This window comes from Varroa jacobsoni, unplaced genomic scaffold (assembly GCF_002532875.2).
Source record: "Varroa jacobsoni isolate VJ856 unplaced genomic scaffold, vjacob_1.0 scaffold_1327, whole genome shotgun sequence".
NCBI classification, from domain to species: domain Eukaryota; kingdom Metazoa; phylum Arthropoda; class Arachnida; order Mesostigmata; family Varroidae; genus Varroa; species Varroa jacobsoni.
In genome coordinates this window covers 306565-424057 of record NW_019214229.1, presented here as the reverse complement: position 1 = coordinate 424057, position 117493 = coordinate 306565, and the positions used below count along the sequence as shown (strand labels likewise).

At 42.0% G+C, this 117493-nt stretch overlaps 1 protein-coding gene and 1 long non-coding RNA gene across 2 annotated transcripts; one reads left to right on the top strand and one right to left on the bottom strand.

Moving 5' to 3' along the window:
- Positions 1-4373: 4373 nt before the first annotated feature.
- LOC111268872 (O-acyltransferase like protein) lies at positions 4374-100921 on the bottom strand. Its single transcript, XM_022848075.2, has 14 exons — positions 100823-100921; positions 70186-70491; positions 30503-30772; positions 30061-30292; positions 28384-28502; positions 23836-24109; positions 23231-23480; positions 22936-23015; positions 22043-22165; positions 20216-20430; positions 18908-19161; positions 11795-12061; positions 5218-5371; positions 4374-5000 (listed from the first exon to the last, which is right to left on the bottom strand). The coding sequence occupies exons 2-13, from the start codon at positions 70460-70462 to the stop codon at positions 5336-5338; spliced, it is 2397 nt and encodes a 798-aa protein (XP_022703810.1). The 5' UTR covers positions 70463-70491; positions 100823-100921; the 3' UTR covers positions 4374-5000; positions 5218-5335.
- LOC147752306 (uncharacterized) lies at positions 71778-73582 on the top strand. The gene is made up of 2 exons (XR_015314395.1): positions 71778-72011; positions 72259-73582. It is a non-coding gene; the product is annotated as an uncharacterized LOC147752306 (long non-coding RNA).
- Positions 100922-117493: the final 16572 nt, after the last annotated feature.

Sequence of the window (117493 nt, the reverse complement as noted above, 5' to 3'; positions counted from 1 at the left end):
ATATAGTAAAAATATGCATACGTTATGGTCAAGCGGGACGGCTTATTTAGAAGAGATAGATCTCTGTACATGGCATCAGCCTAACGAGTGGGTTCAATTTGCCGAAGGCTAAAGAGTCTTTTCACATAAAACATTTGTTCGGTATCTACCTACCGATTCTCAGGCATTGAACAACATTTGCATGGTTATGGTGGCAGCTGTAAATATTACAATAAGTAACACTTTTACACTTCTGGGAGCACAGACATTACCACAGATCCACCTATCATTGATGCAGCAGACCGGATAGTCAAAGACCAATTAGATGTATTACGTTATATAGTATTTTATATCGAGTCTAACACTTTGCAGTTTGAGTCTGCTCTTCGCTGGTTTAGACAGGAGACTGAAGCGCGTTTTCCAGGCTGACACATATAATATACGCGTACGTTAAGTTAACTCTCTGCTTAAATTAGTTCGAGTAATCCACGTCAAGCTGTCTGAAAGAACTTACATCAATGGAAGAAGTATAATAATCGCTTCCTACGCATCTCGGGGTAGCTCGTTTACTTAAACGGTGGAAGATCCACTTGGTATTAAGTGAAGCGATAAAGTGCGTGCATTGAATATCCACTAGTGCATTTATGACATTAGGACGTACCAAGTGAATGGATATAGCTTTTCTATTAGAACTATGAGATAAAACCTTAGTGTAGACCGCACCAACAATGCGGGTACGCGGAGGGAAACGAAGAAGAGCTATTTCCTCTTTCGAAGGATCGATACGCACACATCATCAAACTTGACGCATATATGTACTCACCGTTAGCGAAGCCTATTTGTCGACAGGTGCACTTAGCCGATAGACTGTGCTAGACGATGAACGCGTTACACTGTCACGTGTTTAAACACGTAGGAACAGTGCCAGGTAACAGAATTTTGTGTCGTCCTTTTACCAACAAGCACCTATATTATGTTGGTCGTACAAAACTGCTCATGAGAATCCTACTGTACAACACGATATGGCGGTAGGCTGTACTTAAGCCAGTTAGAGAGCGCAAATTAATAATGAAAAACGTATTTATGCACCGGAACGTGTGGATCATATATGATGTCTTTACGATTGGAGGTTGAATGCTCTAAGATGGCGCTGATACGTTGTAGTTATCCTCGATGTTAAGTCTTTAGTCTACCCAACTTTGTTGTGTAGACTAAAGGCGGGAGGAAGCAATTGCATATTGAGATTTTTTTAGACGAACCGACACATTGTACGGGTCTCATGAGTGATTTATATTTAGGTTTAAATCTAACATAATAACAGTAGTGGTCGCGTAGGCTCACAAAACTACGAAATACAGTAAGGAACGGTGCACGAAATCGGGTTGAAATGCCCTATTGCGAAGTGTTTCTACCCTTTATCAATGATTTTGTCGTTCGCACGACAACCGTTGCCAAATAAAGTAGTGTTACTGTAATAGTTTTCCATACGAATGAGACGACCGATTAGTTGAGGAAACGATGGTATACAGCTTCTACATCTTCGCCCCATACTTCATCGAGATCTCGACATATGAGTTCAAAAGGAAGTTAAATATCAAGTTGCATGAGAGTGGTAGGTGTCGGCCCATTGAATTGGGGCCTTTGCTTTTATCTAAAATGGAGTGTGTGTATATGTCCGGATCTAAACCTCGAATACCCCATGTCGGTAAGTTTAGAATGCAAATGCACTACCCACTGCGCTACGATGTGTACAAAAATTGACTAGCTGGATACCTAGATGTTAAAAGAATCCAGAATCTTCTCTGCGTGCAAGGCGGCGAATATAACCTAGAAGACGGTCCAAGACTCACGGTCCAAGTAAGTCAGATGTATACAGACAGAGGTTTGGGATTCGGAGAAAAACACGCTGATCGTTAGGTGACTGGCATCGTTCTCGTTCGACATTAAATCTTCGCTGTCTTATTTCCTAGTGTGGTGAAATAGTCATTCTATTTTCAAATGACGAGTTGTCATTGTTAAACACACAACTGAGCTCTTCTAAAAACACCTTCATCAAGTTAATGGAAGTGAAAAAGATAAAAATGCTGCCTATAGCGAGCGTTTTCCCCTTTCAAAATGCACACTTATGAATGCATAGCTTGAGTACTGAGGCATAGCTTAGACCGGCTGGATCAGTTCTTCTCGTACGGGAGCTCCGAAACTCAGCCGTGAAGGGAAGCGTGTAATCGCTTTGAAATATGTGATTGATGCCGTTAACGTGCATGCGCATGCGCATGCGCATACGCATAGCAGTAATTAAACGGTTAATTAACCTTGATTTATGTTGTCAGTGGATGCTGCTTTGTACTGCTGCTGTCATTTGTCGGCTAAGTTACGCAAACAAACAACGCAGTTGGTCAGGGCGGTATCATTCAGGAAAATAGGAACGAAAAAGCAATATGGTCGTATCACAGAGCTATCGAATGGAAACACTGAAACAGGGGTTTTCGAGGGTGGTAGTCAACAGGGTCAGAAAATTTCGTTTGTCGGTAGGAAAGGGGAAGGAGAAAAGGGAATAGATGAAACGAAAGAGAAAAAAAGAAGATACCGGGATATGAGCTGATTTCATTGGGTTTTCTGTTCAAAGTAATACGGCGTTTAAGTAGCCTCAGACATCCGAATCGCAAGCGTTTCAATTACACCCCACCCACTCTACGCTCTTACAGTATTAGTAGTAGAATTGCCTATCACTGTCACGTAAGAGGTAGCAAAACTGGTCCAAATAAAATATGAAAGGCAAGAGAGACAACGAGCAAGAATAGATTTCTGACCCTAAGGACAGGTCGAATGTATAGAGAAAAACAACGGAAAATGGTGGTGGAAGTTAAAATCGGGGTGGGTAAATGGCTGGTTTTGAGAAGAAACGAAAAGGTAAGCATAGCAAAAGATGTCCATTGTGTTCTTTAGGCTGGTATACTCGCCAGTTTTAGCTAGGCATGATTTCATACGCCTGATGAATAGATAGGTGGTAACGGCCATATTATTAGCTGAGAGTAATGGTAACTCTGATATAGTAGTTACTCTTGCGTACTCTCATCTTGAATGTCTGAACCCATTTCGCTACTGGGTCTGATTTAACAACAGGGTGGCGTACCCAGTTGTTAGCCTGCTGCTTCACGCACAGCACTGTATCAAAGCTGCCGGCAAACGATGATCTCGAATATAGGGTAGACAGAGGGGCCGAACGGAATCACTAGAGGTTGTTAAAGTGTTTTTAGGGTACGTTCGATAATATTAAGATGGGACGGAGCGTGAAAGGGTGATAAAAAGCGGGAGATGAGAAGTTTGGCAAGCTGAAGCGTCGAAAGACTGGTGCTGCCCTGTTTTGACTAGGGCTCAGGGAGATATTATATTGTGACCACTAAGTTACGGAGGAAGGAAGGCGGTGAAACCTGTGATGTTTTAGACAGATGGCAGCCCGCTCTCCACCGGGTGGCGTCGTAGTTGCATAGTTGACAGTTGTTCTATTTCTACAACTATGCAGCGGCGTATTGTAAAACAGCGCTAAAATATAGAAAAATAGCACGACCTGTGGGGGCTGAAGATGGCCGTCGGTGAACATATAAGGCAGGTCCAAATTTAAGAAACCAAAATTAACGGTAAAAAGAAATCGTCCTATTTTTTGTAAATGAAGAATTCAGTTTGATGAAGTATTGCGTGAAAAACATCTAGTTAGCGTTATCCCTTTCAAAAACGCCGATAGTCTCAGCTATAAATCTATTTGACGTAGTAAGCTTTCAGCCTCGAATGGACATCCAGACAGAAGCAGCTTTTTGGATCAAAGCAGAACAACTACCAGTTAATAAGATAGTAAATTTTAGTCGATGAGGCCACGGTGCCATAAGGCTTTCTGGATGGCTCAATAAAAACCGCAATGGTTATTACATTTGAATAGTTCATTGGAAATTCCAGCAATAGGCCTAAGATTTTCTCTGAAAATTTTGTAGTCCAGGATGAGAAAGACTAAACGACATATCTATTCCTGACAGTCTGCGACTAGCTCAACGATAGCACTTTTACGTTTGAGGAGAGGTCCTATTGGATACAGCAGTTATATTTTAGATTGTATATTTCATCAACTGATCTACTATTCGTGATGTATTTCTCGTTTCATCTTTTAGGACACGACAATTTATTACGTTGAAAGGACTACACGCAACTTTTCCCTCATGAGATTACCAAAAACAGACATTCGGTATGGGATCAGTCGTACTTACTTTGTTGCTCCTACAACAACTGATAAAATCTTTTATCTATTAATAGATAATTGTTAGATTACTATTATTAAAACGTAAGATTACTGGAAATAGCTTCAGATTTACGCATGAACATTTTTAAATGAAGATAAGCGATCATGACAACGTTCTAAGAAATTTATTTCTCAATCACTTAGCAATAGCACGTGACGCTAGAAATAAAAATGCACTTCATAAATTTTTTGTTATATATTATGAGTAAGTGTATACGGCATAGTAAATATATTCTTGGCACACGGTGATAATTTTTCGATGAGCGCTTTTTGCAATATTTTTTTTCTTGTAACAAAAGCAACATTAGTTATTTTCGCAAGCGGTGGATCATTTTAAAGGCACATTTATTATTAATATATCATATTATAAGCAGCAGTGCCGGATTCGTTTACAACGTTTACTAACGGTTAAAAGGCCGGCTTACTTTTTCTGCACATCTTTTAAAATTGCTGTTACTTATTAAGTACTCCACTTCTGTAGATCCTTATCTAGGCCGCAGAGAGAAAAGCTCTATAGACCTGTGTATCGTTGTATTCCTATGGTACGTCGCTACGTCCGGCAAAAATTGCTTTTTGTTTCGGTTAACTTCCAATCGAACCCTGAAGCTACAGCTTAATATCTTCTAAGATATTCATGTTTTAACTCGACCCGCTAATGGTGTAATCTTATCTTGTATTTGATGCCTGGTTCTCGTTTACTTCTCCTTTGCTGTACCTCCCGCCTTGCGAACTCCTTGGAAATGAAGATGTTTATTTATAAGTGAGTTAGTGATTAGTAAGTAATACAGTGATGCGATACAAAGGTATAATTGTTCAACTAAGTATGTTAGGGGTTAATGAATTTAAGCTTAGTAAAATATAGAACGTATCAATCAATATTTTGTTCGGTTTTCTTAATGTTAGACATTCGCTTATAGCCTTGAATAAGCCACTGAAAAAAGAATACCAACTAGGACAGCTCGGTCTTTTGACTTGGACCAAGGAGGTGAAACTTCGAGTGGCATTCACGGCGATGGCCTCACCGATCACTCATAGTCCAACTGCTGTGCGAATTCAAAGCGGATGTTCTCATAACTGCTGATCTTTTCTCAATAGGCGCTCGTTCTTTAAACAAAAAAGGCAAAGACTTCATTAATATTAGAAAATAAGTAAGTCCAAACAGGTGGAACAATCCCGCATCTATCAGGGATAAGCTTGAAAGCGGTTGTTTAGTCAATATGAGTTTATTAAGCAAACGGGACGACCTCACACAAGCGTTGTGTCATCTTATTCAGCGATTTGCACATACGAAAGTCATCCAGATACATTCGTTTCATATACATATATAGTACTATCACGGAATAGCTATAGGAAAAAGCAAAAAAAAATAGACAAGGCAGAGTCCCTGCACTCTAACAGCATGGTAATAGCAACAAGGAACAGTCAGAAATGCACAAAGTGTACACTCAACGAGTAGAATGGTGCAGGTCATGAGGATGCTGTCCGAGTCGAACGCTAAAATCGCTTGGTCTATTCTCTTTCCATAATTTAAATTATGCTGCTATCTTATCTGGTACCGCCGGCAGTAACAGTAGCAAAAATTGTAGCCGCATTGACAGCACAGCTGCTAAACGGTACCCTTTCCTTTTCTAAAATCCGCAAAGGAAAAGTAGTACTAAAGAGGGAATTGGCGGCGTTGTCGGTCAGATATAGGGGAGAAATAGTAAGCGGACATAATTGTGGGAGTCTCTTATTAGTTAGCATCACTCAAAATGTGGTACGCATTGTGGTACGGCAGCATGAGAGACTCGTCGCTGTCGTTAGCTCCAATTCAGCAAAGCTGCTGTGTAGACGGCCATTGCCCCTATCCGCGTTGCCATCATTGTCACCGCAATAACTGTCACAGCAGCCGCTGTAATTGCTCGAGGAGTCTAACCGGTTACGGGCTTATGGAGAGGGCGACAACCAACTGTGAATGCGGTTTGCCGTTGTATTCTACGACGTTGAACGAAATTAACGATCCAGCCCCGAACGAGGAGGCTAATTACAATTATGACGTGTACTAATAATAATTATAGAGCTCAAGAAAATTACCGCTGAAAGATGACTAACTCCTGAGCCACTCACTTGTTGTCCGTCCTCTTACTGAGCCTTGCTTTGGGCACTAGGCACTTTTTAGGTTAGAGAGCCAGCTATATCCAATGCATCGAAGTTAATGGTAATTATTTGATGATCTTTCACGGCGGCTTCAAAATATCGCTCTATACGTCTAACAAGGTACCGGCGTAGTAGGGTGGACTGAATGGCTGACGTCCGCCGAGATCGCAACGGTGCCTATTTACCATTTTATCTTATTTCTCGAGCATTGACAAAAGCTTGACTACTGACGCACTTATCGCAATGCATGATTTCGCGTCGCCACAATCGTCGTTACGAATCATAACTATATCCATATAACTGCAAGAGTAGTGTTTGTGAGACAGTTCCCTAAAAGTTATGTGGCTAGTCCGAACGCAACAGAGAGGGTGTGTGGACGATGAAAAAGCGGGAGTGGGTGGGATATACCTGTCCGTGATAAGAACACTGCAATGTACCAGCAGCTGCAACGACGGACTTAGGTTGACACTCGATTGAAGAAGCGGCAGGAAAAACAGCAGAGCCACGTTATGGGAGGCCTAGGACTAGCGGCGCGAAGGCTTTAGGGACACATAACATAATAACATAACACAAACTGTGGGCCCCACCCATCAACTTCTTAAACAGCGTTAGCCAACAGAATGCGATGCCCTTTTCAGCCCCTTATTCCTTTCCACTCGTTTCCCCTCCCAAGACCTTTTATGTCCTGTGAGCGAATAGTGAAGAGATGGGCTTGTCAGACAGAAGCAAAAACAACAACAATAGCAGCAGAAGAGACAAGGGCGGACGGAGGAGGGGCAGCAGGATGCTGGTTCAGTAGACTGCGCGTGGTCTTGTAATGGCAAACACTTTCATAGCAGGTGCTGAAGCTGGGCTTACCTTCTGAGTAAAAGAGGAGTAGCTAGAGCTACGCGGAGAAGGGATAGGTGGGGCAAGTCATGAGATTCCTGTGAAAGGCGGGGACTTGTGCGGCTGCGGCACGCCGTGATAACCGCCACCATTTTGGAAAGCCAGAGGTCGGCCTGCCTACTGCTTCTGTTAACTCTGGTCCATTATTGTGCTAGTACTGATGGTGTATGCAAGTAGAAGAAACACTAGCAATAGCGATAGTTGGCTGCACGGTAGATCTTATCGTTGTGGGCGACAACGGCTACCTTTGAGGGATCAAGCATCCAGCAGTTGAATAGACAGATGGAGGGACAGACAGAGGCGAGGAAAAAAGGCGAACAGCAAAGCAAACTAATAAAAAGAGGAGTGATTTGTCGTGCAAAATGGAAAACGCCTGTGCACTGACACTTTTTAGAAAATTGTTACTGCTTATAAAAGTCCTTCTAAGCGCTTTCTCCTTCACTTCTGGGGAGAAATAATGCACCATTACAAGCAGACTAACCCCGAGTAGAACAATGGATATTACCTATGGATGCATTAGTTTCTATATTTCTACAGTAATGTATTCTTGCAGTTTCTACTTCAAACAGGTTTCCTAACCATCATTCACGTAAGTTATTTTTCGTGCGCAACTATATTCGTCGCTTTTTTTACACCTTCGAACATTCTACGAAGCACATGTAGGTTTCAGTATGTATACAGCAAACGTAAATATGATTGAACTGAATCTTCTTCAATGAGCATGAAGGCAAAAATTAAATTTAACAGACATTAGTAAGGCTTTAATGCTAAAGGTGATACAGGCCGAACTTACATTCACAGTAAGTATGTCTCTTTTAGCTGAGCGCCATCACATCGCATCACTCCTCAATGTAGAAGTTGAGAATCGATGGTTTCAACTAAGACCACTAGCAAGTATTATCTGACGTGTGAAATAAGGGGAGGCGTTATCCTGGTGGTTGCGGTCGTTGCGTTTTAGTGCGTTACTATGGAAGGCGTAATTAACAAGCATGCAGCGTTGACAAGAGCTAACGAGGAAAATTATAAATCTAAGGTATTAAAGAAAATAGAAAATAAAATATGAATATTTTCATTAAGGGTAATACTTTTATAATGGCCATGCCGTTTCGTAGATCTGTCGGTAAAGGCCCAGGTAAGCACAGCAAGATCCACTTTGGCTAGACTTCTGATGGGGGCAAGTTCTTGAGGATACATCTAAGAAAATTACTGAAGGTGCATTCGAAAGACATCAGTACATCGAATGTTATTGTTGCACACGGGTACACAATGGTTCGGGGCGAGAGCAAAAGGTCGATAAGAAAATCAAGCGCATTCTTTAGATTATAATACAGAACGCCGCACGTAGTACCGCATGGTTGAGGCCATTTTATATTATGGCGCTTAGCTTCTACGCCGTATGTAAGCCTCTCTACAGCAATAAAACAATAATAAAAAATTAAAAGCTGATACAAAGTGAACATTGATAATGGCGTGACGTTTGGGACATAAACCTCGAAGCAATTAAAACAAATCCTAAGACGCTATTGCGTGTGGTTCTTTTTCCTAGACCTCTAAAGTAAGCCAACATAATGAGTTCAGTTACTCACCAAAGCTCATGCAAAACACTTAAAATAAATATATAGATCTGTGAAAAAAAAAAAAAAAGCGGATAATATTCTTTTTTAATGAAGCTCTGATTGATAACTGATTACGGTACGCCAGATTCCCTAGGCAGTCGTTCAGATGTCTCTCGCATTGTGATTCGGCCAAATACTTCCTTATATCTGATTTTATCGCTATAGCGAAGACTTCGGGCGGTCTATAGCTTTAACGAGCCAATGGCTGTTATCTGTGACGTACTGATCTTCGAATGAGCAACTATTTTAGGCTATAGCAAACCAGCGCATACCGTTTAGCTAACACCTTTCACACCCCGCTCAGTAAAGTAAGAGCGTTTTTTTTTCTCGTGCTATACCTATATATCTAATGAAGCAATTTACATAACACTTAGTAAAATATGGATTTTATTTAATCTTCATCTGTTAACTCACTATCCACCGTATGGCAAAAAGTTCAATAAGGATAGGTTATGCGCGTATCCGTGCGTGCGACCATCCAGACATTTATAAATTTTCTAATTCGAAAAAAAAAGGTGTATTTTTGAAGTGTGCAAGGAACAAATAGGATTCCTTCTACAATCAGTTAATCGTATTGACGCAATTCAAGACGTCAACGGCGTATTCGGAGCGCGTCGTGAGTCTAGCCCTAGCTGAGCATACAATACTTCGTAGAAAATTAGGGCATGGTGGATCAAATACGTCTGCTTATAGTATTTACTATTAACAATAAAGAAAGCGTTTTTCAACAACATTTAGGTGTTGCTAAACCTATAACAACGATCTCTCTAAACAACGTAAATTAGCTGCGCAAAAAATTTCCAATATCTCAGCTGTGTTTAATTAAAATAAAAGTTAAATAAAAACTATTTGTAACGGCGTTCCACATAAGGGAGGGGTATAAACAAAGCAGCAACGGGATAATAGTGCTCATAATTTTGATGTTCACATTCGACTAAAATGAATAACCCTTTTGAACGCCTTATTATTACTCTACATTATATTTAAATACAGAGACTGACTGAAAACCTCTGCCTGTGGGATAGGTAAAGGCAGTCTAACCATACAGGTACTCATTTCTATGAAGATAGTAAGGGAATAGCTTAGCCTTGACCAATCAAACTGTTATTATATATCGCCCTCGGTCTTTTTCAGAACTAGTTTCAAACAATGTTCAACTCCGGACAAAGTCCAAAGTCCGGTCAAAGATAGAAAGTCAACATAATGCTACTTACAATGTACTTACTTTTGTGGAAGCCCCTACTTACTAACCTAAAAAACAGACAGGTGAAGGCTGTCAGCGATAACAAACTCGCTCACGCCATAACATTAATCTTTACACATATCGTTTTGCGGCCAGCGAAACCTCAAACTGCACATGACTACCTTAGTACAAGTGCTAGGGTCGTGTTCATGTCACTATTATACATTATTATAGACTCAGAAAGCAATAACGTCCTGAGATTTTTACAGGTACGCCATTTTTGATTTGCCGTGGTGGAACATGTGGTACGTATTCCGGAACTGCGTCCCCGCAGTGCACGTACGTGTTTTACCATTGTAAAAATGTACAGACCTCCTGACATAATATGTTGAGTATGATTTTTCGCTTGAACTACATATAAAGTAAGTGTTGGCACTTCTACTCGCTGTGTCAGCAAAAAATTTACTCGACCCTTTTGAAAATAGACGGTATGGCACTTCGCAAATCTCAGCTCAGAACAATTTTCTTCAGAATATGGCCTGTAACTTAACAGTTGTCGTGTTCTGTTGCAGAAGAACGAACATTCAACGATTTCTCACAAGTTGCTCTAATAGCCAACAGTCGTCTACTCTGTAATTGCAACGCTAGATTCCAATATCTATGCACCAATCGGTTTCATGGAACCCTTTGAGTGATTCCCTCGAGAGACTAAGAAACCCAGGATGTACAAACAGAAGAAGGCGTAACTTGCACATCAGCTTACCTCATTTGAAGGCTGTAATGTTGAAGCATTCCTTTTTCCAAACATGTAAGTGAGCCGTCTATATAATAAAACAATATAATCTTAAATTGTGTCTTGATTGTGCAGCTGAAGGGATTAAAAACAAATTATCAAGCAATGCTGTTCGGCTACAGGTTTAAGCAGGATTAGGTTGGAGTCGCCCCCAATAGGCGCAAAAGCACTACAGATAGATGTAGGCACCAAAATGACAAGGGTGCTCTAGCATGACAATAGCTAGCGGTAGGCAGGTAGTAGCGGAAAGCTAGCGGATACGAGACGTAGACAAATATTATTTGAGGTCGTTGATGTAACTCCATTCATTGAATGGATCCAAACATCCTCACAATACACAGGGCAATCTTCTGACTACCTAATGATCAACGTGACTAACAATGCACCTATTGTGTCTGAATAGAATAACGTAACAGGTAGATTAATATGCAGCTGCTCTCGGTATTCAGAACGCCTCTAAAAAAATATCGCTTGTTTACGCTGACCCTTGACATTACTTATAAAAGCGTTATATTTTCACACGTATTCTATCTGTCTCTCGAGGCGAGAACAGAATGACTGAGGAGTTTGTAGAAAGGGCATCGATCTCGACGAGGGGGACAGAGGCACAGTTCACATACTGGGGCTGATGGATGTGGTTTGTGGTGTGATTGGGTAAATGGAGGGGCTATATGCTGCCGCCCAAAATACATAGACAGTGCACGCCAATAGATTTAGAGAAGTGAACTGGATCTGTGATTTGCCATAAACAAGTACATTGAACAATAAATCTACGTTCTGATTTACTCATAGTCACGCCACAAACACTACAAGGGATGCACATAAAAGGAGTAGGAATAACTTATTGTTCCTGCCATTAATGGAATCAAGAAAAACAATTAAGCGCTGGCCAGCCGGTCTTGTAGTCATACTTGTTCGTTCTTGTCATCCGTCACCTCAAGCGCATAGTCGATGGGTTGTTTCTTCAACGATTGTGGACTACTTTCAACCGAATATTGACGTTTTCCAGATTCTTCGTCGTAGCGCGAAGCATTGTCCTCTGATGACCCGTTATTGCGGGGTCCTGTCATCAAAGTGTAAACATATCCTTCAAGAGCCTCGAATGGCCTCACGAGAAGGATGTGTAGAATGATGGAGACCATTATCGAAGCGAAAAAGTTCCAGAAGATCTCAATTATCTGAAATGAGAGATGTAATGCAGGCGTTTAGTAGGTAACACTGCATCAATGTAAAGATACTTGCAGTATGACCCGGTAATCGCCGCAACGATATTTACAAGTTATCTCTTGCTTTCTTTTTCCCTTCAATCAGGTAGTGGTAGCTGTCCCTTATATTTTTCAGTTACCATTACATTCATCACATATCAGATGAAAGTCGATCAACTGATACAAAGATATTGTTTTAAGCTTGTCCAAGTTTGCGGTGGAACTTTGCTAAGAAAGTGCAATTAACCCGCTGCCATCTTTCTGTTTATACCATAACGCTGTTATTGTAGGATCTCTGTGGTTTCTGAATGAAAATGTGGCCTATCCTAACAATGAAGCTGAATTAACAACGTGAAGGGAGTTCCGCAAAAAATATGGGGACAGATGGTTCAAGATCAAGGATGCATTCAAGTTTTCTATTCAAATTGTCTCAGTTTTTGCTGGATAACTAAAGATTTACGTGGTCTGCAATTGAAGATGAACTTCTTCTATTCACTAGTTTTGGTCGATTTTTTTCGAATTTTCCTAGCTATTGGCAGGAAAAGCCCGCGTCAGTCGCTTTATCAGCCGACAGCAACCAGCACATAGTGCACGATTCCTTTCCTATTCCACCTCAACACACTACATTGCCTTTTTTGGCGCCAGCATGGGCTTTGCCACAAACTATGGAGGTAATTTTTTTTTTCGTTCACACATTGTTGTCGTACGTGATCGACGTCTCATCAGCCATGTTAAAAATGATTTCATCGTATGTCTGAAGTATTTCCCCAGATGAAAGCATGATCGAGTTGCGTTAATTCGTACGACACCCACCAAGCGTTGTTTTGTGGCTAGCTTCTCTTAAATAGTTCAAAACTCGATGTTTGGTCTCTTTGTCGTAACGAGATATTTCGTTCATATTCAAGGCGCTCTGTTTAAATCTAAATAAAAATATTCCATTTTAGCGCATCTACCGCTATCGAATCGCAGCTTTTAAATGACACCAACGCTAACCCTACCTGTAATATCTGCTTTTAAAGCCATCTAGAAAGCCAGTTAATATATTGATAATGATCCTGCTGTTTCCATTAATTGTCCCCGTTACTGTTGTCGCTGTCGCTACATATTCAATTAATTAGCACTGCCACCGCCGAGTTGCTCGTAATTACCCCTTGAGCACAGACCCCTCGAGCAAGTAAAAGAGAGCTCGCTGCTGTACCTAAAGAAAACAAAACAGTTCAGTAAATTAAGGTAATAGATTAAAGCTCAAGCTAAAGGTTACTATTGCTAATAGCTGGCTGTATTTATATAGTCACGATGCGGCATCCTGAACATACTATACCACCATCACAACTGCCGCATTTTGCACGCAGTATTAAGTACTTCAGTAATTAGTGATGGTTTGTTCTTATCTATCGGCAGCGGCAGCGCCCGTTCGCATGCTTCAACAGGCGAGACACACAAGACGGACGTCGTTCGCAAACATACATACTCGTACGCAGCAGACAACGTACATCGCTCAGGTTAAGATTACGCGGAAGCGACTGTGGACCAAACTGCGCCCGGACCCGGTTCTGGACCCGTGGATAACTGTTGCCGATAGTAAGAGGATGTGATTTCGAAACACGAAGCTTTCGCGTTTAACCGATTGGAGTACAGCACGACTTTTGAGAACCTGAAAGAACCCCAGCTTCATTGTTTTGCTTCGTATTAAGGACAAAGTGATTTGGCGATAGAGGAAGTGGGGAGGGGGAAGGTGGGTCTTAGGGTAATGAAGATAGAAGAAAAAGGAAAGGGAGGGGATGCCATATTTATCTGCTTGTCTCAGAAAGGATACAGCTTCTTGCTGCTTTACCGGTTGGTACAAAAATATAAAAGGGAGTAGCATGTGACCTGGCTCAGGGCGATTCGTAGAGAACAGACAAGAAAAGATATCTCTCCAAAAGCAAGAGGAAATTAATAACGACTTCTATAAGGTAGGTGATAGCCGTACGAGTAGCCACAGCGGTTGTGGAGAGACAGACCTGGTACGGCAGGCACAACGAGCCCTAGCAGCGTCGCACATACTCGCTTATTTATTTTCCCCCCGTCGCGGCTGACAAACAGTATTCCAAGAGCAACTCAGAGAGCTAATTTTCCGAAACAAACTTCGGTACACCTTGAAACAGGCTAGTTTCATCCATAGAACAAAAGTTGCTGAAGGCATAGCAACCACCAAAAAATTGACATAATTCTCTCTGACGAAAATGGCAACAAGGTCTAAATTTCAATTGAAAACAATTTAAAGCAAATTTGGTCCTTTGTTTATACAGATATTCATAAAGCATCGTCGCGTCTGCCTTTGGCTACAAAACCACATGCATAAACGACCATATGAACACTGAAAATAGTAATGAAGATGTGCGTATTATTGTAATACAAGCTATAAGAATAGAGTCAAATTAAAACCTAAAAAAAAAAGGCTGTCAATGGATCACAGGGATAAATTTTGATTCAACTGAAGAGCAACGAATAGCGATAATTGGAGGAATTAGACCTTAATATTGGCCAGTATATTACAGCTTTTCAGATCATAGCCATTAGGCTATTGATAAGACTAGAATTATACTTGACAATTCGAAAAATCAAGAAGACCGCAGCAGAAACAAAAACCACTATAATGCACCTATTAGGGACGGGATCTGGGTCATCGTTTTGATCCCACGCAAAACGGAAAAAGATGTTTCCTGGATAAAAATTAGTGGGTACTTTTTTTTCTGCAAAATCTGGAAGAATCCCTCTACGGTCGGTTCGAGGAACGCAATCAACCCAGCAAATCGCTAGCCTACACACGTATACGGGTCTTACATTTCATTCTCGCACCCGCACTCAGACAACCACTTACAGTGTACAGGGTGCGTGTTGAGAATCTGATCTGAGAAGTTGCCAGGCCGGCAGGATAACGGCCGCAACTGTAACCGAGAAGGCGGGGAACGGTTGGCTTTCCAATGCGAGAGCTCGTGATGTTGGCGCGATAGTATAAGACTTCGAAGGAAGGTGAGGATCTAGAAGCATTTGCAAGAGATCAAGGGTACCGATGCGAAACGGAACTAGCACCGGCACCAGACGATGGCCGCTAAGTAAACCTTTCCGGGGCAGTTCGACAAAAAAGATGGCACTTTCAGAAAACACCTGATTTTGCTGCTTCACCGGTCGGTCGACCGGTGAATAACAAAATCCGCTAACAGCTTCGGCATATGAGGCTGTGCTACCACTGCTGCTTCAGCTCTTGCTACCGTCACGCCGGAATTCGAGCAGCCTTAGTCCAGCTCCAAACGCAAAGGTCTCAACCTCTCTTGCTAAACAGTAGCAATAATAGCAGCGACATAACGAAACATTATAATGTAGCTTTCCGCAAAGAGAACATCGTGCTGCAGTAGCAGCCGCAGTAATCGCAGCAGCGATCACTATGGTTATCGCGCTTTGGGCAGCAGCAACTGATATAATACAATCAAGAAACTAAAGATATTCATCATCATAATAATAACGGAGTTTGTTGCAGTTCAGTTCCCTTTGCCGGCGCACCGTGGCATCTCACACCGTCCGGTGGGACGGATAATCTAGTGAACGTTTTTCCATCGCTTTCTACAGGAAAAATTGGCGCTAAAGATAGATTCCTTCTGATTTTTCTTCTGTTCTCAAGCGTCTGTCTATTCCTTCTCCCGACGACCAGTGATGTGCACAGCTGGATAACCAAGTGGATGAAAGTCAGCGAAGAACAACGCCTTAATGTACATTTCCCTTCGTCAGTCGTTTCCGGCGCCGCTGACGGCGACGTTTTCTTTCTCAGTTCTGCGCTCAAGCTTCCATTTCTTTATCAATAAGGTTAGGAGCACTGCTATTGGTGGTTGATGCTATTTGGTCCTCTACTCGATGCATGCACTCGGTGTCTAATGGGATACTTCACACTGCTTCAACAAACTAATAGATTGCAAACGAATAAATGTAAACAAGATGATACAGCCAACTATTCGCACTAGCCACCCTCGGTGCTTAATAGCAACTAGAGCCCAAAATAGATAAAGCACAGCCTGTGTACGAATATTACAGACCAATATGCGGAACGATTCATCTGGTTCGGAATTTTTCTTACGATTTCTCTCTGCAACTGTACTAAAAATAAAAACAGTTACTTTTTTGAATTTGTTCACCTGTGATAAAAACATCAGTCCTAATGGTCACGTTTCTTTAACAATATTTTTACCGTTTCAATTCAGGACCTCAGCAACTTTTTTTTTTCATTTTCAAAATATTCCTTCTCTGATCCGCAATTAATTTTCTTAGTAGCAACTATGCATAACCCTGCTGAAGTATTGCCTCAATAAATCCCGAAGTCTAAAAAGTGCACCAAGGTGCGGAAGCCCGTAAAGAGACTAACCGTTGAATGACCTGATTCGGGATAGATACTCTCCTTCCGCTGTTCGCATCAAATAGTCGGGATCATCATAAATGGCTTTTCTGCGACGCTTTTGGTAATTATTGACCTACTTTGACCTAAGCCGTACCGAGAATATTTCGTTTCGGATTGGTTTTCGAATGCAGAAAAACTGGAAACGATATGGTCCGTCGATTTCGGACGAAAGAGAAAGTTCTTAATTTCAATCCGGTTTACCCAGTGCAACGGGATTCGATAAAAGCAAACCTTTGTTTATCACCAATTTGTGCTATTGTTCTAGGAAAAGACTGGCGTTCTACAATGATCGTGAGTAGCGGGTAAACTGCGAGCAAACTTAGCCGGGGCCGCTAATAGTATAACAGTACTGAGATTTACATCAAACGGACCTGCACTAGTGTCATATAGTCACTTTAGAGTGGTGTTATTTATGAGCTGCGGTGGTGAAAAATGAGCTAATCATGAGATACTGCTAAACTGCTAGTTTATACTAGCTACTAATCACTTCCTGGACTTTGGTCGTTTATGCGCTATATGGGTATTCAGCGTATCGCTTAACTGCACGCTACATGTGTGAGAGCTTTCTACCTTCACACATTTGAAGTGGTGATATCCCATGTTAGCAGAGTCCTCAAGCATGCAGGGTGTATGTCAGTCAGGTCGGAAACATCGATGACGGGAAACCTTAACGGACCAGTTCATGTTTTCCGTCTTTAAACTGCAACTCTAACTATTGGCTAATGTATCTAGAACTTCTGTTTGCCTCTGTCCAGGCTAGTTTAGAGTGTCGCTAGCTAAGAAGGTAAGGTGCGGGCAAAATGGCGTGGAAGAAACATACGCTACGACGAGCACCTCTTGTAGTCTCTGAAGCAACCATATCGGTTTTCTTCAACATGCTACGTTGAATACTGCCTGCTCTCCTGACTCCGCTTGCTGGCAGACTGCCTAGCTACTATTGATGCTGTTGCAGAGCTTGCACTGCTCTTTAGCGTAGCCTACAGCGGTCCCTCCAGCTATCCCTCTCTCGCCGAGGCTGCTGCCGAGCTGTTCCAAAAGATACAAAGTGGTGGATATGGGCATGGCAAATCATTCTTTTGCAATTCTTTATTCCTCCCGCGCTGCTGTCTCGGCTGCAGTACGCTGCCCGTCATGGCTTTTGTTGGCCGACTAGTGAAGAAAGGGAGGCAAACATGGGGTAAGAAAGAAAGGATGTCGAGGCTCGGTCTTTCTCTTTCCCGTACAAGGAAAGCACCGAACAGAAAACGAAAAAAAAAAAGGAGAAGACTGGGGAAGAATAGAAGAAGTAATTCAGAGGCAACACACGCTTTCTCCCTGGCAATCTTCACAGGAGCCAGTTCGCTCGCTTGCCCTTGCGCTAAGACTTCCCTTTGACTTTTGCGTCTTCGACCGCTTATTGGGCCAGGCAGCCTCAATTGAGTTGCGTTGCAAACTTGCGTCTTTCACGTTCAGGCCAAACCCCCTTGACAATTGCGACCCTGGTTGGTTCAGACTTGCTTGGTATTCAAGCCTTTCTGCGAATGCCAGTCTTGAATTGCTTGCTGGTCGTTTTCTTATTACCAGTTTCACTCATGGATTTAACCAGATTACGACTTTTCCACGTTTCCACGGCCAGTTTTAATGAATCACTTACGACAGAAACAAGTTTTGAATGACGGAGAACATACTATACTCTTTCACGTATTTAATAAAGGCGTTTCCGCGCTATCCTATGACGGAGAAGGCGCTATTTTACTTTTGCCCGCTCGCCTAATATTTTCTGTCTGGAACGGACAACGCTTTCCCTGTATCATGCCGCCTACCTGTAACAGCTGCTCAACGGAAGAGGGTTGTATGGCCTGACAAAAATTAGTTGTAGCTAATAGGAACTTCGATGAGATTATTGTTCATCCAGCAGTTTGGTGCTGTTGTTCATAGATAATTCACTTTGTTTTAGCCAGGCGCCATTTCTCAAATAGCATCGATTTTGCATAGGTCGAAGGCGGTATTAGGGTCTAATTGTTACAATACGATAGGCCGATTGTTTAGCGAGTTGCATCACATAAACAGTTCATATAAGGTAAGCGCTATAGCTACTAGAATCGAATGAAAGAGCTATCGTTAGAAACCATTATCCCGCTGGAGGCTCAACTTAGCAAAAAGAAAACTTCGAGCTCAACGACCATGAACAACAGAAGGATAGAGGAGCGCATCTAAGACCATGTCCAGCTAAAACCAATCGTGCCTGACAGATGTCGACGACATGTTCAAAGAGGTTCAAAAAACGAAATTCAATATTACGACAGAACAAACAAATTGCCATAGAATAATAAACACGACTTCATAGACGCACGCAGTCCTAGGCGCAAATATTATATTATGTGCAAGGGAAAACAAAGCGGAACGCTTACCAATTGTTTTTTGGTGTAATATTGAGGTGCTCGCAGTGTACCGTTGTTGTAAAAGATGACAAACGGATTGATTAGGTAGATCAACAGCCAGATCCGGCCAACGGAAATGAAGCCAGGCCATGAGAGTAGCATGTTGAAGACGCCGCCTTTACCGGCATGGCACATCATAATCAGAAGACTGGTGACCAGGGCAAATACCACCCGATGAAGTGCGTCGTAGAAAGCGGACGCTATTGGCGAAGGCGAAGATGAGCCTGAAACCCGACAGAGAGGGACGAAAGGAAAAAACGGGCCAATCATTTGTTAGTTGTAGTACTGGTGGCTATAATCAGCTTCAGGAGCACACATAGAGTCTATCAGATCGGTTGCTCGGTTTGTCGGTTAATGAAACAGAGTCTTACTACGTTACCGCTGTGACGACGCTGGCAGCTTATAGTATGACAATGAAAAAAGCTTCTCGGCCTTCCGAAACCTATTACATCGATAGTAAAGAGGCTAAAAGAACTATTACGAGTACAATGAAGGGACAATAAGTCGAAAAAAAAATCGGCGAATCGGGAGTAAAATTGTAGAAATTGGAGGCATGTATATAGGGCAAACAATCAAGACTAATTATTTACTCTCAGAGAAGGTATCCGTTCTGAATAACACCACTGTGTCTGTGGGTATATTGGGTATTTAAACGGTCGGGGCGGCTAAACGTGGTTGTTATTTTTTCTTCACTTTTTTAAGGGAGCCATAAGAGCGACTGTTAGAAAATTCCCTTAAAACCTCTATCTTATCATAGTGGTATAGTGTTTTTTGGATACTCGAAATGCATCCACCTGATTCTGAATGCCAGTGATTCTGATACCTATCTCTTTTATGTGCTGGATCCTATATCCAAAAATACGGTAATCCATTATTTCTATTGTCATAGTGATATACAGTGGATGTATTTTATTCTTATTTATTTATTATGTTATTTAGATAACTATTGTTAATAGCTGATAACTGAGTATAACTTAATCTTCACATTCGTTAGGATTCGGGATTTCATTCGTTATAATATTATTATATGCGTGTTATGTCCAAAGACACAAATCTCCCGAATACATAGAAGCTCTAAGCAATTTCTGTGGTTACAGCAGAATCCAAATACGTCCTGCACGAGTAAAATCTTTAGGCTCAAATTCGATGTGGCTGATGGCCACACGATACCGCCGATTTCGTCTCTCGCAGTGCATGAGAATGTATAGCTACCACTTGAATCTGCACGCAAACATGTTCACGCATCGTACCGCAAACTTGAAACTCAAAGAAACCAACCTTTGTTCCAGCCGAACGTAGCGTTTACTGTTACTCCAGTAGCGGCGAGAATCATCAACCACATAAATGTCGTCTTCAGGCGGTTCATCTTAGCAAAAGTCTTCTTTCGGTTGATCTTCTGAGTGAAGATAAACCCAACGATCAACCCTATTAAGAAAGGTCCTCCGCGGGAGTAGAGCTGCATTCCAACATGCGTCATATATGCGTTTCGAGAGCTGTCAAGACGGGTAAATTCAGCGAAACATGAGGAAACTTTACATCTTAGTAACGTGTGATTTAAGCTAAAGTCACATAAAATAACACATCTCTTAAGCCCAAACGTCCATAGAGGACGATCAGATTAAAGAGCGTGGTTGCCGCTAATACTCAGCGCGACAACTATTGGATGATATAACTAGACATCATCGTTCTCTTTATTTCCTTCAGTCCATTTATTTAGGTCTAATGCATCTGGGGTATGATGCTACACAATTGGTTATCTTTACTTACTGAACTTTATTACTGAACACATGTTTCCTTCGTCTGGACAGATGAATTGAACACGTTGGATGCAAGTTAACTCGTATATATTTCTAACAAGCCTCGCAGAAAAGGTTTCAGTTAAATAAAACCAACTGCTAAGTGCTATATTCTCCTAGATTCCCTGTATTCTATAAAAACCAACCCTCAAACAAAGCTGATTCTTAGTTAACTAATAACCCTAGAAGTACACCCATCGGAATGACGGCGTGTACATGGATAAAAAAGCTGAGCAGTCGTAATAATATCTAGTTTGCACAATACACCTTATAGCTACCTCGACCACAGGAAAGAACTAGTTGTCAGCTTTTCTTGGTGAGTAGCTCAATTTACTTCTCAATAACATATATCGAGTCAACAATTGTCAATATTTTTGTTGCCGATGCTATAAAGAGATTCAAGTTTTTTTTGCGGCTAACTTCTGTCAAAACTCCATACGTGAAAACATACTGAGAGTTATTCGTTTGAATTTATCCCTTGTTCGATTAGGATTTGGCGTTGCGTATTGAATATGATGCAATCACTGTTTGCTCAAATTTCTGTGAAATTTGCGAAGCTACTATCACTGTTACCTCAAAAGGGCGTCCTGCGTACGCCTGAACTTTGCTCGCGTTTAGGCGCTGATGTTTGCGTGTCGCAGAGATAGGCTATGGTGCTCCACATATACGCGATAAGAATCCGGATGTTCCTTAACCCTTTTATTCAGTTAATGGAGAGTTTTAAATTTCTACGACCTTCCAGTCATGGACGAAGTAGAGCAACCATTAGGAAATTTCTGCAATTTTTTTTCGGAGACACTGAACTAGTCAGCACTCTCACCTAACCGACCGTCTGTTACAGCTACGCCGCATCAATGGGCATTCGCGACTATCTTTCCGCTATACTTTTTCCTCAGGAAGTTTTCGCTCGGGCGAACACAGTAAACAGCACAGGTGTTGGCGGCCATATTGAATTGCACTGTAAGTAAGACGACCGTAAGGAGAAACGATAGAGGTACAATTTCCCTACGGAGAAACTGCTCTCTTTTTTAAAATTACGGAGACAAGGAAGGCAAGCGAGCGAAGAGACGACGGTACCATATAGGGGGTTTACCAGCTGAGCAGCCGACTGTGACGGGTGGTTTTTCCTTCACGGGTTCCGCGATCAGTATGGCTGCCTCAACCAATACTGGCTAGCTTCTCGCAGAAGAATACACCTTGCTATCTGCATAGATATATACATTGACATATATGTCTTTGCCTCAAGACTACACTGCATTTGTCGTGTGCTTTCTATAAATTTATACGGATACTCATAGATAAAACTTACCCCTGTCGGTACTCTCGGAGCAATGTAGTTGGGCCGAGGTCATTGGCGTAGTTAATGATGAAATCAACAATCATTGTAACAAGAACAAGGACCCCCAAAGCGAAGTGCGTAAGGTCTTCAGCCCTGATAAAAATTGAAAGCGTTAAATTGTACACGGTTAACTGCTATGATAGGTTTATAGTGTTTTACTCAGTCTAGGTATCTTCGACTTTTTTTTTTACTTGGATCAGCTAATTGCCTTATTTTTGTTTTGTTACCCATGGCTTAATATCGTCCTTTAGAACTTGCTTCTTCTGACCTAGCTAATAGGTACTATGCTGCTAATAACCAATGTTCGCATTATGATACTGCCGTTCCGTGGTCTTAAGTAGAGACAGAACACAAAATGTGGAGGACGGCTTTTTCAGTACAGAAAAAAATCGTTTGTTCAGTCCTCAGACAAATTAACAAACGATGGATGCGTCATGATAAGAATGTAGTATTTGTATGATTCCATACGCCTGCCTCCAGCCCCTTTCAACGGAAGAAAAAAGTTCTAAGGTGAATTTTTGCCAGCTGAAAGGCCCAAAGCGATACTAAGTGGTTGACATGCTGAAGGGTTTATTGCGATATTAAATAAAAGAAAGCAGGCCCTTTCTTTTGAGTTAGACGTCCGTTCTATTTTATAGTCGGAACTTTCAAATAATAGACTGCTGCCTTTGTTCTCGGAGACTTATTCTAGCAATTCGAAGATAACTTACTATCCTAGAAGCAAGCAATACCGAGACAAAGGAATGACAAAATATTGACATGGTAGATAGTAAAGTAGACTGAATACAAAATCGGTCAACGGCACTGCTTTACTGCTGCACGTAGCGACTAAAAGAGAACAAACCATCACTACCACCAGTTACCTTTTCCAGAAGAAGTTAGCGATTACAGCAAGAAGTAAACCCTGCATCAGCATAGCCAAGAGCCATGCATGAGGGATGCACTGCAATTGCAATAAGAGATGCAAAATTTATTGTTATATCGTATATTTTATTTCCGGAGAGTAATAAAGTAGAAGCTATTTAGCGGCGCTCCTATCATGCAGTTCCCTGTCCGATTGCTTTTTGTTTTGTCAATATGTTCCTCAGTAATAATAAAGCGTAATGTCTGCTATATGTGAGAAGAATATACAGTACAGATTCAAAAGGGCGCGCAAACCTGTTCTTCGACCCGTACGAAGTTATTAACGAGTAGAACATTGGTCCACCAGTTGGTATCGCATTTTGCTAGGTAGCGTGTACTCTCAATGTCCCACGTGGGACCCGTCCCGAGGCCTGCGAAGCACTTGGCCAGGAACCATAACAAAAGATAGTAACACGGCAGTGTCTTGGTAAGTCGATGAAGTGTGTACTTAAGTACATGTTTGGTACCATCGAACTTGGACAGACCGAACGCGAAGAGGACACCGCTACGCATCATAAATAGGAATATAAAATGGCCGTCTATTAATTAAGCCGTCGATAAGCTCCGTGCTAGTATGCTTAATCTGCATCCAGTGATTTTGCATTACTAATTTTTTTCGTGCGCATCTTATATTATAATATACTGAACTAAATTAGGTCTTGACTTTATTGTGTTGGACGAGTAACTTTATCTGTGTACGCGGTACCCTAAATTGTCATAATTCATTTAGTAAGCAAACGTGCCTTAGTTCATACGATACCCCTAGATTTAAGCGAGCGTAACTCATAGCCTGGGTAAATAAAAAAGCTCACTATCATTTTATATTTAAATGTTCGGGCCAAAGAGTAGTAGAAACGTACGCGGTGACGCATAGGGAGTCTACAGCAAGATCCTTGTTTAAAATGAATTGAGTTGACATGGTCTCGAGCGCCTTTCGCATTTCTTTTAGGTTGGTTGTCATGTTACCTGCCCTCAGCTGGCCAGTATTACCCATAATGAGCCAAAACAGCGAGAAAAACTTCACTCCATTGATACATTTGATCGTATCTGGCGAAACGCGGCTATCCAGAAGCTTACGAAGTGAAACGACTGCGGAGCAATTGCGTAACATGTGGACAATATTACCGGTGTTTTCTGGAATACAGGTCAATTAACGCTTAACGTTAATGGACGCTTAATAAAAGCCTTGATTCATTCCTGTTTAGTTATAACCGTCCGACAAACCACTCGCTTCTCTATTGTTCTATATAGTATATTCTTATACTATGCAGTAACAATACCGCGGACGATTAGTATAAGCTAGGTGCAACGCGGCATAAAAACAAACAACCGAAGCGTCTTTCATTTAAGATATGCCGATTTTTTTTTAAGCAACAATCGTTGTTGGGTTGAGTTGGACAGCTGAACTATGATATAAAATGTACCTATATAAAATGTACTTGTATAAAGTGTACTTTATCTATTTCAATGTACGTTTATTAAAGAAAGGGAAATTTCTCAGGAAGTCAGTGTGGTTCAATTTTGGATAATTGCCGAAAATTAAATTAACTTTCACAGGGTTATTTTACGTTTCGAAATAATCTGCACGCAGACTTCTAATATTGAAGCATACAAGTTCCTATATGACTATGGTAATTAAACGTCAATAAATCAATGGCGGCATTAGCAGGTTCACGGGAAAATATAAGACCTCTATTTGAAATCGAACGCAAGCTTCCTTTGTGATCGTCTCTCGGGCAGTAGAACGGTTCGACCCACCTCTGGCATCGCGGGTAACAGGCCACCGTGGTCATGCAGCTTGATTGCCAACGGCTAATTTTGCCAATCATATGTTGATATTAAAAAATCATATATCATGGAATGCATTCAAACATCAGTACATAAATGCTACGTGGATTGATGGCGCCTTGTTGTATCCTCAAGCCCACGTAAAAAGGCATATGGGTCATGCACAGATATGTATGTGTTCGATATATTGCGTACGTTTAATCGAATGTTTATATCTAATTTATCATAAAAATACGATCGAACTAGACAGCATCGGAACTGACGGTGGCAAAGAAAAATTGAGTCTAATTGAAAAATATAATGATAAATGGAAATTTTGCTTAACAAAACAAATAGATACGTTGATGTATGTCAGGTAAACCAGCTACCCCTTCTTCGCTACAAGATTCGCTTCCACTTTATTCCAATGGATTGAATGATACCTAATAATTCATTGACCACAATTGTATGCATAGATGCATATAGCACCATATGAATGAGGCAGATTCAGAGGACTAGCCAGCAAAGGCGCACATCTCTCCTAAGCTAACGTATTTCTTAGTAGAATGGTCAATCCTTTATACGCAATACTTATGCTTATAAAAGCGTATATTTTAAAAGGTAACACTTCTGAATGGTATCAGAATGGTTTTGGCTATGCGAAGGAGGTTCTGCAGTCTCATTTGTTTCAAATTATAGTCTAGGGTTTATTATCGAAGTGGCGACTGGCGTCAGCCGGCAGTACGGCGTAGAAATTTTAACTTCCAGATGGAACCGACAAGGCAACAGCGTTTACAGCTTTAACGAGAGATGAAAGCAACTATGTACTGAGAAAAAGTTTTAACATAGCAGGGTTTCCACCATCGTACAAAGGCTCGAAAATTACTTGTGATTGCTCTTACAAATATCTAGAACCACTCCCCGCTCGGTGATCTTCGACAGCATTGAAACGCTGCTAATGAAATAGGCATATTATGTAGAAACGGCAAATTATAATAATAACAACTATAACGACAGTAGATTGACTCGCCGATTTGGTCCCATGCCCTGTGGCCTTTAGTGGAACTACTTTATATATTTAATATTATACCCAGTCTAAAGGAGGTAGCAATAGTTGCTCAGCGGCAATTGCCCTGCCCCACTGAAGAGTTGCTTGATCGGTTTGCTGAATAGTATCTGATTCACCTACTTAATATTAATATATAACAATATTCTATTGTAGTTATAAAGTTTGGGTGATTTGTTTTCCCGACGCAGTTGTTGGAAGACGTACAGACGTTGTTGCGATAATTTTTGTCGATAAATTCCGTCCCAACAACCTTGTTGCCGCGCATTATGTGTTGTATTCGTTCCGTTATCTCGTTGCAAATATCAATAACCATATTTCATAAACAATTACTCCATTAGCTTGGTGGGTTTATTAATCGATTCCAAAATGATTGATTTCGCTCACTGTGTCGCAGGAGGATTCCAATTTATCTTTCGGTCAGCTTCGGGGTTATCAAAAAAAGCAGCTCAAACAAATTGTGCTTCAGTTCTATACTCAAAAGTGATCTCCAGCCACACTCGCGGCAGCAGTCTGAGATTTTGTCTAACCTAACCTTATATTCTTCAGCAGTTCCCGTTGGACTCTGTCGCATATCTCCCATCTATCTCCAAGCCGGTAGGCCATATCCATCCAATCAGAGAATGGAAACCATAAATCAGTGATGAAACAACGGAAATGATTTTCCAAATTCTTAAAGGCTGTCGAACAGATCACTAAAAAAGGATCACCTACCCAAGTATGCTTCTAATCGAATATATAAATTATATCTACTGTATCTGTACGCTTGGAGAATAAAAGTTGCGATCATTTACATTTTATCAATAGGGCGAAAATAATCACTTGAGCATTTAATGGCTAAAATGTGAAAATTCCTCCAAATTCAATGTTAGCTTTTGTAAAGCTTTGGAAAATAGTTAAATTATAATTACGTTGGCATTGCATTTTTCTGCGAAAACTAACGCTTAATTCAGGAAACGCTTCCCCGCACTGCTTTCCTAGGATGATATTTTAGCTATCCACGAGAAACGAGCCATGTCCGACCATTTCAAGACGGCTATTGGGGTCGGACAAGCGGGCACAAAGTTTTACTGCCATTCTTTTCACGTTGTGATCCCTAAGAGCTACTGCGTCTGTTTAGCATCGCTTCAAAATGATCGGGCAAGCGGCACAAGATTGGGTCAGTGTTCTTCTCTGCACGGAGTGATGCAGTCCCAGACGCAACGTTCTGCACTCCACCAACAATTTACAGCGCTTCATCTTTGTCATCTGTTGAAAGCGCGCTCCGCGTAGCATACTAAACGTAAAAACGGTTAGGTCTAGAAGGCATAGTACATGTCGCATAGGCTCAGTATGACGCACAGAGCTCCCCGGAAGACTTTCCAGTGCCCGGTAAAGGACAGGCCGATGCCCTACCTTTCAGAGATCTGACCTCGATCGAACGAACCGTATAGCAGGAAAAGTGACGGATAAATAAGTTTGACGGATCCGCGGCTGCGTCGTGCGCCATGAAATTAATTTCATTCAATTTTTATCAGGCTAGATAGATTGCTATATGCGTACGAACGTTGAGATCAAAGGCATTCCTAACATTTTCATTAACAGGGTTAAATAGACAGCTGTTTAGCTTAGAGTGTACATAATAATATGGGACGAATGGTGTTACATTCTGAGAACCGTGAAGAGCCAGAGTGCTGCAGTGGTAGACGTTTGTTTCCACCGCTCAAACTAGATAGACACGAAGTTTAAATTACAGTTCGGTAGTAGTTGACCATGAAATGTAAAAGAAGACGGCGATACTTGGAGAAATATATAGCGTAACATCTGGGTAGAATGCATCAAGATGGTATCAGAAGCGTGAACTGTTAATGGCACAGCTGTGCCACATCCTGTTAACTTTGGCTTAAGGCAATTAGTCGGTTCAACTTAACCCGTTACATAAATAACACTATCGTCTGCCGCACTACTACCTTATCGCCTAACATCACAGAGTCGAATAGCTCCTCCTATCGTTGCGCCGGTATCATTGTATGCAAAATATTTCCTCGAAGTAAGTGGAAAACTTTTTAGCGGCAGCATTGCCTTTTTATTGACAACAGCGAGGGCCGATACTACGATGATCTATACGTATAGGTGGATAAAAAAGTACAGGGTCCTCGAGTTTAAATAAACGGATTTTTGTTCCGAATCCGGTTCTAGAGCTTGGGCTTCAAAAGTGGTATTCAAAGTGGTGGGCACAGTACTTTAAATATTAAAAAAACGCCTGCTGGGAACCTAAATCAAATTAATGGCTACTATTTTTTGGCGTTATTCGGTGAGAGTACATAAAGTTATATGGCGACAGCAGTGAATATTGAAATACGATATCAAGAACAGTTATCTAACGAAGAAAAAGGAAAACAACGAGGTGCAATTACCTATGGAGCTTCACTATATTCGTCGTGTCTTCGTGTAGGACTTTGGGAAAAACCTGACTCTGGCGAGTGCATCCTAAACAAGGCTACGATGTGAGAAAGATATGCAATAGATCGGAACAAAGGTAGGAGAAAAATTTCTTTGGCAAGATATAATTTTAACTCACAAAAACTGCGCATACCGTAGTCAAATGTGTGCTTAACGTCATAGTCTTTCGACTCGCGGTCAATAGTGATGCAGACGTACGTGTCTACGAGAGTACCGATGGCTACCAGGAGAGCCAACATTCCGAAAATGCACCTGTAAAAAAACTTAACCTTATATAATAAATATATATATATATATATATAATGTCAAGTCTATCGAAGAAGAAGGGCGGGGCCAAAATGGACAGGAAACAACGTGAGCATCGCGTTCTAGTTTAATATAATCTATATGAACGGTTGATTGTATATAGTGAAAATACCTCATCGAGAGCTGTTTATATCATATCAGGTAGAATTTGAAGGTTGCATCTAGACTCTCGTAGCTGGTCAATTTTCAGCGGACCAAGTCGAATTTTCAATGTCTCGTTTTTACCTAGACCTATTCCACGGGAAGTCTTCGAATTATATGGACGAAAACTTTTGTCATTAAAATATTTTTTCGTCTAGCTTCTACATGAATTCTTGTTATTTTCGTGTGAATAAAAAACTAATGAACAAAATAGCGCGGATTGAGACAGAGTAACGTAGACAGAACTTGCGGTTTGCTTGGCAATATTTTGATCTTCTATATCATTTTCACGAATGTCTCTTAGCAACCTGTGGGCCTTAGTTTAGTTTCGAAAAACCATCATCGATAAGTGTGCGACGACAAGGAACGTCCGTTCCCTGAGAAAATCGGTTTCGCGTAGAGTGGCAGGAGAAAATCCAGATCCTCCTCAATTCTAACTGAATGGATTAAAATGGATCACTCCTTCTAAACTTAATTAGTTATCTAAAGTTTGTGAGTAAGAAAGAAGCTGCAAAGCTGACACTATCTAAGTAAAAATATTTAGCCACTGCAATAATGCTTATTTTTGTAATCAACGTAAGCATATTTCTTCAGCTTCACTTTTAACCTGTTTACTTTGTTCCAATCGATGGGCAAAAATGGACATTTAGGAACTTTTGCAGGTTCGTGTTGTAGAACATCCATAGTACCTCCGGATTGTTCCCAGAGCTTTCCAACAAATTCAAGGAACTAGAAAAGTGTCGACTATCCCTTCACAGAGTATATGTGCCCATTTAACCAAGTGAATTAGATGCAGCGCATAACAATATTGATTTGTTATTGATACTATTGTATCAGCTTCGGAACAGGGAATAGGTAATGTCCGTATGCAAAGGATGAAATCGAAAAATACAGCGGAGTACTTTGTTTCACAACGTAAATAAATATATAAATTATGTATATGACTCAATCTCATTAGATATGGTTTTTATTTTGTAGCATATAAGCACATAAATTACATATCTTGCTTCAACTACATGCCGTTCTCTTATATTAGAAGTACCCAATGAATGACCCTGCCAGCCCAAACCTCGCCATTTTCTTCGTGAAATATATATTCGTATGTGTGAACTTTTATCGTTACGCGGATCCAACGGTTATAGTAGGTACTAGGTGCATACGGCAGTTTTCCTGAACAAATTTATTAGAGTTTTACGTCCTATGTTGCATTGCTTCAGATATGCCAGTAGGCAAACTACTACTAATAAACGAATCGTAATAATACTGAAGAGCAATGTTTCAATGAACCAGTCCTTTCTAGTACGAAGCTTCTACCAGCCTTGATTTATTTGTCTCAAGATAAACTACTACTAGTACTACTAACACAATGAGCTGCGTTGAAAATGTCCAGCTAATCCTGTTTTCCGTGTCACGTGTCGTACATGACACAATGTCCATCCCAACTACCATGGGGAACTTTGAGTAATTGTCGCTGATGAACTTGTAGAGCATATTCTTGATGGCGGCTCCCATATTTTGGAATGATAGTTTGGTGCACGGAGATGGCACACAGAGCCCTATGAAGCCAGGGAACTCTGGCTGCAGTTTCCTGACCTCTGAAATATATTATCAGCCATTTAGGTTGAATTTAACATCGCGTAGTATCGGAAGGTACGGTATGATGCACATAGTCTTCGTCTCAGATCAAAGATAACATTAAATCAAGAACGTTATATTAAGTGTCGAATAAAATTACGCTTTACATAGAAGCGTTAGATGAGTTGCTTAATTGTTCAAATAAGTAACACTGCTGAATTAATACTAACCATCCATTTGGCCTTCCTCCTTCTTCATCGTCTCTTGAAATTCAGTCATTGTCTGATTCGGTCGCACGAACCCTGGATTACGGCTCAGACGAAGTTTGAAACTGCAGTACGCGCCCTTAATTATAGACGGTAGATTGGGATATCTCGTCGTAACATCGACAATATCATCAATGTCCTGGTCATCTATCTTCATACATTGATCGTAGTGCGAAACAAAACTAAACGTTCCTGACAAAAGTCCACTTGGCGGCTTCACCAAAGCATCAGCCACTGTAATTGACACAAGCGCATAACACATTAGCCCTACATCATTCAACTACACTGCGTACTAGTAATTTCCGTTTGTCTTTAATGATCCCTTTCCTGTCCACTGTTTGTTCATTTGTACAGAATATTCGAAAATCCATTTCTTCCTCTTAGAGTTACTTATAACTTTATGTGCAGGAAGCGCAACTTTGTTGGGCTCAGGTTCCAAAGACAAAGGCTTCAAATTATAGAGATGCATTTTCGGCAGTTAAACTATTTTGTCTTCTGCCAAGGTTGAGATCTGTCGAAGCAACTCATGATATGTGTGCCATAGATGCCGAGGACTTTAAAACTGAGAGGACTACAAAAGGGTCTGTTAAATTTCAGCATGGGCTCGTGGAATTGGAGTATATAATCTATGCTGCTTGACCGTGCGAGGCCGGTGGGGTTCAAGGTGCTCACTGGCGCAAGTCGAGATACCGGATACCGGTAAGTTATCTTGAGTGTATAGTATTTTATCAAAAATTAAGGGTCTGGGAGCTAAGTCAGGCTTTTTTCTCAGGAAGACCATGATTTAAGTTTGGTAGAGTTAGAAAAACTGTCTTAAACACTGAGAAAAAGTGCCTGATGAGAGCAAAGTGTTTAACAACGATCTGTATATGGCCTGCTTGCGTCAAATAAACGCGGCTATCCAATAGAAAACGTTTCACAATCAGGGTAAAGCCGTGAGAGACGCTCTGCAGAAGTTTGAGCTGGAATTTCTCTTACACCCCAAATATTCTCTAGCTCACCCGCCACCTCGGAATACTATTTGGTTCGATTGTTGGCAAGCGAAGTTAGAAACAATACATTTGACACTGCAAATGGCCTTTAAAATATAGCTGGATGAGTTCCTGAGTAGCAGACCTGAAATTTTCTAGCGAAAAGGAATGAATAAATTCGTTGACATATAAAGAAAATTGTGGAGAGTAACGGCGAACAAATATTAACTAATTATCAGACCTTCAATGAAAAACTCTATCCACAGTTCATAATCTCCAATCACGCTATCCTAGTAGAACGTTAACTTATTCGAAAAAAATAGGTTACTAGATCCGTTGGCGCAATTTAAGGTCGGCGAAGTCTCCACATAAATATTTTACCCCAATGCAATGATAACTGGTATGAACGTTAGGTAGATCTGTTTTTTTACACCTACGTTCATATCAACTAACATTGTACTGGGGTAAAATATCCATATGGAGACCTTGCCGACTTTAAATTGCGCCAACGGGTTTAGTAGCCTATTTTTTTCGAACAAGTTAACGTCCTTAATAACACTAGGATAGGATGATTATCGATTGTTGTAGAAATAATTTAGTTTTCGAGAAATCTGACGGGTAAAAATCCAAAGTTTTTTTTACCGTTTTCAAGATAGTTCATCATAGAAGAATATGGTCAATTCAAAAGTATCTGCTTGTATAAAGTTTATCGATCACTACTGAAACTATACAGTTTTGTGATCTATTTATTTAACGTCGGTTGTATTGAGAGGCGGGCTGGTATCGGTAACATTTAATCGAAGTTTATTCCTCTAAGCTATGTATTAATGGGTCTTGCATCCCTGATACCATAGGTATCAGCGACTCGTATAAAAAGTTCAGAAAAATCGAATTTTCAGTTAATAGCCTTTGCTTTTTCTTCTAGAAGTTTATTTCCCTTGCAGCAATGTGTATTTTTCATTTCAATCATAATAAAAAGAACCGTATAATTTTTTTGTTGTTGTTTTAGGTTGAAAATCGGCAAAAAAGGGTAACGTATAATTCAGTTCGACGGTGCGTAATATAAATACATAAATTTGATTAATATAACCTGCACATACGTACACCTAAAACGTATGAACGTAGCACTCCTTTCGTATAAGGATGTGTATTTCGTTTAACAGTATCATAACCATATCAGTAGAAACACACTAAATAAGCGGTGATTAGCAACATAACGTAATTTCTCATTTTTAGTTTAGAAAATAATTTTTATCTGGAGTTAGAATAATGAAAGGTGCATAGGAAAATCCCTTTTTTGCCTCCTTTTTGATGAAGTATGTACATTCTTTCGGTTAGCGTGTAGGCATGCGTGGTGATTTGCCAGCTATACTTGTTAAAAAGATTTATGTTCATGAAAAAAAATTCTCGCTTTTTACAAATAAGTAGCCAGTCAGTGTTTGTATGTTTCTCTCTTAGTTCGGATGACTGTTGAAAGCTTCCGGCTGATCCTTCTGTATGTCGGCGCCTCTCGGACGGCCGGTTGAATACATTGTCGGACGCAACACCATGTCCTTGTGAGTACCGTAGTATTGCAGTTCTTTCCTTCCATCAGGTTTCTTCTTGTTCCCTCTTAGCTTTTCGATCCCGTTCATTCATCCGGATTGGGCACGAGAATGTCTGGCTAAGGATCCATTCCGGCACAGTTCCTCTCAACTTTCACGTTACCCCATAACCGCGCCCTCAGCTAGCGTCGAAAAAACAGTAGATTTTGGGAACAAAACCAGCACACGGCCAACCCTGTTCCCTCTACCCGGTCGACGCTGAACCTTTTGGCTAAGATGGATCTGATTTGCACTGGGCATGTAGTGTAGAGAGAACGGAGTGAAATGAAATCTGGCATACGAAGCAAGTATGAAGGGCCGAGTACGAACAATACTGCGGCGGCGTTTGTTGGCTGGTATTGTCGCCACTGGCGAAGCACCAATACCGCCATTCTACCGTTGCCGTCAGTGAGGCGAATATCCTCACAGCTGTCCAGAGACTTCGCCTTCCTGTTTTGCGTTGTAGAGGCCTTGGGGTTTCATTTTTTCATAAGCGATAGCTGCCCACTGCCCTCATCATTGCTGCCACTGTGCTTTCCTGCCTTTGTCTGTTTGCCTGCCTGGCTGCTTGGTTACTCGGCTGGGTATATGTCTGAAGATTTCAAGAGTTCGCTCACTCGAAAACCAAGGGCCAAAGGCTTCCTCTAACAACTAACCAGCACAAATGTCGTCAGCTAACTCGTTATTTGGCCCCCGCACGTTTGCTCTACTTACTTGTATTCTTCTAATGCTGCTTATGGAGGTTCTTGATCAATTCGTGCCCGATGCTATTCGAGTTTTTTTGACTGCGCAGTGCTTTCCTCATACGATCCCTACAATGATAGTCTTAAGCTGGATACTGCCCTCTTTGTTACTGCTTTCAATGTCGACAGTACCTACTGTGTGCCGAAAGATTCTCACTTGTCACCCATACGATATGTCGTCGATTCGTTTTTAGACGATAGACGCATCAACCAACCGACCGACACTTAAGACACAACTTAAGACAGTTTCTCGGGGAAACCAGAACGATGACATTGCTCGTCTGTCAGTCCTCAAAGTTGTTGTATGAAAAATTCGCCACTTTATCCCATAGCTACAAACGATCAGAAAGTGGTGGAAGATATTACCTTTAGGTAGATCTAGTCGCAGCGTTTATCGAGCGGTCACAGTGATCCTCGTTTTACCACACGTTCTATGGCTGAATCATTGGATAGCAGTGGTAGTTATGACTGTGGCTACACCAGCCGAAGCCAGTACGTAATATGAATGTGTCGCTGCATAACCTGCCGAGAGAATAAAGGTAGCGGTGATCGGCGATTGGAGTGGCCCGTTTGCCCGTACATTTCAATCTCCTTCGGGTCAGACTGGACTACCCGCTCCTTCCGTCAAAATACGTTTGACTGGTAGCCAGGGGTTCATTCATCATGTATATTAGTTCGGCAGCCGCCCGCAACACCCGAGGGAGCTAACACCGTCGTCCCAAGTGTCCAAGTCACTCGTTGCTGCACTGCCTGAGGCAGCCGCCCCCATCGTCATAGCCGTCCTTTAAACCTCCGTTCTACATCACCCTCGTCTTCTCTTCGTACCTCATCGTCGACCCCCTAGCTCCTCGCAGGTCCCCGCGCTTCAGAGCTGCGGCCAAACAGCAGCAGGGGCTACGGATAGATGAAGTGGCGAATTGGATATAATTGCTCGGCTGATCTGTGGATGTCACATGCGGCCCTACCACATTTTCCCCTTCGTACCTTTTCCTTAGCGCTCTAGTTGTTGCTGCTGCTGCTGCTGCTGCTATTCAGTAATGTTGTACGTGTGCATGCGTGAAAGTCTGAACAATTATAATCACGCCGAAGCAGATATCTTTCAAGACCTATTGAGTGACTACTGAGTTTCGATTTTACTGATAGAGGGCAAGCTCTGTGAGCTAGCATAGTATTGGTATCGCGCTGGAAATGATTTCAACCTTTATAAAAACGTTGAGGAAAGTTTCGTCTAACTTCCATGGCCATAGATATATATACTGCTTTCAGATTTAATTATAAACAGTCTTCATTGGATAACCCTGGAAGGAACAGGCGGGCTGGATTGGTTTTGCTGCCATGCTGTAAAAAGAATGACTGCCTCTAGGTTTTATGCAAAATGATATCGTCGCTACTAGTAATATAATTCACAATTCATAGTTGCACTAATACGCATTTTACACGAATAAGGATCACCACCAATTCTTATAAGAAGAATACCACAGAGAAACTCAGGCATCAAACATACGTCTACTCGTAATGTATAATAGAACATCTGACACTGCTAATCTGGCAATGTCAGGTGACCTGTTGCTGATCTCGGAAAGCAGCCGTTATACAAGAACATCCTATCTATTGAAAGGAAATTTAACAGTGCAATTAATGTTCTCCTTGAACTGGAACAAGTTGGATATCCACTAGACAGCTGACCTTGGATATAACACAACAGACGGCCTCTTTCTTCCTGTTGGAGTGGACGACGGTGCGCTCAGGGCCCGCAAAGGCGTCTATCCAGGCGGACCAGAAAGTGACCACACATGGCATTTGTCGCCTGGCTAGAAGCACTAGTAGCAGCAGCGTTAACATCAGGACACACTCTAGCCAAAGTAAGACTGTGGAAAAAGCAGGACTGAGAGTGCATTGGGAGGAAAACGCGGAGGAAGCGGTCTCGTTTGCTTTTGTTGTTCATTTTTCTCCGAGACAAATGAAAAAGGCCTGCGCTGTACCTAGACAACCAGGCGACCCTCACGTACGGGCGGCGGTGGCGGAAAAGCTGGCCAGTATACGCTGCTGTCGAGGAGTTGAAGGCGGGTGGTAGAGCTAATAGCAGGGGATGAGACAGACCAAACGGAGACTAGAAGGACCCTCTTGCAGCAGCAGGCTACACTATTACTACCTCACATGGTGGCTCCGGTAAATGACCGGCAGCTCAAATACGGCGAGAAGTTTCAATGAAAAAGAAAGACTTCGTCGAAAAGGAAAGTGTGAGTTGAAAAAGAAAACCAACCACACATTGTTACGTTTTAGTTAGGCAATACCTATATCACAACGAAATTTGCTAGATCACTATCAAGTTGTCGTTACTTCAGCTGTGCATTAGAATTAAACACTAACCTATATGCGCGAGTAAGCATTACCGATGAAGCATGAATTACTGAATAAGTTCAAAGTTTTTATTGTATGAAATTTGTTTTCATTTATTTGAATTTAACCTCAGACTTCATGAACCGCATGCGAGGAACAAGTTTACTAAATATGATAACTTGGCATTGAACTAGTTATATATTTATTAAACATTACAAAGAAATTAGCAATACAAATTTCCACAGTGTACAAATTGGCCATTCCACCAGAATATCACAGAATGCTATGTGTATGAGCTGCTTTAAAATGTGAAAATGTTTTTTTCGTATCAATTAGGGCGCACTCAGCCTCGATGGGCACTTTTCTTTCTCTTTTGACACATTTTGCGTTAATGAGCTGGATGCTTGGAATGACGGTACAGAGTAAACGGCCCTGCCACAAGGCCTTAATACTTCATTTTTTGTAAAACGCCTAGAACGCAGAATGGATCAGTTTGTCAGTTGACTGACTGCCTTTGGACAGCCTGTCGCATGGCCGAATAGAGGACGCGTCATTAAAACCAAACTAAGAAGGTCATTCTTTTCAATTGGGTAACATGAACAACTAGGCCGATTGCCGCCTGGGTACCGGGTTCGGAAAGGTGGACTGTTTCCCATGTGAGGTATGCACGTACACGTAGATAGAGAGACAAACAGACGCCAGCTGAAAGATGACACCCAAGTGGAAACCTAAACGACCGCAGTTAGACTAGCCCGGGCCACAAACCTCTTGAGACAATTGTAGACTCAACAAAAACAATGGAAGCAGCAGCGGCAACAAACGGTGTCGATGATGACGATAGTATGACTGAGACTGAGAAACGATCATCCTAAAAAAACGAAACAGGATAGTAACTCAGCCCGATCGCTGTCCTGTTTACAAACTGCGTTGGACACGAAATGATATCCTGGTTCGTTCTATTTGCTGGGCTTCAGCGTTTTGTCCCCTTTCTCTACCTTTTTCTAGAACGACGAAGAAACGAAAACGGTTCTTCCCGATGAGTAGCGAATGGCCATCTTCTTTCACTGCACATCTTTGACGCCTCCCCCAGCCCCTCTCTCTTTTCTCTCGTATTTTTTTTCCGTTCTCCGTAGTTTTGAACGCCACATCATCGTCCTTCTCATCGTCCGCTGCCTCCTGTTTGCCCGCCTGCGCAGCGAAGTATTTTTTATTTTTTCGCCCTTCTTACTGTGGACCGATATATCCTGAATACTGGCTCCGTGCGCACATGACCCTGAGTCCAACCCTGGACATTCGTTTTGTAGCCCACCGTCCCTGATCCCACCTAATGGTACACGTTCTATACGCCTGCCTGTCTGCACACGTTCTATACGCCTGCCTGCTTGCCTGCCTTGCCTCACCACCCGTGTGCAGGATTCGTAAACCCTGCCTACCAGCCAAAACCACCATTCATATTTGGAAGATTTGTGCGGCGACAAATGGACTGAACGAAAGTGAATGAGGGTTAGGGTCATCAAAATGGCTCCTACGGAAGACTAATGGATACACAGCAGCCGAGGGCGAAGCATTCCGTTCCTTTCCAAGGCCGCACTTGACCAACGCGCCCAGCCATCAGCAGCCGGTCAGGGAATCGACCGGCGAGCCAATCTCTATTCGCTAAAGAGCGTCTTATTCCGAAAATCCTATTTGAATTGTATTAGTTTGCTGCTTCTGTGTTAACGTGTTTTTCCCATAGAAAAACTGTACGAGCACAGCGTACGCTGTAAAAGCTGTTCGGACGTAAGGACCTGAGACCGAATGGAGGCGCATACTCAGCGAGCTGACCGTTTCATTTTTGAATGAGTTTTCCTATCTTGTGCTCTCAAGGGGACAAAAGCCTGATTGCACAAGCATAAAAACTGCGCGGTTTGAAGATAAAATGTTCAGGGCGATAATTGTTATTTCGTAACTGCTGATATTAGTGATGAGTCCGTTATGATAACGGTCGCGGCTGCAGCGATGACGGTGATAATTATCGCTAGCGGCAGCTGTGATTAGCTGAAATACTTGCGCTGTTTCTGTTCCCGTTCAAACAAGCGGTCCGGCTCTTGCAGACAGCGCATGCCACTGCCACCTATACTAGCGCCCTGTATTCTATCCGAGTTTAAACGTTCGGCCGACCGATCAGGCCCCGTTACCTTGGTTTTGCTTCCACTCTTCTTAGATTATTTATAAATTGGTTTTGCTGAGCTAAGTTCTATTAAGAGGCTCAGGGGAACTTCGCCTCATCTTCGCTCCTTTTTCCTGGCCAAGACTCGGCGACCCAAACGGTGAGCGAAATGGCATGAATCTCACTAAATTTGGAAACGCGTTTTCTTCGAAGGAACCTCCTTCCTCCTGGTTTCCAAATAGGATAGCGCTGTCTCACTGAACATCAATAGACTCTCTACTAGGAGTGCATACAGTCTGCTCAGCACCTATCTATTTTTAGCTAGGGTGAGCTTCCTTGAAAAGCTATAGAAAACGAAGCGTATTGGAAATTATCGAAACGAAAGTTAGCCACCAACCGGGATTTTCTCAGTGTCCTTACACAGCTTGTATATGTACTAGACATTAATTTTTTAGCTTATCATTGATCTTACCATTTTTTTTTCACACTAGCGCGTATCTGGGCGCAACATGCAATATTTACGAAGTTGCTGACACGACAAAACAAATATAACTTAATTGTATTAAATTGTAATAGTAAATTAAATAAAAGTAAACGAATTTTTTTTTAAGTAAAAAGGGAACGGCGCTTACTAATTATACTAATCGGGCAATTAAATCTTTGACGGAACTTTTGACTCCGTTTGAATTTCTCGATAAATACGGAAACGGTTTTAGCGTGGCTTCCCTTACCGCAGAAGACAAATACCGAAATGGTCATTGCCATGTAACCGAGAAATTTAGCAGGATAATTAAGGGAGCTTGTAGTTGTATCACGCAGCGGTAGCTCAGGAAAAATCCAGTTACTCGGTATCATTTACCGCGCCAAGGAAGAGAGTGCTGCCTATTATAGATTAGCGGATCTCCAGAATTGTAGCTTTGTCTTTAGGGAAAGAATTTTCGGTTTGAAGCTCTATTGTCTCGTTTGATATAATATTTGGATCATTTTTGACCAGGTTTTATAGAACCAAGGCCTTTATATATGAGAGCCTTACATTACTAGACAAATATTAATGTTAGTTAGTCTGCTCTAATGCATTAGCAATTAACCTCCCTGAAAAGTTCTTTTTCTTGTTTTATGCAGTACCGTGCACAAGTTCTGTTTAATTAGCTGTGGGCAATAGAAGTTGTAAGTGAGTAATTCTGCGAAATATATGGTGTCTCGACCTATCTGGATAAGTAACCATTTAATGGCCCAGGCCAGAGGCAGAATGATAGAGATTAATCTCCTTGCAAATAAGTAAAGCTTTTGAATTCTGCTCTTTTAGTTGGTTTCTTAACCTTCTGTAAGTTTTGCTAGTTTACTGATTTATTTTCTTGTTAGATTTAAAAAGACTGTGCCGTTTGGTTCGTTTTTATAGATTTTTCATCAATTTAAAAAGGCATGTCTTTACTTCTTTAACGTTCCGTTACAACTGTCTCACTTTCACTATCTGCATTTGTAACATTCTGTTAACCCAGCTATAAAGCCCAGAAAGCGTTCTAGCAAATCAGGGTGTGTTAATTTAACGTCAACCGATTTTTGACGGGCAGTTTTTCTATACATCACCTGACTATTCAGGGAACCGCGCGAAGGTTTCTTGAATTTAGTAAAGTTATTTTCTATTTAAAAACAGTACTATACTTTTACTAATGCCAACTCTTACGAGACTACGTTTGGTATATGTAGTAAATTGAACTTGATACTAACTATCGTTTACGCTCAGTACTCTATTCTGATACTATAAGAGCATCTTTTCGAGCTAATCCGATTGAATTAGTTTTGAAGTCCTACTCAAAGTTAATGTTATGTATAGCAATCTACGCGCCTTAAGGTCAGGCTGTTCAAGCGGAAACGCACTACCAATGCAGCACTTGTCGTAGGCATGATGATCTGCCTTTTATACCACAGTCCTCTACCATTCGATGTTTTTTTTTCTTATTCGCTATGATTGTGGCGACGTAATTAACAGTTAGGTGAATTAGCGGTTTGGATCATGACCGTGGCTAAACTACCGAATATTAAGTGAGTCTCGGTGGCTCAAACATAGACTACAGGTGATCTGTTGCATTATTTAATAGTAATTCCAAGTTTAAATCTCAGTGGCAATCAAAGACTACTTGTATAAAAACTATTCTAGAGGGATAACGAATTCGTACCACGTTAGGCTTACGAAGTTCTTTGAGCAGCTGCTTCTGGAAATCGTGTCTATGCAGCAAAGATCTATTTAGGCCTATGACTGCAATGCGCTCAAGTGGCTGCTACCGCTAAATAATATTAATTTATTCCTTTGTAAAGATGTTAAACGTAGCCTTTGCAAAAGGGCTATTACGTTAACGAAAGAATCAGGAAGTGGTATTTAGGTCTTGTGTTTCTCTTTTTCTCTATATCAGATAGTAAACAAAATAAGAAAAAAGCTAGTGAAAAGAGTACGGGAATCACGTATTGGATATACAAATCTGCAGTCGCAGGATTCTGTCGCTGTTTTCGTCGCTTGCTCTTCGATGATACCGGTAAAACACCAAAGTGTGCAGAATAGGCGCGGCACAAGCACTCGACAGAGGAAAAGCCAGCTGATAATGACGACGAGCGAAACTATCAGAACAAAATTCTGGCTTCTTGCTGACAAGCGCAGAAAAAAGATGAAACGAGAGAAGGCGTGGAACGGCAAAGCATGGTCACGGAAGAGACCTCCAATTCCCAGCATACGCTAACACGTACCCACCTTCGTCGTTTCTGCTACTTGTCTCTGTTCTGCCGGCTACAGAAACCAGGCTAATTCTGTAAGCTCATCTGTTCACTACCTAATTGTCGTTGCGATGCCTTCTACCGTTTTCGCCGACAGTTCTAACCCCCTTTTGCTCCCAACCATCTCATCTTCTGGCAGGAACTGTCTCTGAAAATGTTTTCAATTTTTAAAACGGTTACTAGGCCCACTTATATTTCCCAAGACGTGCAACTTCATAACCTTTTGCTCTCCCATCCGTTACAGCATGTGCTTTGATATGTTTACATTAAGTGAAGGTGCCGCGTTTCTAAACTTTGTTTTGCCGGGATATTCATCATTCTCGCGACATAACAGAACTGATACTTAGCCAAACGATTGGAGATGGGCCACCGATTCGACCGACGGCCCTGGTGCTGGCAGTGATGACTTTGACGGAAACAAGCAAAAAAATTCGAATCGGCCAGTGAATTAACCAGTCAGTCAGTAAACTGATAAAATAACTGACTGCCAAGGAACATCGTAGCATCATCGGCGTGTGGAGGAAGCTCGGTGGCAAGTTGCATAGCTCATCGAGCCTCTCTCCAAGGGATCGTGAACCTAATGTTCTTTTTGATGGCTTTATTTCCAGTAAATGTTCCTCACAGTAGATGATCCGCTGTGAACGTACGTGGCCAGGTGAACCCCTTATAAGGTATAGAAATACATGCACCCGCCATTCACATAAAGGGTACTTGTGAATGTGCTTGTTTATGTTATTTTTGAAGCTCGATGTCGATCCCATCTAGATCCCGCAAAATGACAATGTCACAATAATGCAGATCGCGATGCATTAAAAGCGCGTACGCATATAAAAAATGAATCAATTAAACTGAGTTTTATACAGAATAAAAAGGCGTAGGTTTTAAAAAGTTTTTTTTACCTGACAAGTGACTACAGCGGTTCGAAACAGCACCGCTGATAAGGTACCGCAGATGCGGAATAGTATTGTAACCCTCAATATCATAGCGTCCCCGGTACCTAGGTGCACTTACTTTAGCTGCTAGCCGCTGAGGCCGCGATCAGTTCCTCTTGCATGACGTGTTGTCAGAGTACCGAACCGTAAAGAATAAAAAAAACGCAATAAAATTAACTCCAACACTTTTAACAAGACAGCCGCCACGTAGTCAAGCGCTCGTAAAAGGAGTACTCGACCAGCAACAATAGGATCACCAGTCCTACGCATCCACACGTCGGAAGCAGTAACAACGGGACCTAAGACTAAGGTTTACACCCATACCATCAACTGCACTCGTTACCACCTTCTGCATTGTGGCCTCAGCTTCTTCCTTTTCGTGGCAGGCCCATGCCGCAATCCTGAAGCTCAAAGCCTCCTTAGATTACTAGTATTCTTTAACCAACGCCAAGGTGCCGACTTGTTTCTTCCTATGTTGCTACCGTTCCGTCCTAATTCCTTGGCCTGTTCTCTTGTGTGACTTTTCCCCCCTTCTCATATCCATGCGATCACACCACTATTTCTTCTCTGGTCTCCTCCGAACGTTATGTTGCCATAGTCGTTGTTTTTGTAGCAGTTTCTAATGTCGCTGCTGATGCTGCCGCTGCGCGTCTTAATGCGAGCCCTGGCAAAACCTTGTCGAGGAAATCCTTTCAGCAAATTTGTATACTCGAAGAATCAAAAATGCTCACGTCCGTCGAAATGCGCAGATTGACGACTGCCCGGTTGCTTCCGATGCATGAGTTGCGTAAACATCTGGTTCTTTCTGGAAGGAAGGCTGGCTCCCCATGCCGAACAGTCTACGAAAGCTAAGCAAAAATGTATCGAAGTTCACCTCGGAACTGCTAGCGCATTCATGTTCCTCGTTCTGATCCCGTACGAACAACAATTTCTACTGAACTAACATTGAGTGTACAGCACGTATGTAACGCACCCACTACAAGTCTAGTTAGGCAACTTTGTCACATTATCCTAAATTAAAAATTGTATACCTATCCTTTTCCTTTCCAGTCGCAGAGTTTTATACCGACACGTTACCAAGAAGCTGTGCTTATCGACCCGAGAAAAGGCGTACAGCTTAAAACCGCTCTTTTTTTCCGCAAAGTCGCTATAACTTCATTGTGTAATGAAGTTACATTTGATATCGAGTTCGGGTTAGAAAGATGAAGGTTTTAGGTCAAGAAGCAGTGCTTTTCCGAGACCTGTCTTAGTTTGCCGTTTCCTGAGGTTAGACAGCTGTCGAGATAGCACGAATTATTTTTCTCATGTACAGCAGAATGTCTGTAACTTACAGAATAACTGCTCGATACTTTAATAGTTTAATAATGAAATCTTGAAACTGGAGAATGTGCCCCATTCCGTTCGGCCATCTAAGGTCAATGAAGACCCACTGCAGATACTTTTGAAGATAGCTGTCAATCGAACGATTCGTCAATTGAGTAGGACAATATACTGTACTCATATTACTTTCGACAGACACTTTAAATCAATGAAATTAAATTATAAAATTAGAAGCTAAGATGTCCTATGAACAGAAAGAGGCGGATCCTCATTGCTCCTTAACGTTTTGCCTGCCCCCGGGCAACTGCGCTTACAATGAGGGGCTTCCACGCAGAAAGGTTTCCGACGACCAGGTGCTGTCTCTACTCCATTATAGAGTAGAAAAGAAACTGTGTAGCTCCGGCAGACAAGCCAGAGTCCAGAGTTAAGTCATATATCCGCTCAAAAAGGCGATCATTTGCGTCATCTGGTGGAACTAGAAGAATTTTATACGCTCCGAAATACTTGAAAAGAACAAGACTGTTAATAATATCTGCATATTGTCCCGTTTTATTGAGTAAACGAGGCTATTCAACAGAGGCCCGATAGACATAGCAATGTCACCATTGTCCACGACAATGCTAAGCCGCTCTGGAAGAGCCAAAGTGCGAAGCTTCGCCCTCCAACCTTATTCATTATAACTCACTCGGATGGATAGTCATTTCCTTCTATTACTGACCACTTAAACTCGTAACTATACATTTGGAAAGCGTTTGTCGTCTGGATGTACGAGTTGTTGGACATCAGAACCACTCATTTCTTACAAGAGGAGATAAAGAAATTGATTGAGAGATGAGAAAAATCAGTAAAATTAAACGTTTGTATGTTCCAATCTAATGTATATATATATGCACGCCGCGAACATTAGCACCTACTCCAAAGGTAAATACGGCCCAGGTCAATATATGAGGGCCTGCTTGAGGACAAGCGAATTACAGTTCGCCAGCAGCTTAATTATTTGCAGCATTTTGATGATACTTCGTTAACCACTTCCAAAACCGTCAGCGGGACGCTGGGGCTGGTACAGGTATATGGGCCCCAGAGGTCTTGCGGTGTTCGGTGAGCAAGCGTAACTTGTTCACCAATTGTAGTGAGATTCCGTCAACGTTCGCGCCAGAGTCGAATACTGCGACTATCTTTTCTCAAAGAAGTCTGACCTTGAATTCAAATGGATTATTAATGGGCTTATTTATGCTACTTACACCTCCGGAGGCGAGTCTCGGCCATCGATCCTTGAAATGACTGTTCCCCACAGTCGAAGTTTCTCACAGTCGAAGCTGCTGGACTTTTATTGGGCCTCCCCGTTATATCATACCTGTCAGTACTCACGGATTTGGACCCGCTCACATTCCTGAGCTCCAATACGCATGGAAGAACCATGCAATTCTTTTGAAATTAACCAGCGCAGCCCCGGCAAGGTTGTTGACTAAATTACCACCCTTTCACGCATATAAGACGTCTATTAGGGCAGCCCCCAAAGCGTAGGATAATCCCAATCGGTCTATCAAGAAGCGTTTCTATTAGGTGAAGGTATATCTTTTGGATGAAACTATTATTATATATTTGGACTTTCCCCGGGACGCTTCCGACAAGCATAGTACTCAGATGGACCGGGGGTCCCTTCATCAGGAAACATCTCGAATAGGTTCGCCTTGAACCATGTCCACGTTGTTGAGGTTGTTTCAAACGTCGCCTGATCAATGATCGCTTTAAACCACGGCCATGCCGATTCTAGTACCAACCCACACGGTGGATTATCAAACACTACCCACAGATGTTGGTAGAGTGGTTAGCCCTGAGCACAGGCAATAGATTTCAATTTTTCAGATGCCGCGTAATTTGGCCGCGGCAGGACAGGTGGAAAGGCCGACGGTGGAGCACCCTCCATGATGGTCGCGGACAGGCGATCCACGAAAGCCTTAAACGTCGGCCCTGCTTTCGACGCGGTGTCATAGCCTGCGTCCAGGCACCTTCCACGGCATGCAGCTGAAAATAAAGAAATGTGCTTTCGCAACCCAGGAGGTGGTGTATCTAGTCCACAAAATTATGGTCGCCTAAATTTCGCTGAATGTCGGGAAGGTGTTCGGGGTAGTGAAAACCCCGCATGTCTCTATATCGTCTAGGGGCTTAGCCTCCTTATCAGCAGTTTGTGAACCTTGCATAAAACGCAAACCCGCTCTGCGTTGTGACCGCCGTTTGGAACATCAACCACGACGGGACCTATCGACTGTTGCAATCCAATGTCATTTAGGGGTCCCTACTACGCCACTTTCGGCAGGAAGTTTAGTTACAGGCGGAGGCCAGCAAGACCCGACAGGTCCGAACTAAGTAGAAAAGGCCGCGAACAGGTCGTCGCCTACGCCAACCGCTCTTTGACTGATGCCGAGGCTAGACGCCACTCTTTTGGAAGGCTCTTGTTGGTAGTCTAGGCCGTTGGGATATTCTGACTGTACTTGTATGGGCTAGACTTAAAGATTGTAGACTACGCGAAGGGTCAAGTGAATCTTTACTCAAAGCTAACCTGCTGGACTCTGAACTTATTAACTTGAAGTTTATCAACAGGAAGAGGTCCGCCAATGCCAATGCGGACGTGCAACGCCAATGTTGTGACGCTTGACTGTGCCGCTGCTACAGAGCGGCTCCCTCGAGTTGGATAACGTTTGAAAAGCGCAGAGGGAGGATTTTCATTAGGATGCTAAATTAGAAGGGGCTCGCGATGCAATGCACACGCTCAAGGATAACTTAGCCTACCGGATTATGGAAAAGGGAATGCTGCTTTACGTTTTATATTGAAGAAGCTATCATCCTACATCACTCGGGAAATAGCAAAACGTCTAGCTAAGTGGAAAACAATGCTACGTGTTGAAGAGTGTTTTTCATTGTAGCCACGTTTACAACGCGAATCTGGAAGGAGGTCTCGCGATGCGAAATTGGGGAGCGACGTAGCCGAGTTTCTGAGCGACACGATCCGCTTCACCCGCTCACTCCAAAATGTCCCTTTAACAAGGTGAAGGTAACTTCATGGTTTCCTAAAAGGTCGCAAGCAGTAAGGTTTTTTGATTCTCTGTCTTAATCGACTATAGCACCCGTTTTGTCCAGCTCGTGCCGATTCGGGCGAGGGGGGACGGGGGACGTCCAAGCTTGTTAAGACAAGCGGCTATCGTGTGAACGACTAGGATCCGTCTGTTGGTGGGAAGCTTGACCAAGCAATGCAATACCAGTCAACATACGGCGCATGCGTGGGGTGAAAGTGTTCCAGCTGGCAACGATTCGAAATAGCAGTAGCGGTGAACGGGCGCGTGTGCGAAGCAATAACGAATCTTAGTACTAATAATGGACACCTACACTTCTTGCTTTTTCTCTGTTTTTGCCTTTTTTGCTGTCCGGCCCTCAACATAGATTAGATCATGTCAAGGCGCGTCTTATTTTGTATTGTGCAAAGTCATTTAACACCTTAGTTAACCTGCTTCCAACGTTTAGCAAGCTTGTTTAAACTTGTCAATTTACTGAGCCATTTTCTGAGCGGCGATTCAATAACAGATGGTGGCAACTCTTTTGAACACTGAAGGCAGCTCATCGCGAATGAAAATTATGAACTTTTTTGAAGTTCCTGGTGTTTGAGAAACGAGAATATTAGCAAGCATGCGAACCGTCTTGTTGTGAATTATAGCGTATGCTTTTTAACTCGAATCGCGGCTCTTCCAGACCAGGCTTGGGTCCCTACTGAGCTTGGTTTGTCATTTTTATCCCTTCATATTTCTGTTACCGAATCACCGCAAGTTCTGCGAGATTTGACCAAAAGTGAAAAATGCTTTCTGCGCTTGTACCGACCATGCCGGCACAGATCACGTGCACACTTTGCCAGCCGCTAGCACTAGACTAATAGAAATCTAGATCTAAGCTGCCGACCGGCCGGCCATTCTGGTCCCTCTGAAGTCCTGGGGTCAGCGAAACGCAGCGCATAACATGCAAAAAATGTGAGCAATTAGAATTGGCCCAGGGCAGTTCATTCTCGTCGCTCGCTATGCGCCTGTTATAATCTCACCGCTGCTACTACTGTCGCGCCCTCCTACCCTATCGACCCTTTCGGCCTTCCGAAGTGCGTGGTTGAGTGAAATAGCTTCCCGTTCTTCTTTGTTCTCCATCGTTTTCTTCTTAACGCTGTGCATCAGTAACGAAGGTAAAGATCGATGCAGGCTCCGCCAGCAGAGGGATGTAGTTTGGCTCCGCTGCGCTACCATGGTGGCAGCAGCCGCATTAGAAGGGATGAGAACAATTAAATCGTCGTTGATTCGAATCGTGCTTGACGGTGGCGGCAGGGCTTTGTTTCGTGCATCAGGGGCAGCATTCAAATGGTAATAATTTTCTTTCGAGAAGGACTCGGTTGGTGCTAAACTCCGAGGCTCACAAACACATCACCCTATTGCGGAATGATTTCGCATACGGAGAAACGGATGCCATGGTAATGTTTCGTTACGTCACTTTACCCGTTGCCACTATCAAAGGCGACTGCCATCAAGCGGGCAATTCAGTCAGCCGGACAAATATTCTGTCGCTTCCGAAACAGGTTCTCCTTTTTTAAATGCATTTTCTATTCAATACTGAGCCTCTATCGATTAGAAATTTTTATATGCTGCTATCATATTTAGCCAACTCAGATTCTAATACAAATACATATCTTATACTGTCACGGTTATAATAACGCTGAGGCAATAATTCTCGCCTGCAAAAGAATTAATGCGGTTTTCAAAGAAATCAAAGAAGCTCTCCTTCGAATCCAAAATCACTTAGTTCATTCGACTCTCCCGGGACTATAGAAGATGAAACGGTCAAGACGCACAATCGGACACCTTCTGTCGCGTGACTGCAGTGACAAATGAATTAATGATCAACTTGTTTAAGAGAACTATTTAAACATAGTCATTTGCCTACCACCTGATTGCCTTATACAGTTATGATACATTAATATAAAAGAGGAAAGAGCTTAACCGTACCTGCGTCTACTTCTATTGCGTCAATTTCAAGTTGAATTAAACAAAAAAAGTTTAACTGACTCTTAACAAGTATTTGACTGTGGCCCACAAGCAATCACCTATTCGTTCCTCGAACGATAAATTATTATCATTCGAGGCCCAAGCATTTTTGCACAAAATATTTGGCAGTGTATTTTTATTCTTTAAATATACCTCAAAAATTTGACATTGTAAGTAAAAGGCTAAAAGGTGGGAAGAATCCTTAAAGTTAAATTCAGGATTAGGTGTAAGAACTTACACTTGTTTGTCTCTACTGAGAGTAGCCTTTATGTGTTAGTCTGCTCTACGGTATCAGCGCAGGTTGACCATTGTTGTTATATCAGTAATGCAAATATGTTCAAGAAAGCTATATTCATCTACGCTAGACGGAAACTAAAATGATCCCGATGTTGGTGATACCATATATCGCTTTGGATGCTACTGTTGATCATAACTTGCTAGCCTGTCGCGAACTCAGGACGTTACCTTCGTTTTTCCGCCCTCTACTTTTGACGAGCATCATAGCCAGCTCTCGTAAGCAAAAGTCCCTTAAAGTGTGTTTAGCCCTACAATTGAAATTCTTTTCTTTAAAGTTAAGACGGCAGGATAGGCGCAAATGCGACTGAGAAAAAGTACGAATCATTGTATATATATATATATATATATATATATATATATATATATATATACAATGATATAGGTATATATAGGTACCTATATATATATATAGATATATATATATAGGTACCTAGAAACGGTAATGGGCGTCAGGGAAAGGCTCATTCCACGGAGCGGAAGTATGGCCGGAAGAGTACCGAGATATGGTAGAACAGGCCATAGCGTTGCCGATGTCTCATGGCTGGTTAGGGTAGATTTCCCTTCTTTTCCTACTAGTTGGGCGCTCGATAGCCCCTACGAACCACCTTCCTCTCTCTGTTTCCGCTTAAATCTGCCTGGCCTTTGTGTCATCGAGTAAGCGCCTAGACACTGCACAGGGCAAGTGAACAGACAGCAGCGCCGAAACAAGTGGCGCAACGGCATCATCTACTCGGCAATTAGCGGCAGCGATCATTAGTTTTTCTCTCTCTAACCTTCCCCAAGAGCAGACACACTTGATCTAGGCAAAAAACAGCGTTACGTGCCGAGTGGTAAAAATACTTAAGTTTGTCTTTATATGTACTGCGATGGATACTCAAAAACATAGCCTTGCTGTGAATATAAGCTAATATCTTATATATATCAATGTGTGCAGTGTTGCACTGTCGGAAAATCTAAGTGCCTCGACAATGGTGTGTATCGCGGTGCTTTGCGTCTCTTCAGACTAGTTCTGCCCCCTAAAGGATGTTTTCACGTCAGTTGACTTGAGCTTCTTTTGTTGATGAAATAGAACGACCTCTCGTTTTCTGGAAAATCCGAGCATGCAACTATCTATTAGCGTTTTTCTGTGATTACATTTCTAATATAGGACTTTATATGCTCCTTTTAGGTTCGTCTGGTTTTACCCACATAGTGTTTCTATATTTATTCTACTGAAGTAAGCAGCTCTGAAGGTTGCGAAAATATAAAGGCAGACGGACAGATCTATGCACACGGCGATCTAGAGAGCTAGGTATACGTGAGTGTGTACATGTGCTCATGTTTTCGTGGTAGCCTCTTCGTGCAGCGGCTTAATCTCTTTAGCAGCAGGAACTGCCATTGCTATCGTACCTTCGTTCAGAGGAGCATTGCGTAATAACTAGGCAACAGTGTTTACGGGATGCGCTGTCAGTGTCCGCCAAATTGACCATGTTACCGTTCCCTCCCGACCCCTTTCTGACGTTTAACCACTTCTCAGTCATCACTGCACCATGTGCGAGGAAGGCCGCTTGGCACAGCCTGTTTTTGCTCTTATTTCGGATACACTTAACTTCTGCGATGTCTTTACGAGTGATTAATTGCTCAAAACAGCTTTTAGCTGTGGCAGCATATGGAGTGTTCAACTGAACCACACGCTACTAATTCGGCCAGAACTCACTTCAAACGCACCTTTAATCAAACAATGAACATTACATAGATGACAAAAAACAGATGGTACACTTATAGGTACCAGGGCGTAAATCTTGATCAATCTCAGAAGCCGCTGACGTTTTTACTGATTTGGCCGCTCAGTGCGTATGACAGACAGTAGCGTTAGGACGGCGTAGTTACTTCTAAGCGCGTTCGACGGGGTTAAGATAAACGAGCGTACATTTCCATTCCGGTGGACTGATGTAGTTTCTGACTGACACACTATGTTGGATAACGCCGCATTCAAAGCGGGGCCTAGCTCTAAAATCGATTCTGCTTTCTCAAACGAGTGTACGTGCGCCTGAGATACGAGTTCCGCACGTGGGACCTTTGTACGAACCGTACATTCTTAGCTATACAGCAGCGGATGGTTACTTTTCAAACGAAAGTCGCAAAGTAAACAATTTACGTAATATGCAGGTTGAAACCTAAATCAGCCGTAGCTATGACGCCGAGGTATCTGACTAATTTTGACATAACAAGTGGATTTTAAACTCGTTTTTTGGATAAGTGCTTTACTAGGCAAATTTGCGTGGGCTCAACTGCGACAACCATGTCACGAAGCCCCAAAAATAATTTTACCTCGACAGAGCGCTAGGATAGCCTGGTCGATTGAAAAGCTTCAAAAGGTTGTTCTGCTCAGTCGCGTAAACACCGCCTTTGGAACTGAAATAAAATAAAATATACCTACTTGTATAGAAACTCGAAAGGCTTCAACTGCAATAGATTCACATTGATTTCATTCAACATTACTGGGAATTGGCCACAGATTAGTCATTGAATGAGAACACCCTTATGAATGAAAATTAAAATTCAGTCAACACACAGCGCATGCAAAAGCCACACACTCAATATCGTCCGTGGGCAAAATTTGCGGATACATATGAAGCATAAGAGTACAAACACCTTTTTAGATTTTTGACTCCACGATGATCTATATATTCAGGTCACAAAATGGCGTTACTGAATTGTTAGTCATAGACTCACATGATGCATCAGTTCCTTAATAATGTAGTTTTTTAAAAATTAAAAAAAAAATGCTAACCGAATTCCATGCATTGGGATCTCTGTTGATTATGATAACTGAAACCGGCTGCCTCTCCTTCTTTCCTGAAGAAAATTTTCCTCAGGAAACGCAGTAAACAAATACGCAAGCTGTGATTTCCGTGAATTTTTTATTTGTGTCTTCTCTTGACAGTGTGCCGCATTTTTCATTGATGAATTCACTGATGGTTCTATTAATAGAATGGTTCTTGTAAGTGGTATCATCTGTCTAAGTAACCTTCCAGATCGTCGTGTCGCTTGCCACTGTACATGTCGCAGCTTCTAGGTCGGGTTGTTGGTTTGACGCCAATTGTCTGTGTCGTGTAAAACTCATCGGCCCATTTCCTGCACGTTTCAAAAAGCAAACGCACCTAAGGGCATATGTGCATTCCTAAACGAAATTGCATTTGTTATGGGGCTCCATGCTGCTAACATTCACTTTTCCTCAACCCAGTCTAACAATATCATGGCACACGCATCTACGAGACCGATACCGTTCTTGTTTTACAAGCATGTTCACATCTTCAGATGCATATACCAGTTCTGTCATGAAGATTCTATGCAAGTAAGTAATTCTCGCAACGTTAGGGCTGGCTTTAACATATACCAATGGAAGATCGTCAACGCACGAGACAGGGCGTGCCATCATCTGTCATAATAACGGGGTTGTTAGCCAAGGGTCAGTATTATGTTTTACGGATAACGCTGCTTCTCTATAGTTGCGTGCTTGACCATGACGTTCTTCCAGCTGAAGTGTCGTATGAGAGTATCTATTGGCATACCTACTAATGCTGTTGCTGCTGCCGTCGTAACTTGGCCTTTAAATCTTTTGTTATGTTTATCTTTCATCGGCTCTGTGGAACATGCACCTGCAGCAAAAGGTTACTTGGATCGTGGGATTTCTAGATTTACTACCGTACGAACTGGAAAATACAACAAATCTTTTTTTACTGTCACAGCGTATCGATATCCTAACGTTATAAAATAGTGGTAAGAACAAGTGCAAATATCTATTCATTCGCTATTAATTGGACTTGAACTCGTTGAACCATAAAGATATAAAGGTTGCTGGCCGTTGGAGAAGCAATGACAGAAGCAGAACTCGAGAACTGAGGGATGTTGCTGTTGTACCGCTACGCAGTCCGTACTTAGCTCATCATAGGAACGTCATAGAACTATATACTTTCTGTCGCCTTGCTTGTTTGCGAAAAAAAACAAAGACGAAAGGGTTATGGCCATTGCAGTACCCTCTGCGTCTGGCAGTGTAGAGCATATATACAACAGCAATAGCAGCAGAAACAGTACGAATAGCGAGGCACGTCCGTATGAACGACACTGCTTAAGAGCTGACGTATCTGAGCGTGCACTTGCAGCGGACGAGTGCCACTGGCGAGAATGATCCGCTCAATGAAGACAGCCAAGAAGATGCGGATACATGCATGAACGACCACAAACAGATTCCGTCGCTCGTCGGACTTCTATTGCTCGATGTACGTCCAGTATTATCAATAACAGAAACATGAGTAAGCCAGTGGGAGTTGAAACACCCCGCCTCTTGGTCCACCTGCATGTTTCAATAGCCAACTCCAGGTAGCTCTAACTAGAATAGCGGTGTTACAGCTTCGCAGTCCTCCATCAGGAGACACAGTATATCACACTGTTACACCGACAACGCTCAAAACAGCCGTAGTAGAAATAGTCGAAGCTGTCAAAGTAATCGTCATCATGGTCAACATAGAAACCACGATCGCCCGTACACAGTACGTACGTTCGCTTATACATCCATATATACAGCGTGGAGTCATTTCAGTCTACTTTGTATACGCATATATGAGCTCAAGACCTCGCCTTGTCTACCACGTCTAGCCTCTGCCATAAGAGCCACCGTGAAGGCCTGGTTTGTCTACTGCGATCCCGTGCAGTACTGCGGACAATCGTACCCGAATAATATAAACGATTGGGGCCAGTCGTGATCTCACTAGCAAACCTTTGAGCATCGCCTGTCCGTGTTTATATCTCGACTTTGCGCAGTTGATCGTCCTTAAAAATCGCTCTCGGGTCGTTGTCAGGAGATATTATTTGTATCGGACGAACCGCACATGTGTTCATTCCGTACACAGCGCACGTCGTGTGATCTCTAGCTATGGCTGCGAAAGCTCAATAGCAGCCAGCGGGTACGCGCGTGTATTCTGGTGGATGAATAGAGCGACGCGAGCAAGCAGCGACCACAAAGACTCTTCTTATCTCGCCCATAGCCACAGCTCACTCATGTAGCCATGTTAATGTTACACATAGTGTGCCTGTCGTACGAAGGTATAGGTACGTATATGCAGCCGTCCCGGTTATAGGTGTTCTGAGAAACCAGGTTAGAACGGAAGCACTGGGGTGGGCAGGCCGCCAGAAAGCAATAGGAAACAGGATTGTTGTTCATACATAGTGACGATGCGGCTGGGCAGAGAATCAGAGGCCATAAGCAAGCGAGAGAAGGGGCAAAGAGAGAACCATGAGGGAACTACACAGAGAAAAGGGCGTAGCAAGCGAACGCAGTCGTCATTGTAGTAACACAATTATGCCGGCGAGGAATGTCTGGATTGCATTTCATGAGACGGTAGCTTGTTCACGTTGGGATTGTCCGATGGGCCATAGAACGATAGGAAATCTAAGAGAGCAAAAGCAGATGGGACCGTGTGAAGTCCTGGACTGGGAGACCTGACAGCGACGGGGCGGTGACAACATGCAAGGTGCAGAAGTACTAAAGTTTGCGATTGTGCTGATGCTTTCGTTTGTCGCACTTTACCGACAGGAAGCGGCTACACAAAGGCGTTTAGAATGGCGTGCGGGGTTGAGCGGGCTGGGTCAATCAGTCGATGGCTGGTCCGCGACTCAAAGGAATGCAAAGACGTGTTCTCTCTTAAGAAAGTCGTTGGTATCAATTGCAACTGCTACTACTATACGTATCATGGTAGCAAAAGGCAATGAGTCTTTGTTTTCCGTTACGTTAAATCAATGCAGAACGCCTGTTCTTAGCTTTTACAACGATGCTGTTACCTGGCGCTGCCGGTATAAATAACGCGTGCAATCACATATCTGCTTTGTCAGTTTGGCAAGTTGCCATGGAAAGCTATCCACATACACGGGACAGATAAAGAGATGTTGAGATGTGCAATACATTCTTTGCCGACTAAATATACTTTACTTAGGCACAATTATTACAGGTATGTCATGCGCGTATATATGCGGTTTACGTACACTGGTGTAGAAAAAAAATATAATAGGATCGAATAAATTAAAAACTATATGTACAGAAATGCGTTTTACTAGATTTACTACACATTTTATATGATAGGAAAACGGTCAGTATTTTCACAAAAGTATAAAATCAAATGATATTGGAAATGGTAAGGGTACCACTCTATTAGAGACCTGGTTTAGTCTGCATGAACAATCAATGTTGAACTGACCACGGATAGCGGCGCCAGATTGGTCAAGTAATCAAGGTTGTCGATCAAATAGACGCCCACCCTTTCGGGTTAAGGACGGCGACAAGCAGGCGAATCTACCGAGGTTAGCAACCGATGCCACCGTCTCAAGGAGACTGTGGTCCAGCGGCCAGCTGCCATAATTGCTTGAGAGGCCGCTAAGCGAGAGCCGGCCAGCACAGGAGAGCTCTGCTTGGTTCGACTAACCTGCCCTAGGGGACCGGAAAGTGTTGCGGTTGCCTTCTTTCCGTCCATCGATGGTTCTTCAGGGAGCACTTGGATACAACGCAAGCCACGTGCTCCTCCTTGCTTCACTAGAGCCATATCAACGTGGCGGCACAGCATCCAAAAGAAGCGATCCTTCCGTCGGCAATTTACTTTCCTTGTAAGTCGGCAGCAACGTCCATGCCATCTGCAATGCTTCTCTATATGCTAGGCATAACCCCAAATCCCTAAGGAGACCAGCCAGCCAACAGTCAGCAGGTCTTACCAGCGGTTAGGACAACGGAACCGCGATTGGGCCAACCAACGATCGTTGTTGCTCCTGTACCTCTAGAAAGGCACTGCCAGCAGCCACGACACCAGCGGCGATGATGACAACGAAGGAAAGGCAAGCGATTAAACCAAAGAACGAATGAACGACGCCGCCAAGCACTCGAGAACCTCCCCAGGCCCTTCGTTCATTCACATACTATAATTCTTCAACCGCTTCCTCGACTGACCCGCGAGTCTGCGCTAAAGCTCTTGGTCTGACACAATACGGCAACGACAGCCGAAAGCAACGTCTTGGATTGTTGCGAAAAAGGGTAAAGAGAAGAGCGAGATCGTTGTGCCATTCGCCGTGGCGATCATCACTACCCTGCCGCTGCTGTTGTTGCCACCCAGCACTCGACATGAAAAATCCGTTGCCATTTCGCGCGTGCTCAACTGCCTGCTTGCTCCCTTGGTCAGTTCTTCCTTGACTTCGTTGATGATGGCAAACCCCCTCAAGCTGCACAACTGGTCGTAACATAGCCGCATGCATACACTCAGAAGACAAGTACACTAGCTAGCTAATCTCGCATGCACACAGAGACGAGAGAGATATGTATTCCTTGGTTGGTGCTCATTCAGTCGGTTGACGACTTCCAACCAACCCAGGGACCGACGCTTTCTTACTTGTTTTTAACTAGTTCGAGTTGAGTTAAAAGCCGGGTTAAACATTGCGTCGTAATTTGGAACCAAATAGCTTAATAGAATACACCTCTGTTCCATTCTCAACTCGTTCCTTTCTGTTCCTTCTTTGCTTTTCTTGCTTCAACGTCTCAACACCGCCAGCACTGCTATTCTCATCTCTGTTTTTCCACTGGACTCTCCCTTTTATTTTCCACGTGATGCCCCTTGTGGCCATACTTGGATGAGTCAATGAGGACCGCTAATTTGGCCGACGCGTTTGCTAAGCTAGAACGCACGGTGTTGCCCGATTTTTTTTATAGCTGTCCTGCAGTTCCTGTGCAGCAGGTCCATTCTCTTCATCCAACTCGGCCATTGAGTGAACGGAGTTGACTTCAGACATTTATAAGCAACTTCTCCGTCCATGTTAGTCTCCACTTGAAATACGTTTTAGTTTCGGAATCGGAATTCACTATCAATAGAAAAATGTAGCGCTTATATTTCAATCTAACTTACACCCACGCTTTAGATCTACCTATGAATACTAACCTCTAATAGTATTAAGCATCGGGGGAACAAGTTTAGACTCGGATTTTTTGTACTTCAGGACATATCAACTGCTTTAAAGCATTACTTTAAATAACGTTTCCCTTTATGTTACGCGCACTCTTAAATTAAGGTACACTTGTGTTTCATTATTTAAATCGCTAAAGATCTACTAATATCTAATATATTTTGTTTGATTATTTTTTTTATTGATATTATATTTCATAATATAATTGCTTTTTGGCATACACGATGTTTTCCTCTGTAATTATGCAATATATACAATTTTAACGCCCTGTTTATACAGAGTATAACCGAATACGTGATTGTATTTAGTAGGCTAATAAATAGCAATCATATAGATACGCTTTTTCGATATTTATTTATTTACATATGTTGTTTTTACTCTGCCCTGTTGCAAACAACTAATATAGTAAAAAACAAATTACTGTGGTGAACATTGATATCGGAAGATCTAAGCAGCTTCACATGCGTAAAACAGTTTAAATGATGGAGCTTCACATATTACCCCACAACGACATAAAGTAGCTTAGTCACGTTACGCGCTAAGAATATGCAAATCACTACTTCAAGAAATCCTTCAAGTGAAGGTCGATGTGTTGGCTTTGCCGTTGAATTAAATATTGCTGTTAGTTGTACCAGATAAATACAAAGATACCTGATGGGGATAATCACATAATGATTTTCACCAGCTCATTCTTATCTTCTTGTGCATTTCTCTTTTGTTTTGCATATTTCGTTTGAGCTACCTCTCGTAAGTAGTTTTGATCAATCCTGGACAGTGTAGTAAGGGGGAAGCCTGTTTAACCTGACGATGCACGTTCTCTCGGCGCGTCCAGCCGAGTCCATCACGTCGAAACGTCCGCCCAAAAGCAGTAACGCCGTGCGGGTAAAAAGTTCTTGCCTTCGAGGAGGAGGCAGACAGTAAAGATTTAATCTTGCCAAAAACGCAGTTGCGTCATTTTCCACCAGTTCACCCTGCCCCATAGAAACCCCAGCCAGTTAGTACTAAAGCTGGCCCCAGATTTCCCTTGTAAGGATCTGCTCTGCCTTGCTCCCATTTAGGTGCTGCTGACCAAGTGGACGCACGAACCATCGACCGTTGTGCCATAAGCTCACCCGAAGCCCTGTAATAAGTACAAAAGAGGACAGCCACAACGTATGTCCGATAAACCAACCTCGTTCCGACTCTACTCCACCTTCTTTTCTGGGCTCTGGATGCGACGGACCAATCAAGTCCTACTGATTTTTTTCAAAAGAGAACAGTTAAAGCGACCGCCAACCGTTTTCTTTCGGTTCTACTCTGTCACCGGCATTTGTAAACCGAAACACAGAGTCTGAACGACACGAAGTGCCAAAGGACATCATTACAAAATCAGTTAGTTTTGGCTGTTGCTTCTGTTGAGAGTAGCTAAAAAATATTCAAAATCCCTGCGCTCCGTGTATATAGACAAATAAACGCCACATATTGGCACTACTTAAAAGTGCGAGAAGCTGTTACATTACTATTATTATCCGTCAGCGCAACTAAGAGTTGTTTCTGCTTTGTATGGTGCTAGCTGTCAAGAGACAAATAATTACAAGGATCTCGCTGAGTTTCTAAATGGCACAAGCAAAAAAATCTAGAAGTACGACGTAAGCGCAATATATTAGGCTTTCGATGACTACAAGTTTAAATCCAACCAATCCTAGACCAGTTAGAGTGTTTGAAGAAATAAACAGAGAATAAAAGACTGAGGCTTTTCGCCACTGCTTGGATCCTCCTGTGATCAGTAATGTGGTAGCCATGTGGACGAAACAACGACCTAGCAGACACGTTATTAACGATAGTCACTAGCGAAAACATTAAAAGCAAAAAAGGGAAGAACAAAAGACGGATGAAAAAGGGAGCGGTCAATTTGCGGAAACAATCTCCTCTTTAGGCGTCACGGTCGCGATGGAGAAATAACGCTACTAGCAACTGCGATAGCCTTGTCCACAACTTCCCTTCACACCACTAAACTCGTATCGAACTTCATTATCGGCATAATCTAACCGCCATGTTCGTCCTTGTAAGTTCTTTTTGAGAAAAGTGATGTAAATCGAACATTAAATAATAGTGACAGTACATCATCATAGCTGGCCCAGTAGTTTACCAGCTATTCCCAGCCGGGTGATCCATCGTTGCATCGCCCAACACTGCTACTACTACTACTACTTGCTACTTGTGACCCAGCGACCTATTCGCAATGGCCAAGTTGGATCCAGCGCATTGCCTGCCCGGCAAAAAAATTTTGATCAACTTCACTAGCCCGCGATCGTCAACGGCGGTAGCAGCAACATTGACTTCGATCGATAGATTCAGAGGCTGAAAAATACCCCACATTTCACCGCATGTTTTATCCTGTAATTTTTCTCACTTGAACTGGTCTGTTCTCCACCAGCCAGCACCCATTTGTCTCATATTAGCTAAAATCGTTATGGCGTCCGAGTTAAAGGTTAACCCTTGGAACCCGTAAGGGCAAAGCAGGAGACGATCTAGAAGGAGACAAAATAATAACTGAGACCTTTGATAGTAACACTAACATACTTTGTTTGGATCCTCAAACTGCAAGCGATTTCCATCTTCCAAGGCTTTAACGAAGCAAAAACACTGCTCTTACTGTATGGAGGCAAATAAGAACTGTTTCCCATAACAAAAACTTGAAATAATAATATTGTTTTGTCACAGTTTATCAATTTAGAGAATCCATTATTCAAAACTTAACAAGACTGAAACTTTACATGCCCAACATCAAAGCAATCGGTCGATACATCAAGCCAGTTGATGGCTTGTTTAGGAATACCCACTGGCAGCGAGACAAGAACATGGGACAATCTAAGAGGAACTAATACTGTATGTGATATTCTAACAATTACGATCACTGTTACGATGACGAAGACTGGGCAGGAAGGACCTTAGGCTCTTCCGTCCGCTTTCGCGAAGGGCAAAACGAGAAAGGGAATGACGGCTCGCAGCCTGCGACATTCAGGCTGTCGGTCATTGTTGCAGCAGCAGCCGCCAGTTAACGAACGATCCCAATGCTCGGAAGAGACACTGGGTCGTCTGCGGGCCGGATGAATCTCATTTGGCGTCTCGCCTCTTCTTCGGTGACGGCGACAAAGGCGGTTTTGGTAGTGGCGGTAGCTGCTCTTCCGCCCTCCGTCGGCTGCTGCCGCCGCCACTGTTGCTGCTCGCCGCTACTGCTATCATTCCTCTTTCATAGCATCGCTGGCCGTGGGTTCGTGGATCGGTATCGCTTGCGGCATCAGCCTGTGCCCATCACGGGATCCATTGTCACGATTCGGCTTCAGCTCCTGCAGACCGCGCTTGAAACGATGTGTCAGCGCCATGCATGTGCTTCCCTGCGACGAACACAATAGCCAAATGCCATGACGATCGATCTATGTTCTGTATATACGGACACAATACCATCCGAATAACAACCATATTAGTACATTTCACTGGTCACCGGCCAGATTTCCTCCGCGAAGACCATCCAAGTCCCAATATATATCGTAGTGTTTAACAACAATATTAGCAAAAACGGTAGTAAGCATAGAAATAATATCTGCTTGAGGGAAAGGGAGAATCGTCACTTATCGATGAAGAAATGAGGAATTTGATAGAATATCAAACTTCACATATATATATATACCATCAACTTAAAGCCTGAGGGCGCTACTAGTAGGGGCAAATTTGAAAAAGAAAACGGTCATTTGGCTAATTTTTTACCTTCAATAAAAGAAGTTCTTTCAAACCGATATTTTCGGCCTCACTTGGGGTTTCACAATATTTTAAGCCACTGTTCAAAACTAATTGTCGCAAGGTGCATTTGGCAAAATATCCGAGAATTTTCATTTTTTTAAGGAGTTGTCAACAGAGCTTCCGCTTACCCTTAATAGCAATGCTGTTTGACACGCAAGGAGCCTCTAGGACATGAAAGAAAATACCTTAAGACGTGACCTGACAAGCATGAAGTAGGTTGACATTTTGTTACCCATTGCTACAGCAATTTGTTTAGCTAGGCATTACATAAATACGCAGAGTTACAGCGAAAGTTTGCGTCAAATAGATTTCGACATAACTAAAAAATAAGCAAGAAATAGAAATTCTAGAAAGGTCTCAGATCTACATAATGGAATAACTTTTAAGTCATCTTCTATTTCATTATAAAAAAGGATTCATGTCAAGATTTCACATATATTATAGCTAAAATTAATCCAACTAGTTAACGAATGATGTTCCTTTACTTTTTGCGTAGGTCGTACTCTATTTCAGGTAGATACGAGACTCTTTTTAATGGATATATATACATATCAAAGAAAACAAAAAAACTTTTATAAAAAACTTAACTTCTAAATGGTTGAATGCGTGCGCGTTGATTATTTCTTTGTCTTAAAAAGCACTAGTCTCTTGGAACGATTAGTTTCTCGTAGTTCGTTCTATAAAACTAAAGAGAGCTGGTTAAATTAAAAGATAAAACGCCAAAAATAATTGCAGATTGCAAAATCAAATGACATTATTAATGGTGTCGAGCCACACAATATGTTACTGGTACGACCTGCTTAGAAAATTGAGATCAACGAACGCGGAAAAGCGGGGAGAATCATCTAATTTATTGGCGCCACACTGTGACAGGATCGTACGCGAGTTCCCCTCTGTTCTGTGTCGTTCACAGAAGAGGCCGACAAGAGGAAAACTGGCTTCGCCTACCTCGCATTTCTTTTCCCTTTTTTCTTCTTTTGTTTCGCTGTAGGAACAGAAGCATCGATGTTGGTCAGTTCTATACTTCGTTAATATTAATTTATCAGATTATGCTACTAATACGCAGACCGTAACACGGATGAATGTTAGAATAGAGACAGAAGTAAAACGTTTTATTTCATATACTATCGTCAGTCAACAGTAGCAGGAAATTTGGTTGAGTAAAATATACGCTGAACAACGCTGAACGAATGAAGTCCGATTATTTTATAAAACTGCATAGAGACCTGCTATTATTGTCTAAAGGCCCAGAAAGCTTTACTTGCTTCGTCAAGAACAATGCACGTACGTGCCAACACTGGTCATGTGATTGCTCTGGAAGGCAAACGCAGATGGATTAGTTACAAGAAAACATCAGAACTGGGTGACAACGGAGAAGGGAACAGGGGGTGTGGTGTGTCTGCTTTTTTTCTGAAGTTCGCTTCGTTTTCTGAAGTGAACTCCAGTGGCTCATTTGGGCCTTTTAGGAGCTTTCCCCTTCCTGGTAAAAGACAGCGAAGCCATCGCTTCATCTGAAAAAACAGCGGTAGCGGCGGAAACGGGGGAAAACCGGCTGCGGAGCAAAAGAAAGCAATGACTCTAAAATGGAAGAAAGGTCGAAACTAAAGGAGGTGCGGGAACGAAAAAGGAAGGGGCGACAGGCGGTTTATTGGAGGAAACGCAGAGCTTCTAAGAAGTACATGGTAGTGTCACGGCGTATTCGTGGTTGAGAATCTGAGTCGAGCGAGCAAGCGGGAAAATGGGTTGGTCGGCCAGCCAGCCAGCCAGCCAGCCAGCTTGCTAGCTCTACGCGCAAGCTCTACGGGAGGGGGCTGAGCAGTGGGTGTAGCGGGAACAGAGACAGCGCCAGTTGGGAGGCGACTCGAATATTGGGGATAAAAACAAATGACCGAAGGCAATAGGCAGTAGCGAGGATATGGTATAATAGACTAGTTTCCGTCCCCGTTCGCAGACCGTCGTAAAGCAACGCGACCCAATTCAAAATGGACACTCCTACCTAAAATCAGTTCATCTCCTTCTCGTCGATTCTATTTATTCCAAGTATTTCCGCAGGATTTCTTCCGGCTTCTCTAAGGACTGTTAGTCCAACCAGCCTGCCTACTACCAGAGTGTCGTATGGTTAGTCTCTTTCGTAGCTTAATCCAGTGCACAGTGAAAAGAAGCTTCATCATGTGAACTCGGAAAACCGTGACGCAGTTAAAGAGTTGAAGAAGCTTCAAGTTGGTTCATTCGAAGGTGATTGGAATGCTTGACTTGTACTTCACTCGGTTTAAAGCCTCCATGCTCTTCACATCTACATTGAAGCCGTAGCCCGCTCCCATGCAGCACAATGTCGTTTAAAAAGGACCGAAGACACCAAACAGCAAATCCCCTATGCTTTTTCAGATTCGGTTGCGCCTCTGTTCTCGACGTATTACGAACCAGCTGTTGAGCAGGCTGGAGCATCACGAAGCTGAATGGTTCAGAGCAAGTAAACGTGAGTGTGAGGGCAAAAGTTCTCACAAACTTTTGGAAAACCCTTGGAGCTCTTCGGCAGTGGCATTACAGTGCTGCCCAATGTTCAAAAGCGGACAGAGGTCCAAGAAGAGAGAGTGGACAAATAAGAGAAACACAGATGGAAAAAAACAGCGTCGGTGTAAATAATTCTGTTGGCTTTATAGCTTACCAAATCCACTTCCACTCTTGCAGTCGACCAAGCCGTATTATAATAGACATTAGCGAAGAACCCAGCTAATCAGCACTTAAAAAGGCCGAACAGCTTCCCACTAAAGTAGATACACAGTTGATACTCGGACCAGTAGCTGTCTTGAGCAAATTGTCTACGGCCGGCTGGGCTGAGCTGGATGTGGCCAGGCCTCGCAGAATCTAAAAGAAGATAGGCGTGCGACACGCACGGGGGCTCCCGTTTAGCACTTGATGCGAGCGATAGACCGAAGCCCGAATACGAGTCTAGTCTGCCAGATGCGGATCTGCTGTTACAGCAGCAGCAGTTACCCACGAGTTACAAGCCGACCTTTCCGAAACTTCGAAAATAAACAGGGTACAACCTCCGTTTGTTCCTTCATTGGCTCACTCGCTCGTTAATCCTTCTTTTGCCAGTAACCCTTAGGGAGAACAGCCGTTACGTCAAGCAATCACCATTTACCGGTATTGAGCGAGGAGAAAACTTGTTAACATTTCTAGGTAGCCTGCCTCATGGCATATGTAATGCGTGACAGGTCCGCCAACCAGCTCCCCTATTAATAAGTTGAAACGTCTCATTTCGAGGTGTCTTCGCTAATTGTCTAAGACATTAGACACGCGGCCTTTCGCAAATCTACTGGGTCACATGCTCGTGTGTTACAACCCTCTAAACACTAATCTCTTTTTAGTAACTAATCCAAAAAGTAGATTTACTATTTGAAAATAAATACTGTTGACCGAGTATGTGTGACGGTTCCCCAGTAGCGCCCAGGATCATTAAGTGTTCTTGGTCGAAACGAATAACTTGATGATGATGAAGATGATACATCGTTGACTCATTGAGGGAATAACTAACAATAAATGTTTCGATAATCAAAGCTATTCAGAGTTGCGTGAAGTCGCTTTAACCGACTGTACTTAAACTTGAGACCTTATTCGGACTCAAAATCTTCCTTGTCTTACTTGTTCCTGGAATTTTCAGGCTCTTATAGCAGCAGCGCTCTTTCAGCTCGGTCCACCACCCAACACCAAATTATACACACAAGCGCTTACAGCGACGCAACTCGTATTTGTTAGTTAGGCCTCCTAAAGCACTAGGACATAAGAGTAGTACACCGGTGTAGCAGCAGTGTGAATAGGTAAACACTATGTAGGCCAAGCGACACCAATTACATAGCTAGGCATACGAAACAGGCCAACCCAATTTAATTTTTCCAGGTCAATCTAACCCAGCTGGCAGCCAACAGAAAAAAATCCAAAACTATCAAAGACGTTACTCAAACCCTTTCGTTTCAATTTGTAGCATTACAGGCAAGTTGCGCGCCTTTTTAAACGATGATGTCGTAATAACTGAGCAACTACGGAGCTACCAATGGTGCTCAGCTCACGAATAGACGGAGATTGTCGTCTAGGAAATTATCCAATAAGAGATCCACCACATCGATCAGTAGAGATAAACGACAGACTATCTAGCAGGCCAAAAATGTGCTCTTAATCGAAATCCGATTATTCGCTCCTTTATCTTCCTTACGTTCCTCTCTTCTTCACTCCATGTACACGGCATTTCTTTATTTCAAATGGTAAGCAACACGGCACTGATTGACTGACTGACTGACTGACTGACTGACTGACTGCCTGACTGAAAGAGCTTAGTTGCAACTCTGTTGCACTTCTATATATTCCCTCTTTTGCTGTTCTCCTACGAATCGTAGTAAAATAATTCGGTTTGCCGTCCACATAGTGATCAGGAGAATTAGCAGTAGGCCATATTTTTGACGTATTTTCTCCAGCATATTTAGGTTGCAGAACATTAATACTGATCACCCATATATATATTTATATGTATATAGATCTGTGCCGATGCACCTACGGAGAATGACGAAGCCGACGATTACTGACGGTCAATCGGTCCTCACAGACAATAACTTCACGCGCAACAAATTATAGTAAAACAAACAGATGGAAGAGGAGAAGCAGGAAATAGAGAGGCTGGCTGCGTTTTAAAGGCGGCACCAGTCCCCAAAAAGCGCCAGATCAGATCCGAGCACGGATAAGCTTTCAGTGTCACAATCTAAAGCCACACCCCGTACCTAGTCACACATACACAGGCCGACAGAGCACGACGCGTGTGACGTTTGAGATGAACGTGATCCGATCAGATAGCGAGCATCAACCAATAACTACGGCGATTTCTACAGACATCGCTGTTAGCAAAACTAGCCACCACGACGAAATACAGAGGAGAAAGATTACGACAGTGACGGCAACGATTAGTAGGAGATAATAGATATTACAGCATGTTGCAACAAGGAAAGTTGAAACTGTAATCAGGACAAACAATACAGACACATAAATCTCACCTCCTTCATTTACCTACCCAGATCTCTCCATGCCCCGATTGCTTACGCAGGTTTAGTTGTCACGTGTGCGCTCTTGGATGTGCTAGCCTGGCCTTTCGACAGAAACTGGCCCTTCTTCTGCTTTGATATATCCCACACAGTGATGGCCTAACCCGTCGTCAGTACTGCTGCCATCAGCAATGCCAAGTTTAGTATCCCCTGACTTCCCCCGTAACCGACCTAGCCAAACTGTAGCAAGTATAACTACCTACTGACGGAATGATGCGGTGGAATAACCGCCCTGGAAGTCGATGAGGAGGAGGAGAAAGAACAGCGTAAGTCTGCGGGCGCGGTGGCAGTGGCGTAGGGCTAACAAAATAGCCTTAGCCGTTAGAATTAGCTCAGCAAGAAATAACAGCCAGCCAACAAGCAAATGGCGGAGAGAGAGTCAGAGTGAAAGTCATGGGGGCTGATTCAGTTTTGTCGAGGACCAACGGACCTCTGACTGTCGCGACGGTTGCTGTTAGCCGTCAACGGCTTTGTACCGAGAAGAGAGACCTAAAACAGGTGGTGCGACAACAAAGTGATCGCTATCCTAAGACAGAGCAACAGACAGCCACGGAACTAAAAGCAAAGAAGAAGCCCACCTCGGCACGAGCCGTCGTCGTTATCACCTTTGTCATGGCCACCCTAACTTTTCCCTCTGGCTCACTCATTCTCCTTTCTACTCCTACTATACCTTTTCTTCTATTCGCTCTTCCGTACTTGCCCACTCTCCCTAAAACTCGCGTACATGCCCTGTTATCCCCCGCGTGGGCCCTGTTCACCCCGCTGTCTGTTTTCGCCCATAACGAATCGATGACGAAGGCCAGTAAGAAAAACCCACAGCTCATAGACAAGCGATGCCTCCAACACGGGTCTTTTTTATTCTGTGTCTGCGTCGCCGTCATCTTCGTTTGCCTATACTACCTACCCTATCACAGTTAGTAGTAGCACAGCTCCAATTCCTGTCCAGGTAGGCAGTAGCAAAAACAATGTACGATGAACAATGAACAGAGGGGAAACGCTGCGACGATCTCTTCGCCTCCAACCAGCGTTGCGATGCTGGGGGATACTTCGCTGACTTTTTCCTGTAGCAGTGAAATGGGGACGGCGCGAAAGTAGGAAGGGACCAGCCAAAAGAGGTACCTGGTAGGTTAAAGCAAAACAAGTAGGAAGCAGATAGAACGATACAGACAGAAGGTGGGCCTCGTGGAGGTTGCTGCTTCTGTGAACCGTTGTGTAAAGTTTACTGCACGCAATATCACATAAAGTACTAGGCTGGCCCACAACTTCGAAGTGGAAATTTAGATAACAACAAGTCTGTGGCCCACACAACTTCAATCAATGATACATTAACCGGTATCACTGATGGTCCTTGCACGCCTCTGAGGCAGCTTGTAAATTAAATTTTTCTGGAAGTTTATTTGCAATACATTAATCAATATGATTTTCACACCTTTCAAAGACTTCCTTAGAATTCATGCTATCACAAAAGTGATGATCGAAAGGAGCAGAGTTGTAACCATAAGCTGGGCAAGGCAAAACATCCCAATTAAACTCATACAAATTTTAGCGAGAACCAAAAAATGCGTAAAGTTAAGCGTTGTCATGATAAATAGTGCACGGCCTTAGTTTAAATTGTCGTTTGAAGAATACTACGAGGATTATAACCTGTCCTGAATGACGCTGTCGGAGATTACCAACTTTTACTTTTCAAGAAAGCGTCCTGTTCATTCAATTTCAGAAGGTAATCGGTCGTGCACACGACGTCTGTCGGTCGGTGATTTGCCAAATCATGAGAAATCCAGATGTCGGCTCCACTGATGAAACTCGGAAGAATACATCTTTGCCTGAACATGCAATCGGCTATTGTGTTGAGACCATATCCTCACGAGTTTGGATCGCACTCAGCCTGTCCTGTGCACAAAATTTCGAAATCGACCTTAAACACATTTTCGACATTTCTCTATTTGAGGCCTCGTACAATTTAGCTAGCGCGTGCAATCAAATCGAACCTAATTCTACAAATGCAGTGAACGATCGCTTTCCTTCGTTTAACCAGCTTTGTTTATAGCGCCAAAATATAAACCGGTTCGAAGTCCGCTGCGAACTTGTGCAGTGAATAAATATTCGCTGAAACTAGCGTCAATATGACAGAGCTCAGGTTTAGGGCGTCATATAAGGCGATAAGCCTTATAGTAGTATGTAATGTAGTAGCCCTAGTAGATGTAATGCCAACATGTACACGAGATTACCTATAATTCTGCGGTAGCTACAGTTAACAGACACATCATATCGGGCCTTTTTACCGTAGCACCTAAGTCATGAACTATATAATGCTTGGAGTAGAATATGACAACCCGATTCAGTTTATTACCGGCTGATTTGCCAGCGATCTTCACATAATGCAAGCGTAACTGTGGCTTAGTTAGACTGGTCGAAGCTCCGTCGCGGCAGTCGTAGTCACTGTTATCAGAATCAGTCAACGATGTATAAGAGTACGATTGTGACATTTTTTTGGCTGCTTTGAGCCGACGGTTTCGAATATGTTTTCTACAGTGCCTTTGCACAAGTCTTTTCACAAGACACACACGCATACGGCTCTCAATGCCTATTTTTCTCTCTGTCTCGTCATACAAACAATTGTTTACATGACGCCTGTAAGCGCGGCTTTCCCCGTTGCTCTCGGTCAACAAATCAAGAAAGGGTAAAGTTTTTACTCAGTCATCTTTTACTAGCCGATGTTTGGGCTGATCAAGGTTTTCGTCGAACCGTCATTCGCGTCACCAAATACTTGTCGTATTGTAGTTAGATTGCGCCATGGCTTTTGACACTCTTACCGTTACTGTAATGCCTCGGATACGCTGTTATTGTTATTAAAAATGATTGCTTATTATCAAGAAAGAAGCGTCAGCATCAAGGGTGCAAAAAACTATTTTCTCTCATTCGTACGCGACCGTCGACTAACTGAGATCGCACACCAAAAGCGCAACGTAAAATGTAATTGTTGACGTCACTTACGATGGCTCAATACTTCAATTATGTGACGTCTATTGCGGAGATACCAGATGAAATAGGCCTCAATGTAATATACGTTTATTTAGGCAAAAAGTAGTGTTGATACATCTAAGTCCGGCCTTTTTATGGGTCGTTTTCTAGACGAAAAAAAGAAATATATATATATATATATATATATTTCAACAAAATTGTTTGCATGTGCCAAAGGAGTCATATCTAAAGATAATTTTTATGTAATATAGCCGTCATTCGCGGGAAGTACATCCCCAACTCAGGACTTAAAACACCTATTAGTCATTTTAAAAACATTCGTTATTTAAATTAATTTCTATTCGTAGCCATCATATAGATAAGTGTAAAGTCGTTTCAATGTGGCTCAAGTATGCTGCGTATGAAACATTGCGGCGGAAATAAATTTTTGGCTCATAGGAAGTCGAAAGACGCGAAAAGCTCAAGGGTGCAAAAAGGCACAGAAAATCTAAAAAATACTGATTCAGCTTGTCAGTTAAAATCGATACTCTGCCTTCAAAACATCTGTTAGTTGCTGCATAAAAAATCCAGGTGTAGCAAACGTGACCTGTTGAATAATTGAGTAAATTTTTGAATCTATACTCCATTAAGAATGTTCAGGTAAAAAATCCTTTTTAGATTTCTTAAAACCCTGACGAAGGATAGCCACAACACAAATCGTCGATGCCGGAAAAAAAATTAAACTTTCACTTTTGATTGGGGTTCTGTCCGCACATTGGATAATAGCTGATTTTCACTTAAATTGAGCACTGTTTCTAGTTATGATGGGCTTGGTGTTTTATTCTAGAAAAAACTGGCGCTCATCTGGAAAAAAACAAATAGCGGGTAAACGCATGTCCGCTAGGAAAAGCAATCCGTTGTTGTTTATTGGAATCTGAATGCCCCATCCTATATATATATATATATATATATATATAGGGTCATAAATATAGAGGGACATAAGCCACTTGACGACAGTTAGCAGTTGAGCTAACTATAATATGCATCAGTAAAATAAATGCCCATAACCGTTTTCGTTATAATGTAAAATACAGGTTGTAGCAGTCGTGACAATGCTAGAGATAAACATTATGTTGGGGAATTTTTACAAGCTCAAATTCAGTCAACTTCACAACTTTTAAATTATAGTCTTATCTAATCTTAGTAATGAAAATGTGAGCAAGAAAGAATAATCTTAGAAGATTATCTTCGCATACTAGAATGACTAATCGCGACATAAGCAGCGTCTTAACAAATCGGGAACCTCATTACAGTCTCGCATCTGTGTATGCATTCAATGAAAAGCAGTCAGCTGGAGATTATGGTCAAAAATGCCGGTAAGCGACTTTAAAAAACAAATGAAAATTTTTTGCACAGTTATTGAATTATCGTGTCACGCTTTACTATAGATCAGCTTGCTCATACGTCAGTTTTTTTAGATAAGACCCATCCAATCGAATATCAGGTATTTAATCAAAATTACTTCGCGCAGGAAATAATAAATTTTCTAAGTCTAAGGTCCTTTCTGAAAGCAAACTCAGAAGCATAAACTGCATTTTTATCGCAAAGAAATAAAAATTGTAAATAGGTATACGAAAACATGATATAAGTAAACACATTAACTTACTCATAACAGCCCAAGTGCGCTGCTCGATGAAATGGTCAATAAGGAGTTTGAGCGAATCTGTACACGCTAGACATTCTGCGGAAGCCACGCCGTCATGAGAGGCGAAGTTACATAACGACGAAATGCCCGGCTTTAGCAGATCGAGATAATTCTTTATGCTTGTCTTACTACTGCCAGTTCCAGCATCAGGAATACCCTCGAGAAGAGCATTCGTACCCACGACGCACAGACACGCGACAGCACACGCTAGTACTGAAGTTACAGGAAACCCGTACATTGTCGACCGATTGTCCCCGGCAGCAACCTCTGGAAAGCGAAGTTAAGAAAAACTTGAACCTCATTTGTCGTAATAGAATATTTATTTAATTCACTGTAATCATATATTCGTTTCGTATTTCAAAAGTTCTGAGCAATAATTATTATATCGATTGTTTGTTAAGCGTTTACTCTCGTCACGTTGATAAGATATAAAAAAAAATATCGTATTCCAATCAAGCATACCAAGTTGAAACGGGGTGCAAAAGAGAACGTATAGACGCCACATATGTAATTAGTTGATTTAAAGAAATGAAAAAAGCTATTACTTAAAAAAGTACACCATTTACGGACCGTCTGCATCAAATATGCACGACCCGCAGGAGTCTGGAAATCTACGCATCAGAAGGTGACCAAGAAATCTAGAGCCCTTCTCAACAAACTTCTTCGGGAGGGATAGTTCGCGAGGCAACCAGACAACAGGGTAGTCTAGATTCCGAAGCCGGAAAAGAGGGGCACAATAGCGTATCTGCTTCCTCGATTGGCCGCTAAAATCATGGGATCCATTAACATAAGCAGGTTCAAACGTAAAATGGAGGCCAACCGGGCTTCGTCAGAACCACAAAATTATCTTTAGAAGTAAGTCAACCCTCGTACCATAAGAGAGTACTGGAAAGGTCGCAAGGGAAGCGACAGAATACTTACAGCTCGCCGTTTTTTTTATATTACTAGATGTTAGAAATGCATTCAGCAAAATGAATAGAGAATGGTGGATAAATATAGAAGCTCTAAAGCAAAAAGGAGCTCCCTAATACTTCAGGAAGATAATATCTTTATATTTAGAGGATGAAAATCTCCGGGCTGGGCGTCTGAGGAACAGGTCACAGCGGGAATCTCACAACGCTCGAGTCTTGGACTAACGTTACCTATGACGAGCTGCTCAATATACTGAATATTCCAAACTACACGGAAAACATTGCTTACACCGATGATTTAGCGTTACAAAGAACAGTTAAAAGAAAAGGGTAATGAAGACCTTGCCGCCACGATGAATTGGATAAAAGATAACTCTTTTCAGATGACGCCGCTACTAGCGAGGCCATTTACCTAACACGAAAGAAAAAAGCTTTAGGAGTTGCGCTGTGAATAAAGGGAAATCGCATCTAGGTTAAAAACAGGTAACGTATCTAAAGGTTGTCCTGGATACTTGTGCGACAGCAACAACACATGGCAGCGAAAACTCTTTACTGTACGCTTCACTAGATGCATCATCTAATAAAAATGAGAGGCTTCTTGGAAAGTATAAGACGCCTTTCAGCGTCGGAGGTAGCGTTCTCAGCTGCCAGGCTGCCCCGTATGGGCGACTATTATTCTAGATGAGCATAAGAACCACAATCCTTGCTTACGGCACAACGAACTATAGTAATTAGAGCAGTCAGAGTATGTAAAACTGGCTCCATTAAAGCGGGCTTCATGTTAGCTAAAGTGCTTGTCTAGGATTCTCTGGCGGCAAAAAGAGCGGAGCGATATCTGGTAGATGATAAGACCAGAACAACAACGATGCCGAAATGGTAAGAAGGATGACCATAACCAGGCACGACAGATAAAATTTCTTATTCCGGATCTATGAGCCTATGTATGAAGGTAACAATGGATATCTCTCCCTTTGCACCACGCGAATATTAACTGGACATGGTCAATACCACAACTACATGGTGCAAATAGGGAAAACCTAGCATAAAGTATGCTTATCATACGCGTGAACTAAAACAGATCGGATGCACTATTTCGTATTTAAAAGTAAAACTTTCCTAAAAGATTACAGAGAAGCAAAGGTTGTGGACCATGATTAAGGACGCTGTTCGCCATGTGCTTGGATTTGTAGAGGAATAGAGTAAAGAAACGACTTTTCGGGAACCTTTATGCGCAAGAAAGAAGACTTTGAAAAAGCAAAAAGGAGGAGATTCGAAAAGAAGTGTCAGAAAGCACAAAACGCCGTAGAAAAGAAAAAAGAAAGACACTTTCCCTTCGAGGAATTTGGAGTGACGTTTCAGAACGAGCCCAGTAGAAGTAGAATAACAAAGAGAATAGCGGTTTAGTGAATGCTGTCGAGCTCTATACGGTTTCGATTGTCTGCAGTCAGGTGCGCCCACATTCCTGCCCCATCAAAAGGATTATAAAGGGGAGTAGCTCGAAGTATTCTAGACCTGCATAAATGCATTAGCCCACACATCTTTAAAAAAGAAAAACAGGTACCCATGTTTTCGCTATGGTAACGTGTTTTCTTACTAACCGGATGTACACTAAGTTCAAATCTTGGTGTAGAAGTACTTTAGTAAAAACCCACGTGTTTAAAAGACCATGAATAAACAAGTTTACGCATATGCTCGCAAACGGATCTAATATAAATTTGGATCCAGCTCATGCTGTAATCTGCCGCGCTGGCAGCAGTAGTTCTGTCGACAAACGCTAACCGACAGAACACACTGCCTTAAAATGGTCCAATCGCTGCACCGTAGACCGGGTTCTACATGTCAATACTAAGCGCCATCGACAACATCATAGAAATAGAACACAGGTGCGCTTGTTGTAAACACATTCTCAGTACTATCACGCTAAAGTGTAATACCCGCAGAAAGACATTACAAAGGAACTGCAAGATGTCCGATGAAGGTCGATGCAGCAGGCGCAATCTGGCTTTGTTTTGCATGTTTCATGTCCTAAAATGAGCAATGAACTGTTTGTGGATGTGTGCAACAAACAACCACTAAGTAACAGACTCATAAACTCAGAAACAAACTCATGAGAGAAAAAAACCTCTTTGATGAACCGCCTGAGACGGAAATTTTCCAACGTAAGAGACAGCTGAAGTGACACACCTGTCAATACAATTAATCGAACAGCGGTTTGAATAGTAACGAATGTTGTCGAGTGTGGTTCCTATGAAAACAGTGCCTCTTGTTGGTGACAAGGTACTAAGGCACCTTAAAGGAAAATTGAAATTTCAACATATGTGGAAGACTACCATGGAATCGGTTCTTTCATTTGCTGCAGAGTTTTTTGAAACAATCACCCAGCTGGCGAACATAGTCCTGCGCACTACATAGAAAAAGTGCGAGAGTTTCAAAAAAAAAAACGAAAATTCAGGAATTAGCTGTTTTACTGATGCATAGGAGTGGACATTATCAGCGGTAACTGTAACTCAGTATCAACTACATACTGCAAAGAGGCGAACCAGGCACTAATTGAAACGCATCCGGATGGAATTTTAAAATTATTAATATGATACGCGCATATAGGGAGTTCGTGCAAAGGGTCCTTTATTCTTACTAAAGGGCCTCTGAGACCATTGCGCTACCTACACCTGTTACAGAGCTATCTTTTATAAGGTCTGCCATTTTAGGAACCAAACCTCGCAAGTCGATAACACTGGGTAGCAAGTGATGTTCAATTGTCTCGATGTCTTCACCCAGAAACACTTCACCAAGCCCGAAGAAGCAGCACTGGAAACCATCAGCCGGCAGGCGTTAGGGAAAATGAGGTGGCATACAATGTGGATCATTAGTTCGAGACCGCGATGACAGTAATGCGTAAAGAAGTCAGAAGGACCGCTAAACGAAACAACTCGAAACCTATTCGCAGCCTTGTGATCAACTTGGCTGTTTATGTCAATGAGCACCCAGAGGTGTAAAGGTGTCCGTTCCCTGGACTTCCGATAGCTATAGTGCGTAGATATATATATATATATATATATATATATATATATATATATATAGATAGTGTCGACGTACTGGTCCAATGTGAATCCTGGACGACTAACCTATCATTCAGCATATCATGTTTCTGTACAGTCATCGCTCATCAGCGATTGAATCAAAAAGAAGACGGAGGCCTGCCGGTGGTACCAACATTTGATAGTCAGCGCGTAGTCAATATGGAAGCACTTATATCGACCCCCTTGCCTTTTTACCACTGTTGTTCTAGATAGTTAAAGGCTGCACATAATAAGAGAATACGTTAGACCAAACGATCAACAGTACTGACAGAAAACTTAATGCTGTTCAACCGATCGCCGCCAATCGTGGCCAGGCTACTTCATTCCAAAATTATATAAGCCAAGAGACGCTTGAATGAAATTGCTGAGTGACACTTCGGTGAAGTCTAGATTCTAGATCGTAACCTACGGAGAAGCACCGATACTCTTTGGCACGAGGAAATTTTCCATTATCGATATGCTCACGACAGATATGCTGTCTATCTCCCAGGTAGTACATCTGGTATCAAGGGAACCCTTACATGTTGGGGCCTCATATAGAAGTTACCTAACCATGGCTATCTGCCAAGGGTGAAAACAGCAGTTCCGAAACGGAGAACTTTGGTAAGGTCGCTCAATACAAGTACTTTATTGAACTCTTTCCCATTCCAGGCCTACCTAACGTCGACCAGTACAGCGCGGTCCTACCTAGAGATACCCTAACATACACATCTTTAGAGTTGTCTATAACGTTTTCGATCTTTTTCGTGCTCCATCAGGTCAGATATCCTTATTGCTTATTTCCGATGGGCTTCGACGAGCGCCGTGTTACGAGAGCCGCTCTGGTAGAGTGCGGCATGAGACAAGTCGGTAAACCATATAAGTACTGCGGCAGCCGTCGATATTAAAATCGGTAAAATGGCAGCATCGTTCCAGCAGTAGCGCAAGCCCAACACGACGGCAAGATCAGATCCAGCCCGAACACCTCAAGAAGGCTGTAGTACTAGCCCTATGATAGACTGCTTTCTACAACGTCTCCCTACATGAGGAGAAAATGTTAGACGATTGGCAGAAAGAAAGGCCATGTCCGAGGACCTAGCTTAAGGCGAAGAATTGCTGAAAGGAACTGTCACTACAACACACTTTCAGCCATATTCTGCATGCGTTTCTTCGCTTTTTTTGAAGCTTGGAAAAGGTGTAGGAACAACACATGAATGATCTTATATAACCTATAAGACAAGTCGCTTTAAAGATCAGCATATATTGGCCTACTTTAAACGGTACGTAGCAAATGATGCAGCGTATATGAACCAACATGAAAAAGATCAACATGAAATTTCGAAAAGCAGGGCCGTTAGCAACATATGACACTTTTCGGTTTTATATCTTGCCCCTAAAATGCGTTATTTGTTTCTGCTATTTGGCCCTTATTTTATCCTGCTCTTGCTACTATACCAATCATGTCCCAAAACGCGTTGGAAAAACATTGGTAACAAGCACTGAGATACGAGGGTGGCCATTCCTTCGTCTGAATACGGCGATATGCCTTTTCAACTAATAGCTTCATATACCATCAGACTACTTTAACAGAGCCTCAACGTGTAGGGTAGGTCGAGTGAAGCTTGCTTTTCTCAAGAGACCACTAGGCCAGCGTACATTTCACCATAACTACGACATGCTTTTATTAGCGGATAGGTCGCCATCTGTTGACGTTAATTGAACACTAGCATGGATTGCAAAAAATGCTCGCCAACTTCGAATATATCCACAAGTGGGAGATATGAACAGTCGACTCAATTTGGAGTTCTTCACTGGTGTTACAGAAGACAGAACATGTAAGAAAGCATTGACATATGATAGGTCGCTGTCCAAAGCATGACCACCTTCACCACTCTGTGTGCACTAATGAATCATATTATGAGCCAAAGAAAAGCTGCACCCGCGTCCGTGCCAAGGTCCTCGTGAGCGATGCCACGCAAGCTCACGTTTAGGACTGAAACAGCGTGGCGCCGAAAAGAACAGCGTAATCATTGCGTCCAATGCTATCTAATGTATTTCTATCTCTATTAAAACACCTATAAAGAAGTCTTTAATTTCTTATGTTGGTTGTACACAAGTGCCTAACAAAGACGAAAATAAATGATCAATATTAATTGCCAATTACTATTACTGCAGGTAGAATCTGAAAAGGACATCTGTGATGATTGCAGAAGCTGACCCAATATGAAGATCGAGTTGCTCCCAAAAAAAATCGGTAAAAGTAACGACGTGTGAGTGAGTTATTATCGCGATAAAGAACTCAGCTTGTTTTTCCAGGTATAATTAAGTGAGCAGTACCATAGAGGTCTTCTCAGAGCTTCGTGTTAAGGCTTTCAGAGAAAGTAGAACTATTCGATATGGATAAATAAATACTAGCAGCAGTTGTAGCAATACTGACGTTTTTATAGGTTACACGGATAGTGAATGGTCGGCAGCCGACGGGGCGTCCCTCAAAGGTTGCTACTGTTATAAATGGCCAAAAATTGTAGTCAGCAGTTAATTGTTTTTCTTTTTCTGGATGCTGCTAGGTTGAAGCTACCGCTGTTACCGTGGCAGCACTCGGTGGTGCAGACACCTCCAACCGCCATTGCCCTACAGAAATTGTTATTTCGACCTTAACCCTCGCTAGCTTAGTTTCGACTGTCCCTGCTAACGTAGACCATCCTGCGGTTAATCCAACTACTGGCTAAGAGGAATCAGAGACTACTAAGACTAAAGCCACATTACAGTTGTTGCCGGTGATAAGGTAGTAACTATGATGCCTAAAAACAATTAGATGATGAAAGCCTCTGCAACGAAGTTCTTGTACCGTAAGGAATTGCCTGCACAATACTTTGCCTTGTTCACGCTATTACAGGCAAGCTTTGAAAAAAGTCACTACCGGTCACAACAACATAACGGGAACAATTTCATATTTAAACGGTAAAAATGTAATCCTTTTTTTATAGCTTTTGTGTCTTCCAAAGGTAACTTCAACCCACACATCACCAGCCGAGTAATCTGTAATCAATCTGGCAAAGAACGTTACCGCATTTCAAAACTCCAGGACAATAGTAAGATGGGTAGGGCGCTACATTACCTATGGTAGTACGTAAAGTTGCATCATTTTTCGTTTGCACTTTTCTTTTTTACGACTTTATCGGCATTGTCCTTCATTCTCGATTCGTGTTGCCCTGGATCGATTACATCATGATGCATATTTTTTCATTTCTGCCGTACCAGTGGGCCATTGGTGTTATCACCCCTTCCTCACGCCTTGACTCACGCTACACGCGCAGTCACTCACATAAACACGCACAAATCGACATACGGAGAGATTCCATGCTGCCTCTTACGAACTACTTAACCAAGAATGGCCAGAGAGTGGCAATAGAAGTCGCCGAGGCTGTCCCTACCAGCTTCGAGTAACTCAACCCGGCTACTGAGCCGACGGTAGTAGATGACGACGATAGAGTAGAAGAAAAAGGCGTTGACGGGCTGCAGCCGAGAAGTTCAGTGAAAGGCGAAAAAGATAATGTGGCGTATTTCTTTATTGCTAGTATTGCGACTCCACGACCAGGGGAAGTCAGTCCGTTCCTACGCCCCACTTACGACCCTGCCAACCGATTACAGCGCCAGCTTAGAAGGAGATAGAGGTCCAATCGTAAGTGCCTGCCGACGCTTCTGCTCCTGCAACTACTTTCGACGGTAGTAACAGCCGTCACCAACGCCGCCGTTCTGACCGGAGTGGAGATCATGAGTGATGTATGCGCACCGACAGCTGTTGTGTTATTCGGTCGCTGTTGGGCACTATATTCTAAACACTTCTAAGGCATCTCTTGCTGTGGCCCACGCCATCGCATTCACTGTCAATGATCTATTACGCCCTGCCCCTACCGCCCCCGGGCCGTCTTCGTTTTTCTCTCCAGCACCTCACCGGCAAACATCACTAAGGAGTTCACCGTTTTTTGCCTTTCTGATCACTCACAGTAACTGTAATAAGTGCAATAACAGTGGCGGAGCAGCTCCCTTGAAGCGGGCCATATTTTACCGCTACGACAGAGATCTACAGAAGGACATATCATACACAACCAGATTCACCCATTCCCCCTGGCGAGTGATAAACGAAGCGGTTAAGCAAATTAACTCACTATAGCCATTAGCTTAAGCACGTTCCCGTTGTCAACTAAGTGGCAAACCCGCTGTTACAAAGGTGGCACTTGGATTTAATGTATTCCACCTGCCTTTGGTGGCCAGTAGTCGCTGCAAGACGCTAGGAGTAATTTAGGTATATACCTCGTATATTAGTCGCATTGCCAGCATTCATTTTTGAAGGATATAACCCCAAGTAATATAGTCTATAAGGTACAACAATTATATATTCAAATACACGTATATCTAGATAATAGATGCAATAAACGTGCTTCTGTTATTTTAATTAACTTCTAATTATCGCCTATTAGCAACGATAACCAGAAATGCGGACGCACGATTATCCAATGTTACGATCAATTCATCTGGTTGACATTGCACTTAAACTTATTTGTTATTATTTAATTTTCAACACCAAGTGTGTGCAAAAAGCATGATCGGGTCAGCTGGACTACAAATATACCCGCTCTGATATAGTTGGCGTTGCGATTAAACATAATGCAAACGTACGCCACGTGTAGCTTATAGCCGAGCTAAACAATAACGTCGGCCAAGTCTAATTTATATCTGCACAAATCGCTTACAGCAAAAAGAAAACGCTAGCAATATGATATGCCCCTATGTATGTGAGCAGTTACGCACATTCGGGAAGGCCGTCAAGGAATCCAATCGCATAGGTATCAGATGCGGCACGATACTCACAAATGGGTCACGTGAACAGAGAGGTAGCGACAAGAGACAGTTGGCGAAGTACCCGCCTATCGCCCGCCGCGAACAACGCTGTTCTTCTGACCCGTAATTTTTTGTACACTGAAATTTGCAGAAACAACAATATGCAGCAACCACGATGTGCCTGACAGAAACCTTTTGATGAACTAAATTTTACACGCGCCAAACTTGCTGACTTGCGTTTAAGGTTATATGGTGTGTTACCCACGTATTCATACATTACTTTTTATATATTTTTTTTTAATCTTAAATCTTACAGTTGTGTGAATGCGGAAACGAAAGTCTCCCATTAGAAGGTTTGATACTGGGCGGGCATCTTGCTTGGACGCCGGCTGTTGCTATTCGACGTGTCACAGAGGCGCATACACATGTGTGTTAATTTATATTTGTATCTGAGTGGTAAGATAAAATAGCTGTTCAGTATCATGCTTGAAGCAATCAAACGTTATGCAGCTACAGCAGGCCAGTATTAATGGATCGGGCTTACGTTCCTTTTCTTTAAGTTGTCCAGGCGAGCAAACTGCTCGGGCTGGTTCAACACTGCGTTGCAATAAGCAGCTCGCTAGGACATGAAGCACACGAGTATTGCTAATGCTGCCGTTGTGCGACACCAGACTGCCCTCATTTGGCAATAGTAGAACCAGGAGCGCTTACAGTCGATCGAAAGCCCCTCTAAACTGCGAGTGGCCGGTTCGTAAAGAAGCAAAGAATGAGGAAGAAGAAAGAGATGAAAAAAGGAAAGAACAGAGGGGGATTAGGGGCCGTTTCGCGCGACTCAATATGGCTCGATCGAAAATGAAGCCTGCATTTCACTCTTAGCATATTTGATACCAGTACTCTACATTACTGTGCACAGGCAGCACTTTGTGTATCATGAAGAGGCATTTCTTACGCGCTCCTTTGTTTCATCGGTTCAACTTCTTAAAACTGACATAGTTTCAATGTATGAAACTCACCGGATGAGGCTGAAAAATCTAGGCTACGTTAAACAATACGTCCTTAAAATATAGATATGAATACATAATGTAGACATAAATCTGCACTAATATAAAAAACTGGCGTACAGTATAACCAGCTTTACGAACTAGTGTTGTTTAGATACTCTTTTTGGGAAGGAAGTGCAGAAATTTCGTTTCCCATAGTCCGTCCAGAAAAATAAAAAGCCGACCTAGTTTAGGCCACCTGTTGAAAGAAGACAAGCGACAAACAACTTAGTAACTGGCCGAAAATATGGGTTACAGTCACACGACGGTCCTTAGTTTTGACCAGCATAAGTACCTGATGAGCTCCTTAATCTAGCAACGAATTACAACTTAACGCTGCATCTCACCGCATCTTTGGCTCGCGGTCAATCCTTTCGGTCACAATGACCTATCTTTGCGCATAATTATTGCAGCGATGAGAAGTGGGGTCTATATGGCAACACGAACCATAGATGGGGATGGGTGGCTCAAGGAAAAAGGCCAAGGCCAAGGGTTTAACTAGATTATCCAAAAAGGCCATACATCACGTTTGGTAGGTCTGCGAAGGCCTGATTTACTGAGAATCGCTCCCTATGAACCAGGCAATTGATCGGCACATATCAGATACTCAAGCAAAAACATCCCACGAATAGGCTATTGGTACATATTGTGTCCTATATTACAATACGATTAAAACGTCGAACTTTTTAAACCAAACTGTTGTAACAACTGCAGTTGAAACTAACGTCTGCGCTTGCATATCCACTAGCAGAATTCTCTATAACGCGTCAAAGCGTGTAACTTCGTCTATAGCGTAACAATATATAAGTTCTTAATGTCAGAATTTTCCTTGAGAAGTAAAGCTGTAATATAATAATAATAATGTTCAGTGGCAACTCTGACAACTTTAACGATAGGTCAGACCAACAACAACAACGATAAGCGTATTAGGTACAACTGGGTAATACCACGCCAACAGATGTCTAATAGATGCCCAAGGCATATCACATCTATACCCGTCCTAACTAGCCGCAAGGCGCTATTAATTGCACAGAACTTTTTAATTAGAAAGAAATTGTCTGTGTGCACGCGTACATACATTTACTCTTTAGATTTACGAAAGGAGTCGAAGACTAACAATGAGACCAATCGACCGAAGTAACCCAATGATGAACATGATAGTCCTCATAAGGTTGATCGTCAGCTAGGATACTTTTGTCTACAAAATAAAACAATAGAAATTACTAGTTAGTTCAACCAAAAAAACAAGCCGTCGGGTTATCAAGATCAATTTTTCCTCTGAAAATTGTTACCATCGGACTATACCATTACCTAATACCAATTACCATTCTGGTCTGGTGTATTCATCATCAATGTATCCATAGAGTCCTAGCTATTGCATTGTTGGCCTGATATTGTTGTCAACACAACGAAAAGGAAGTTTTCAAATCTTGTTGGCGCCACAATCTCACATAGGATCACACGATTCCGCTAGACAATGAGTCATATATAAATATCTAACCTAGGCGTACAGTGACGAGGAAAATAGACTAGCGATTTTGTTGCCAGGACCAGCTGCTGTCAAGCTCCGAATTTGGCGGAACTCGCACTATTATGACACCTATCGATCTACGTAATGCTTATAATTAGATAACCACTGGCGTTGATGTTTCATCTAAAATAAGCTAAGCGTTAAAAAAAAAATTATGTAAAAATAACTTTTGCTTTCAGTATGCGCTCTGTAATCTGCGGTCAGTTTTTTGCAAATGACCTCAAATTATGAATTTTTATTTACCTTACATGACCAGGTTCTGCTCACTGGGGCAAATAATGAGATTATTGAATACTTACGTCTGACCTGGAAGGAACGCTTCCGAAAGTCTTGTTTATGATTTGAACGAGCTCATTATGAGGAATTAATGCACCCCTCTACTATTGACGCTGTGTCGGGGTAGGTTATTGCTAACGAAATGGTGATCCTCAATGCAACCCTATCCCCCAACTCAACACCATTTTTTCTTTAGATCTCGACTTTCGATCTTCCTATCCCAAAGACACGATCCTCGATTTAACACTTGTTGCCGATTTTCCTCAATGACGAATCCATCACAATGAGGTCGTCCGGTTTCCGACCGACTGGGTTCATTTATACAACACTACGATTTTTTTCGACCCGTTGTTAAAGAAGCCGCTTGGTTTTCCCAAACGTTTCCAAAACTCGGCAATACAACTCCCATAGTTTGAAAAGACATCGATGCATCAACAAAGTAATGCGCAGGATGTGATGTTTCTACGGATTCGATTGTGCTCGCACCGATAAGTGAAGTTTACGAGCAAGCTCGTCTTGAAATGTTTGCAGCAATGATATGTCTCTAATCATCTAAAGGGTAGCATTTTCACTGAGATGAATAACTGTATACTCTCACTAATAATAACGTATTTCTCACAACTATACAGTACGTCTTTTAAATGTCTTTCTAAATCGAACAAAATGATCTTTATATTTGAAATTTGGGTAAAAAAAAAGTCTAGTGTCGCTAGATCCTTCATTTCTAATCGGCCGCCCGCGTCGCGATTTGGGAAATATATGAAAGCAAAAGCTTACTCTCATATCACGGCGACAAATGGTAATGGGCATTATGTAGACTGGCATAGTAAAAAGCAGGTCCGCTCAGACCGGCTACTATATCAGCGGGATTATTTGACGTCTTATATGAACTATTAGCGTTTATGGCGTGTACCCATACTGTGTTGAACCGGAAATGTGGAAGCATTTAACGCAGGGACCGTCTAACCCTTGTCCTCGCTAGCAAACGTTTGAGTACATCCCAAATAATGTGCGTAAGTCAATGGTGTGCTAATTCGTCCCATTAAATTCTCATACGAGGGCATGCTGCTTGGTAGCTACGACAACGATACATTATTTATACATAGTGATCAAATGCAGCTTACCATTGCTACCCGGATAAATTGTTTACGCTTGTGACATTGTGTGCGAATAAAGCATACGATAAAAACAATAAAATAAACAAGTGAACAAGGCCAACAATTACCTCTTACCTATGTTTATCTACAGGTTAGTACTACTAGCTATTATTGGGCAGAGCTTTGCCCAGCGCCATTTGAGTCGGGGGTGATTTCGTACTCAGCTTAACGTAAGTTGCCTCGGTCACCTAATTCGTTTGCAGCTGATCATAGTTGCTCAAGCATGAACGGTTGTGATTGACAACACAGCATAAACTACAGTAAGCTGCTTGCAAGTAGCCTGAGGTATCGCAATGTTGCTTTTGTCACCCCATTCAGCTACCGCGTTACATTTATGCTTCTGTTATCCTATTATATTCCATAAATATATTATGTACCTTAAGCATCCACTCCGTTACAATTCATATTGTCCTTTCATTGGTGCTTCTATACCCTGCTCAAATCAGTCCGTCTACTAGCCTCCGCGATAACGTCAGCAAAAAGCTGCAGAAATGCAACTCCGGCGTTTTTCATAAGATTGAATCTTGTTGGTTTCTGAAAACCGAAAGGAAAAACCCGCCGCACAGTCCCATCAAAACTCAGACTGGATTGATTACTTCGATGCGGTTAGGTACGACCTGGACTGTTGAAGCACGCACTGCTGAATTACCCAACTTCTTTTCAATAAAAATTCCCACTTTAAATCTAAGAACCTAACAAATCGCCAAATGTGACACATCCTTGTCAAAAGCGAAAAAACCAACAGAAAACTTCAATTAACCCTGAAAACATTTTCTATAATTACTAAGCAAAAAAGGGTCTACTTCTTCAAAATAGTTTTACGCTCTACGAGGAAACGAAACTGTCGCCTGAGAGTAAATATTGATGCAATGCACTCAGTCGTATGCGTAGCTCTCTCCAGATTGAAACTCCACTCACCAAAAGGGACTATTATATGGGTGTGCTTTAACTCAGACAAATACATATAAGTACAGGTGCTTAGTTTTAGTAGTAAAAAAGCAATGTGCTCTCTTTTGCGTTATTATTTCGAGGTAGTCCATAATGAGTGACCTCTTCCGTTCGATCAATTTACTCCGCCTCGTTTGAGCCCTCGTTTGCTCTGTCCTTCGTTTTTCTTTGTTTTTGCTATATATAGATAGATAATTTCCTATATCAACACAATTTTCTGCAATATACATATGAATATAGAAAATGTTTAAGGAAGTTTATTCGGGCTAAGTGGGCAAAGCATTTTTCTAATGGGCCTTTAATACTGAAATTTATAGAGAAAATGACTTGATGAATATTGTTATTCCGGAAAAGGTGTGATGTGCTTGAAACGCTGCCTCGATCAAGAAAACGAGGATAGACTGGCATAACAGCAAATCCGCTCTTTGCCTTAATGTCTAATTAAATCAGTTGATTAAAACTAAGCGGTAATCACGCTTATTTTTTGCGGTTATAAAACATTTTCCCTATGAACCAAGGTATTTGCGTAAGGGCTTTTTCATATCAAACGACACAAGGCCAGCGAAATCCTGAACCGAATTTGAGTTGTGGACGGTAATAACGTGGCATTTTTGATACAATCGAGTATCGAAATGCAATCGGTTATTTATCACACATATCTATATACATGTTTTTTTTTTAGCAACTCAGTTACAATGGACGGTGCCTGAAGTGGTCCAAGATTCAGGGAATTTATTGCTGATAGTGCCTGTTGTAAAGGATGTGGCTTAAGCGGGGATTTCGCGGGGATCGTTGTAGAGTACCTTCTTCTTATCATGATTAAGTGAAAGAAACCCTTGAAGTCGTATATGAGCTGTGATACGCCAAATCGTCAACGCGAAAATTTCTACTCAAATTCGCCAACGTAATTAAAATGTTATACCTGCTGATATAGCTTTCAATTAAGGTAATAGATATTTTTTTACTATATTGCATTTGTTGCTAGAAAATCGGGCTTGGGATCGTTTTTTTTCAAAGGATGATTGTGATGTGATACCTTCATTGAGCTCCGTTATCGACAACGACATCGATATAGGCTTACGCATCACACTATGTTCAGCTCGTCGTAGTCTATACTATTATATATGATAAAAACCGTTGACAGATGCCGACAATATAGAAAAGGAGTATGTGTTTTGGCTTAGCACGTATTAAATGTGAGATATGTTATATCGTATTGTTGACGTTCGCCATTATATCTAGATTATTTTTTAATGTTATTTCATCAAGGAACGCGAAACAGTTCGGACTTAGGGCTGACCAAAAGACAGTTCCTTGTAGTTAGCAATAGACCAAGAAGATATAGTACTGTTTGAAGGCGGATCGATCCACCGAGAGAAGACAGAAGCGCATCGAAACAAAAAAAAAAAACAGGATTTCCGATTTAAATAAAGGGAATCTACACACAGAGTAAAGGTAACTAAATGCGAGCTTCTGCCGCATAAGCGCGTATTTCTATCGAATAGAAAAAAAGGAATATATCGACCTCGGCTTACTTTCCCTTTAGGCTCTTCAGAGTGAAACCCTTGAAGGCAAGCACAACTGTCTGCCTAATCATGGATTAAATATTATAGTGAGATATTGGATTCTCAGTCATAAAAGGTAGCAGAAAATATTGCATCAACATACATCCAACGACTTGTACTTATTCATTCCTAATGTCAAGATTTATTGACTATGGTTTGACGGAATATCACGCAGCTTGCCGTCAATTATAGACCAATCGCTCTAACAATGTTCATTTTCGTCCAGATTTTTATTTTCTGCGTCGTATGTCCTTGCGATAATCAATCAATAAGCAGATTTTGCATCTGCATCGCCCAGCGCAGCCGGGCAATGAATTTCTGTTTAAACATCACTTACATTAACTGACGCAGTCAAGCCGCAGCAAAGAACAACAGCGGTAACAGAATTCAACCAACCAGCCTGTCAGACAGTGAAGGAGTAGAGGCAAATGAGCGGACCTGTCGGCCATCTAGCTAACTGCAATTCGACTGCAATCGTCGTAGAGGGGATCAGTTTAATACATCTTTCTGCGGCTGTTGTCTCTTGTCGCCCACGGCTCCGCTGCTGCTGCAGGCGCTGTGGCTAATACTGAACGCCTCAGCTAGCGTCTGCTTCTATCTTCGTCCGATATGAAATCAAGGCCAAAAATCAAATAATTTGGCACTAAAAACTCAGCCGCCGACGGAATGACCAGCGGCGACGGCGGCCAAAAGAGACGAAGAGAAGGGTGACGAAAGAGTACGGTCGGCACATAAAAAACCTTCGGAGAATCTGGAATGTTGTAATTTACCAGATGGTGAGACAACGATTGCTGGGTGAGCAAATTTAGAAAAGTATACTCCACTGGTTGTGTTTGCACAGCGCAACAAGAGAGCCAGGCAGGGGCAATTTTGTCACCACAAGCAGCAAGGGAAACTGGGGTCTCTCTCTTAAACTTGACAGCACGATAGTGCAGGAGTTGTTCACTTCTTTGGTCCGGCTATCGGTACCCTTTTCGATGTTTCATTTTTCTGATGCGGCCGCAATAGGTATATGGTTAAAGTTTTCCCTAATTGGTTTATATGTAAAACGAGTCGACGCCTTTTTTCGTACATTCGGTTTCCATCAGAAGCTCAATGGAAGCTAGTTGAAGGAATATCTATCTTTGCTTTTCGGAACGAGATACATAATCTTTCATGGTACGACAGCTTTTTTGTGCCAGACAATTTGGGTTATGCGCGCGCAACAAAGAAAAACGCAGCCACAATTACTCGATTGGAAATACAGAAAAAGCAAATTTCTAGCGAAAACTACAGTAAAATGTTGTTATGAGTCACCAAAGTATTGTATAACACACAAACATGTCCTCAGCTATTGGAGCCTTGAAGTGGAATAAAAAAGGTGAGCGAAGCGCGGAATGTTTCAACGTCGATTCCTCAGGTCGGCGATATATCCGATCGGTAAGGGAATGCTATTAAAACAATATGTTAAGTTAAATAAGCACTAATGAAATACATACGTTGAAAGGGAAATTCGAACGACACAACGACCCATAAGGCATATAAAGAAATTCATCATTGTTAACCTTATCAGTGATGTTCATTTGTAACTAATTCATTTGTAAGCGCAAATTACTGCAAGGTAGATGATGGATTGTGTGTCCAGCCACTACATATCAACCCATTCTAGGCACACGTTCTACTCATTGGTTTAACACTGAAAAATTGGTTTTGGTAGTTCCTGTTCTTGAAATCAAATAAACTGCCACCATACGCCAAACATGCGTACGTTTATTAGTAACACAAATATAATACTATTTAAATGCAGCAAAGTGTCTCATTTAGGCATTACCTGTAGTATTTTAAGTGCACGTGAACACGTTCCTTTGCTAAGACAGTCAAACGGAGTATTCACGTAAGGACAAAAGTAACTCGTGTAATAGGCAAAATGCAAATAGAATTCCTGCCTGCTTCGAACACAACGAATGGTTTAAGGCCTTTTTTGCTTTTCATACTCCAATCGTGACCGATGGGCGACAACTAATCAGGTATACAAATTCATCTTTAGATGAATCGTCGATTCTGGTAATAGGCTTAAGACTATTTTGTTCTTTTTTACCTGTTATTCACTGTCTTCACTAACGTAGGCGGCTTCATTTGTTTCCTTCTACTATTGACCAGAAGGCAGCAAAGGGCTATCATATTTCTGCTGCCGGTCCTACGAGCACACCACTCCACATTCAGGCGGCAATGTCTTTCTGTATAATAATTCGGACAGCCTCCCAACCTACCGGCAAAACGTTATTGTTTTCGCTCGCTGTTTGCAACATGGTACACAGATTTCACCGACTATCAAGCCATTGAAGCAGTGAAAGCACAGCAAACAAGAATTAGCTCGATGTATGATATACCAAAAGCTCCCTCGGCTTTTCCTAGTTGCTGAACCACAACACTAGATAATGCGGGGATCCGTCCGGGTGTCTTTGGGAATACGTCAATTTCTGATGAAACCTTAGTTGGACGCAATCCATGGTAGCGTTCTTTACATCGACTAACTTCATCGACCTAGACCTTCACAACTATAATATATAATTTGTCTGTATTTTTTCTAGGGTTGGCTAACTGTCGCCACACGGCCATCGCACCTCAACCTCGACGCTTATGACTTAAAGAAATTTTTACTTAGTTTACGCCCGGACCGTGAGAAGAGTTAGAAGCTGCAACGGTGACTTTGAATAGATGGAACGTACACAAAAAAGAGGGACTCTATAGGATTTCTGGAACGTACTTTGAGGATGATGGTGACTTTTGGAGCCTTCGATGAGGCCAGGCCTTAGTGGGACCTTAGGCGGGCTTACCGTCACCCTAAACTTAAACTTTGATGAATTTGTATCGGATAAAGAAAGGCCGTTGAGAAAGGAAGAAAGAAGACACCGGGCGAAGAATTTTCGCAGATGACATGCCGCTACTGCTACCGTCAACGCGTCTCTCTTCACCCCACAGCATTTAACCTTAACAGCGGTGCAACAAAGGATCTGCAGCAATATCAGCAGCACCCCAGTAAGGAGGCTGAACTAAGTCGCAGCAAAATTTGACAAGATTTACGGAGATAGCTGTGAAGATCGCTTCGAAGACAACATACAGCAGAAAGCAGAGATGTAGAAGCAGTGGTAATGTGAATGAGTTGTTCATCCCCAACCAGTCTCAAGCCCTCCGATAATAAAGCCAAGGACCATAGAAGTCGACAGGACAACCCGATTCGAGTACCGCATAACACTAGTACGGGGTGCTCAGAAGCTTAAAAGCCTTATAATATATGAGGCCCCCATTCATCCTAATTGTTGAAATTAACGATCCATTAAAAAAAAAATTGTCTTTTGTAGTGTATAATAAATGCATACTAACCAACTTTTGCTCTATCATTGAAGTTACTACGAAATAGCGTGGCGGCAATCTTGAGCATCCTCTTCGATAACTCCTTAGTCTGACCCCTACAACTCTTTGTAGTCCTAAATTGAGATGATCCCATTAAATAGCCGTAAAGAGTCTTTTGCTTTCGATACTCGATAGGTCAGCAAGAACAAGACACCGTCTACTCCAGCACCAACAACGCCGAGTCAGCTGTTAGTAGAATAAGAAGAAGGGAGTCAGAGGGTCTTGGGAGGCCTTAAATGAGCGAAAAAAAACAGGTTATCTGTATCTACGAACAAAGCAGAAGGCATTGCAAAAAGAAGATCAACGAGTCGAAGTGGAGCTGTTGGCAGCAATGGGGAATTGGGGCTTTGGAGCTCTGTCGAATCCAGGAAATGGCTATCCCTCGTACTACGGCTACTGGTGTTACGCGGATTTTCCCTACGCGTTAACAAAAGAAAATGAAATGAGATCGCTGAGAACAAAGGAAGGAAGGGAACAACACTGAATGATACAATATGATATCAAGCAGCATAATGCTAGTAATAATAGTAGTACGCTGCTACTCGTCGTCCTCCTGGATATTCGTTATCAAAGGATCCGCCATCCTGAGCTGCCCTCCGCCTAACCGATAATAACGTATGAAGAGAGCGCTATGCATAAGAGAAATATAGGAATTTTTAGTGTTGTTATAAGACTTAGCGCGGCTATTAAGGGTACAAAAGAGCGACGCCTGGAAGGCCTGTTGCTCTTTCATCATACCATCGGCCGCAATAGGTAGCAGTCTTGCTGCACCGCGCAATCAAAGTGACCGACCTAGCGGCGACCGGACTCGGCCTCAACAATATCGCCGCTACTACAACGCCGCGAACGCTGCTATCCATTCACCAGAAGGCAAATAGTAGCAGTCCCGTTGCCGCCACCGCCTCTGAGCCAGCATTTAGGACATATACAACAAGAAGGACTACAATGGTCTCATGGCAAATATCCGTCCACGCTGTAACCTCAGTTTCGTTCGTCCTATTCCTAGACATTTCCATTGCCAGTACTGTAGAGGGTGGCTGGTCTAGTTAAGGGCCCGTGCAGGGTAGACAACGGATTTAAGACCTTCCTTGTGGCAAAACTCGTCCGCATATAGAAGAGGAGGGAACCACTGGAAAAAAAAAAAGCTGTTTTATTAATACTTCTTCTCTTCTTATACTGCTACTGGAACCGCTTGACGATGCCGTGAAAATGGCGCCATCCGTCCTTACTGAAGCAACGTTCATGATCTATTTGCTCTATGGGGGTAGCCTTATGCCCTGTACAGCAAGTGTTCTGCAGACTGGTAAAAACAGTGACGCACTTAACCCAGTCTAGTATCCTCCTTTAGTGAGTGGACAAGGGAAACTTGCAAAAACACCTGAGTATAAAGTAGAAGAAGCCTATGCTCGTTTTGGGCAAGGCGCATGTCGAACAATTCAAGACATCACATGCATCTGTTAACCTGAAAGTTATGAAAAAAATGATTCAGTTGCCTTTGATAACACCACTGTTCTTTTTAATTAACATCCTAGGATGTACGACCACAGTGAGCATGAAGAAAGACCGAGAAAGAAATGCTATGGGCAAAGAGTTATGGATTACCGTTGCGAGAAAACATCAAGGAGTTTAAAAGCCTAGTGATCACCTTTGATCACAAGCGTCTTATATAGAACATGGAACGAAATGCGAAACTGCATAGTGTTAAATTGGATTTGTTATTGAAATTATACTGCCGATGCAGCGACATTTTTTCAAGAAGGAACGTAAAAAAAATTTACACATAGCTAATAGCAATACTCCTTCGCTTAATGTCATACTCATTCTTCATATTCAGCCCACTATCTGCGAGTATTAAGGTAACAGCAGACACATTGTACGAACCCAAATTCATTTGACGAGATTTAAAAATGGCAAAAGCTACTATCAATAACCAGAACCTGTTTTGTGCGGGAATGTCATATAGTTAGATTGTAAATATTCGACAATCTGTTTTTAGCTTTATCTTTATGCTCATGGTGAAGGACAGACCTTCACTCAAATCCCGCGAAGCCGACAACTTGTTTCTCCAAATGCTTCTTTCTTCGAAAACGCAATGCGTAAACTCATACAGAACTACAAATAAAATTGAGGCCGCCCCAACGCTTCTTACATCAATTTATAATGAACATTTTCCATGTTCCATGTCCAAATGTTCTTTTCTAAACCTAAAGCTCTGAAATGACTAATAGCGCCTCTTAAAAACGCGCTATTAGTCATTTCAGTTGGCTAATTAATTCAATTAAAATAAATCTTTTCTAACTGAATGAAATGCTTGAGAGAAATTGAGAGCTACAGTGAAGATTTCTGCTTTGATATATTTGAGCCTTCAGAAAACTAATGACCGACTGTTTCGGTAGCATCTAACGAAGAATGTGTTAACTCACATTTGCTTGACTCTTCCTTGGCACTAACAGGAAAGTTCTTTAAAGAAGTCATCATAGACTGCTTAAAGTTCTTCTTGCTCCCGACATCTTCGAGTCTGGTTGTTCCTTCCAATGTGAAGACTTAAATTATTCACGCATACTCCATTAAGATAGTCGCTAACAAGTACTCCTTTCCCTCATCGCGCTTCGCTCGTCAGCAGTATCTATCTAGTTCACTTTTTTCAACACTCAAATCCGGCCGTGAGGCTACACTTCCTCTTCACTGAGCGTTGCGAATCAACATCACCTTTTCAGCATTATTGCAATCGTCGTGATCGACGTCCCTGTCATCAACATCATAACACAAACGCTTCTACATGCAGAATGCAGAAAACCCATCGTTCGATCTATCTAACATAATAATATTCTATTTTCGTGTGAGCCGACGTTTTCAGATCGGTGTTTGCTGCATACGCAGTTGCACATGTCGTTGTCGGTGCCATTATCGCACGGAATAGAAGACCAACAGTATCCGAGGCAATTATCGACATGGTCAAATTCGCTGTCGCTGTTATCCAGGGGGCGCTCGCTTGATTTCGGGCGGACAGTTGGCAGAGACCTAGCGATGATCTTACGCTGTTAGCTGTTGCTAGATCGCCAGCATCGCCGCGTGATCGTGCTGCGGCGTTGGTGGTACTCAGCCACTGATCGTCCCATAAACGTCAGTTCGCTTTACCGTGGCTGGTAGCGGTGGTACTGATGGCGTGTATAAAGCCGTACAGCATGCCCACTGATCACTACGATGCACGACAAATGATGCTGTAGACGCGCAATCCGCTAATGGACCGCTCGTGCAGCGTCAAATGCTTGTACATGCTGTCTTAGTCGCTGTCCACCAATTTCATTGCCACCCTCTCCGCGCGAGCGACTCCCTTTCATGATCTTCGTCTATGTCGATATTGCTGACACCACGACCGCGGCAGCCGAGCAACTCACCTTAGGAACGGCAACATCAACGAAGGGTAGTGCCGCTGCTACGGCTATCCCATCGACGCTGTCAGCATTCGTGAGCGCGTGCGCCCCTTGTCGTTACCACAGACAAAAAAAGTGAAAACCAATGAATTACAGACAAAGGGACAGCTGATCCAACATCGTGATCCTAAGAGCAATGGCTATAGCAGTAGTAATAGCAGTATTAAGTCAAACGGGTCTCTGGTTCGTGTTTACTGTTTGAGTGCCCCAACAAACAGGACATAGTTGCCGGCCGACAGACTGACCGTGCGTTGTCTCCGTAAGTCTACTGGCTAAGCAAAGCGGTCTACATGATGGGAGGCTGATCGAGCTGGTCGCCTCGATCGTCCAAATCCAGATTCGTGCGGTAGAGGCAGTGTCGGTGACATCGATGAACAGTGTCACATGATGCTACACTACCAAACACAGACACAATAAGTATTTGGCACATTGCTAACCTGCGCTGACGATGTAAAAGAAGGATTCTTTAGGGACACGAACGTTTTTGCACGAGAATGCGGGAAGCAAGTTTGGCAAAGCGTAGATTATTAACGGCACCACGTATTTACTAATGTTTTATGCCGTAGCACCAGCAATTCTCGAAATCGTCCCACTTCCTGCTAGTTTGGTGTACAAGTAGGAGCATTTATTGAGATACTCCCATTTACTCGCCAAATTCGTCATATGTAAAATTGTAATGGCGTTTCATAGCGACCCCGACGACAGTTCCAACAAGGTTAATCTCACCTCAACGACGCGGTTAGTGAGTCGATATATGCTATTACATTGTAGGCCTACCTATAGGCCTTGATCGAATGAGAGCCATGATCTCAGGCTATTTCTATAGGCCTCCATCAGAAGCGGGCCATTTTATAAAGGCTCCATCAAGTCGTATTAAGCCGAAAGGCTGACATCGATCAGAATGGATTCTTGCAGGGTCTGCGAGCAAAAAAAAAACATCTAAAAAACTTTGCCAAGATCACCTTTCGCTGCACCCTTGTCCCCAACCTGACATACAGGTTCAAATAAGTCCCGCTACACTGCCGTCGTTGCAACAAAGACGACGATAATGGTACAAATTACAACAGCTAACTGGGATCACGGAAGCCCTAGACTAATTCAAACAGTAAAGGGTGTCAATTCTATTAGCTCTATTGAAGGAACGCGATTTCCGCCCACGCTGCCCTGTTATAGCAGTCATCCGGCAGTCCGGACGTCGATAACTCTGTTATCCACCTGTTGCTTTAGCAAAGCACTAAAAGAGGTACCGATTTTTCTCGGCGACTGCTGATGCCCCCTAACACCGACGGTACTAACAAAATAAGGGATTTATGTCACATTAAAAACGCTAGTGGTAGTCACCGGAACTTACTCGCGAATCCTTACTACTCGTTTCTGGTTTTCCGAACATGATTAACTGATTTTATTTTCTGTGTGCAACAGTAGCATAAGAGAGCTATACAAATAATTGCATTACAGAGCCAATTTGACTGGACAACACATATTTAGCAAAGGCATCTCAATGCTTCTTGATAATCCTTTATTTATATTACGTTATATAAGCATAAATTTGCCCCTGGTAGCAATTATCATCTCTGGTTAAGGGAGACCGCGGATTCCTGCCTAAAGCACATACTATACGACACGTGTGAATAAAAAAAATTCAATAATTTGCGCCTTTGCTCTGACTTTACTGTCGGGGTAATTTAGCTCCTGCGATGTCTCGGCCGATAAGAACATATCAATCAGAAAGATTACGTTACGATCGAATAGTAAGACTAAGTAACCAAAGAATTTTCGAAGTTCGCTAAGTGATCTCATTCTCTGGCTATAGAACTGCCGGCAACCGTTTTGAACGATGCATGATATACGTACAATATTGAAGCTTATATGCCTAGGTGAATTTGTTACAACGATAATTATATAATATAATATAATGTAAGTGTTTAAATATGACCACGTTGGACCGTTTTATTGTCTAGCTAGCCGGCTGGTTAACTGATTGTTCTGAGAAGGCTTTGAGCTCTTATATTGCATTCATGTATAGTTCACGTGGTAGTGTTTTCGTTTTATTTAGAAGGTTATCAGGTCTTCTTGGGAAGTAACTTTGCATTATGCTCTTGTTGCGTTGTTGAATGTTGTTTAGGTCTACTGCTTCCTAGTCCATTCCCAGTTTTCCAGGAGAACGGTAGCAGTTCGTTAGCTGCTTGGTAGTGATTATCGTAGCTTGCTTATTTCTCTCTGGTTGGTATTTCTGTCGCCAATGACCTGAATGCTGCTAAACGTGGAGGAGAACGTTTTGAAGGTGTAGGTGGGGGCTAGGGGGGAAAAACGCACTTGACCGAACTGTAAAGCGCGTTACTAACATTATTATCATCACCAACGGTACAGCTACTGACGACGGTGACGATGACTACGATGACTATGGTGGACTGCGTTGTTGTTGGTGCTGTGACCCCATGTGATTCAGGCGTCCATTCAGATTAAAGCGATACCACTATTTCTTGTGGTCGACCTGTTTCTTCGTTCATAGGTCTAACCTCATATTCACTTCTAGCAAGCAGTAAACTCGGTCCTTTGTTTATAGGCTGGCTACCTATCATAGACACATATGCTTTTCTAGTATCGATTCTCAAGCTTCCAAGTGATGCTTCGTACGAGGATTCCGGTTCTGTTCTGATCAGAATCTGATTAAGGATAGGCGAGTCGATAGCTATCTTTTCTCGTACATTTGGAAATCGTAAACAGACTAGTTGCAACGGCCATAAATAATAAACCGAACGGATCAAGAAACGAGTTCAGCAAAAATCTGATCTTGACACTAATGCAATAATAAAATTATAATTGGGATGTAGCTTCTTTTATTACTGCACCTATTCGAGTGGTGTGTAGAACAAAGTTCGTGACGAGCACTCGGTGTGGTACATAGATTTGTAGCCCTGATGTGCTACGTGCCATATAACAATTTCTCTATCTCCAGCAAATGATTTTTGTGTATGTATATAACCAGGTGGAAGGGGAGAGTTTGTCGCCGAACCGGTACGGGCTTGATAAACAACCGTTAGCTAGAACCCAAATAAGGCCGTATCTGATTTATTAGAATACCGCGTGCTTGATGAGAATGTTAATCTCGACAAAGAAGTAACTTGGGAAGCAAGGACGCTTGCATTCATTTCCTTCACTTTTCAGGTTTTCAATTGCGCACGCTTTCCGCCTTCGCGTCTACCAACGGACAATACGACACACGTGAAAATAGGGCCCACTTTTTACTTGGGCAGTTGATAATTAGATAGCATTTTATACGAAAGTAGTCGAATCTTCTATTGCAAAATAAATAACTTACTAGTAATAATAATAATAATAATAATAATAATAGGGAGGTTGAGAACGCCGTCTGATGGCAACACCAGCTATGCTCTTCAAACTGCTGTCTTTATATACCCTGATGATCCTAGACAAGTGATGATGATAACAGGCAGCGATAACTAGAAAGATGACTTCAAAGAAGTCGGCGGTAACTAGAAGGAGGGTAAAAATCAGACTGGCAAAGCAAGTGCCTCACTGGCGCATAACGACTAAATTAACGCGTACCCGCCAGCGCGACACTCACAATCCCAGTATGCATAAAAATTGGACAGCGTACTACTTTGATATAATTTTAACCGATAGCTTTATTGTCCGTATGACTCGAACAGTGAGTAATAATAGGACCCTCACTAACTAAAAAATGTTTTGTCGCAATTATCTATAGGATGCGAGTTTCTATCCACAGACGGCTCCGGTTATCAGATAAGTGCCGTCTACTTATATTTATTTGCCAAAAAAAAAATAGCAATACGGTTTTGTTTACACAACGTTTGATAAATACTTGTCGTTGTTGTCATAGAATAACAAATGTAATTCGTTGAAAAGCTGTGCAGCAAAGAGGCTGGTAGCGCTATATATTGCTAGATGACGCACACCCTGCCTTGCACACCTACTTCTATGACTTCGTGTGCTCACTGTCCTACTAACACTGTTGTCTGTCGATGCAGTTCTGCTATATATTTTTTACGAATAAGGTGACTGTGATTGCTGGAGAATTACTATGATACTTGACATTGTTTCGTATTCTAAAATATGTACGGTTAATAAACATGAGATACTCTCAAGTTCGTTTAACGGGGTACTGCGAAATAGTCCTAGGCATATTGCTCTGAGAGGCAAACCTGTCAATTCGTTTCTGACAGAGTTTGTTTGTTTCAACTAAAGAGCGTTTAGGAACATTTGCATTAAAGAAGCCAATTCATCCTCACCTAGGAATTTCGGAGTAGCTTTGCAGATGACTGGGTCCAATGGAATTACACCGTTGAACCGTACTTCTTACGCGTTGAAAAAGGCGAAATGGTGTGAGTTCTTCCATAGGCTTTGACATGACAGGCGCTCTGTTATGCTGCTCACAGACGGCAGTAGGTGATTCCAGGAGTAAAGTATACGAATAGGTTGGATTTGTCCAGGAAGTCGTCCAGGAAGGCGGAGCCCAATGATCGGAACTTAATTTGAATGGTGACTGATAACATCGGAAGCATTGACGCAATTTAAAGATAGCTCTAATAAACGGTGACGTTTTCTTGTTTAAAGGCATCGGTTCCGTGCCTGGATTTCCCGGCGACCCATTATCACTATTCACCTTTAGTTTTTGACTAACTTAATTTGCCGATAATTCCATTAAGCTCACTTTTGCATTCTGATACTTTACTGAACCACCAACCTATCATAACAAGAAATTGAAATTTTTAAGAACATGCCATCTTATCCGCCCAGGTTAATGTCCCACGTAATAGAAAGTCATAATTTTGATAAGCAGTCTCTTCAGTAAGGCTATTGTTCTCCGAAGTGTCTAATTTTAACCTGACCTCTTGGTAGATGTATTATGAATACACATTAAATAATGAAAATTAAGCGTTTAGCTAAAATCAAGACATCAGATGATAACCCTTCAGATATCGCCCATCAATTGGCAGATAGCACAGCGTACGTATATATACAGCGTACGTTGCGAAAGCGAATACGTTTCATATAGGCAGCTGAAACGTTGTATCTTGTACCCTTCTAGACTTTAGATCAAGCTATTTGTTACAACTCCCATAAAATGCTACATCGCGTTTACTGGCCAGAAGAGATGCATGTGGCAATGTTGGCCAGAATACGAACGAGTAGTACGAAGCGTGACGTATATCCGTAAACAGGTTCCAGTACGTGTTCACTGGAGTGGCATTGCAAAACAAAGCAACTTGACACAGATGCGCTTCGCAATAACTCCAACTCATTTTGTAATCACAACTTTTGTTTGTCTAACTTTAATTTTACGCTGAAAGTTCACAATACAATATAGATAGTAACTAGGTAGTAATATAGGATATTATAATTATTCATAAGCCAGAGATTCATGGATTATAAATACTACTCTTTACTGTTACTTGAAAATTTTGAGTTACATATGTTACCGGAATCTGCTACTTTTGCTTAAATACATGTATCAAAACTGTCACTCGTAACATCAAAAAGGCATCTAAATAAAAGCTTTTCGTCAATATAACATAGAGCCTCTTCTCCACACTTTCTAACTCAAATAACGTGGTACCATTCGTTCTTAGTAGATATGATCGTTTCATGAGCGTCATGCTTCTTATACTTATAAAATTATCGTATTATATTAAGTGTGTATTTATTATGAAATATTTTTCGTTCTACGAAGCACTGCGGCGTAATGAAATTCCGATACGGTAGCTTCTGTTAAATGGGTTATTATATTTTCCTTCGCGATTCTTGACCTCACGCGTTTTAGCTGTGAAGTTTCTTTGTATACTATGAGTAAACACATGAGGTGCACGAGCTCGGCCTTATAGCCATTCGGCTTCCATTCCTATATTGCCCCTCGCTATAGCCGTCCATGGTAAGGTATTTTCTCGCTTTCAGGGAACTGTCGACTTATCTAAAGCTGGTTCATAAAGCTAGCCTATCTACCGCCTTAGCCATTGGCAAGAAATTTGTACAAGCTGATTTACCTTTTAATCCTGAATCGGAATCTTTCTTGATCCGTATTCAGCAACCTTTCTAATATATATGTATATATTAAAGAAGCTTTCGTCCCGCTCTCACTGGTACCCGGTTAGAGCTTTCCCCAGCGTATAGGAATGTTGGTTTTAGGATTAAGTTTATTCAATAGGATCTATTTTGAATGATGAAGATCTACAAATACATTTTACTATGAACAGAAAAATAGTAATATCGAGATTAGTAAAACTATAAATCATGCGATTTAGCCGCATATAAGAAAAAGTTTGCACGGATTTGATTTGACTTAACAGAGAAAGTAAGTTTCCCGTATCGAATTTACCTTTCGTAAGTGATATGGATCAACTGGGTCAAACTAATCGAGACATCTGCTTTGGTTCGATTTTCATGTTGGGTACATGAACGTCATGTGCCCAACATGAAACGTACGTAGCACAAGGCATGCTGACTGGGTATCATGTTAGCGAAAGAAAAAAAAAGCTGTATTAATGTAGATTGTACTCTAGCGACCGCAATGTAAAACGCCAAATACGTTTTGTGGATTCGTTATTAGACTTGATCGATTTTAGAGCCAATTTTCTATAGGCAAGAATTTGTTCTATTTCTGTGAAAAACTTAATTAACGACAAAGCGTGTCTGTTGAAAAAAACTACAAGGAAATGGGCTGTATAACTACCTGGACCTCTTAAACCCATCGACGGATGCGCATGTGTTTGCAACTCTGCCACTATTTAGAATAACAATTTTAAAGTAAAATTTGATTTCGTTATAGTCACAACAGATGGAAATGACAAGCCTCATTTTACTTTGGCTATATGAGCGTCCATTAAATTTTAACGTCACATCGCGGAGTAGGTTGATATTTCGCGATGTCTTTGCAAGAAACCCTCAAGCCTACCTGGTGGCAAATAACCTATACGCATAGCCCCAGGAATGGTTATCAACAGCCAACGACTGGTCCTGTAAATAGCCGTGACTGTTCTAACCTTTGAAGACGTGGTGACTATCATAGCTCCGATAGTCATCCCTCTAAATGACTTGCAAACCACCAAGGTAAAAAGGTTTCAGCTCTGAACAAGAACACAAATAAGAGGGAGGAGATAGGAGATCTCTCTCAATAGAGGTACGCATTTGAGCCCAGTTCAAGTCTACGTTGAGGCGGAAATGGTATAAACGTTTCAATCAATGTTATTTGTTTGTAAGGGAAAATGCCGCATATAATTAATATGTAATTTTTTTCAATTCCATAAAATTATGTGGTATCTTAATCTGAAATAGGCTTGCAAATTGCGTTTAGTATCAACAACTTTCTATAGAAAGTTGTTTAAGTAGACCTTCGTAATCACTTTTTTTTTTTACTAACAGCTTTAGCCGGGCTCGAGAAGCGAACCAAAGTCAGTATATCTGCTAAGTAGGAATTAGCTGAACCCCGAGATAAAAATCAAAATACTAAACTGTATGATACATACACCTGGGATTGTCTTCCTCGCCGCAGTATCGATTAACACCAACGGTAGCAGTCATGATAACATCTGATCCTCAAGACGGGCATAAACTACCGTTAGTTCGAAATTTCTACCGCAACATTATGCAGCTTAGTATGGCATATTGCTTCAAAATGAATACTGCAGAGGCAATGCATTTATAAACTTTGGACAGACGTTTATGGAAGCAGTAGCGCTTTATCATTCCCTAGGTGCCAACAATTATTAGCGCGGTTGACTCAGCATGACGTGTAACCGGTACCCGTGCAGATCTCGGCAAGATTACTTTTCCCATCACGTACTGTACGGACAGACGAGCCTACAATAAAGGCAATATCTTCGTTTTCGAGTACTTGATTTTCAATGTTTACAAACGATGCGCGCCTCAATATTATATATCTACGATGCGACGAACAAAACGATAGGGCTTGCGTAGCCAGATGAAGCTTTCTCATAGCATCAGATGTTTTGGCCGTATCTAATAAATTGTATCTTGTCATTACATTGTATGGTTGAATTAAGCGATGATATTCCTTTGAACTCACGAAATAAAAAAACCGACAAAGTAAGAGGACATAAAACGATATCGTAAGATTAATTGTAATAAAATGCTTCCTCTATGCACAAGGTATTGGATGGAGAGTGCCTCGTTTATAACTTACCCTTTGCGCTGCGAAAGCTCTCAAGCAATACGATATTATCCAATAGCTTTTTTTTTTTGAGAGCTAAACAGTAAAATCCTGTTGTAATGTTGAGTCTTCAACTCAGCATACGACATATGATCGATCACTGTTACACATTTGAACGGACATGCTCACACCGAAATTTCTCAGCCCTCAAACAATCAGTTTACCTCGATATTGGCTTGAGTGTGAAGTCTTCGTGCAACTTATTCCGATAGGTTGAAAAAGGTAGAACTTACTGCTGACAGAACAACGACAAGGGCATAACCACAACAAGCGTTGCCCTAGTGAGTAAAGGGACAATCGACTCAGTTTCCACGAGGTTACGGAGCTGATTTTTCACACTATAACTTCCTGCACGGCCGCCCACGCCTCTAGTCCACTCCATTCACTGATGTTAGGATGATGCGAATCGAAAATCAGCACATCTAGTATACCGTCTGCTCTCAGTGCTGGAGAGTTGGCGTAATGCGCCAAGAGAACGTCGACCCCCTTCCAATAGGTCAAGTGAAACAAGAGAAAGCAGCTTACAGATGAACCGTAGATAGATAAACGAGGGGTCAACCAAGCAGCAAAAGATCACGATCCACTAAGCAATAGTTCCAGTTACTACTAACCAATCGCTCGGTGACGACTGAAACGATGAGAACAAAACTATAACAACATGATCATCACAGGTCGCAGCGGCAACAGGTCACGCTCTCATGTTCGAATCATGTGCCAACATGGCTCCGGCTTCTAAGACTAACACTCATTGACACTCATTTCTAAAGCTTCTCCTACAACCTTTCACACACGCGCATGCTCTGTGGCGATTCGTACATTGCCTGCTCGCAGAAAGGCAGGCAAACACACAGACCGTATTGGTATCAACAGCTGTCGCTTAACTCCGCGCAGAGCTATAGCTACGAAACTGCTTGAACTTTAAGTGGATATAAATAGACGGTCAGCGCTAAACGTAGTTGGCAGGAACCTTCTAATAATAATATTAATAAAGCATTTGAAAAAAAAACGATAAGGCTTCATCGTTATTGCCGCCGTTGCCCTCCCATACAATGAATCGAACATTGTCGGCGGAGATCGGCCAACTATAAAATATATCCCTTCTTTCTCCCCGTCCGGATAAGTCGGGTGCTAAGATAGAACATGGTCATCCATTTTGTTGTTGTTGTTGTTGTTGTTGTTGTGGCTGATCTGCTAGTGGAGCGGAGAGGGCCACTGGACCCGGCCGCAGACGAAATAAGTATCATATTTTGCTCAATGCACCATCCGGACGACGGAAACGTTCGATGCAGCGCCACTCGTGAGCACGCAAATAAGTGAAACTACATTATCGGTCGAGGTTTTCATTGTAGTCGAAATGTACCTATGCTTGAGCAAGCCTTTAAACGGGACGGTAGAGAGGATCTGCGCTGATCTCTAGGTTAGGAAGTTATGATTTGCCTGTGCACAAGTCTTAGCAGAGAAAGCATCGCAAAGAATTAGGAAATGAACGACGGCCGAAATATTAGTGGCTGTCTATCGATGTTCCCACTAATCCATCGAAGACCTCTATGGTTTCGATAAGATCGTACGTAGTTTCCAATTCCATAGAGATATATATATTTCCATAGATAAGTTATTTTGCCTTGCAATAGAAACAACAATAACAATGATACGAACTAGCCTGAGCTTGGCACCGGCTTGTTGGGAAAAGGAATCGAAACCCGTTTGAAATAAGAGAATGGTAAATAAAATAGGGATACGCAATACGAATATCATAATTTGAGGGAAACAGATAACTGTTATTACACAGAGTGTTATACAGATGCGCCTTGTGCAGGTTGGATAAATAGAGATAATCGCTTTAATTAGGAATAAACCATAGATAGGGTTATAGTAACGGTCGATGGAAAGAACACGAACCTTAATGCGCATTTAAGGAAAAATTGAATCGGACTCGGCGCGTACATGAGCAAGAAAATCAATGGGTACGAAAACTGCAAAGTTGTACAAAGAGAGAGAGAAGTTCGATGTGAGCGCTTCAGAGCTATGAATAGTTGTACAAAATAGGTATGGTTGAGCCTTTTTATCTTTGACCAGATAAGCACTTGTGGCGATCACCGACCGATCATTAGCGGATTATTCACAGGAAGTGGCTTACTTATAACAAGGTAATTATAACAAAAACTACGTTTTTGCCGACGCTTGTTTGTGATTCGTTAAACCAACGGCTCGTCGTTTTCGCTAGTGAACAATAACCCGAAAAAGAATACAGCTGTGAGGGACTAACGGAATGAGTCGAAAACTGATATACTATAACAGCGAAGGGCACGACTACACGCAGAGTTACACGATGTCTGGACTGAATATCTTCAAAACTTTAAACGGATAATTCTTGAAAATAGAACGTGTCGGTGAAGGTCGAGGTCGTTAGATTCGAAGGTCTAGCATAACGCGGAATACTGTGTCGAAACTTTGGTCTGTATGCTTATATCTACGTACCGGCGTTGCGGCTTGGACGGCCAAACCTCTGTCTGAAACAGCTAGGGGTCGTCAGCTATGCTTCACCATCCATATATAGTATGCATACTACACGACAGGAATGATCATTAAAACTTAAAGATATTCATGACGATTTATGTGTTTAAGTTCAGGCATCACCAATGATTAGACTTAAAAACATCTCCTCCTAGAACGAACGCATCGAATTGACCCTCTAACGCTTCGAAAACTATAGATTAGTTGAAACAGAGCATTACTCTGTTTTAAAGGGATCCCGGGAAGGATAGGTAACAACGAGTTGACTTTCAATACTTAACATTATTATGTTTAGTGAAGGGTGCTATACCCTGAGAAGCCTACAAAGTATTAAATACTTTTACAGCGTTTATTAAGATCTGGATTTTTCTTACGGTCTTCCATTACGTTTAGCCACGGTAGACTTGCAAAAATCAAATGATTTCTGTTTTTTCGTTACAAGCTACGAGTCAGAAAATGGAGATTTCAACGACCCAAGAGCAAGAACAGTAATAAATGTCGGTACATCAATAAATAAAAAAAAAAATACATTTTGTAAGATTTAGCATAAGCTATTGCTGAAGCTATATCGTGAGAGGATAACGTAGGATGAGCGTAAACCCAAGCCATACGAGGTATTTCACGTAAAACTTAATTAACGTATTTCTTTCCTTAATTTTTTTTAATCGTGCTTTTTTTTTCTTAAAACCGCGTTCTAGAGACTCGGCTTTTAATAGAGAGGTTTTTTTGAAGCATCTAGTGTGAAAGTTATGAATATATATATATATGTATATAGTCCAAATTATATAGTCAATTACTTCACTGAGTTTTGATTGATGCGGTACCAGTCGAAAAAGTCCGACTTCTGAGTTGAATAAGCTCGATTTCGATGGGTGCGGTTTGTCAAGGTCTTACAATAATCATAATCGTCCTTTTGGTACCTACGATAACATATTAAAATGGTACGCTTGACGTATTCTCGTCACTGAGTACGGCTATCCAGCTCTATCCTCGCATCAACTCCCCTAGTACACCCCAACACGTAGCCAAGCCATCAAAATACCCAGCTAACTTCGATAAGAGAACTCGAATTCAACTCAATTAGACAATGACATAGCGTACCTAATCAAGGATTGCTACGAATTGGAAAAAAATGTCGCGTATTTTCTGTAATTTTGCAGACTATAAATGTAATGTCACGTATCAGGATCGCGTATAGGCGTATCATATTAGACAGAGTAGTACAATGCTATAAGTATGCGATTCTTGGCACTGTTTTTTTACGTTGAACGTTCATAATGCATCGTAAGTAACTATATGTGGTAGAAGAACCAAACTTCGATTCCTCTCTGTAGTGAACTTCCATAAACAACTCGTTCTAACCCCCCTTCGTACCTCGATCTAAACAAACAGCGTGTTGACACGAGCAAACCATGTCACAGCAATACGTGAACGAAGTCTCAGCGTGCTCTTCGGTAGCTAAATGACGAAATGGTACTACGACAATAAATATAAGTGCCCGCTCTCGGCAGATTATCATTTCAGGCAACCGTTCAGAATTGGAAGAGCTGTTCGCAGTGCTTAAATCGAGAAGAAGTGGTTATGCAAGAGATAAGCAATCTACAAGAAGGCGATTTGGACGCAAGGCTGGAAAAAAAAACATGAATGTAAGCGTGTGTTACGGGGTATTGCATATTTGAAGAGACTCTTTAAGACATGCGCGGCTCGAATCGCAATTGGCAAAGGCAAATACACAAACAGCCAAAACTAGTAGTAGCGACGACACCCCAGAACTGTTAACACACAGTGTTAACAATTCAGTCTTCAGCCGTTCAACCCTCAGCGTCAACCCATCCCAGCCTCAGGGAATAAGGCGCAGAATAATCGATGACGTCACCGAAAACTACTTTGGAATTCATCTAAAACAGTAACTAAAAAGCTGGCTATTAATAACACCAACTATGAAATTTTTTGACGAAAAGATAAATGGGGAACCCCAGCATGTTTCCACTCGACTCATCTCGACAATGCGTTGTGCCGTGGTTGGCGAATCATTTGCCAGTAAATCATATGAAACACTTCATCCTCTATGGATGCTGTCGGCACATTAGTTGAACAATATGTGATACAAACTTGCCACCTGTCATACTTTTCTGATCGTATCGAAGACCAGCATGTCGAAGAACCTGGTGTCGCATTATGCTCAAGCAGCAGCAATTACTGCACGCAACACGTAAGCCGAGACCTGGCAGTTGCAGTTCAACGTATAAATCGCACCCCATTTGCACTCATTTAATCGACCGATTTGGCACAACAAAATCAGCGGCCGCAAGTTATCGAGGATCGCCAGCGATTCATATTTGCCGCAGACTTTGCTCGTACTTAGTCGTAGAAGTCCGCAACATTTGTCTTCGCATCGCTTCAGTAATCCATCATAGCAGACACGCCATCAAACAATGAAGAAACAAAATGGAGCCCGTGCGCGCTTCTGTAGGTAGCATCCTGGCGACGAGACATGCTTAAAGCCTAGTGTCCCTTGCAAGCGATGTGACACGCGTAAGCCTTGTGGCGCGATGCATTAGAGTCAAAATTCGCAAGCTAGCTATATGGGTTACTGGCGGGTAGTTGTTGTTCAGGTAGAAATGCAGTTTGCGACATCCTCGTATCCAGTACGCCCACCTATGTAACGGGCGCGTCGGCCAATCAAGTTTCCAGACGTTCGGCAGTGGTTAAGCCCCAAGTGAAGCTACGTGATAGCAAGCTAAAAACATCAACTCCGTGAATAACAAATTTTATGTAATCGCCGTGCCCATCGTTCTGATAGTTCCTTTGCTCGATCTATATCGTTAAAGCGTCTGGGAAGCGACCGTTCGTGTCATGACAGATAAGTTACACACTGCACTCTGCGGCAAACGATTGTTGATACTGATCTCCGATGACCTGTTAATATGTTGAGCTGAAGAAATAACGGCGATCACAATTAGTGATTGACCTTCTCAAAGATCCGAATTCACCTCATTTTCACTGTTTGTTGACAACGATGGGCTTCTATAAGTCAAGGCTCATATCATGCCAGGACCGCATTTTGGTTAGGATTAGAAAGACCCTGTCATTGTTTTGGTTAAATCTCATCTAGCGATCCAGCGATCTAGCGATAATTAATGCACATTTTGGAATAAGTACAGTATCTTTTTAGCTTTGCATCAGCACTTCTGGATTACCCTTGCGCGACAAGTCGTCAAGATTACTCGACGTAACGTGCTGCAAGTCACATAGTACCGCGGCGGACCAGGTGCAGGTGTTTCTTATCATTTATTTTGGTAGCAACGTCTAGTCTGGATTTCCACGGCCTGTTCTACGCTTGTATCCTCTAAAAAAAATGCCAACCATCCCTATACCGAGATATAGACTATATCGCGTTCTTTAGTTGCGTAAGTATGAGTGCAGTTCATTTAGTATAGTTCCCAGTATGTTAACATTGCAACTTACCTTGTTCTGTTGTGTTTTTTTCGCTGCGTACCCAATTTTTACCCAGATTACCGCAGCTAACGGCCGTTTTTCATTCGGACCCTTACGGACCTCAAGCAAATCTTCAACTCAATCAGCGATTCAGTTTCGCTCTGCTTACACATTAATTTGCCAACGCGGCCTTTGGCGTAGTGGATATATCGAAAGGATCATAGTTTAGTTCTTCGAGGATCTACAAACGGGCGTACATGAGCTTCCTGCAGTCACCAACGAGCGACCACTATCATACGTCGACGCTGAATCAGGCAAGCCTAGTGGGTTAACTCCACTGCATCTTCTATGCAGTGGTCCACTGGTGTTACAATTCTGTTATCTCGTCCTTATGGACTACGTCAATCCAAGTGGAGGTATTCAAGGAAATGATCTGTAAAATTGGCATAGGCCGAGTACCTTCGTTTTTTTTTTCCACCTCTGTTTTTCCAAGGCATTCTATAGGATCATCGCACTGATATAGTGGACAGTCTTGTACACGTTCCCTTTTTAGTGATAGCCATTCAGTATTACCGTGAAAATCGTTATATTGTTCCGTGGATTCCTTTATGCTCTCGTATGTGCCTTTTCGATTACAAGATGAACATACTAAATTCCAATAAGGACAACCTTGGCCGCAATTATTTTTTCTGTTGCATCTCCCACAAGGGATTTATTTCTCCCCGCTGATACGTTGCTCGTTTGGCTTTGTCCTTGAGGCGCACACTTTTCCTGATGATTCTTGTTCGGTGGTATGGTATTGTTGCCGATGCTTAATGAAAATCGATCTCTCTATCAGAGGATTCTTTGATTTTTGTAAAACAACTTCTATTGCACTATCTTCAAGTTTGTCTGCAGGGAAATTGTGTGTTCAGGATTCTTCCTTTCTATTTTAAACGATCAACTAGCTCTTGATCAACCGGTATGCTAAAGTTGCATCTTGAATTCGCCTCTTTCAATGTATCTCTCTCTAATACGTATACGTGCCGAAATGCCTTATTGAGAAATGTGCTGCTCCATTTGTTTGAATATGATGTATCTTGCAGGTCAGGTCCTTTTCTATAAATCGGCCGAAAGTCTGCGGCGTGACAAAAGATGCCGAACGTAAACATTTTATGTGAAAGACTATTCCTCTTCGTACCTAGGAATAATCTTTTACGAAAAATGTATGTAGCAGAATCTACTGTTTGCTTACGACTTGCACTTAGTTATCCCATCTTGATCTCCAGTGTTACTTTCAACCTACTCAATGATTGATGCCATTTTCTCCTAGCCCTCCCTCGGTCAATACTGGCTGACTGAATAAGCAGAAGACTTATTTTTTGGGGCATTTTCTGTATCTGACAGTGAGCTTTGCCGCAATTTTTTTTTCTAATAAATAATATAAAGATTGTACTGTGTCAATAAAAGTGGTGTGTTGTCCCTCATAACTGGGCTAAAGAAACAATGTGGTTTTATTGTATAATAAACGTTCTCGCCATTCGACCTGTGTCATAAAAATGCCTTTAGCCATTGTGGACTGGGGATCAGATAAGACTCAAATCCCTTTTGCGCATGCTACACACTACACACATCCACTGCACGCTAGCTAGCGCCACTTTTATAATATTCTAATACAACTTTTGTTTTCTAATAATAAAACGTTTCAAATGTTTAAACCTGCTCGGTCTGAACGTGTAAGTTCGGAGCGGCTACCCTAATATCTTAGCCATTGGCCATCACTGCCGCTATTCCACTGCAATCATCTCATTGAATTTTCCACTACCACGGTCCTGTTTCAGATAACCGACCAACCTGCTGTAGCAATTCATTTCAATTACACAAACATTGTTGCAGTAGTTTATTTGACTCATATCGCGCATTTAGTTTGCATTACCCCGGACAAAGGCACGGGCGCTAAAAGCACCCGTGAAAAAAAGGAGAAGATAAGGAAATACAGTAGATCACCGGGTTTTAACCATCTCTCCAGCCTGCAAACGTCATCTGATTCCCTTTCATCGATCGCCCTATCCGTTTTGTTGTAGTTAATCCTTTGCTCTGTTTCTGTTAATCTATCGATCTGTTCTATAGAACTGTTCCGTTATCCTATTGCTATACACGACATGGTTTATACTTCAAAACACGATTTCATGATATATTGAGCCTTGTGAAAATGGAAAAGTTGAGAAGAACGGTTTCAGCTGTACAATACATATGTAACAAAGCGTCCTGAGACCATTTCTACAACTGGTATAACATTATGGACTTAAGGTAAATTGACGAGCATCTTAATGATTTTGCTTGAATATGTCGCACAGCTTTTTCTTTGTTCTCAGTTTAGATGCTAACAGCTCTGCAGTGTAAGTATAGTCGTCAATTCGCCGTCCGTTGTAAAACTCTTCCGCGTCGACGAACTTGCCATATATGTATATATATAATACCATGAACCGTGTGATGTTTTACTTCAATAGAATTCCAGATTAGTTATTCTGGACGAGAAATGTAAACATATATTTCGTGTCCAGAAGCTATCGTATCTATCATTTTAGAGTTCACGAGGCTTAGCAGCATTGCGTGCGACTGTTACTCGGAACCTCTATCTGTTGCTTTCCTCATGGATTCCGTTGAACATAAACACAAAGAACGACAATCGTTCTAGCTTCAAAGAAAAGCAGTGGGTAACGCCGACATATAGTTGACGATCGTCCGCGCTCCGTCTTGTAATTCTGCATTTAAGCTTAACGCTCCCCGCCATCCTAAACCTTCGCGTTGCGTAGCAGAAATCAGTAGTAAAGTAGTGAAAAAGACATTTCAATTCAAATGAAATTGTTTTAGCTAAACGTAGCCTCGTAAACATTCATTAACACACGGATATGAGAGAGTGGTATTTTATTATAGTATCTTGCACGATGAACTGTGCAGTAATTTGCCTATCTCTCAATAGATTTCAAGTGAATAGCTAGCAAATGTTTATCTCATTTGTAGATTTAGGATAATTAGTTTAGCTTGAGGTGATGTATTATTATCTAACACATAATTTATTCAGCTATTTTTTATCCGCACGACACAAGGCCTAGGCACATGTCCGTATGCCATTCTCAAGCCACCTTAATCTATATCCAAGTACATATAGTGGCTTCTTTGTTCGCTTTCGAAACAGATTCATTTATTTGATATATTTGTGAAAAAAAAAAAAAAAACCGAGAATTTGAGCTAATTTGACGCCGGACTAATGCCCCAATGAACCGTTCCTGAGCATGCCTGTATACCCATATAATAATCACCATAAGACTATGCATAGACGTGTGACTGATGATAGATAACAAATTACTAAAAATACTGGCACCTCTTTAGATACATATCTATATCTATATAAGAAAAGTCGTTGCTTTCCCTCGATAGTTGGCTTGTCGAGGCGAAACATTTGCGGATGATAGAACGGCAAGCAAGCTGTTTTGTTATAGACCAAATCCACGATCGTTGCTTGACATATTTCAATCAATTTTGCAGGCGTTTTCCTTAAAAGTCTTCGAAGTGTTATTAGATATTGCGCAGACAATCTAAATAGTTAATCGGCTCGGACGGAGTTAATTAAAACGGAGTTAATCGGCTCAAAGAAGGGGAACCGCTAGTTCGCGTTTCTCACTTGGAGTGCTTAGCTATCGAAATACCAAGCCGCATGTAGGCTTAAATAGAAAAGAATATTCCTTTTAAATGAGAGTAATTATCAAGTAGAAACTTCCTTCCTGGAAACAGCTCTGTCTCTTAATTTAATTCTGTCTCATGTTTAGTGCAATGTATATTACTGATGATAACAGATCGTTTATATGTTCTTCATTGATTCATTTGCGCTATCTATAATGGTCACTGTAGACCAGTAGCGTTTTTTTCCCTATTTGTGGCATTATCTTGTAGCAACGTTTTACAACATATAGGCTACCTACCTACCTACCTACCTATATGTGCTCGTTGGTCTATTCCATAATAGATGGCTATAGATATCTCTTTTTCAGCAACGAAGGTGCCACATGTAGGATTGTTTGACGAGTTATCCAAAAGAAGCCTTTCGCAAATAACTGCAGCAACTTTATGAGAAGCTATATTATTTAGCAAATGAAATCCTGTTGAGTTCGAGTAAGGCGTTGTAACTTATTTTTTACTTTATGACTGTTTAGACCAAGCTGCTTTTAGCATTGCGTAGTGGGAAAGAAGTGGGGTTTCTCAGTAAACCGTTTCTGACAGCCAGCAGCCAATTACTAGCCTTTGTACTGAAATAAGTATTAACGAACCGGCGCCTTCGTTTCAAAATATATAGTCTTCTCGATTGTCTTTTTTCAAGCGTTTCCTAGTGCACAAAACCCATCCACTCTATGTATATATATATATATATATATATATATATAGAGAGAGAGAGAGAGAGAGAGTGGTGGAGAGATTTCTAGTGTCGACAGGAAATATAAATCGCGTTCGGTCGACATTTGAAGGTTGACATTTAGCAGCAGGAGAGGCGCTATAATTATTGAAATGTTTTTACTCACACTTACGATAGAGCACCTTAAGGATGAGTAACATTTCCATGAATATTTGCCATATTTACGATCAATATAATGATTATTAGTTACAAGTCAACTACAGTTAAGCCCAGGTCCATAAAAAATGACTGCTATTTATGGTGAACATACATTATCGAAACGAACAGCTTCAAGGTGGTTTTACTGTCTTCGTTTGAAAAGTGTCAGTGAAAGATGTAATTAATGCTCGACCAATTAGGAAAAAAGTTAGAACAGCTAAGTAAGCAAAAAAGACAATGCGACAGGTCGGAAGGGGATTGTCGCATTATTAGTTACTGCCCCCTCGCAAAACGGCTGATTTAGATCATTATTGTAAAAAGTTAGAAAAATTACAGCGATCTATTGAAAGAGATCGGTCAGAACTAGTGTACAGAAAGAGCGCCGTGTTCCGTTATAGCACCACATGCGCTTTTAGCCGCGTAGCAAAAAATAGGAGAATTTGAATGGGAAACTTAAATGCATCCACCATATAGCCCGGATCTTGCGTCATCTGCTTCGATCTGTGCAGAATTCCCTTAAGGGCATTAATTTATCTTCAATGAAGAAATACAATGGTCACTTGACATAATTGTTCGCTTAAAAACTACAAATGTTTTACAATGATTGGATTACGGTGTTGTAAGGAGAACAATGGGATGTCAACGATCAAAATGGGACATATTTAGTTGCGTAGTAAAATTTATATAAAGGGAATTTTGGTTTAAAAACTTTTTGGCTCTTGATTTTTCGACAACTCAATATATATTCGATCTTAGGTTGGCTAAGGAAGTTATGCAATGCCTCAGTGGTTTCCCTATTGAACAAGTGCTTCGAAACTAGATATAAACACACTTTGTTTGATCAATTAAAACAGTTTCAAACGTACAATTTATTAACGTTTGAAACCGCGTGTGGACACACTTCGTGTTGGTGCTAAAAGCCGGCCGCCTGAAGCAGTGCCTAACGGTAGTGCAGGATCTAACTGAGCACTTTTTGGATTAACTAGAAAGTACCTAGGAAACTAAAAAGCGAAACGATCTATTTTTTTTTTTGCCTAATAGAAGCGCAGGCTTTTATCCGAGTTTTATTGTATAATATGGCCTCATTGCTACTATCTTTCGACTAATTTGATTTCTGTGCAGCTAGAAATTTCCAAGTACAGGAATTTTTCAAAACCGTTTTCATTGTCAAATGTACCGTTGTGAACTAAAATGTCCAGTGATCGAATAACGATGATAATCCATCGACAGAACGTCTGTACAAGCTGGTAGGTGCAAAAAAGGCCTGTTGGTCAGACTTCTGCAAGGGGGCTTTCGCCAGCTGTGGCTTAACTTTGGCACGCATGAAGATGGTTCTAACTTCTAGGCCGGGTCTGTTCTGTCGTATAGCTTCATTTACATTATGCATTTGATATACATATACAGATTCTTGTCTTTCGTTTTGTTTTTCTTAAGCATCTCTCAGAGACTCTAAAATCTATAAAGATCATTCCAACCACACTAAACTCATCGTATTTCTAGGACGAAGGTCTCACTTAACTTTGGGCTTAGGCACATCGTCCGGAACTACCCATTCCATATTGCCTTTCGTATTGACGTCAACATGTACAATAATTCTGGGAGAGGATTCGTTATCATGATTTGACGTTACTTAATGCTGAGCAAAATGCTCTGAAACGGAGTTCCTTTGTCCTTTTCATTCAGTTTGTGTTCGGGCTCATACTCTTATATATACTTGTAAAAATAAAATGCCTTTCGTAAGATCGAAGATCTGCTTAATTGAAGTCGAAGTTGAGGCAACACAAATCGTTAAAGTGATGCCAACAGTTTCTATAACAGTTTAATATATAATGATAAAGCACTTAGAGTAAGACTAAGTTGCCTACAGGTGACACGTGCACTGATGCATTAACATCCACAAAGGTATACTATATATGTACATACATTTGGGTCCCGCAAATAGGTTTGTCCACTTTTATGAGGCTAGTATGTATAGTCATGAGCATGCTCGCCTTAGAAGCGTACGCGGAGAGTGGCAACAGCTTGACCGCTGGTTGCTTGGCTGTACCTCGCTTACTAGACTCATTTCTAGGCCGTAATAGTGTCTCGAAGAGATGCTGCCAGACTGTTTTCTGGCACGATAGTCTGTGTGCTCTTCTCCAGTTGGCAATGGCGGTAGCTCAGTTTGAAACCCAGTTTCTCGGCGGTCTCGTAGATCTGGTTCAAGAAAGTCATCATCCATATGGCCTACTCATGGGATGGTAGTAGCCTCTGCCATAGAAGCAGCGGCTGCAATTGCTTGAGAGAAAGATGACTCTCGATAGCCCTAAAGCTGCTCAGACCATCGTCGTCCAAGATTCGCCAAAATGGCTCCATCGCAGGGGTCGCTCTCTCCCTTTTCCGACCCTTTCTTCCCGAGCCTTGCATCTGTCTCTGCTCGAGGGGACGCGCTATCCCATCCGTTCAATTCACCGTTTTTCCTCCCACATCTCAAACTTCGGGGTATTTCGCAATGGGCTAGTCTTCTTATTCGCTCTAAGAAACTCATATGACACCAACAACAAGTGGATAAGTTGGAAGTGACTTGAAACCGAAGTAGGGTTTAAAGCGAAAGCTATATTCTCTCATTATCGGCCACCAACAACGGCGACGTCACTATCCAATATCAGAAAAGAAAAAAGGTGTAGTTCGGTTGCCTGTCAGCTTGGCCGCTGTCATTTCCGTCCTTTGTCACGTTATAGCGCAATTTGGTATCGTCCATTGTAGTAGAAAATGCGCCACACTCATTAAAATCGGATAATGAATTGCCTCTGACGGATTCGACTGCTCTGAAAGAGCGAAGAAAACTCATAGCAACTTCATAGCAGGCCCGGAAGTGGTTTTCCATGCAGGTCCCATACTGTGGGTCTGTTTGTAGACGTGCGGTTAAGCATCAGACTTCAAGCGACTACTTGGCCAGCGTCTATTGCTTTTAGGCGCCTACCAGGCAGACACTGGTCTACTCTACTAATATCCATGTCTTGAATGCCCTGACAGCAGTAAGACAAGCAGCTATCAACGTCAGCCATCACAGCAGTAGCGAGGTTGAAGAGAGAGGGTCAGAAATTAATCTGGCAGCGACGATTTATGTTGCGAATTTGTAACAATAACCTCAACGTCACCATTACGACTAGTTCTAGCTTTTTTATTAGCATTACCAAGACGATCGTCGAGTCGACGGACTATCAGCTGCCTAGCGACTCTGTGAACCTCTGTATGTGTTCTGCTAAATGTTGGTTGAAGGCCAGTAGTGCTCATAAACAAAAGCCACCCCACATGATTTAGTTCCCTCGTAAAACGTGCTACTGGAACTTTGCCAATCTATGTAGATATACGATAACGGGAAAAATTCAATTACATCTTGTAAGTGGCATAAATGAAGCTAGGTGTTGCTGAGTTGCAATTACGTATCTAATAAAAATTCTATAAATGTCAATAAATTATTAATTTTCGGCTGTCCTCTAATGAAGCATAACCTTGCATATTGTGTCGAAGCGCTGAACTCTTCTGTACAAAATGCGTTATCGGTGCGATGTTGTTACAACGGCCAACTGGCGCTCAATGGTCCCTGCTTCAGTAATCATCAAAACGAACGTAAAAAGACCACTTAATATTCGACAAGGACTGCAACAGCAGTAGGCGGCAGGCAATGCCCCACTTAACAACTGCATGCTGAGTTACACCGCGATGCGAAATTATCTCTAGAGTTCGTTTTACATGACGCGTAGCTTCCTGACACTGACCGTTCCATGCACAAATTAAAAAGCAGTTGGAAATAGTACTCAGCTATAGTTATCCAACATTCATGCGTGCATGCGTAAAACATACAGCATGCATGGGCACGGGCACCCGAAGCTTGATAAAGCATCGTATGCTATCTCTTTGCAGTAAATTCGAGTACGAAACATCTTAATGAATTTTGCGCTAACTCGTTTCGAAATCGTATGTTTGACTTCCTGCGATATATATGTACACTTCACCTAACGGCCATAGTTAATCCTTTCGGAAGCTTCATACGCCAAAAGAAATACGATCGTGTCACACACCTACAACAAGTAAAGCCCAACCAGACTACTCGACTGGCAGAACAGGTCTAAATACTTTTGTTAGTAGATAGAAAATTCTGCTGTACAGAAATCGACTCTGAAAGGCGACCTTTTAACGAGCCATAGCTCGTTTGCATATATGCACTGACAGATTGCTTCAAGACGTATAGTTTATGTTAAGGACTAGGCTCGTCACAGAACAGAGGGACTTCACATACATCTAGGTTCTTGGGTGTTCCGAAAAATACTCGCTGATATTGACACGGCTCAGTTGCATGTAACGTGCCTTCCTTGCAACGTTTGGCCAACTTGACCGCTATACAGCACGAACTTTCATTGATTTATTGAAAACACCTGGTTACCTTTATGGTCATTGCATCCCAGCAATGACCATAAAGGCCGCCTGAAGCATCGGCGGAACTTTTACTACCAGATTATGTAGTACGTATACCCGAACAGATAACCGCGGCGTGAAGTGGTAAACTGGGCATAGCGTTCTGCTGGTATTAGGCAGACCCTCTAGATTCCGCCAGCCGATTTTTTTCCTTGGTGGAACATTAGAAATGGCAATAATACCTAACAAAAAACACAGCTTTTCACTCCAATGGATTCATTTAGGACGTATTCGTAGTCGTAGTATTTTCGAATCTCTCGACCAATATTCCTTTTTAGCAGACGTTTTTAGGTCCGGTGTTGGAGAAGTTGTCTACTTGAATTTTGAGACTCTCTTCACCGTTAAAAATACGACTACTAATTTAATTTGCCAGTGATCAAAGAGGATGGTAATCTGTAGGCGCGCTGGTGGTCTGGGCTGGGCGTTAAAGAATTTCCAACTCAAATTCTCACAGTAGCAACTTAGATGACTTCTGCCATGTGAGGCCTGGCATTATCATGGAGACCAATAATCTCGAACCGTCTCCTAGATCTGTCCTGTACGAGTGCCTTATTCACCCTGTGCGATCTAACCGTAAATATATTTAGATCATACACCATCTTGGGTGTATAAAAGTAAACAAGCAACAGGGGAAAGAAGAGGTCGATTATAAATGCCTCACCAAGAGTGGCAGCAGTAAATGTCAATAATACGAATTAACGAAAACCTATGATCCATGCGAAAGTACAACCCGTTCGTGATTAAAATTGACCTACAGAATAACAAAAATGATCGAAGGCCAAAAATACCATCACAACGACTCAAGGCGTCCGCCATGCCATGCCATGTAACGAATTGACGAATTTTGTCAATCGTGTTCTTAGATTTTACAGATTTCAATGCAATGGCTTTAATTAAATAGCCGTTCGGAATGGAAATCCCGTTAGGTTGGAAAACTCTGAGAACGATCCGAAGCTTGCCCGAGTCATAAGTCACAAAGGGTAATATACCGCAACATTAGATTAAACATAATTACTATAATAGCTGAGATCGAAGTTTGAGGCATTCAGAACAACACAAGGGAGTTTTTAGCTATGATATGTGTGCAGTATACGATTTACCATATGGAAGTACATGTAAAAATGTGATGGGATATTCCTACATCAGATATTTGTCTGATCAGTTTGTACTCATTCGTATGCATACGAGCAATTGCCGTACACGCTGTCAAGCGACAACTGCATATACGACCATCATTTACCACATTGTGACTATATAAACCAAAAAAAATGGACATGACCAGAAAATATGTTACGATGACATACTTCTTTCATTCCCACGTACTACAGCATAGTTTATTACTATAATATGATAACTGGGCACACATGATAGCTTGAGCAGTTCTATATTAGAAAGGAAGAAAAGTGATTTGTACAACACGTCCACGAGCTCGAAAAAAACTTGAGTACCTTGAACATAAAGAATCAACTTACAATTATTTCTCTTACTGACCGCGTTATCTAGTCTACAAACACGCTAACCACCGTCCGCCATTTTCAACCGAACGCATCGAAAGCGTTTTTAAGAGGACGATGGAATGATATTAAAAAAGCGGAAATTTTTGGTGGCGCAAAACGGCAGGGACGCTGCCAGCTATTCATTATTAGATATTGTTACTCAGCCTTGACCTCTGCATTTCAGTCGCTTTAGAAGGAAAGGCGAGCAATCGTTGATTTGTTCGCTTGATTCCTTCCCTTCTCCCAAAAAAGAAAGAAAAACAGAGATAGGTGCTGCTGTTTAGAACGACAGAAATGGATGTTCAACAAAAGGGATTAAACATATAGCATAACGGTCATCTTATTCCGCCCCAGTGCTGTCATGCCAAAGCATCGTGTAGGTACGTTCAGGAGCCTCCGATGATGTAGCG

Bases quoted from the DNA above. Each gene is read 5' to 3' on its own strand.
- LOC111268872 (XM_022848075.2), bottom strand. From the start codon at position 70,462: ATGTACGGGTTTCCTGTAACTTCAGTACTAGCGTGTGCTGTCGCGTGT. The intron at 19,162-20,215 runs GTTGGTTTCTTT...GTCGGGTTTCAG, and splicing joins TACGTTCGGCTGGAACAAAG to GCTCATCTTCGCCTTCGCCA. The intron at 12,062-18,907 runs GTAAGCGTTCCG...CTCTCATTTCAG, and splicing joins ATTACACCAAAAAACAATTG to ATAATTGAGATCTTCTGGAA.